The 140,898-nt window shown below is 34.0% G+C and overlaps 14 protein-coding genes and 1 long non-coding RNA gene across 23 annotated transcripts; 10 read left to right on the top strand and 5 right to left on the bottom strand.

Annotated features, from left to right (window-relative positions):
- Positions 1 to 16,896: 16,896 nt before the first annotated feature.
- LOC109185819 (pentatricopeptide repeat-containing protein At4g14850-like) lies at positions 16,897 to 21,063 on the bottom strand. 4 transcript variants are annotated; one of them, XR_002055041.1, is made up of 3 exons: positions 19,422 to 21,063; positions 18,227 to 19,012; positions 16,897 to 16,979 (listed from the first exon to the last, which is right to left on the bottom strand). XR_002055041.1 is itself a non-coding variant. In XM_019335766.1 (3 exons), exons 1-3 carry the CDS (start codon positions 21,017 to 21,019, stop codon positions 18,547 to 18,549), a joined length of 2,004 nt encoding a protein of 667 aa, XP_019191311.1. In that variant the 5' UTR covers positions 21,020 to 21,063; the 3' UTR covers positions 18,130 to 18,546. The 4 variants fall into 4 exon arrangements, 3 of the variants coding, with proteins under 3 accessions (XP_019191311.1, XP_019191312.1, XP_019191310.1); XM_019335766.1 differs by lacking the exon at positions 16,897 to 16,979 and having other exon boundaries at positions 18,130 to 19,012; positions 19,422 to 19,921; positions 19,982 to 21,063; XM_019335767.1 differs by lacking the exon at positions 16,897 to 16,979 and having other exon boundaries at positions 18,130 to 19,012; positions 19,422 to 20,227; positions 20,480 to 21,063.
- Positions 21,064 to 22,499: 1,436 nt separating this feature from the next.
- Positions 22,500 to 27,673, top strand: LOC109185817 (probable metal-nicotianamine transporter YSL7). Its single transcript, XM_019335763.1, has 7 exons — positions 22,500 to 22,971; positions 24,132 to 24,295; positions 24,405 to 24,502; positions 24,586 to 24,720; positions 25,291 to 25,477; positions 25,563 to 26,098; positions 26,921 to 27,673. The coding sequence occupies exons 1-7, from the start codon at positions 22,554 to 22,556 to the stop codon at positions 27,501 to 27,503; spliced, it is 2,121 nt and encodes a 706-aa protein (XP_019191308.1). The 5' UTR covers positions 22,500 to 22,553; the 3' UTR covers positions 27,504 to 27,673.
- A 2,518-nt stretch (positions 27,674 to 30,191) lies between these two features.
- Positions 30,192 to 56,114, top strand: LOC109185841 (probable inactive ATP-dependent zinc metalloprotease FTSHI 5, chloroplastic). 2 transcript variants are annotated; one of them, XM_019335789.1, is made up of 19 exons: positions 30,193 to 31,338; positions 31,988 to 32,453; positions 35,767 to 35,967; positions 36,053 to 36,346; positions 36,431 to 36,700; positions 37,816 to 37,905; positions 38,001 to 38,132; positions 39,160 to 39,333; positions 40,477 to 40,598; positions 43,784 to 43,985; positions 46,178 to 46,306; positions 48,589 to 48,771; positions 49,031 to 49,150; positions 50,125 to 50,310; positions 50,404 to 50,478; positions 51,308 to 51,367; positions 53,235 to 53,342; positions 55,378 to 55,458; positions 55,596 to 56,114. In XM_019335789.1, exons 1-19 carry the CDS (start codon positions 30,395 to 30,397, stop codon positions 55,665 to 55,667), a joined length of 3,909 nt encoding a protein of 1,302 aa, XP_019191334.1. In that variant the 5' UTR covers positions 30,193 to 30,394; the 3' UTR covers positions 55,668 to 56,114. The 2 variants fall into 2 exon arrangements, with proteins under 2 accessions (XP_019191335.1, XP_019191334.1); XM_019335790.1 differs by lacking the exons at positions 50,125 to 50,310; positions 50,404 to 50,478; positions 51,308 to 51,367; ... (1 more) ...; positions 55,378 to 55,458; positions 55,596 to 56,114 and adding an exon at positions 49,507 to 49,724 and having other exon boundaries at positions 30,192 to 31,338.
- Positions 32,462 to 33,713, top strand: LOC109185846. The gene is made up of 2 exons (XR_002055048.1): positions 32,462 to 32,934; positions 33,009 to 33,713. It is a non-coding gene; the product is annotated as an uncharacterized LOC109185846 (long non-coding RNA).
- Positions 56,115 to 64,735: 8,621 nt separating the features above from the next.
- On the top strand, positions 64,736 to 69,156 carry LOC109185844 (eukaryotic initiation factor 4A-3). The gene is made up of 8 exons (XM_019335792.1): positions 64,736 to 65,223; positions 66,119 to 66,359; positions 66,452 to 66,532; positions 66,898 to 67,005; positions 67,112 to 67,231; positions 67,523 to 67,690; positions 68,295 to 68,381; positions 68,731 to 69,156. The coding sequence occupies exons 1-8, from the start codon at positions 64,913 to 64,915 to the stop codon at positions 68,842 to 68,844; spliced, it is 1,230 nt and encodes a 409-aa protein (XP_019191337.1). The 5' UTR covers positions 64,736 to 64,912; the 3' UTR covers positions 68,845 to 69,156.
- A 689-nt stretch (positions 69,157 to 69,845) lies between these two features.
- LOC109185843 lies at positions 69,846 to 80,444 on the top strand. The gene is made up of 8 exons (XM_019335791.1): positions 69,846 to 70,138; positions 70,877 to 71,275; positions 72,174 to 72,229; positions 72,328 to 72,720; positions 73,127 to 74,549; positions 75,035 to 75,129; positions 75,571 to 75,712; positions 79,585 to 80,444. The coding sequence occupies exons 1-8, from the start codon at positions 69,922 to 69,924 to the stop codon at positions 80,238 to 80,240; spliced, it is 3,381 nt and encodes a 1,126-aa protein (XP_019191336.1). The 5' UTR covers positions 69,846 to 69,921; the 3' UTR covers positions 80,241 to 80,444.
- A 122-nt stretch (positions 80,445 to 80,566) lies between these two features.
- LOC109185845 lies at positions 80,567 to 83,299 on the bottom strand. 2 transcript variants are annotated; one of them, XM_019335795.1, is made up of 7 exons: positions 83,067 to 83,299; positions 82,763 to 82,936; positions 82,247 to 82,336; positions 81,457 to 81,546; positions 81,290 to 81,370; positions 80,908 to 80,953; positions 80,567 to 80,824 (listed from the first exon to the last, which is right to left on the bottom strand). In XM_019335795.1, the coding sequence occupies exons 1-7, from the start codon at positions 83,187 to 83,189 to the stop codon at positions 80,748 to 80,750; spliced, it is 681 nt and encodes a 226-aa protein (XP_019191340.1). In that variant the 5' UTR covers positions 83,190 to 83,299; the 3' UTR covers positions 80,567 to 80,747. The 2 variants fall into 2 exon arrangements, with proteins under 2 accessions (XP_019191340.1, XP_019191339.1); XM_019335794.1 differs by having other exon boundaries at positions 82,763 to 82,942; positions 83,067 to 83,298.
- A 1,134-nt stretch (positions 83,300 to 84,433) lies between these two features.
- On the bottom strand, positions 84,434 to 88,508 carry LOC109185932 (protein S-acyltransferase 11). Its single transcript, XM_019335922.1, has 4 exons — positions 88,331 to 88,508; positions 86,216 to 86,441; positions 85,553 to 85,851; positions 84,434 to 85,115 (listed from the first exon to the last, which is right to left on the bottom strand). Exons 1-4 carry the CDS (start codon positions 88,397 to 88,399, stop codon positions 84,630 to 84,632), a joined length of 1,080 nt encoding a protein of 359 aa, XP_019191467.1. The 5' UTR covers positions 88,400 to 88,508; the 3' UTR covers positions 84,434 to 84,629.
- A 3,648-nt stretch (positions 88,509 to 92,156) lies between these two features.
- LOC109185747 (protein COFACTOR ASSEMBLY OF COMPLEX C SUBUNIT B CCB3, chloroplastic) lies at positions 92,157 to 95,847 on the top strand. Its single transcript, XM_019335701.1, has 2 exons — positions 92,157 to 92,381; positions 95,227 to 95,847. The coding sequence occupies exons 1-2, from the start codon at positions 92,295 to 92,297 to the stop codon at positions 95,728 to 95,730; spliced, it is 591 nt and encodes a 196-aa protein (XP_019191246.1). The 5' UTR covers positions 92,157 to 92,294; the 3' UTR covers positions 95,731 to 95,847.
- A 901-nt stretch (positions 95,848 to 96,748) lies between these two features.
- LOC109185928 (uracil-DNA glycosylase, mitochondrial) lies at positions 96,749 to 101,258 on the top strand. Its single transcript, XM_019335918.1, has 8 exons — positions 96,749 to 97,168; positions 97,257 to 97,480; positions 98,063 to 98,221; positions 98,434 to 98,464; positions 99,001 to 99,136; positions 99,535 to 99,618; positions 100,241 to 100,367; positions 101,015 to 101,258. The coding sequence occupies exons 1-7, from the start codon at positions 96,859 to 96,861 to the stop codon at positions 100,305 to 100,307; spliced, it is 1,011 nt and encodes a 336-aa protein (XP_019191463.1). The 5' UTR covers positions 96,749 to 96,858; the 3' UTR covers positions 100,308 to 100,367; positions 101,015 to 101,258.
- Positions 101,259 to 101,399: 141 nt separating this feature from the next.
- On the bottom strand, positions 101,400 to 103,709 carry LOC109185929 (protein COFACTOR ASSEMBLY OF COMPLEX C SUBUNIT B CCB1, chloroplastic). Its single transcript, XM_019335919.1, has 4 exons — positions 103,183 to 103,709; positions 102,976 to 103,100; positions 102,159 to 102,311; positions 101,400 to 101,714 (listed from the first exon to the last, which is right to left on the bottom strand). Exons 1-4 carry the CDS (start codon positions 103,543 to 103,545, stop codon positions 101,528 to 101,530), a joined length of 828 nt encoding a protein of 275 aa, XP_019191464.1. The 5' UTR covers positions 103,546 to 103,709; the 3' UTR covers positions 101,400 to 101,527.
- A 1,923-nt stretch (positions 103,710 to 105,632) lies between these two features.
- On the top strand, positions 105,633 to 110,029 carry LOC109185884. Its single transcript, XM_019335853.1, has 6 exons — positions 105,633 to 105,739; positions 106,929 to 107,215; positions 107,861 to 107,995; positions 108,484 to 108,540; positions 109,060 to 109,194; positions 109,729 to 110,029. The coding sequence occupies exons 2-6, from the start codon at positions 106,931 to 106,933 to the stop codon at positions 109,792 to 109,794; spliced, it is 678 nt and encodes a 225-aa protein (XP_019191398.1). The 5' UTR covers positions 105,633 to 105,739; positions 106,929 to 106,930; the 3' UTR covers positions 109,795 to 110,029.
- Positions 110,030 to 110,585: 556 nt separating this feature from the next.
- On the bottom strand, positions 110,586 to 116,858 carry LOC109185883. Of its 2 annotated transcripts, none has more exons than XM_019335851.1 (11): positions 116,557 to 116,858; positions 115,838 to 115,881; positions 115,213 to 115,293; positions 114,351 to 114,458; positions 113,586 to 113,677; positions 113,325 to 113,399; positions 113,177 to 113,246; positions 112,683 to 112,784; positions 112,393 to 112,501; positions 111,262 to 111,324; positions 110,586 to 110,991 (listed from the first exon to the last, which is right to left on the bottom strand). In XM_019335851.1, the coding sequence occupies exons 1-11, from the start codon at positions 116,783 to 116,785 to the stop codon at positions 110,903 to 110,905; spliced, it is 1,062 nt and encodes a 353-aa protein (XP_019191396.1). In that variant the 5' UTR covers positions 116,786 to 116,858; the 3' UTR covers positions 110,586 to 110,902. The 2 variants fall into 2 exon arrangements, with proteins under 2 accessions (XP_019191396.1, XP_019191397.1); XM_019335852.1 differs by having other exon boundaries at positions 116,575 to 116,858.
- A 5,335-nt stretch (positions 116,859 to 122,193) lies between these two features.
- LOC109185882 (histidinol-phosphate aminotransferase, chloroplastic-like) lies at positions 122,194 to 127,114 on the top strand. The gene is made up of 10 exons (XM_019335849.1): positions 122,194 to 122,305; positions 122,399 to 122,640; positions 123,357 to 123,440; positions 123,566 to 123,720; positions 123,830 to 123,927; positions 124,342 to 124,450; positions 124,902 to 125,059; positions 126,165 to 126,307; positions 126,395 to 126,535; positions 126,741 to 127,114. The coding sequence occupies exons 2-10, from the start codon at positions 122,419 to 122,421 to the stop codon at positions 126,870 to 126,872; spliced, it is 1,242 nt and encodes a 413-aa protein (XP_019191394.1). The 5' UTR covers positions 122,194 to 122,305; positions 122,399 to 122,418; the 3' UTR covers positions 126,873 to 127,114.
- An 885-nt stretch (positions 127,115 to 127,999) lies between these two features.
- Positions 128,000 to 139,053, top strand: LOC109185912. Of its 3 annotated transcripts, XM_019335890.1 has the most exons (13): positions 128,000 to 128,701; positions 129,104 to 129,220; positions 129,313 to 129,505; positions 129,731 to 129,897; positions 129,985 to 130,159; positions 131,194 to 131,255; positions 132,109 to 132,190; positions 132,450 to 132,507; positions 132,653 to 132,753; positions 137,381 to 137,479; positions 137,560 to 137,630; positions 138,428 to 138,570; positions 138,667 to 139,053. In XM_019335890.1, exons 1-12 carry the CDS (start codon positions 128,229 to 128,231, stop codon positions 138,552 to 138,554), a joined length of 1,725 nt encoding a protein of 574 aa, XP_019191435.1. In that variant the 5' UTR covers positions 128,000 to 128,228; the 3' UTR covers positions 138,555 to 138,570; positions 138,667 to 139,053. The 3 variants fall into 3 exon arrangements, with proteins under 3 accessions (XP_019191435.1, XP_019191436.1, XP_019191434.1); XM_019335891.1 differs by having other exon boundaries at positions 137,396 to 137,479; positions 138,428 to 139,053; XM_019335889.1 differs by having other exon boundaries at positions 138,428 to 139,053.
- The last annotated feature ends 1,845 nt before the right edge of the window (positions 139,054 to 140,898 follow it).

Here is a 140,898-nt window from a genome sequence, read left to right as displayed (position 1 = left end):
AAAAAATCTCTCCATTTTTTTTTTGTCACCAATTTATAGGTAGAGGATGTGAGAATTATAAATTAATAATATAAGTTTCATTTTCCATTTCCTTTTCTATTCAGTCAATTAGAGATTTTTATAATTTTTAGCCCATTAATAATATACGTTTCCTTTTTCAATTTGCATAATTTCACCTTCGTTTTCCAAATTCGTGTTTCATCTGTTATTCCCATACATAATATTCATGTTACTATAAATTGATTAGCAATTAATACATTTACAATACCATAATTATGCAATATTACCAATTAATATATTTTAATTAAACATATGCTTACCAAATAAGATTTATTATTTATTTGACTAAAAAATATAAAATATTTAATTAATTTAGTACACAAGTGTAGACGTGAAAATGATGTAGGATGATTTATATATATATATATATATATATATATATATATATATATATATATATATATATTATGGTATTACGTTCATATAAAATAATATTACCATACATACTTGTTAATATTTTGATTTATTAATTTGGTTACAATTCATATTATGGTATGAATAATTCTTATGCAATATACAATTTGACAACTCAATTAATATTAAGAGTTCGCACAATGAACATATTTCATCTTGTGTACTCATTTGACCGAAAATATAAAGGTTGGTTCAATAAATCGTAAATATTACCAATTGTTTGGTTAGAAAATAATCTTTATCAAATAAAAAGTAATTAAATTGATGAATTATACTTAAAAGGTAAATATTACAGGTTATTTTCTTATATATAAACTTTTATTGAATTATTTTATTATAAGGAGCGAAAAATTTTATACATAAATTGTTTTATAATTTATTTTGATCGTGAGGTCACACACACACGCACACACACACACACACATATACGCACTGTAAATATTACAAAATACTTGGTTACAGAATAAGCTTTATTAAGTTATATATAAATTAAAAATGATTAAATTGTTAAATTATACAAATTGAAAAACACTTAACAAAAAATTAGCAAAAATGTAACCACATCCGTAAATTTGATTCTATTTTGTAAATGATTTATAAAAGTATGTGTGATTATATTTCAAAAATTTCAAAGAATAGTGCAGAGTAGTAGTAAATTAAGGTAAATATTACCCTAAATTCTCAAAATCAGAAACATATTTGATCTTATTGAGAAGTGAGAAATGCCTATTACATAACAATAACAAAATATAAAATTATAAGTGAAGTTGAATGTTGGAATAACTATACAATCTTTAGAGCTATTAACATATCCATCATTATTTGAATCACATTCTTTCGAAGAATATGCATATGTAGAAAAGATACCATGAATTTGTAGTGTAAAAAGAAAATGTTGTAAAACAACCATATGCATAAACTAAAAGTTTTGAAATACAAACTATTAAAATTAAGATCATAGTACCCAAAAAAAAAAAAAAAAAAAAAAAAAAAAAAAAACCTCTTTATCATGGACTACACACTCTATAGAGTTTATTGTTTCAGAACCTCTTGCCTCTGGAAGATGAACAACACGGAGCACTCCAACATTGATTCTATTCCAAATGAGTGTAGGATGAAGTTGACTACTAACAATTTCGTTGTGACTTCCTGCTACAACAATTAGACAATTATATTATTATAAAATAAATATAGAAAAAAATAAAAGAGAAATAATTTTAAAAAATAAATGTAGTGTCAACTATTATATAATAATAATGCATATTATATGTAAATTTATAAATTCGTTGTAATTGCCAATGTTTAACATCATTGTAGTTTATCCAGTTATTGTGCATACCTTCTACAATGTGGACACACGTGGTGTTAGAAGTCATCAACTCTCCTTAATGCATGTAAACCATTTCAATTGTCTCTATATTTGTATCCTGCAATATTTGCAAAAGATGCAGAAAAGAAATAAGAACATAAATTAAGAATTATGTCATTGGAAAATGAAAGATGCAATACAGAACTCACCCCAGTACAAAAAGGAAGAGTTATAATTTTTCTAGTCACTAATCCATTGTATTTATAGGTAAAGATAGAGAATGTGAGAATTAATTTCTTTTTATATTTTCAATCAATTTGCCTAATTTCTGTTTCATTTTTTCATTAGAATCCTTTTATATTTTCAATCAATTAATAATATCAGTTTCCTTTTTTCAATTTATATTGACTGGATTTCACAATGGTATATTGGTATTGCATAATCTATATATATATAAAAGTAAAATCCTCCTACCAAGTTTTCCCCCCAAAACTTAGTGGCATTTTTGTAATAATAATAATAATAATAATAATAATAATAATAATCTATCTATATATCTATATATATATAAAAGTAAAATCCTCCTACCAAGTTTTCCCCCCAAAACTTAGTGGCATTTTTGTAATAATAATAATAATAATAATAATAATAATAATAATAATAATCTATCTATATATATATATATAAGTAAAATCCTCCTACCAAGTTTTCCCCCCAAAACTTAGTGGCATTTTTGTAATCTATATCTATATATATATAAAAGTAAAATCCTCCTACCAAGTTTTCCCCCCAAAACTTAGTGGCATTTTTGTAATAATAATAATAATAATAATAATAATAATAATAATAATAATAATAATCTATCTATATATCTATATATCTATCTATATATATATAAAAGTAAAATCCTCCTTCCCAAATTTTCCCCCCAAAACTTTTGTAGTAAAACTTATTTGGTAAGTAAATGTAAAATGGAAACACTAATTTTAATTGGTAATATAATAAAAACCATAACTGTTACCCTTAATCATATCTAAACACCTATATATACATCACATTTCTCTTCAATACAAACAGTACCAAGTTACAAAGAATGAAATGGAATATTCTCTGCAACTGCATATCAATGGTGTAGAGAATAGGGAGCTTCGAGAAGAGGACGAACAAGACCCATATTCTCTGCGTGAGGTGTGGCCGCCGAAGCTTCCATATCCAGAAGAGCCGTTGCACCACACTTGCACATTAATTTGGTAAATCTATGTATCATTTTTTCAAAATTTTTATTTTTTATTTTTGATAAAGAATCGAAAATCATACCATTGGTGAAATTTAAAATCTATGTACATATATTTTTTCAAAAAAAAAAAATCTATCTACATATATTATATAAACTATGAATTTATATTGATCATATATATAAGCCAGTTCGTTAAACATCAATATTGAGTTTAATATTGTTTCTTTCAATTTTTTGTATTTAAATTTTGTATATATACAACTTCAACTTCAATAGGCTTTATTCAGAATGGTTAGTATCTAAATTTCGTAGATTTATCCCAGAATCCTCTTAACATTTTAATTCTATTCTTTTTAGTTATGTGCAATGTTATAAAAATATTTTTATTTTTATTTGCTATTATTTGACCCTTTACTCTTTTTAATTGTAACTCTAACAATATTGCCGAGGAAGAAAGTTGGAGACACCGAGGGAGGAGAAGCGGAGACGCCGATGCTGCGAGATAGAGAGAGATCATGAGAGAAGTTAGAGGCTAAGAGAGTGCAATGAGTGAGGGCTGCAGAGAAGATGGGCAGGGTTAGATTTTGTCTCTGTGTATAAAAATTTGTCTTTAAAAAAATAGGATAACTGTTATTATTTTACATTTAATTTAGATCAATAATTGTTTATTTATGATAAATATACCTTTAATATCTATGGAGTATATTATTAATTATTCTTATCAAATCAACATAATTATTAAATTACAAAATTATATATATGAATAAATAAAGCTCATATCACATTTTTATATATAAAATTTAATAACATTAATAGTTTTTAATAACATTGTATAATTTAATATTTTAAATTTTTAGTATGTACGTCACATAAGTTATAATTTAACATTGTCATACTATTAATTTATTAATTAATTTATTGATAAAATAATTAATAAAGTATAATTGGTAAGAAACTAATGTTATTGCTACTTAGTGTTAATCAAGGAAATAATATCCCATCAGCACGAATATGTACTATATCCCATCCGTCTAACATTAATTAAGGAAATAATATATCGTTATTATGCTAAACTATTATAATGTTATTACTTAATTTATAAGTAAATAATGAATTAATAATTATTATATTATTTTATAAGAAAATAATTAATAATACTAATATACTAATATTAATTAAGCAAGGAATTGATGTATATGGTACTTGATATTCATGGAAATCAAAAAGTCATTAATAAGCAAGCAATTGATATATATATATATATATATATATATATATATATGTTATTACATTCATGGCCGTTACCCAAAATCCCCTAGCATATAACATTTTTTTATTGAAAGGACGGGTAGATCCGGGGGAGACACCCCTAGCATATGATATAAGCAATTAATAAAACATAATTGGTAAGAAAGTAACGTAATTTATAAGAAAATATTTTTGTTAAGAAATTAAGTAAAATCCTTACTCCGTATATATAATATAATAACGTAATACCCTACATTTATAAGGAAATAATATACCTGAGTCAAAATATCCACATTGATTTAATAATTTATAAGCAGATAATTTACTTATCAAAAAATATTTACATTTTTTAATTGCTATATATCTCTTGCTGTGTATATTATATAACGTTATTACTTAATTTATAAGTAATAATTATTCTATTCTTTTATATGGAAATCTATACTTCTATACTTACCATTAATAAAAGTAAAATCATCTTCTTCAATTTTCCTACTCAAACTTTTGTTAATATTAATTTATTTATTGATAAAAGAATTAATAAAGCACAATTGGTAAGAAAATAACGTTATTTATAACCAAATATTCTATGGTAAGTAAATAATGTAATTAAAGATGGAAATAATTTTGCAATATGTATATATAAAGATGTGTAATTACTAATGACAGAAAATAAAAGTATTCTAATAATTCACTGAGAATGGCCTACTGCTTCTTAAAAATTTTTACAATTTCGGAAACTATTGTATTGGGGTTGCCTTTTTTATTGGTGTATATGTAATAAAAATGTAATATAGAAATGGTTAATTAATAAATATCTAAATAATTTATAGTATTCAATTTTTGGTACTAAACAAACTTTTTTTTTATTGTCATTATTAGTTATTCCTTCACAATAATTTAAACTTTGCCATTTCATTTTTTTAGAAAACGAGCCATTGTGTAATCATAATAATACACAAGCATCGTTATTGCGATCAAATATATCGGTCGATAATGCTCAACCATCATTACAATCAACTATTGGTGCACCATCAGTTATACCAGTCACCCCAACAATGATTGGTAAATATAATTTTGTATCACAATCATTTGTAAGTATTTTACTGTATCATTTTTAAATATCTTAACTTCATATAAATAATTGCAGTGACAGGTAATGAACCGTTGTATGGTGGATTTATGATTTCTTCTCCAAGAACACCGATTAATATATCCATCAATGGTATTCAATTTTAACGTTCACATTATTTGTAATAACTTTTACATTTTAATAAATACAATTGTTTTTTTTTCTTACAAATTATTGATTACTTACAATTAACATGTTCATATTAATTACCATGCATTTATTTGTTATTATTATTTTCAAAATTATTACAATTCAGAAGACTCATTCATATTTCTGTCTAAGTAGAATCTATTCTATGAGAATTATTTAAACACTTATATTTTTACGAATCTTTTTTTGCAATAGTTAATGTTCATCAAAGTTTGTTCGAAGATAATCATGTGGCACCAGAGGAACACCATTGAGTGCAATCACAAATGGTATATGTTATATTTAAATATCATTTTATCTTTCAATACTATAGAATTTTTTAATATCATTTTATTTAATTAACCATTGTTTGATTTGTACGCGTTAACTCTATTTGCAGTTGCTAGCAACCCAAATTTATACCCATTGAACAGTGATATTCGATCGTCCACCATTAGCTGATGTATCAAATGGTAATTTAGATTATACGGTTCACGATTTTTACAATCTTGGTTATTCCTATTTTATTAAAGTGCAATAATTAACAGTTAATTATGTTTTTTAAAGTGCAAAAAGTACCACATCATCATTCTAATAGTGGTTTGTGGTCAATTGTGAGAACTTCCAGTACAACATCGTCAAGAACAAAATACGGATTTCAAACAATTCGTATCTGAAAATAACGGATATGGTCATTTTTTATGAACTCACAACTCTTAGATATGTTCAATTTCATCAAACAACCAATAATGTGTTAATAATAAACTATTTATGTAATTGGATTCCTATTTGGACCTTGGGGATGCTGCTCATTTATATAATTATTGTGGTGCCTTATTCTGGCGACACGAGCGCTCATTTCTGTAAACTTTTTAAATCTCATGTAATATTTAATAACACAATGCCTTATAATATATGGTAATAGTATGTTGTGATGATTATTATTTGATTTTATAATTTTTTAAACATTTTGTAGAATAAAGTTATTTAAATTTTATGTCATGCATGGAAATGAATATTAATTCGTTTTATGAATGAAAAAAAAAATGAATATTACACACAAGAATCTATTATTAGTATTCTGTTAATAATTGGTATGGGAATCAGGCCAAATGAAAAAGGAAATTAATATTAAAAATTCATTGCAAATATAATACAAGTTTTCCCTTCAAAAAAAGTAGTAACTACCAAATGAAATATTATGAAAGAAAAAAGAATGAAGAAAATATGAAATGAATATATTCATATTTCACTGGAAATATAATCAGCAAATTATATTATTATAATTATATTAATTATTTATGAAGGAAAAAGGAAAAGAATATATTAATATTTCACTGGAAGCATAATCAGTAATTATATTTTTATAATTATATTATTTTTTAGTTATATGAAAATAAATATTAATACTTTTTATGAACGAAAAAATAAATAAATATTACACATGGGAATATGTTATTAGTAACCACCAAATGAAATATTAAGAAAAAATTATGAAGGAAAAAGGAACGAAAATCAATTTTAATTCTTTTTAGGAAGGAAAAGGAAATGAATATATTCAAAAGGAAATAAAATATTAGGGAAAACAAAATGAATATATTAAAATTTTACTGGAAATATAACACAGTTTTTCCTACCAAAAAATTAGTAACCAACAAATAAAATATAAAAAAAAAATTATGAAGGAAAAAAATATGGCAATCAATATTTATTCTTTGTATGAAGGAAAAAAGAAATGAACATATTCAAAAGGAAATGGAATATTAGAAAACGAAATGAATATATATTAATATTTCACTGGAAATATATAATCGGCAATTATATTATGATAATTATATGAATTAAATAATAATTAATTAATTATATTAATAAATAGTAATAATTAATATTTAATATTTAATAATTATAGTATAGACAAATTGATAGTGATATGTATTTCCTGAATATAAAATGATCACAAACTCATTTCTTTTCTACCATTATATACTTTTAATTCTTCTCTTATATTTCTCAACTTTCTCTTTATTGTTTTGTAATGAAGTCAAATTTTGTCACTGCCTCTGATCTATCTTCCAAGACAAGGAAACGCTTTATAGACCTTCAGTTGACGCGTTGTTATTTGTCCAGAGAATATCAACGCACAGCCGTCAAGGCGTCAACCGCCAAACTCTAGAGTGCTTATTTCATGACTCTAAGGTACATATTGCATTTATATATTATTTAAATATCACTTTATTTTTGTGATATTACATTGAATATCAATTAATATTAATATTTATGTTGTATGTTGTATATTCTATACAAATAATTTATATAACTGAGTTGCAAGTTAGACAACGAGCTAATTAGACCAATTAATACAAATCATAAACACTGCTATATAAAATCTCTAAAGTTTCAGCACCGGATGCGTACATCTACACGTTGGCTATTAATTGAATAATTATTTGTTCGAATTCAAGCATTAATAACATCAGAAAACATAATCGATCTAACTCAATTATTCAATTGCACTATATAATATTTGGTGTTTTAATTTAAATAATTATATATCAATCCAAATACTTTTAATATATTACAACAAATTCATTCCGTGCATCGCACGGGGGCAAATACTAGTATTACCAATTAATAGCTTTTATAACATTTCCATTTTACATTTGCTTACCAAATAAGTTTTATTAATTTGACCAATAAAATATTTCATTAATTTGACTATAAAAGTTTGAGCGGGAAAATTACATAGGAGGATTTTACTTTTATATATAGATAGATTCTAGATTAAACTTATAAAAAATTGTAATTTATGCCACTCCATAATATATCAATTATTAATCTCATCTATAAATTATTAGTCGTGTAAATATTGTCCCTCAATTTTTAAAATAGTACATATATTGCCCCTCCCGTAACGTATATTTTATGAAGATTGGGCTTGGGTTGTTGTTATCTAGCAATATACATATATAATAGAAGAGTTGGCCTAAACGATTCAAATCTTAAATAAATAAATATATGTATAACAGAGGAAAGCCCACAATATACTAGGAATTAAATTTCTTAGAACAAATACAATAGTTATGTTGTGCAACCGAATGTACCATGCACATGGTGCATACGATGCAAAACGACGTCGTTTTGACTAAAAACGCGCATCCCACTTTAAAAAAAAAAAAATTCAGGTTCGATTCTCGGCAATAACGTTATTGTGGATATATAGTTATGAATTTCTGGATATATAGTTATAAATTTGTGGATATATAGTTATGAATTTCTGGATATATAGTTATAAATTTGTGGATATATAGTTATGAATTTATGGATATTTAGTTCATTCATTGTGGATATTTAGTTCATTCATTGTAGATATTTACTTCATTCATTCACTGTGGATATATAGTTATGAATTTATGGATATTTAGTTCATTCATTGTGGATATTTAGTTCAATCATTGTGGATATTTAGTTCATTCATTGTGGATTTTTACTTCATTCATTCACTGTGGATATATAGTTATGAATTTTTGGATATATAAAAATGCTATTGCCGGGAATCGAACCTGATTTTTTCTTTAAGTGGGACGCGCATTTTTTAACAAAAACGGTGCCGTTTTGCAACCGTATGCACCTTGCAAGGTGCATTCGGTTGCACAGCATAATTTGCGGAACAAATATATATGGGCTAGTTCAAAGAACTGGGCTCTTGATTCTAGGAAGTGTTCTTATTCAAAAAATAGGCTTCATATAAAATAAATTTCATTCTAGAAATTAATCTTCGAAAATAATTTTCGGAATAGATTTTACGGGGTATCACATGCAAGCCTTACATCTAAGGACAAACAACTCTCAAATAATTTAAACTTCATTACTAATTCACATACCAATTTATAACTTGGATGCAAAAACACTAAATAGCCAAACAAGCCATGAAGCATGTAGAATGAAATAGTACATTGGAATATTAGATAGAAGACAACTATTATAGAAAAATGTAACGAAGATGATTGTAGAAAGATTTTAACTGAGGGTAAAACACAACTTCCCAGCAAATCAAAATTAAAGAAACCAAATCGAAATGTCAATCCCTATAATTTTTATTAATGTGTCTTTTTTTTTTTTATCTAATTAAAAATTTGAAAATAATATATAAGGTGTATTTTTGTGTATTTCATTAATTATTATAAATTTCATTATTATTTATCAATTTATTGATGTTAGAATAAGAAATGTTACTATTGTTTGGAAATGTTTAATTAAATAAATAAAAGGCATATTAACAAAAATTAAATGAGTATATAGCAGAGTATTTTATTTTTTTCTAAATGCTTAGTTAAATAAAATTAAAGAAACATTAATTAAAAGTGGTTATAGTAGAGTTGTTATAGTTTTTAAATTGTAACATAAATGTTATTTAGCTATTGAACTCAACAAAATGCAATTGAATCCCTAAACAATGTAAAATGATACAATTGAGTCAGACGTGATTTGTTTACCTATTAGTTTGCACATGTGGAGGTTATTATATTTAAAAATATTTTATTTATTTTATTTTAATAATTTTAAATAACATTTTTTTTAAAAAAATGAGATTTTCGGTCTTCGTCTCTAGGTTGCCAGAGACGAATAAACAATCTTCGTATCCAACAGCCTAGAGACGAATGGACCTCTTCGTCTCCGGCCGGAGACGAAGACTGGTTCTTCGTCTCCGTCAGCCTGGAGCCGAATTGGCAGAAATCTTGTTCTTTTTTTTTTTTAATTTGTTATTTGAAATTATTAAAATAAAATTAAAAAAAATTATTTTAATATGATAACCTCCACATCAGCAAACTAACAAGTAAATAAGTCACTTTTGATTCAATTGTATCATTTTGGGTTGTTCAAGGACCCAATTACATTTTTTTAGTTCAATGATCTAATTGTATTTTTTAATTCAATGGCCTAATTGCATTTTTAAGTTCAATGACCTAATTGATATTTTTCCTTCCTTTGTCTATTTTAATTATAGGAAGTAAGTTTGGACTGAGTTCTGGCACATCATACAAGGTATATGTAATAAGAAGTTGTATGTAATCCTTTTAGTGAGGATGTTTCCTTAGATATAGAACTTTTGTTTTCTTGTAAGAAATTTTGTATTGTTATATTTTGTACTTCATGAATTTGTAGTGGTAGACTGATATTGTTCATATTTATGCGATATTTTTTTAAGACCCTCTGAACATCCTTTAGTGTGTATTGGATGCTTACTATATGCTACATATGAATGTTTTTCTTAAAGATATAGGTCATGTTTGGTAAATGACTGTTATTTGATAGCTGTTAGCTGATTCGGTTGATTAGAGGGTATAACTAGTTGATTGTAGAAAAGTATTTGGTAAATTAGTTGTTAGCTGATAGCTGTTTGGAATAAATTCTTTTCTCAAAAAGCTAATTGAAAAAGTTGTTTTGAACAACTTCTTGAATTTTAGCATTTTGGAGTTACAAAAACCTAATTAACCAAACACTTATACTGATTTTTTAACCAAATCAAATAATTAATAGTAGTCAAATAAGTCAAAATTAACTGATAAACTAACTATTTTATCAAATAGGGCCATAAGGTTGATAATAGAAAGATATTTATCAACTAAAAGTAAATAAAAGTCCAATACAATATATATGATTGTGTCTAGTGCTCACTGCAATGTCCTTCTGGTCACCTAAATAATCACTCAAAATTAAACATATTTGCTATATTGGCTTTGTGTTGTAGCTGACAACCTGTTGTCCTGTTTCATGGAAGATTTTGTTGGTTATATACTTATATTAGACACTAGTGCTTTTGATATAATGCTACTAACTAAATTACCTCCTTTATTTCTCCCTTTCTTTTCTACTTGTATGTGCGTATTCTTGTGGTTTCATTATCCTTATCTTTGACTGCAACAAAGTTCAAAGAAAGACTAGAGATAATGTCAAACACCTTCTACGCTCAAATGACACATTTGTGGCTCCCCTTGAGGAAGGTCATAGGATCGAACAGATACTACCTTGTAATGGAGTTAATAGTACTCAAAAAAAGTTCTAGTGAATTTAACGTGACACGTAATTATTTAGATTGGTTGACTTCTTTGCTATGGGATACTTACAGGTTTGTTGTTTTTACTGTTTTTTTTTTCATTTAATTTTGTGTTAGAATAATATATTAATCTAAAATTAGTTATGACTATGGGATGGACATAAAAGAATTTACAAGATTTTAACAAATTTATTTCAACTATCTAAAACAGGAAACATCTTTACCTGCTGCTTAGTGAAATAGGCATAAATGAATTTTGTGAATTTGATTATGTTGCACCAATTTCTGAATAATATCATTGTAACATAAATGCAGCAATGAGAACTTTTATGTGTTAGGAGCAAAGAAAATACTCGATGAAGACCATTGTGGACTAAGTGATGTTAAAGAGGGAACACTGGAGTTCATAGCTGTGGAAAAACTTAGAGGAACTTCATAGTGAATTGAGCTCAATGATTTTTTTAAAATTTAATTTTTTACAGTTTTTCTTTGACAGAATAGCTTAACTTCTCAAATATCAGTCCTCAATGCATCTCTAAGGCATGGTACCTTAATAGCTAGTGGGGTAAAGAAACAACATATTTATAGCCCAGGGACTAAGGCATCCTCATTTATTAACAATATAATAGCTTAGCACATCTGCTACTTCACAACTTAATCAAGATGCAATGAAGGAGATGGTGACCCAATAGTTAGAAACCATACGAGTTGAGATGCAGACTCAAATACAAGTTGAAAGAACTCAGGCTGAAAGAGCTCATATACAGGCTATGCAAGCTCAGAACACAAGTTTGTTTGACGAATTGCGTCTAAACGGCATGCTACCCACTTATATATGCCACGGCCTGTAACTACTCTAGATGAACATTTTGTCAATTCAAATGTTGAAAACATAGGTGATGATTAGATTATGTATATTAATATATTTGATACAGTTTCAAACGATGGAACACTTTACAATGTTATATTTGAGTTTGTTATTGTTATTGAGTTTGAATTTCTTAATATAATATATTATGAAATTATATATTGAAGTACTATATAGGTTTAATACAGGTATGAGATAATTAATAATTAGTGGACATATTTTTAAAATTTTTTTAAAATTTAGTGAAGGACATAAAGTGTAGCTATTACGTAGCTAAATACCTTCCAACAATAGAGAATAGTAACGAAATAGTAACGGAAATATCTAACGTCAAATTTAGTGACGGAAATTTTATCACTATTCCCTTGCAAGTTTCGTCCTCCCAATCGTCGTGAGGAGGAAATAACAACGGCTTTTTAAAAAAAAAATAAAATAAAATAAATTAGCGATGGACTTAGAATTCGTCGCAAAAATAAGCAATGTCTCTTTTAACGATGAATTTTTTTTTCTAGCGACATAATTTTTTGTCGCTATTTCCACTTTATTTAGTGTATATATTAATATGTAAACCCCGTAAATAGTCAAATTAATATATATATATATATATATATATATATATATATACACACACAATATTATAATCTTATATTACCAAATTTAGTTTCATTTTATCAAATCTAAAGCACTGTTAATTTGGTGTCACCTTTTTTATTTTTGGTGCTACGGAGGGACCTCCTAGGTCCTGAGTGTTATCAAATTGTTCTCGTTAGGACACTTGCAACAACCCGTTTGAGCAAAGACTCTATCTCAATCGACGCCCGATCAATTATTATAGTGCCCCAGTAGTAATTTTGCCCCCATTTGACTAGAAAATTAGCACATTAGTTACCTTCTCTAAAGATGTGAGATGTCATAGTGGTCTCAATCTGATTAATAAAATTTATGCAGTCAATTACCAAGGTTCTAGTCTCATGCCTATTGTCCATGGGCCAGTGTTGATAACAATTTCAGACTCAAGTTCCACATCCACCGCACTGAGGCCCATGTCCCGCACTAGTGACAAGCCCTCACGAAGTTCTCAAAGCTCCGCAACAAAGTTTGTAGTTTTACCAATTCCCTTCTTGGTCTTTAATGTTCCCGACAACACTCTCTAGCTCCGTGACACTACTTTTCAAGCCTCATTCATGTTCATTTTAGTCTTGTCGTTGTTAAGTGTCACTATACAATTAGTTAAATTAATTTTTAATTTTGGACCATGATAATCTCTTATCTCATTGTGTCCATTTACGTATTACTATAAATAACAACTCAAATTGTTTATTATCTCTCAATCTTTTTTTTTTTTGAAAACCAAAACCACAATTAGATTCATATATCACGTAAATCCTTACATAAAGCATGACAAATAAAAGGAGGGCCGATGTGTAACCAAACCCGACATACATGGATCGTTATGCCATGGAACCGTGTTCACCATTCATGGTGAACACGGTCCCAACGATAACAGTGCACCGTTATCTTTTTTTTTTTTTTTCTTAATTAACCGCGCGACTTTTCTTCTTCATTTTCACATTTTGCGGTTTCACTTCCTCTTCGCGCAAGCTTCTTCAACATAATCTCATAAAAAGAAAATTCATAATTTCATAATTGCACATTCATAAATCCATGCCTGCACATTCATAATTGCATGGATTTATGAATGTGCAGTTATGAAATGATGTTTTTTTTTTTATGAGATTAGAAAATTTTCTGTTATGAGATTATGAATTTACAGTAAATTCATAATCTCATAACTGAAAATTCATAATTTAATAAGTGTTTTTCTTTTATGCGATTATGAATTTTTTGTTATGAGATTATGAATTTACAGTACATTCATAATTCATAATCTCATAATAGAAAATTCATAATATGACCAAACGCGCGCCGGTAACACCACTTTAGCGAATTTTTTTTTTCTTCGTAAAAATGGCACCGTTTGGATCTGTGTTCACCATTACATGAGCAACCATATTAGCCAAACGCTTTACAAAAGAAATAGAAACATTTAAAAATAACATAAGAAGACTATTAATATCACGTAAGATTAAACGAAGAGCATCAGTCTCAATAAGAACATCATCAACCGCTTGCTCCTTTTTAAGAAATAGATTTATTTACTTATTTATTACTACAAGATTTGAATCAACGAGCAACAACACAAATATCATTTTATAAATAATTGTAGTTATTTATTTCTTAATGATTAAAAAATCTGTATGCACATTAATATTCTAAGGAGATATTTTTAGATGTTCATTTATGAGCTTTCGTGTATATAATTTTCTATTTTATGTAATTAATAATAATATGGATGCAAGGTGCACTCTTTCTTTTGGGAGCAGGACCATTCTTGGTAGCAGGCATCTCCTCATCTGAGCTGGAATCACTAAAACTATATTTCTTCTTAATGGATGCAACAACACTCTTTCCTTTGGGAGCAGGACCCTTCTTGGTGACAGGCATCTCCTCATCTGAGTAACTATCATCAGAGCTGGAATCACTAAAATTATCTTTCTTAATGGATGCAACAACACTCTTTCCTTTGGGAGCAGGAGCCTTCTTGGAAGCAGACATCTCCTCATCTGAGCTACTATCATCAGAGCTGGAATCACTAAAACTATATTTCTTCTTAATGGATGCAGCAAGTGCACTCTTTCCTTTGGGAGGAAGACCCTTCTTGGAAGCAGACATCTCCTCATCTGAGCTACTATCATCAGAGCTGGAATCACTAAAACTATATTTCTTCTTAATGGATGCAACAACCCTCTTTCCTTTGGGAGCAGGACCCTTCTTGGCAGCAGGCAGCTCCTCATCTGAGTAACTATCATCAGAGCTGGAATCACTAGAACTATCTTTTTTCTTAATGGATGCAGCAAGTGCACTCTTTCCTTTGGGAGCAGGACCATTCTTGGCAGCAGGCATCTCCTCATCTGAGCTACTATCATCAGAGCTGGAATCACTAAAACTATATTTCTTCTTAATGGATGCAACAACACTCTTTCCTTTGGGAGCAGGACCATTCTTGGCAGCAGGCATCTCCTCATCTGAGTAACTATCATCAGAGCTGGAATCACTAGAACTATCTTTTTTCTTAATGGATGCAGCAAGTGCACTCTTTCCTTTGGGAGCAGGACCCTTCTTGGCAGCAGGCATCTCCTCATCTGAGCTACTATCATCAGAGCTGGAATCACTAAAACTATATTTCTTCTTAATGGATGCAACAACACTCTTTCCTTTGGGAGCAGGACCCTTCTTGGCAGCAGGCATCTCCTCATCTGAGTAACTATCATCAGAGCTGGAATCACTAGAACTATCTTTCTTCTTAATGGATGCAGCAAGTGCATTCTTTCCTTTGGGAGCAGGACCCTTCTTGGCAACAGGCATCTCCTCATCTGAGCTACTGTCATCATAATAGGAATAACTAGAAATATCTTTGTTCTTAATGGATGTAGCAAGTGCACTCTTTCCTTTCGGAGGAGGACCCTTCTTGGAAGCAGGCATCTCCTCATCTGAGCTACTATCATCATAGCTGGAATCACTAGAACTATCTTTCTTCTTAATAAATGCAGCAGGTACACTCTTTCCGTTGGGAGCAGGACCCTTCTTGGCAGAAGGCATCTCCTCATCTGAGCTAGAATCACTAGAACTAACTTCCATCTTAATGGTTGTAGTGGGTGCATTCTTTCCTTTAAGATCTTTCTTCTTAATTAATGCAGCAGGTGCACTCTTTCCTTTGGGAGCAGGACCCTTATTGGCAGCAGGCATCTCCTCATCTGAGCTAGAATCACTAGAACTAACTTCCATCTTAATGGTTGTAGTGGGTGCATTCTTTCCTTTAGGAACCTTCTTGGCAGCCTCCTCATCAGAGCTACTATCTTCAGAGCTGGACTGATATTTTTTAGCATAAGCAGCTTGTTTTATCTTTGGGACCTAGATATAATTTCAAAAAACCAGTGTTAAAATCATGGGAAAAAAGAACATGGTACATCAATATTGCATTCTATTGTAAATTATATCTCAAACATCCAGTACTTCATCTTCATCTGAATCACTCTCCTAATCATTACTGTTTGAAAGATTCCCATTTTTGACAACCACTGGTTTCTTAAAAACACCATCAGATACTCGGTGTTTAAAACACAACCCACAATATATTTTTAAAAAACATTGAATGGAACAAATAATCCATACTCTAAAAACAAAAAAAAAAAAAATATAAGAACAGTAATTTTTATAAGAATCTAATTACAGGAAATCAAATTTAGGTCAATAAAAACATACAACACTAAATGGTACTTTCAAGCATGCACATACTACTGACCTTCAATTCTTCCTCAGAATCAGATGAAGAGGAACTGCTTTCCACCTTCTTCTTTTGAATCTTGGCATCGGCCCTTTTTTTCTCTATGGCTTGTTCTAAAGCTGAATCCTTTTTCTGCCTTTTCGGGCTGGACTTCTCGACCGCAGCTTCTGCTTCTCTCTTAACTACAATGTCACCAAAATACAGTGAACTCGTTTTCAAAAAACAGATTTTAAAAACCCAAAAAAAAAAAAAAAAAAACATTTTAAAAAATATTGAACCTTTCTGCATTGGTTTAGTAATTTTGCACAGAGATAGAAATCGCTGGGGAGAGAAGCTGCAATGTGAAAAACCCTAAAGATAAATTAGGGTTTAGCGAAGGGAGAAGTGGAGAACTCTAAGAGAACCAGCCAAAGGCATGTATTTATACATGTAGAGTAACGGCGCCAATTGATGGTTTACACTTTACACCAACATATTTTTATTTTTTTTTTCAATTTCCCTTTTAATGGGATTGGGATATATATATATATAGCACTATTGCAAAAATAGCTAGGCAGTATTCTACCGCCTCATTAGCGCCTAACACCTACTGCAATCATGAACTAATATAATATTATACCTTAATTAAAATATATATATGTATAGAATTATAAATTTGTATAATTTTTAAAAAAGAAAGTGTGGAAATTAAGTTAATGAATAATTATTATTTAGTTTCCCATCAAAAAAAAAAATTATTATTTAGGTATATTAATTTCTATCGGTACATAGAATTAATTCTTTAATTATAATAATATATTATACCTTAGTTAATATATATATGTGTGTGAGAAGAATTACAAATTGAAATTTGTAAATAAGACAATTATATTAAACAATTATGTTAATAAATATTTATTATTGTGATAAATTAATTTCAACTAGTTATTACATAAAATTAATTTTGTAATTATAATAATAAATAATAATTATTATTTTGGTGCATGAATTTCGACTAATTAGTACATAAAATTAATTCTTTAATTATAATAATATTATATATTACCTTATTTAAAACATACTCCGTACAACACATTAATTGATTGTTGGCATGACACTTCGCACAAAGCAACTAATAATAATAAGAATAATGCACGCATGGACAGCTCAACTGGTTATAGAGGTGGAAGTTGGAAAGAATGACCAGCGATCGAGTTGCACTAAACAAAGGTCTAGCCTCCATGGTTCATGTTCAGTTGAGTTACCATGATTTACATCCCCCAGGCCCCAGATGCTCTGTCGGGCCCTTAGGGTTGGGGTTCAACATTTTGGAAAGAATAATAATAATAACAATTTAACAAAGTCCAATCTTTAATTTAACAAACCTAATTAATATAAGAGAATGGAACACCATAGTCTGCAAGATGTAATGGGAAGGAAGAAGTCGTACCTTCAAGTTAAACGTAACATGCTGGCTGATCAGGATTTAGGAGCATCCAGCAAGTATGGGCAGTTTGTCACTGGGAGAAGATAAATTACATATTTACATCACATACCCCAAAACTCTTCAGGACTCTAAATGCAGATCTTACAAGGGATTTTGGGCAAATTGGACAAACACTCATCAGTGGCCTGAGATGTTTACTTGCAGCTCGATCAGGTTCCAACCTTAATATTATGATTTTGGATGCATCATAGCCACAGGAGTAACTTTGATATAGCCCAGGAGAAAGAAATTTCCTGTAATAATCTTCAAACTGTTGATTAGCATCACCAATAATCTTTGCATGAACACTGACCGTCCTTGAAGCGATGAAATCTATTGTTGTCTCTCACAATAATTTCTCTGCCTACAATGCCTGAGATGAACTTTATAGCACTATGACAATCCACACAAACCCTAAGATTTTTTGTTATTCGTATAGGGACTCCAGGAGGAATAGTTATGAGACCAAATGCAAGTGCAAGCTTCTCACTATGGTACCAAACTTCAGATTCCTTTTCTTCCTCTTCTAGATCATAAAGAGCCAAATTAGTCTCTGGGATATAACCTGCAGCTTTCATCTCTCTCTTTAGTTTAGCCAACATTGCAAGAATTTCTTGGTATTTTACATGAGATGTGTCCTTTGCTCGGAAAACATGCACAGAATTCTTAACAGATATCCAACTGTATCCTGCACCCTTTTTTATCCCTATGTCCTTCATCTCCTTCCTCACGAGGTTAGCCTCTTCCCACCTGCATGTATTGAGTACATGATTAGGTATTTAGGTGTACATAAAAGCTCAATATATACATTGAACTAACATGATGCAGCAAAAGTGTAGCTAATTGATAGTTCACTGAGAGCAAGAAGAAGAAAAAAATAAATTTTCAAGTTCAAGGACGACTTATTTTGAAGTATAAATTTATCTATTAATTTATCTACTGTAGGCATAAGGGGTTTGGATGGTATCCATGGAAAATAATCAAAACACATTAATGTAGAATATTTGGAGAAAGCAAAGAAATGGATGGACATTCTTTAGACAACAAAGGGTGTATATAGAGTCTGTAATACTGCTCAAAAGTAATATAATAATTTAAGATATTAAAGCATTGTACCTCTTTAAACAAACAAACAAACAGAAAATGATGGTAATGCTACCTGCCCGAAGATGCAAACATATTTGAAAGGATCACATGGTTGCCAGAATCTTGTGGATCAATCTGAAACAAATTATCTGCTGCAATCTTACCCAATTCTGGTTTCCCATGCACTCTACATGCCCCTAAAAGTGCCCCCCAAACTGACACAGTAGGCCGAATAGGCATTCTTTTTATGAATTCATATGCACGCTCAACCATTCCAGCCCGCCCAAGCATGTCCACAACACACGCATAATGCTCTGCCCCTGGTTCAATACCATACTTGTCCTTCATTGCCTCAAAAATATCCATGCCTGTTTCAACTGCTCCAGCCCTACTGCATGCAGTGAGAACACAAACAAATGTAACATAATTAGGCACCACATCTTGAGTTTTTCTTGTCATGTCCTCAAACAAATCCAGTGCCATGTTAGCATGCCCTTGATGAGCATAACCACCAATCAAAGCATTCCAGGTTATCAAGTTTCTCTCGGGCATTTCATAGAATGCTCTCTCACAATCCTCTATGCACCCACATTTGCCATACATGTCTACAAGCACACTCCTAACAAACACATTTTCCTCAACACAGGCCTTTACAACAAGGCCATGAATTGACCTTCCCAGCTCAAATGCAGCCAACCCAGCACAAGCACTAAGCACACTTGAAACCATGAACTCAGTCGGCTCAATTCCCTCTTCCCTGGCTTTCAAGAAAACCTTAAGAGCCTTCTCCCCCAAGTCATTCTGCTCATAGACGGCTAGCAGTGAGCACCAAGAAACACCATTGCGTTCATCCATGCTGTCAAAAACTAACTCAGAGGACTTCACATCATGACACTTGCCATAAAAGTCAATTAATCCGTTTAGAACAGAAATATCCAAACCATAACCACGTCGAATCACATTCCCATGCAACTGCATCCCGAGCTTTAAATAAAAGCCATCAGAGCAAGCGTTCAAAAATGCACAAAAGGTTATTGAGTTGGGAGGCTCTTCGCCCACACGTAATAGCTCAACAAACTTGTTAACCGCATCATTATGTCTCCCGTCGAGTACAGCATTGGAAATACATGCATTCCACGTTGCAATATTTCTATCCGGCATTTCCTCAAACACCTTGTCTGCAAGTTCTCTAATGCCCGTTTTACTGTACATATCAAAAGCACTGCACCCAACAAAAACGTCCAATATCAAGCTGCTTTTAACTGCCAACGCATGAAGCTGCTGGCCAATGAGAGGGGAGTTAAGGAACGCCGAGGCTTTGAACAGGCAAGGGAAGGTGAAGTCGTTAGGCTGAATGCGGTCGCGGCGCATGTTACAGAAGTGGAGGAGGGCGGCGGCGAAGTGGCCATTCTGGACGGAGCCGGCGATGAGGGCAGTCCAAGTGACGACGGAGCGGTGGCGGGTGGGAGTGAGTGAGAGGACGAGTTGGGCAGAGTTGAGGACGCCGAGTTTGGAGTAGAGGTTGATGAGGTGGTTGGAGATGAATGAAGGGAAAGGCGGTTCAAGGGTTTTGACGATCTTCGCATGAACGGCTTGGCCGAGAAGCAGAGAGCGGTTCAACACGGCCGATTCCACGAGCGAGCCGAGGGCATTGGCGGTGAGGAACAGCATCGCTTCATTGCTTCAGTTCTCCATGGCGGGGTGGAGTGCACAAAACCGTGAGAATTTTGAAAGGGGTGATTAATTATCACCTATGCCCCTATACTTCCTGGAATTATAAACCAACCACTACATCTTGGAAAATATGATTCGTTCCTCTCGATTTATAATAAATGAATGGATGATTACATGTAGGGGTGAGCATAATTATCGAAAAATTGAAGAACTCGATAATCGATAGTTAAATTGATCAAAATTTTGATTTCGATCGGTAATCAGTTGTTAGTTTTAAAAAAATATCAATTATTCGATGAATTAATTATGAATATTAAAAAATTATGATCACCGAATATAACACTATTAGCCTAATACTGTACCCGACTTAATGAAATATTTTAAATAGGTTATAATTTTTTATTTTCAGTTAGTGTCTCTATATTATCAATCCACTATTGTCGATTATAAAAATTTTAAAAATTATTGATTTTTGATTAGTTAGAGACCATACTGGAATGTTCACCCCTAACTTCAAAAAACAAAATGGACTAAAATAACAACAATGTTCAATTCCAAATGGACTAAAATAATAACAATAATATTCAATTCCAAATGGCCTAAAATAATAACAATAATGTTCAATTCCATGCTAATGTCTCTTGTGAAAGTATCTATCAACTAGAAAAAATTATACATATAAAAGAAGACAAATTTATAACTTTTTTTTTATTGTTATAATGTCACATCTCCATGTGTGAACATTATATACAAATTGGGAGGAATAATGGAGGCTATGGTTAATTTGCGATCGTGATGTAAATTAAGTTATTGTTGTGCCAACAATCCAACATCGAACATGTAGATTGTTTTGCTACAAAATTTTAGGAGTTGTGCAATGATATATGTAGCGGTATTGCGGTAAGCAAATTATTGATTAACTAATGTCAAATAAACAATAACTAAATTGATTGACAAATTTTAATTGTTGTCACTTTTGTTTATTAATTAAAAAAAAATTGATTATTTGATATTTCGGTTATCAGGTGGTTCTTAATCAGTTTCATAATTCTTTACAATCTAATATTTGTTTCTCCAGTTTGATAGTAGTAGACTGATGCATCACCGTGCTCTATGAATACCTTCTATAAATATAAACAGATTTCAATTCGATCTATACAGTTGGACACTGTAATCTAGGAATACTAGTGAACAAACGACAACGATTTCGATGTCGTCAAAGAAATCAGTGTCCAAGTCATTTTCACAGACAACTCACCGTACGAACTCCAACGTCTAATAATACTATTTTTACTACAAATCCGTCTTACGTTCCACGAATCCTGTCCAGGAATCATTTTCATATTCATTGGCTTTATCATCATTAGCTTGTTCAATTCGATAATGGCAGAGCAAGAAATTAAAACAATGGCAAATTGGCAATATATAAATGCAACAAGATAATAAATACTATACTACTACCTCGATAGATCAAGACTATATTGTTTCGAATTGAGTTAATTTTCATAGCTCCGATCAGCTGAGCTGAAGAATGGAGAGTTCTACGAATGGTGATAGGATTGAAAACGGGTCGGCGGATCTGATGATAAGGAAGAAGGAGGAAGATGAAGGGTTTGGCGATGAGAAGAAAGAAGCAGCGGTAGTGGAGTCTGTTGAGATGATCTTCAAGGACAAGGAGGTTCCGGAGTGGCAAAACCAGTTGACGATAAGAGCTTTTGTGGTGAGCCTGGGATTGGGGGTCTTGTTCACGGTGATTGTGATGAAGTTTAACCTCACCACCGGAATCATTCCTTCGCTTAACGTGTCGGCCGGGCTGCTGGGGTTCTTCTTTGTGAAGACGTGGACGGCGTTCTTGGAGAGAACTGGGATGTTGAAACAGCCGTTTACGAGGCAGGAGAATACTGTTATTCAGACTTGTGTTGTTGCCACCTCTGGTATCGCTTTTAGTGGTATGGACTATGAACCCTCTCTCAATCCTTTTTTATACAACATGTTTGGTTTATGAAATTAATTTTAAAAAACAGAAAATAGAATAAGCAAGGAAGTATTATTTGTTTATGACCATGTTTGGTAACATAGTTAGCTTATCCGCCAATTTAAACTTGTTTGATCACTATTGAGTTAATACCCAAAATCGTCTTCGACTATAGTGGTTTTTCTTAATTTCGTCCTAAACGACGTTGGTGACCTAATATCGTCCCAGACTTTTGTGTTTCGCTCAATTTAGTCTCAGACTTTTTTGTTTTTGCTCAATTTAGTCCCGCATTTGTTATTCTGTCCATTTGGTGTTAAATAAATAGACAATTCAGTAATTTTAATATTGGCATCTCTTTACTCATAGACATGTGAACTGCGAAATCCCTTTTTTTTTTTACGAATTACTCCTAAAACTGCAAATATAAAATTTGATTTGCAGGTCCGGGAGTAATTCTGGGTGTAATTCGTACAAGAAAGAGGAATTTCGCACTTCACAAGTTGAAAGTAAAGAGAGATCAATATTGACATTACTGAATTGTCCCTTAATTTAACACCAATTTGACGGAATAACAAATGGAGGACTAAATTGAGCGAAACACAAAAAAGTCTGGGACGATATTAGGTCACCAAAGTCGTTTAGGACGAAATTGAGAAAAACCATTATAGTCGAGGACGATTTTTGGTATTAACTCGATCACTATTAGTTGTTTGATTTGGTTAAACAGTCCATATAAGTGTTTGATTAATTAACATTTTGTAACAGTTTATTGTTCCAAAACATTAAAATTCAAAAAACTGTTCAAAGTAGTTTTTTCGATTATCGTTTTTAGAAAATCATTTTGAATGTAATCAACTAACCACTAATTTACTAACCATTTTTCTACAATCAGCTAATGTTACCAACTAGTCAAGCCCACTACCCTAATTAGCTAATAGCTATTTACTAAATACACCATTTATGAATGTTATTTTAGTGTATGGTTAGAAATAAAAAGCATTAACAAAGAACGAAATAAGCCTATTCTCGGAACGTCATTTTATTCTAGGCCTAATCCGTGAATTAAACGTGTGCTGTTAGAGTGTTAAATTTAACTTTTTAGTGTTGGTTTGACTCAATAGTGTTACGTTGTAGGGGGTTTCGGGTCCTATCTCTTTGGCATGAGTGAGGCAGTTGCCAAACAGTCATCAGAAGCATTGGATGCTCAGAACATCAAAAACCCACACTTGGGATGGATGATTGGATTTCTGTTCATCGTTAGTTTTCTTGGCCTGTTTTCTGTGGTGCCTCTTCGCAAGGTAATCACTGCATGCATTCATTTCAATTCTCCAAATTTTCGAGTTTCTGTTACTAAAGGCACCCTATAGATTTTAACCCTCTGTGGTATATATATCAATGATTCTGCAGATAATGGTTATAGACTTCAAATTGATATATCCAAGTGGCACTGCAACTGCTCACCTTATCAACAGTTTTCATACTCCTCAAGGAGCAAAGCTAGCCAAGTAAGCCCCTTTACACCCTCTCCTTTGATGTTTTACATATCTCTTTTGTTGATAAATTCTGGGAATACAAATTTCTGAACCAGGAAACAGGTGAGAGCATTGGGCAAGTTCTTCTCCTTCAGCTTTTTGTGGGGTTTCTTCCAGTGGTTCTTTACTGCAGGAGAGGATTGTGGATTCCAATCCTTCCCAACTTTCGGCCTCAAAGCTTATGCAAACAGGTACAACTTTTCTTTTGATTAACCAGAAAACCAGCCGTCATTATCTGAGAATGTGTATTGCGTAAACCCAAATTGTGATGTAGCGGCATAGGACCAAAAAGAGGTAAATCAGTTTAGGTTATCTATAGTTGACGTTCCAACCAAGGCCACTGGAGTCAAATTTGAAACTTCTAATAATTTTTCAGATCAATAACCTGACAAACTAGGAATAGCAATGGGGCAAGGTGGGAGCCGGGAATATACTCCCCGTCCTCAACCCCGACCCTATCCCCGTCCTCATTCCCAGCCGGGAATTAAAAGTAGTCCCCATTCCCGTTCATGAGGCCAGAGTCGTTCCAGTCAACTTTTAGTCAAAATATTAAATTAATTTAATTTTTAATTTTAAAAACTAAAAACCTAAGTATTAACACACACACATATATATATATAGGGCAGGACAGGTATTCTCGTCCCCGTCTTATGTCTTATTACCCCCTAAAAATTACATATATTCTCTGTCTCCGTTCTTGTTCCTCAACAAATTTTCTCTAGCACCAAATAGTACTTAATTTGCGCTCATCTTCATTTCAGGTTTTACTTTGATTTCTCAGCAACATATGTTGGTGTGGGAATGATTTGCCCATACATAATCAACATCTCGGTGTTACTTGGAGCAATTCTTTCTTGGGGTATAATGTGGCCTCTTATCCAGAACAGAAAAGGTGATTGGTATACTGAACCGAGCAATACCAGCCTCCATGGCATCCAAGGTTACAGGGTATATATATCTTCCTTCCTTGCCTTTAACCTTCACAAGATTTCTGGTTTCATGTGTTTTAGGGTTAAGATTTCTTTAAACCCAGGTTTTCATTGCAATATCAATGATTCTTGGAGATGGACTTTACAATTTCTTCAAAGTTCTGAGCAGAACACTCATGGCCTTGTCCGCTCAACTCAAGAACAAGGGCCCCGGCGGCGTAATCCCAGTCACCAACAGCCCTTCCTCCGGCGACCCAGATGCGGCGGCTTCCTCTTTCGACGATCAGCGCAGAACTGAGGTTTTCCTCAAGGACCAAATTCCGACCTGGCTCGCATTTAGCGGCTACGTCGCAATCGCCGCCGTTTCCGCTGCAACTCTGCCTAAGATATTTCCGCAGCTGAAATGGTACTATATTTTGGTCATTTATATCGTCGCGCCGGCGCTGGCGTTCTGTAACGCCTACGGTTGCGGGCTGACGGACTGGTCCCTCGCCTCCACTTACGGAAAACTGGCGATTTTCACCATCGGGGCCTGGGCGGGCAAGTCGCACGGCGGGGTTTTGGCAGGCTTAGCGGCCTGCGGTGTCATGATGAACATCGTTTCAACAGCTTCCGACTTGATGCAAGATTTCAAGACCGGGTACGTATGCCGTTCTGGTAAATAAATGAGGCTCTATCAAAATCACCATATTTAAAATTAATATTATATTTTTAAAAAAATTGTTAAATAGGCCCTCGAACTTTAGCTTAAAAGTCAATTAGGTCTCTAAATTTTTTAAAAGTGCAATTACACCCCTCAACAATTCATTTAAGTGCAATGAAGCCCAAAAATAAATTAATGACCTGCTATCACATGTCATTAGGGTTCAGGCCAACCGGTGAAATTTCCGACAAAAAAGTGACCGGTGAAATTTCGGCAAAATCTGGGTCGGTTGCTGGTCACTTTTTTTGCCAGAAAATTCGCCGGGAAGTGGCCTTAACCTTAATGACTTGTGATAGCAGGTCATTAACTGGTTTTTGGGCTTCATTGCACCTAAATGAATTGTTGAGGGGTGTAATTGCACCTTTAAAAAGTTTAGGGGCCTAATTAACTTTTAAGTTAAAGTTCGAGGGTCTATTTAACCCCTTTCCCTATATATTTTTTTAATAATAAGGTGGTAAAATGTTGCTGTGCGGAGATGTTCAAAGTTGGAGTAGCACTCAAGTTTCAAACCTCTAACATAAGTTGAAATACAATAAGCACATTTCCTACCATTCTTTCATGGAACCTTCAATGGAGAACTTTTTTTTTTTAATTTCTAAACTAGCTACCTAAAAATTAAATATTGAATCATCTAAAATTTGAGATCCTGTGCGGTAACTCAGCTTGCACAGCCTAAAATCGGGTCCAGAAATGGCTCTACTACATGTTGGCTCCTCATGATTTAAGTTTTATGTTAATGTATTTATATATTTGTAACAGCTACATGACACTGGCGTCACCACGGTCAATGTTCGTCAGCCAAGTGATCGGAACCGCGATGGGCTGCGTGCTGGCGCCGTCCGTCTTCTGGCTATTCTACAACGCCTTCCCCAACCTCGGCGACCCCGACTCGCAATACCCGGCGCCGTTCGCCTTGGCGTACAGGAACATGGCGATCTTGGGCGTCGACGGCTTCTCTTCGCTGCCCAAATACTGCCTTCTCCTCTGCTGCATCTTCTTCTTCGGCGCGATGCTCATCAACGCCGTCAAGGATTTCACGCCGCCCAAGTGGTCGCGCTTCATCCCTCTCCCCATGGCAATGGCGATCCCGTTCTACATTGGGTCTTACTTCGCCATTGACATGTGTCTTGGAAGCTTGATACTTTTTGTGTGGGAGATGATGGACAAGGCCAAAGCTGCTGCGTTTGCTCCGGCTGTGGCTTCTGGGTTAATCTGTGGGGATGGTCTTTGGTCAGTTCCTAGCTCGATTTTGGCATTGGCAGGGGTGAAGCCACCGATTTGCATGAAGTTTTTGTCGAGGGGAGTGAATAGCGACGTTGACAAGTTTTTAGGTGGCAGCTAATATAATCATCGGTCTATAAATAAAAGATTGTGTTTTAGTTTAATTTACAAATGTAAGTACGTAAACAATATGTCATCTGCCTCGTGTCTAGTGATGCTTTGCTTATGTATTCATCAATTGTTTCTTCATGGAACATCGTTAGATGTTAAACTTCAATTCATATCTCAGCTCATATATTATATGTTCATGTGTGATGTATATTAGAGCATGAACATCAATGGATTATATGGGGTTTTTGGAATCGTGTTGAGGGATGTGGGAGAGAGAGTATAAGGGCATTTTCAATAGTGGAAATTTTTGTGTAATTTTTTAGAAATTTTTGTAGATGTGTTTAGAAAAGAGAAAATAAGAGAAATTAAAATAAAAAATAGAGAAAAAAACACAAAAACAAAAGCTGAATTTAAAAAAAAAAAAAAACAACCAAGGTTGTGGCGCCCAGTAGTGTACGCGCGAGGCTGGGCCTGGGCGCAAGTTGGCCTTCACGCTAGCCAGCTGCAATTCTTTATTTCATAAGATGAGCCCCACCAACGGACAAAACCCCCAAAATAACATAAGCAATTCAACCCTTCTCTCACCTAATTCTCCATCATCCACTAAGGCATTTTTTTTTTTCAAATACCGTGAACAATCCCCCTAATGGGGTTGCTCTAAGAGATAGAAGAAAATAACTCATCTACAAAGTTGGGGTTATTTGCAGGAGAGAGAGAAGAAAGGGATTAATCCTCCAGACTCACCACCATTGCATGAGCGTCAAAATGGTGCCTAGCGGGCGCGTGCACTGCACGTGCCTGACAACCTTAATTTTTTTAAAACAGTTTTATTTTATTTTATTTTATTTTTTCATCTTTTTTTTTCTCTTTGCTCCCATATTCTCTTTCTTACTCACACTTACAAAAACTTTTCAAAAAAAATAAAAAATAAAAATCCACCATGGTGGATGCTCTTAATGAAATGAAAGTTTCTCGTTATTTATTTCATAACTATTGTTACATGATCACTTTCTTCTATGACGTACTAAAACTAAATATAATTGTCCTTAAAAGAGTGATCGAGTGGATAAAGTATGATTTACCTCGGGCTATTACACATTAATTAGTTCGTACGGCGGGTTGTTGTTGTTGTTGTCCTCGTCATAAAAAAAAAACTAAATATAATTGATTTTTTACTAGTTATATCTCTAAAATATTATTTCATATTAAAATCGTAGCACACATCGACAAATGACTAATCCCACTTCGCATCCTTAGTACTTCGTATTTAATAAGTATAAACTCTTTAGCCTAATTACTACTATAATGTAACTTTTTATAACATTTTTTAAAAATTATGCAGAGATTTAAAGTTGTAAGAGTCTAAGATCACGTAATCTATATTGAAATACATATGTATGTATTAAAACAAAAATGATTTATTATTAAAAAAAAATATTCTAGATATATTAAAAAAAATATAGTAGACTTTCAATGAAAAATAAATTAAATAAAATGTTAAACTGTCAATAGTGGATTGTTATGTTCGTTATTAATTATGTTGTAGATCATGAGAAGTATTAAGGCTGTCAAGAAACCAGTAAGTATGTGCCTCAAGTCGTTTGCCATACTTTCTATTGTCTCTCCCTTGGCTTTTAATTTACTGATCACATTTTCTTCTTATTATTTTTTCTTCTTATCTCTCCCTTGGCTTTTAATTTACTGATCACATTTTCTTCTTATTATTTTTTCTTCTTATCTCTACTTCATGTGTCTTTAATTTCCTTATATTTAAAGTTGTTAATAAGCTTAATGTAATTTGTCAGCAAGTTTAGATGTGGTCACGTGCAATGTATGAGCGCCTACTGGACGCATACTCTTCTTCTTTTTATCTCATTTTATTTGCTCTCTTTATGTATTTTAAGTTGGTTGGTTTAATGTCTTATGTCCACCACTTTTAATATGCCCAACAAGCACATGTAAATAAGTTACATTAGCAATATGAGTATATTGTATGCATATGCTCAATAAGCGCGTGCAATGCACGCGCACCTAATGGGCACATGCGTACAATACATTTATATTGTTATTTTTTTTTTTTTTGGTTTAGTTTTTAATTTACAAATATGTGAATACTTTAATGTATCCTTACCTTTGCACACAAGTAGATGTGTCAAACAAACGTGTTAGTCCGAAGTTTAGTCGATACCTGACTCATTTGTCTTGGTTCAGCCTAGTCCATTTTCTACAATTGGCGTACTATTAATACTATGGAAATAGATGTATTTTAATTTTTGATCTATGGATTGGATCAATTTATTACGGTCCGACATGTTGACCCCTACATTTAAAAAAAAATAATATACATACATACATATACTCATCTATTAACCAAACAAACCCAACTTTTGTACTATAATCATAGATAAACATGTATTTTCTAGCACTTATTTCGGGTTCACATTGCATGTGTGTTAACCCATATTATAAAATACCACCCCCACTGAAACTCAAACTTATGACCTCCCATATATGAAAACCATTTCATGTCAAAAGACGACAAGGTCATTCGCAATTGGTAAGGAAATTAATACATCCATTGTATTTGAACTATGGGTACAAATGAGTGTGTGGTCAAATTATGGGGTACATATCGAAATACATTAAACATTGGGTGGCGAAATGCAAATAAAAGTATAATAATCCGAAAAAGATAGCCGTGAGCCCGTGGAGAAGAGCGGAACGAAGCGTTGCCTTCTACAGTTCTACTGCTATGCACACTGCAAGTCTGCAGGCGCTTCTATCCTAAAACCCTCCTAAAATGTTGCCTCCACAATCTCTTCATCTCCCGCATCACTAGCGCCACCGCTGCCGCCGCCGCCGCCGCCGCCACATCTTTCGTTGACCTCTAACAGCGAACAAATGAGTTTTACGGTCACTACGCTACTTACTTCTTCTGCTCCTTGCATCCCTCCCTCATTCATTTCCCCAAATTACACTAACAGCAGACTCCGCACCAGGAAATTCATAGTCAAATCCTCTGCAAAACGTAACGAATCGCGAAATTTCTTTCGTGCTGGGATAAAATTTCCCCCTTTTCAAAATCTAGAAGCTTCATCGATTGACATAAAAGGCAGAGATTCACCAAGCACGTCTATTTATAATAATAATAATGACGAAAGTCTGCTCAATTCTATTACGAAGCCCATTGCGTGTGCGCTGTTCTGCATTGCGCTCGGATTTTTCCCGATTACCGGGTTTCGTGTTCCGGCGGCTATTGCTGCCCCTCCGGTGAAAACCTGGCTATTTGGGTCCAGACAGAAGGTTGAGAAAGATGTGAAAGGTCATAAGTACTCGCGCTACACTGAGAGATTGCTAGATGCTGTTCCATCGTTGCTCAGGGGGGTGCAGTTGGTGAAGTCGGGCAGAATGAGCGTAGGCGATCTCGAGAATAGGCTTGATTATGTGATAGACCTGAGGGAGAGGCTGCAACAGGAAATTATGGATAAATTATATGCAAACACTAGGGATTTTAAAGAAGAGAGAGGAATGTTGCTCCAGCAGACGGAGGAGATTCTCAAGTCTGTGTTGAAAGCAAAGATGGAGGAAGAAAGTTTGTTGAGGAATGCTCAAGGGAATGATGTTGCAGTAAAGGGGGAAATTGAAGAGGTTCAAGAAAAAATCAACAGGAATGTGGAGGAGTATAACAGGGCATGGGAGAGAATTTACCAGATTGATGATGAGATTACTCAGAGAGAAGCAGTAGCACTGAACATTGGTGTGAGAGAGCTCTTGTCCATTCAGCAGGAATGTGTCACTTTGGTTGGGAATTGTTTAGAGAGAATTAAGATGCCAAGGAACAAGAGGTAAATGCGCCAGGTTTATAGTTTGTAACTTTGATGTCTGTTATCTATTTTTGGACTTTTAAAATTCTTATACATATTTTTATGAGTTATCTAATTTTGAACTTTTTTCTTAGTGAACTTCATGTATAGTTTCAAAATTTTGTATCATGAGCTAATGTCAGGGAAAGTCTGAGGAAAATAACTATGTGATGCTAAGATCAAAGTATCAAACAGTTGTTTTATCTGATTTTATTTTTCAAATCTACTAGGGACTGGACCGGACTTTTCTCCTTTTCCTTGCTTTAAACTTTGTTTTGTTTCCTAATTTCACGCGTTCAATCCATGGTGGCTTCACCTTTGAAATTCCATTGGGGACGTTATTGTAACACTGGCATGCTTTGTTGCTAATTTATTTGTAATATCAAACACAGATCATAATTCATTCATTAGCCTGATTACAACTCTTGTAAATTGAACTCACAAACTATGAAGTTTGAAACTATCAGATAGGTAATATAAATGTGCTGCAATGCGGTAGATATTTTTCAAGAGAATTTGTTTTCTTCTCTTATTTAAATATAGAAATCATAAATGCATATTATTTTAACACTCGATGCTAGATAGAGTATATTTCTCTAACACATTGCACTGAAATTTGTTTCTTATGAAGTATGCCTGTCAGCTCTCTCACCAAGCTTTCCAGATCTGAGATAAAGGAAACACTCCAAAATTCACAAATACAGTTATTGAAAGAGACAGTTTTACCTAATATTTTGGAAAATGAAGATATTGGATTTGATGAAGAGACAGTTGCTTTTGCTCAACGAATAAAACAAGCTCTTCATGAATCCCATGAGATGCAAAGGAATCTTGAATCTGATATAAGGAAAAAATTGAAAAGATATGGTGATGAAAAAAAGCTTGTTGTAAACACACCTGTAGATGAAGTTGTCAAGGGCTTCCCAGAAATTGAGTTAAAGTGGATGTTTGGAAAGAAAGAAGTTGTTGTTCCAAAAGCAGTTTCCACTCACTTATATCACGGCTGGAAGAAATGGCGCGAGGAGGTTAAAGGAGACCTCAAAAGAAATTTGCTGGAAAATGCTGACTTTGGTCAAAAGTATGTTGCTGAAAGGCAGGTAATCATGCTGTTAAGTTTAAGTATATAACTGGAATGACATGCTATCATACACTTTGAACTCTTTTCAAGATGCCATTTGGTTATCCTGTCTTTTCTTAATATTTGCTCTTAACAAAACTCTTCATTTTTGCTGTTTCTGTGTTCTGGTTGGGTTGGGCTTGTCCCATTGGATTCAATACCCAATGTACTGAAAGCTTTGAAACTGTCTTTGACTGATTTTGCCGTGGTTCACAAGATTGTTTATGATGTTACTTTTCACATTCCTTCCCACATTGCCAGGATTTTCTCCTTCTTTTTGTTGTTTTTATTATTTTTTAGAGGAAATGTTACTTTTAGGCTCCAGGTTAAACTGGTGGTATAGACTCAAGCCCTCAATAGTTGTAGGCCCCAATTTTGGTCCCCAAGTTGCCCGCGAAGTGGCAAAACTCGTCCCTCATTGATGGAATTGCTTATGAACATTAAAAGATGAAGACAAAAGGGTAATTTTACAATCTAAAATATGTGTTACCTCGAATTTCAGCTTCTATCTTTTTTACAACCAGTTCTCCGACAGGTTTCCTTCTAGTTCAGTGAAGTTTCCAGTTACCTTGGTTGAGCCACCTGAACCTCTTCTCCAACAAATTCACAGCCCCAATCCCTTCACTGCTAAGAAGTTAACCTCTTTGAGTATGCTTGCAAAAGAAAGGGTTCAATTAATATAAATGTTTCAAATAATCACCTCAATGAGTCAATTCCTGTTACACTTATCAAGTTCCCAGTGTCATCTTCTGCCTTAAACATTGGTCTACGCAATGGCTCATTGCCACTATGCAACCCATTTTTCCCTTCTCCCCACCTCCTCTATCAGCCTAGCCCCAAATCACCCCACACCATAAAAAGTCCAAGAAGCTCTCTAAAACCACCATTGTTGAAATCATATTTGCCTTTGTACTTACCCTCAACCTTATATTGCTCATTCTCCTCTTCATTTGCCCAATGAGAAAGTGAAGAAAACCAAAACCTAAGACACAGAAGCTATCGACAATCAAGAGGGCTGCTATAGCCGGGGCGACTAGAGAGACCGAATGTCCTTGTCGAGTTTTCTTGAAAATTCTTCATTTGAAAGAAAGAAAAAGAAAACAGAGGAGAGAGAAGGGTTATTACTTGTTTGGTTGTTAGCTCATAATTTTTTGAGTCACCTTGTTTGAGATTGATTTTCCAGATTTTATTTTTCATGCTATATTGCTATTATACATTTGGGTCCTAGAATTAGTGGCTAGACAGGATAAGAAGATATCATTATGGAGGAAGAATGGGGTCGTTGCAGCATATATTTTGAGGGAAGAGAGATGTCAAGTTACAATAATAACAGTATAACACTACCATATTAGAGTTTCAACACATTTTCATCAGCCACTAATGGATCTCTAACATTAAGGATTAAAATCTCCACTTCGCGATCAATTCAGGGACCAAAATTGGAGCTCTTAACTATTCAGAGTTTGAGGCTCTGTATGGCAATGCTTCATTTATTATTATTATTTTTAGAGCTTATAGCTTATTTTAAGTTATAAATAAGCTATCAACTCTGTTTGGCTTGTATATGGAGGTGGCATTAGGTAAAAAGAGTGGCTAGTGTGAAAAATGGGAATAAATCTTATTCATCCATCGCAAGGCAATGGATGAATGAGATCTATTTTTAAATGAAAAAACTGGTGACATTTTGTAAATAGGCAAAAGTTCCGTTGCATCATTTAGTAGTAAAACACGCATCACTATAGGAAAAACCCACATTGTTTTTGAGAAAAATCTGTTAAAATATGTAGAAGCTTCAATGAAAGATGCGGTGATATTTTTGTAAATATGTAGAAGTTGGATTTTAAGCACAACTCTCCACCTATATGTTTTTTGTGATGGACGGATGAGATTCATTCTCATTTTTCAAAAGCAACTATTTTTACGTGATCCAATTATTATTATTATACACACACACACACACCAGGGTGAAATGCACCACACCCTGGTGCATTTCTGAACACGTTGTGGTGCATTCTTGCATACCTGATGGTGAATGACTGCACGTCCGCACGGGAACCAGACCCTATATATATATATATATATATATATATATATATATATATATATCTAAACCCCAATTGTCTAACTTAACAGCTTTCTAATTGTAATTTCTAGTTTTCCAACTAGATATACCAAGCAGAGATTGAGTCTATACAATGGGTTAATCCATGGGCTAAAAGTGTAATTTCCCTTTGTTTGTTTGTTTGATAGTCAAAAAGCTTCAAATTTTAGTTCAATAAATCTACAGCAGTACTGGGTAAACAGGCCAGGGAACATCATTCATCCAATAAATCTGCAAGGTTCTATTTAGGCACAATCCATAGACCACATGCCATTGGGTAGGCAATACAGCTATACATGTTGTGTGGCCATTGTTCCCATTGTGCATTCAGATTTATGAATAGTTCTAATTCCATTAAATTTTCAGTAACTGTTGTGATTTTATTTTATTTTATTTAAAGATGCTTTTTAGGCCTCAATAGATTTCACATTTTTTAGATACTTGTTGTTAGACAGTGAACTCTGGCTCGTAACTATGTATGTGTTTGTATGTCTTTATTAAGGCAATCCCAACCAGAGAATTCTAATTGTCTTCTATATAATTAACAATATAAGAATGAAAATTAAAACATTTATTCCCTTTTTTTCTTAGTTTCATGGCAAACACCGAAAGTCAAATCACAGTGAATACATTATCTATCCATGTTTCAATAAGGAAAGACCGTGTACCATGTAAAACCCTAATGTTTCTATCTCATGTAAATTCAATTGAGATCTGTGTTTCCTAACCTGTAACAAGTCCAAAAAGATTTTGTAAACAAATCATTGCTTATATCCAGAGCCATTGTGGTTGATTCTTCCACATTGTTGGTGATAGTGGGCATGCATGCAAACAAGAGCTTCTTAGTGCTTGCTAAATCCACCATGACTGGTCAAATGTATCACATTTTCAGCATGTGTTGTCACTGATTTCTGATAGATATTGCAGCAAAATATCCTTTAACAAAACAGATGAGATGTCAAATTCAATAACCACTTTGTGTTACTTCAATTTGCTGGAATTTTCTTCATTTGGCACTATGAAATGTAGTAAATCAGACAATTCCATGATTTATATTTGAGATTATACGTTATACCTGAGTAGAGATTTTTTTTATTTTTTATTTGGTTTATATATGTTTGTGTATGTGACAGCAAACACTTTTTGATAAACTAATCTCTTCTAAAATTGAGATATTGAATGCACACTCTAGGAACGGATTCTTCTAGATCGGGATAGGGTGGTGTCGAAGACATGGTACAATGAAGAAAAAGATAGGTGGGAGATGGATCCAATAGCTGTTCCTTATGCTGTCTCCAGGAAGCTTGTTGAGAGTGCTAGAATCAGGCATGATTGGGCTATCATGTTCATTAATCTGAAGGGGGATGACAAAGAATATTATGTTGATATTAAGGTGTAGTGCTATTTGTCTCAGTTTCTTTCACACTGACCATTGATATTCTTTATTTTTGTTTTTAATTTCATTAAATCTATACCAGGAATTTGATTTGATTTTTGAAGAATTTGGAGGGTTTGACGGCTTGTATTTGAGAATGCTTTCTTCTAAAATTCCAACTGTTGTTCAGTTGATGTGGATTCCTTTCTTAGAGCTGAAGATTCATCAACAGTTTCTCTTGATAGCGAATCTTTGTAATCAATGCTTAGCTGGACTCTGGAATTCTCCTATTGTTTCATATCGAAGGGACTGGTTGTGGACAAAAGTTGGAAATATAACTGAAGATATAATGATGATGATTGTTTTTCCGGTTCTGGACAATGTTATCCCTTATCGGGTATTTACTCATAATGAATAACATCCAACTTGATTTCTCAGAGAATAACTAGAATATAATGCATTTTTTGCATGCCTGAAACAGTTAAGAATGCAACTTGGTATGGCTTGGCCTGAGAGAGCAGAAGACTCTGCATCCTCTTCGTGGTACTTGAAGTGCCAAGCTATTGCAGAAAGAAGGTTTACTGCAAGAAAGACGGATGGATTTTGGTGGTATATTTGGTTTTTAACTAGAGCTGCAATATTTGGGTATGTGTTGTATTATGTGGTTTGGTTCATGACAAGGAAAATTCCAAGAATGATTGGTTTTGGGCCTTTGCGGAGAGATCCAAACTTCAAGAAATTGAGGAGGCTGGTACAATTACATCCTTTATTCTGAAGTTTTTTTATTATTAACTTTTTGCCATATTTGATTTCCAAAGGCTTGGGACTCTTGCCATTTATAGAGGTGTTTTAGTCAGATGAATCAGCATAGCTCCATTAGTGTTTTACATTTATGTGAGGTCTTATATACTATTAAAAGAAAAACTTTTAGATGTAGGAATAATGTGTTGGGAATCATTTCAAGTATACATGCTTGGTTATTTTGGATGGAAGTTTACCCCTCTTTGTGGAGAAGTACTTCTAGAATCATAAGTTAACTAACTTTATAATCTGCAGCTTGAATTCTTTTTTCCCCCAATTTAAGAAGTTATTTTAGTCACACAGAACTACAGAAGCCTGTTGAATTCCTTGGTTCATTGTATGTTCTCTTTTTTCTGGTCATTCTTTATTCTTCTCTGGTAGGTTTGAAAACATATATTTGAAGATCTATCTAGCATTCATTCCTTTGGAAAGCCCTTTGGTCTTGCCATACTATATATACAGCTCTTTTATGAAGGCAACTTGCAGTTTAAAACATGTGTAGAAGTCCATTTTGGACTTCTGACTTTTATCTTTTCATAGCCAAGTTTACAGATACAACCAATCTTAGACACAACAGAGGATCCATTCTCATCTTAGAAAATTGATGATTAGTCTATGAATAATGTTTTGGCTATTGGTCTATTTGTCACTGGATATTAACTTCTGTTTCTACCCTAAAAATAAAAGCAGATTTCTTAATCTAACTTATATTGCTGTTGTTAACTATAAACTATGGCCTTCTTTCTATATCTTTTGCACAGAGCTGCCCAATGTCAATCTTTCCTCTGAATTTCTGAAACTTGTGTTGTTTGAACTTGTCTATTGTTTCTTGTTCTGCAATTGAGCAGATTCCAGATTATATATAACATAATACTTTTTTATGCCAATGCTGAGCCCCACTAATTTAGGATTAAGGTGCAATCAAATATATTATTATTGTTGTTGTTGTTGTTATTTATCTTCCTTTTTTTTTTTTTTTTTTTTTTAATTTTAATGCCATTAAAGAAATATTACATTTTGTGGATAACAATTCTTTTTTATTTTTATTTTCATAAAATCTTGCAGAAAGCTTATTTCAATTACAGAACTGGGAAAATAAAAAGGAAGAAGAGAGCTGGTATTGATCCAATTAGCACTGCTTTTGATCAAATGAAGGTTCTTATTTTTTTTATTTTTTTTTATGTCAACCATTTTTTGAATTGGAATATTGATGGATCAATTCTTTTAAGATTGTTTGTTTCTTTTGACAGAGGATAAAGAATCCACCTATAAGGTTAAAAGACTTTGCTAGTATTGATTCTATGAAAGAAGAAATTTATGAAGTGGTGGCATTCCTACAAAATCCACGTGCCTTTCAAGAAATGGGAGCCCGTGCTCCTCGGGTATGTGTTTGCAATAAGTGCCTTATGGATGCTAATTTTGATAATTTCATCTAGCCTAGTTGAATACTTGAATATGTGCCTTTTTCTCTTCTTCTGGGTCAATCTGGTGGTCCTTTTGGTTTCTTTCATTTCCTTGTCATAAAAGTATAAAACTACTTTATACTGTGCAGGTATAGTTTTATGCAGTTTGCACTCTTGATGGTTAGTTTTTGGAGAAATAACCCCTCCCTCTCCTCTCAGCAAAACCACTCATTCTAGCAGATAGAAACTTTAAAGTCATCCGTAGTGACATTGTTTTATTGTTGGACACGTCCAATTTTAGACTTGTATCTTGCATGCACAGTTGAACCTTGGAGACAATGCAGTTTTTGTATTATGTGTTTTTTTTTTTTTTTTTTTTTTTTTAATCTTTTCTTTTCTTTGGCAGTAAGAATGATTTATTAAAGTAGAGAATGGAGATGGTGCATTTTAGGTGGGACAAGTGTTCTTGGGTGAAATGGGGGAAAAATAGGATAAATCAGAATTAGCTTAGGAGAACTTTCCAATCCATTTTGGAATCTGAAAATCATGTGTCTAGAAGCTTCAGTACTCTAGTGTCCTCTCAGCAGGGCACATCTCTATCTTAGCTGTCACATTGAGACAATTGTTTTGGTCATACCTATTAGGTTTCTGTTAAGCAAGTTGCATAGCAGACTACTCAAACTATTGTCCTCAACCTTGGAGCTCAGGTTTTTATTTTTATTTAACTTTTTAAATGTCATTCACTGTTTTGTTTATCATCCATTCTTCTTAGATCTGTCTGTTTGGGGAGCTCATTGGTTGCATTGTTCTTATTGGGTCTTTTCTGCTCTTTATTTTATTATTAATTTTTAATTTTACATATCGAGTTCACATAAAAAAAGTATATCTTGATGCATTTGTGTGTGTTTGCCATTCCTAGTTTGTATTGCTCATTTGAGATGCAAAACTATTTTAGTTTTTCATTTTTGATGCTATATCTCTGATTTCTTTATGTATGATATGACAGGGTGTTCTTATCGTGGGTGAGAGGGGAACTGGGAAGACTTCCCTTGCAATGGCAATAGCTGCAGAATCTAAGGTTCCTGTTGTTGAAGTTAAAGCTCAACAGTTGGAGGGTGATTTATGGGTTGGTCAGAGTGCATCAAATGTTAGAGAGCTATTTCAAACAGCACGTGATCTGGTAGCTATCTTTTTGCCTCCTTTAGGTGTTTAAATGAGCCGCTGTTTGAGCATGGCGTGTTTAACTTTCTAAATGTTTAACATCATTTATTTAATAACCAATATTTGAACATTACGTTCAAGTGCTATTCACTTTATTTTGTTTCCATTGCACTTAAATGAGTTGTCTACCAAACTTGTTTACGGGCAAGCTTGATTATCAGCTTGTTTAAAATTTTTAGTATTTCAAGTCGATTTGAGAGTGACTGACTAAGCGAACTTGTTTGCAAAGTATGTGAACAAGTTTGGTAGACATTAGAGTATTAGACCACATTTGTTTATTAGCTATCTCAAAATGTTGTCTACTTTCCTAAACTAAACACCAGAGTAATTCTACTTTACTGCCTTACCCTCCTAGTTAAAAAGTCAATAATTCGATAAATTATCTATTATTTTATGGGCAAAAGTAGAAAGATATGTATTTTTCCTGACTATCATTCAAATGTGTGTATAGTAAAGAATTTGGGATGTAGACAGAGAGAGAGAGTGTGTGTATATATTACACTATTACGATATAAACAAACATAAATGAGCTTTGACTGCAGTTGTTCTACAAGTATACTGCTTTGTTTACAACCCCATCCTTCTTTTTCTTTTCACTACCAGTTCCTAAAAATGGTTTTGAACTTATTATCCCTTGCAATTGACCCACATGTTTGGGACTTTAGGGTTTGCTAATTTTCATATTAGCTTGATGGCTGTAGTGGTACTAACTTGTTATAATGCATTTATATTCTATTTTATATGCCTTGCATAGTATATTTAAATCTCCAGTTTATTTTTGTATTCATTTCTCTTGAAGTTTTTAAAATTCCATAGTATGTCAAGAATTTTGAAGTTTGGTAGTCAACTACGAACTGAAAAATTGATTTGAATATTTGATTGTTTGCATGTTCAATTGTGATAAATTCAGCATTTGCAAATAGTCACCATACAACCAAATTAAGAATTTTCATATAGGCTTGGTAGGTAACGGAGCATTCTAAATAATGGTGACTTCCAATGTACTCCTTACAGGTTTCTCAGAGTGATACTGTTGTTTCTTAAGCCCAAATACTGGTTTTATTTTATTTTTATCTTGTTTGATAACATTTTCCATTCGTAGGCTCCTGTCATTATATTTGTGGAGGATTTTGACCTCTTTGCTGGTGTCAGAGGCAAATTTGTCCATACCAAAAAACAAGATCATGAAGCTTTTATTAATCAACTTTTGGTGGAACTTGATGGGTAAGCTTTCCCTCATTTGCATGTGCTAGTCTGTGTTTATTAATCAAAGAATTACTATTTGTATGGTCTTGTAGTAAAACATTACTAAAAGGTGGGAACCCTTTCATATATTTTTCAATTCCCCTGTACCTTTAATGATCATATCTAAGCTATCAGATTCACCCATGTTCTAAGTGCTTAGTAGTATTTGCTTTGATATATTCACTTATTTATTGCCAAGTTTTGTATATATATATATTTTTTTGAAAATCAACGATTTGGTCCCCGAAAATAATTGTTTTTAGTCAATTTAGTCCCTCCGGCCGTAGTCCGTCAACAAGCCGGCGAGAGCTCCGATTTACCATGGGCAATTTAGTCCTTTCACGCCATCGATTTGGTCCCCGAAAACTGTCTGTGTGTTTGGTTCATTTTCTAGAAAATGACTTGAATTGTATAATTAAACATTTTAATATTTTGTTTAATTAAAATTTAAACTCACTGCAAATTTATATATTGTCATAATCTCTATTGACAATCTCATCCTTCATAAAAAATAAACAAAAACTCACTCTGCAAATTTATATATAAAAAAAATCACAACACAATAACATTGTCTAGGAAACCACAACAAAAAAATCAAAACAAAATCACAGCAAAATAACCGGGATCAAGAAGAGCAAAAATCAATCTGGCCGATTGGTTTGCGAAACCCTGGAAAACCAGTTGGCCACTGGTTTCCGATGCGGAAACCAGTCTTGGCCGACTGGTTTCCGGCCCGGCAACCATTTCATAGTGAAACTTGGAAGAAGGTGAGAGAGAAGAGGCGTGAGGGGAGGGCAGAGAACTTGGAAAATGACTTCCCCCCAAAGAAAGGGGAAGTCATTTTCCTGAAAATAGGATGCATTTTCCATTGACCAAGACATGATTTTCCATTGACTCTAAGTTTTCCTTCTTGCCAAACACTGACATAAATCAATTTCCGGGTTTCCAAACACACCCTTAGTGTGGTTTGGCCCATTTGCATTACAATTGTTCACTTTGTGTTCATCCGGTTGTCTACCCATAGTAGGGGAGGGTTCCATCCCAAGATTGTTTGGTCCACTTTGAGTTCACCCGGGTTGTCCGTGGCTTTGGTGGCATCCAAAGCTTTCGTTTTAGTGGGAGAGGTCAACCGATTAGATTCAAAATGGCCCGTTTGTCCACTTGAGGGGGAGTGTTAAGGAGTCCACATTGAAAAATAAGAAAGAAACATATGTGTTAGACTAGCTAATTGATGGATTCAGTCTTTCACTGTGTTTTGGCCCATTTGCATTATAGCGGCAAATTATACTATGGACCATGGTCCACATTGCAATGTGGACCATGTATAAATGTTCAATTTTAGTATACTAATTATTTTTAATGTATTGAAAGTTCATTTTTAGGTAGTATACCAAATAATGAACCTTCAAAAAAATGAGCATTTAATGTATCGAAAGTTCTTATGTTAGTGACATTGGCCCAATCTTAGATTCTAACAATGTTCAATTTCTGAGTGGCAGTTTTCTTGGTTGGGGTAAGGTAAATATGTATAGTCTTTGATAAAGGTTTTGTTTTTGTTGAAAACTAAAGGGTTAGGTTTATATATAGGGTTGTGTCTGTTTATGAATAGGTGTCAGTTATGGGTAGTTATGGGTAGTTACTTACAGTTATGTATTTGTGTATATATATGTACTGTGTTTCTGTATTAGAAACAGAGAGAATCTACCAATATAATTTCAGTTTTATATTCATTTCCTAGTCTTGATTCTTTATATTGCTTCCGCCTAACTGGCGGGTGGTATTATTCTCCACCCGCCAGGCCATTCCATCTTCCAAATTCAACATGGTATCAGAGCCTACTTTCCTAGGGTATTTCAAACATCAAAGTTGTATTTTTCCTTATGATGTATTCTCCGTTGAAAATTCCAGATTGTTGTTTTGCCCTTGGACCTTTTGGTGAAGTTTGAAGGCTTTTTGGGTTGGTTGGCAAACCTCTTTCCGCGGTGTTTTTGGTATAACCGTATTTGTTTCTTTATATTCGGTATACCATACTTAGTCCCTAGGGTTTTCATGTTTGGCACCTTGTTTATTTCCGGAAGCTTCTTTTGTTATTCACTTATCCTATAAGAGGTATAAACAACAATCATGTGGTTTTCTCGGTATTCATACAACAATCTATGGGCTCTACTACATCCCCTTTGCTGCTCATGATTTGGTTGCTCTGCCGTTCTTGATGGAGATTGTTGATTGGCAAATCCTAGAATGCTTATGTTGCTGTGAGGGTGTTCGTGTTAATCTTCGCCCTTGGTGACTTCATTCCCAAGGTTGTTTGTGACAAGCTTCGCCCTGGTGCCTTCATTCCCAAGGGTTGTTTATAGCATTGTTCCTCCGAAGCCATCCAACACTGTTATTCTCTAGCTGCTTTTGATCTTCATTTGTAATGTAGAGTGTATGTTTTAATCCAAGCTTGGAACTTCTAGATGTTCCAGCTTGAGTGGGAGTGTTGAAAACTAAAGGGTTAGGTTTATATATAGGGTTGTGTCTGTTTATGAATAGGTGTCAGTTATGGGTAGTTATGGGTAGTTACTTACAGTTATGTATTTGTGTATATATATGTACTGTGTTTCTGTATTAGAAACAGAGAGAATCTACCAATATAATTTCAGTTTTATATTCATTTCCTAGTCTTGATTCTTTATATTGCTTCCGCCTAACTGGCGGGTGGTATTATTCTCCACCCGCCAGGCCATTCCATCTTCCAAATTCAACAGTTTTCACCTTACTCAAGTTACCTTCTTTTGGACCAGATCGAGTCTACCATGTATCAGGTAGGAGATTAGAGGACAAGTTCTCATTATTTCATGCATAGAATTATGTTGCATAGCATCATTGTGAGTGTTGTTATTTCCATGGCCAGCCATAGTGGTTTTAATGGAAGATGTAGAAGTGTCATCATAATGTAATCCACTCCTGCTTTCTCCACTCAGTGTTTTTCCTCTCCTAAGTTGTGCATTGAGCGATTCTTAACATACTATAGGGCATGATGGCATAGATGGTGCAATATTTTGGGAACTGAGAGTTTGTATTCATTTAATATTCAAAGTAACCAATTGATTTTACTTGAACAATTGCTTCATTTTCTGATCCTTTTTACTCCTCTTCTTGTGCCACCGCATTTTATGCAGCTTTGAGAAGCACGAAGGTGTGGTCTTAATGGCTACTACAAGAAATCTTAGTCAAATTGATGAAGCATTGCAGCGCCCTGGCAGGATGGATAGAGTATTCCATCTTCAAAGGCCAACTCAAGTGGAAAGGGAAAACATTCTAAAGAGTGCTGCAAAAGAAACCATGGATGAGGAATTCATTGATTCTGTGGATTGGAGAAAGGTACTATGGCTATAATATTGATGGTTGGTTTCATTTTATTTTTATTTTTATTTTTTTGGAGATTTTGAGAACATATTTTTGTCAAACTACATCTGCTGCATGTCCTATGTTTTTGAACCAGCATATCCCTTCATACTTGCAGACCCATATGTTTCATCCAATTTCAACTCATGCAAGTCTTAATCGCATGTATACAAAATAAACAAATCTCAATTAATAAATTGGGTTTATGGTCACCCAAATTGTTAAAGAAACTTCTATATACAGTGCAAGACAAATTACTTTACGTAATTCTATTAAAAACATTAAAAAATTTGCAATGTAGTGGTGTAGCTTGTGATGCTCCACAACTGGGTGAAAACAATTAAAAGAAATCTAGTCAGCAATATATATTTTATTTCTCTCTTTAACATTCTTTAAGGTGGTCTATCATAGCCTCTATCACTGGCATGTCTATTTTTCTTACATTGGACTAGAATTGTTGTAAAGATGTGTGGGATTATGCTATATAGATATTGGGAGGGCTAGTGAGGAAAGATCAAAGGCTACTTGTTGCACTAAATGTACCCATGCTTAACCTCACATCTTTCAGGAGCAGGGAGGGTATTTTAGGTGGCCCATTACATATTTACATTTATTCCCAACTCCATAGTACCAATTTCAGTCTTTGTGAATATATTAGAGCTGTTGTAGAGCAAAGTCTGAAAAGTGAAAGGAAAATAGAAAAGTAAAGAGAGATTCAATTCTCGCCAAGGGTTTCCAGAAAGTTGAACCTAGAAGAATTCTCTGGAATCTCTTCATTAAATCAGAGAGAAACTGTGAAAAAACTTGTTTCAAAGGATTTTTTATTTAATATGGTAGGTAACAATTAAGGGGATGTTTGGTTCATGGAAAATGTTTTCCAAAGGAAAACATTTTCCTTAAAGTGAAGGAAAATGTTGTCTTCTAGTGTTTGGTTCATGGAGTTCATTTTCCATTGGAAAATGAATTCCTCAAATTTGAGGAAAACAAAATCCTTGGTCCAACCAAGGATTTTGTTTTCCATGGAAGATGGGAAGAAAAAGTGAATAGATTGCCTATTTTACCCTTGCTTTCTTTTTTAATTATATTACTTTTATTAATTTGTAGGGGCATATAGGACTTTATACTCATTATTCCTTACAATTCCAAATCTAACTAAACAATAGAATTAGTATTCCGAGTAATTCTTTTTCCACCAACCAAACAAAGAAATTCATCTTCCTAGTAATTGTTTTTCCATGGAATTCCACTTCCACTTCCCTTAAAATATTTTCCGCGAACCAAACGAACCCTTAGGGGTTGAAGCCTTCAAGAGTGAATTAACATTGCAAATTAATCTGCCCAACCTAAGTGTTTGGTTGTTGAAGAAGCATGAAGTAAATAGAAGTTTAGCTTTATTTATTGGAATAAAGGTTGAATTCCTACATCTTATGGTTGGAATAGTATGTGTAGGTATTACATTCTTAATTGATTAGTAAACTAATTAATTAAGAATGTGAAATTAAAGGATGGGAACGACAAGTAAACTAGAATCAAACTACCGAAGGAAACTAATTACTAGTCTAATACAAAACAATTGTAGAATCCTTGTAATTTTAGGGAAACTCTTCAATTTTCCTCAGGTGCTTGAATTCCTGGTGGACCTGTGAAATCTGCATATCCAACCCCCTGTGTTGTAATGCAATGAAGTGAGTCTTGCTTAATAGCATATGGTGACTTAAGGGTACTTCCAGCCCTCTTGACCATGATTTTCCTAAATTAATTGGAAGTTAGAACCTAGCATTCCTACAAGGAGTATCATACTATCATAGTAAACTAAAGGCGCAATTTAGAACCATTCATAAAACCTCTAGATAGCTAAATTCAGTAGTATTCATTATAAAGTCCAGGTGGATAATGCCCTAACTTACACCCAGAAATTAAGGGGAAATGTTACATGTTTAAATATTTCTTAACATCAACCAAAGATTGAATTTGGTGGGAAAATACCTTTTCCAAAATTTATGTTTTGAATATTTGGTTTAGAGTGGAGATCACTGTATTCTATTTTCTTGTTATTTACTTTCTATTTAACTCTGATTATTATTATTACTCATGATTAATTATTAATTTATTTGTTGTTTTAAAATTGAGTGGAAAGTCTTTTGTCTAAATTCACAATCCTTGTGCAGGTTGCTGAGAAAACAGCTCTTTTACGCCCAATAGAACTAAAGCTTGTTCCTGTGGCCTTGGAAGGTAGTGCCTTCAGGAGTAAATTCCTTGACTTGGAAGAACTTATGAGCTACTGCAGCTGGTTTGCTGTAAGAACTTCTTTTTCATATATACTACAAACTGATTCTCCATACAGCCTTCATATCGTCTTGTCAGAAAGACTGTTTTGCCATAAAATTCTGTATTTGACGCTAAATTTTATGCTTATACTGTGAATTGGCCTATGAGGCCTTTTTTTTTTTTTTTTTTTTTTTTTTTTTTTTAAATTTTATGTTATGGAATATATATATAATATATGGAATCTCTATAGATTAGGCAGTCTTAGGGATTTAGGTAGATAGGCATATGGAAACTTGTTTCCTTATTCGAAGTTTTCTAGAATGTATTTATAGGGCTTTGTATCAAAAATCTTCTCTTTACTTTCGTAACATGGTATCAGAGCCTTTACGATAAAGGATTTTATTTTATTTTTTTCGCTCCGGAGACGCCTAAGCTTTCGTTTCAAAGGAGTGCCCTAAATGGATTTGAGTTAGTTCGTTATTTAGTTATTTTGGGTTAGTTATTTTTGGGTTATCAGTTATTTGTGTAACAAGTTGGGCATGATTAATATCTATGCTCCAACTTGAGGAGGAATGTTATGGAATATATATATATATAATATATGGAATCTCTATAGATTAGGCAGTCTTAGGATTTAGGTAGATAGGCGTATGGAAACTTGTTTCCTTATTCGAAGTCTTCTAGCATGTATTTATAGGGCTTTGTATTCTCTTTCCTATACGATAGCATATTCAGAAATCTTCTCTTTACTTTCGTAACATTTAAAAAAAAAAAAACTTTTTCAGGCTTCCATTTTTACATATTAAATAAAATGGAGGAAATCATTTTTTAACATGAACATACAATTTGGTCATGAAGGAAAATAAGATTTAGTGCTTATTACAGGGCTGTGACTGATGGAGTTATCTTTTAACTGTGGAGTCCCTTTTCTTGGGTTATAATGTTTGATAAGGGAAAATGGGGATTCAAAGCCTGGTCTTTTCTTTGGAAATAACTGGTGAATATCACTTGTGTTGACCATCTTGTGGTCAACTGCAGAAGATTATGAATAAAAGAACATTTCTGCAAATCACTCCAGCAGTGCAATTAACATCGAACTTAGGATGAAAAGTTCTAGGAAGGAAAGACTTACTAAAACCAGCCTTCATTTTCCAGCTTTTGTGCAAAGAGCAGGGTTAAAAAAAGAAGTATTAGGTGGACACCAGAATTCCTCCATGTGAAACCTGTAAATAGAAAATGTAAATAAGATCTCTGACCACTCCTAAATAGAAAATATAAATAATACCCCAATGCAATTATAAACAGAATTTTTAGGAAAGCGAGAGGGGCTGGGGGCTATTTGGTTGGGTTATGGAGTGCATTTGTCTGTTGCCAATATTCTCGACTTGATAACCTTCTCAACCTTGATTTTCTTATTAATTCAAGCAATTATTGAGTATTGTACTTATTTCTCTTATGAGAAGAAACACACTTGTTTATTGATAGATTATTTTGAATACATCTACACTTTATATACACAAAGAGATAAATATGGGCTTGGCCTGTACTCACAGGACTATGCTTAATATTTCCCCTCAAGCTGGAGCATAGATATTAATCATGCCCAACTTGTTACAAATATAGACCACTCTACTTTTTTTGAGCCCTTCTATAAATAAATTTTCCAATTGATCTCCAGTCCATACATGTGATGTAGAAATTACTCTTGACTGAACCTCAATCCACCTTGATATGTTTGTTCAATAAGTTGTGTATCCATACCAGTTCACAAGTTGTTTGAGCCATAGCATAATACTCATACTTCGTTGTAAATCGTGCAACCTCATTTTGCTTCTTTCTTTTTCCCTGAGATGAAGTTTCTTCCCACAAAATCACAATACCTAGCAGTAGATATCCTGTTATTCAGTGGACAGTTCGGTGATCCAGCCCAGATAGAATAAGAGAGTGCCTCAATATTTGTGTCCATGATCAGCATACAATATTCCTTTTCTTGGTGCACTCTTCACATATTTTCCAATATGGATTGCCCTTCCCAAGCAGCCACCATAGGGGGCCTCCATAAACTGGGTGACCACTCTAACAGGAGAAGCATTGTTTGGCCTGATCACCTAGGTTTATTCCCAAGAAAATCCTAGGGCTTTGATACCATGTTACGAAAAGGGATATAATTGCTTATTGCTAAATGATTTTGAATACATGTACACTCTATATGCATGTTGAGGTAAATACGGGCTTGTCCCATGCTTAACAATTTCTATTTTTGAATAGCTTCTACTGCAATGATTTTTTATTCCATTTGGTATTTATGCAGACCTTCAGTGGCCTTGTCCCCAACTGGGTGAGGAAAACAAGAATTATGAAGAAATTTAGCAAAATTCTTATTAATCATCTTGGACTCACACTGACGAAAGAGGATTTGGATAATGTGGTTGACCTAATGGAACCATATGGTCAGATAAGCAATGGGATAGAATTTCTAAATCCTCCTCTTGATGTGAGTTCTGGTCACTTGTTCAGTTGTCAACTTGTTATATCTTATGCATCTCATGTTTGCCTGTTAAAATAGATCTCTTACATTGCCTTTCTTTGGCTTCATGTAGTTCAGCTTTACTGGTAACTATTTTGGACATGTGTAGTTGCTTTCACCCTTTCTGCATCTGAGATAACAATCAGTGTTGAACATTGAGATTATCTCATCTGCTGTATTTTTCTCATATAACTGAAACTAACTTTTTTGCTTTGATTTCTACTAGTGGACTAGGGAAACGAAATTTCCTCATGCTGTTTGGGCTGCAGGTCGCAGCTTGATTGCTCTGCTTCTACCCAACTTTGATGTTGTTGATAATCTGTGGCTTGAACCTTTTTCTTGGGAGGTACTTAATTTTGTTTCTTAGTTTATCTATAAGTACATGCATCGACTATTCGTATGTGTTTTATTTTAAAAATAATAGTATATGCTACCAAATTAGTTGAGAAGAGTTCTGTCAGAGATTTCATAGATTTCTTATTATCTCTGATAATAAACTGCAAGGTCATAGCACATCATTGAGTTTACTGTTTTTAGTAATTTGAATATTTGATTAGTTGTGGTGGCACTAAAAATAGTTGTTATGCGAAGAAGAAACAAACATTGGTTTAATGGGGCAGTGTTCTTGGTGCACAAGTTGTTATGGAATTTTCTTTCACAGTTGCACTCCTGCTATTCTTGTGTAATGAAGCATTAGTGCAGGTTGCTTGTGGACTTATAAAGCCTTGTGCAGTATACTCTTTTCTTGGTACTCTTCTTTTGTGAATAACTATTAAACTATCAAAAACATGGTTGCTATGTGAAGCCACAAGAATGTATTAAATGGTATCAGACTGGGGTTGACTGCATGCTTTTGAAACCTTTTGTTAATATACTATAAATGTAGAAATGAGTCTGAAAATATAAGTGGAGGTTTAGAGAGATTTACTATGTTTCATTATATTCAAAATTTATAGTATCATGACTAGTAATATGTAATATAAACCATTTCAGAATAGGAGATGTTGAATGACCTTTCAAGAAAATAGCTTGAAATTCTGTTTTGGATAAGGATACTGTGCGTACCATTACTTGAATTTTTTCCCTTTTTTTTGGCCAAAATAATGTATACAGTTAACCTATTGCACGATGTGCCATGCCAGGCTACAATGCAGTGGCTTTTAGAATTTAGAACACAACCTGTCCCTTGCAAAGCTCTTACGTTCAAGAGGCTGAAAATTAAACTTATATAATGCATCTTATTACTCAGAAGATAAGGAAACTACAATTGCAGGTAATACTTAACAGAACTTTTTCAAAGTCTAAAGCTTCTTGCTGCAGGGCATTGGATGCACAAAGATCACTAAGGCTCGGAATGAAGGTTCTATCAATGGGAATGTTGAATCAAGATCGTATCTTGAAAAGAAACTTGTATTTTGCTTTGGATCTTATGTTTCTTCCCAGCTGCTGCTTCCGTTTGGGGAGGATAATGTTCTTTCTTCATCAGAGTTGAAACAGGCTCAGGAGGTTGCAGCAACTTCCACTTTTTCTCATAGACTCTGTCAGTTGTCTTATTTCACTGGTCTGATACAAGAATTTAACTTTGATGTTTTGTACCAGATAGCTACTCGGATGGTGGTCCAGTATGGTTGGGGGCCTGATGATAGCCCTACAATTTACCACCATGGCAATGCGGTATTCCCTTTTCTTTAAATAATGATTGAAAGTCTTGTTCGATTTGAAAAAAGAATGGTCCTGATACTTCAAAATTGAAGGTCCTATTCTATAATGTCTGATATTCCCTTAATCCCTTTCACTTGAAAAACAAATAGGCCCCACACAATTGTAATGGGCTTAATAGAGAGTCAATGTTCACTGACAATGGATTCCAAGGCAAGATCATAACTCATGAGAATGGGATTGTGAAAAAGGCAAATGTGTAGGGAAGAATCTTATTACCTATTGTATGATTATGTACACATTGTTGAGGATTAATATGAATTGATATATGTGAATCACCACTAATGGCTTAAACTTTTAGTTGAGATAGAAATGCATATTTTAATATGGCATCAATAGAAGAAAAAGAACATCCTAGTTTCAAATTTTGACGCTGCCTGTCATTAAAACATTTCCACATGTGTGTGTGTGTGTGTATATATATATATTCAGTCTACACATGAGTGGGTGTCTTGAGATTTGAGAATAGTATAAAGTAGTACTAAATGTGAATCGTCACTAACACATCACTAAGAGCTCACGTTTTTAGTTGAGGTTGAATACATACTTCAATGGAGTTTGAATTTGTAATTACTAGCAATTTCTCAATCACTAGTATATGTAAGAAGCTTCGTTGCTGACAATCACTGGGTGCTATGTTATATAATTACTAAATGTGTAGATCAATATTTCTCATCAATCATTCTAATAGGCTGATGTTGGACCTGAGTTCTGTTAAGAGCTCATTTTGTAACTTTTATATTTATGTTTCTGCTATGTTTTTTGTTCCTAAATTGCTTTGTAGGTGACTGCTTTGAGTATGGGAAACAATCATGAATATGAGATCGCTGCAAAAGTTGAAAAGGTACATATCCTGCCTGTTTTTTTTTTTTTTTTTTTTTTTTTTTTAACAATTCTTGAATGATGGATAGCCTGTTCAAAACATAAAATTGCACTCTCTTAATAAATTTTATGTTTCAACCTCAAATTTTTAGCTTAATCGTGATTTCATCCCTAAGGTATAAGGTATTAAATGGTCATCCCCTTATATTTAACCTGAGGAGAGAAATTGATAGAATAAAATTTTTAATGAGGTTATTTTGGGTGTGTACGTTTTTATTTTTTATTTTTGCAAATAACTTATAAGATAATGCAGAACAATAATGTGTGTGAACTGTGAAAGTATTTTATAATTATCAACCTGAAAGCACAACTACACTCATGGTAAGGTTTCCATAATTGGAGGGAGAATCACTGGAAATGTCAGGGTAGGACCGAATGATCATTTAAAATCATACTCCGTATTTGAAACATCTATTGTATTTAACTATTTATAGTAAAAGAGGGTTTTTAAAACTCATTTTAATTGGTTGATAAGAATGCTTACATGTCACTTTCTTATGGGATAAAGTTTTTAAAACCCTTTTTGATTGGTTAATACTTAATAGTAAAACTTATGTGTTACTTTTTTATTAGATAATAAAAAATTTTATCCTTTCCCATTATTGATTTAAAGGCATTCTCTATTGTTTACTTACTCTATAACCACTATTAGTTAAATTTTAGTACTCAACAATTATTGGTTTTATTTGGAATTAGATAAAAAAAATTGTAATAATTATTTATTTAACACTTAATTTTGAATAAAAATCATTATTTATATATCACTATATTTGTGTATTATCACAAATCTAAATGAAATTTTATTTAAAAACTAAATTAAACGTCTATATCGACATGTTAGTATAAATAATATAGTCTTAAGTTTTATATTGTCATCAATAATAGTTTGAAATGTAATTTTTTAAAATTTCAACGAAATCTAAACTAATGAAAAACATAATTGGAGATATATTTTAACTAATTTGAGAATAAGATAATTAAAACATTAGAAATGTTTAAGAAAATCAAAATATTATCATAATACTCCATATATTATTAATAATAAATCTATTTAGTCATAATAAATTAATTATAAATGTATTCAAGTATCATGTTTACAATAGTTAATGATTAAATTAATGTTTTAGAAAAACATTAGACAGAATCATGACTAAGCTGAAACATTGAGAATGAAAAATGAAATTCACTCCATTGTGCCCTCAGAATTTGAAATCCATTTTTTCCTAAATGTAAATTTATGTCATTAGGAGGGTGATCTAGAATAGTATTTTCAAGGTGAAACTTTTAAGCCTATTTCTCTGGAGATAATTGACTTTTATTATTTTATGGTTTTTACTATCCTCATATTCTCCTATTCTGGTTTTAAAAGTCATCAAGAGATTCTGAGAATTTCTTGGCATGGCATCTTGTGCATCAGAAAATTGGTTTGAAAGATTGCTCAAAGACTCCACATCATGCAAGGGTCTAGAAATGCAATATTTATACAACCTTATCTCCTTTTAAGTATCTTTCCATGGCTTGATCTAATGACCTATTAATCAGACTTCCCCCTGTTTTCTTCATGTCCACTCTTGGCATAGCATTTTGTGCATCATAAAATTTGTTAAACCAAGCGCCCCTAGATCCCATACCTTGCACGGGTCTAGAAAGCAATATGTCTACAACCTGATGTTGAAGATTGTTTTCGAGTGAACTGATAACCTAATAATTGTCTTACTGCCTTTCAAAAAAAAAAAAAATTGTCTTACTGAGACAACTGAATTACTTCTATTTTTATTGTCTTCCAATATCAAATGAAATGTTGTTTATTGATATATTATTTGATGCAGATGTACTACCTGGCTTATGAAAAAGCGAAAACAATGATTCAAAATAACCGTAGGGTACTTGAGATGATTGTTGAAGAATTGCTTGAATATGAAATCTTAACTGGGAAGGTAAGGTGCTTTAGATCAATTTGAAAGAGTATATCTATTCTAAAGCTCTCAATTTCTCCATTCTTAAAAATTTATGCATGGGGTTCACTTACCTCCTCTTTTGAAGGAGGGGTAGGTCATTGTTTCGAAATATATATATAGGGGATGGTTCACATGCGAAGCTTCTCCTAGGTGAAAAATTGGGTGAGATCTGAGCCGTTAATCTAATCTAGATCAACGGTTCAAACGGAAGGAATTTAAAAAATAAAAAATAAAAAACATGCTTCCTGGAAACATGGATGCAAATTATCAAGTGTCTCGGACTGACGCGCCTTAAGTGTTTACCTTAAGAGTTAAACTGATGCACCTTAAACTAGAAAGTGACACACCTTAAATTTTAAACATACGCACCCTTAAGCTATAAAATTACGCAACTTAACCTTTAAACGGCACCTTAAGCACCTTAAGAGTTAAACTGATGCACCTTAAACTACTAAGTGACGCACCTTAAGCTTTAAACATACGCACCTTAAGCTATATATACCACTTGCGCACCTTAAGTTGTGACCTTATGCACCTAACACTATAAACTTACGCACCTTAAGCTATAAACTTACACACTTTAAGCTTTGAACTAACGGACCTTAAACTTTAAACTTACTCACCTTAAGATGTGACCTTACGCAAAATGACCATAATGCCACCGCATTTTTTTTATTGTTCTTCATTATGGGCTATTGATTTTGGTAAGATCAAATGTTGTGATTAATTCGGAGAAGTTTCGCACCTGATCCATTGTTTATATATAATTAGGTAAATGAGAACCTATGATAACATGTGAACTTGTGTACCATTGTGCGCCGTTGATCTTGCTCGATCTTGTGGTTTATAATGATTTTGACCTGGTAAATATACATCAATGCACCACATCATTGCACTACTGCACCACTCCTCAGATCTCGACCGTCCAATCTCACATCTCTACGGTGCATAAGAGTCTATAGGTTCACATCGAAGCAGTGGTTCTCACTTGAACCTGACCCTATATATGTATGTGTGTGTGTGTATATATATATAGGGGATTGTTCACGTACGAAGGAACTCCCAGGTAAGAAATGAGGTGTGATCTAAGCCGTTGATCTAATATAGATCAACGCTTCCGGGCAACTAGTTTCGAATGTTCTCCTCCCACCATTGTTGTTTTCTTCCTTATCTTTCTCTCCTGCTACGAATTCTAAACTTGTATTAGCATTTCATTTTGGAAAGGAAGATGCTAGATGTATTTTCAACGAGTATAAATTCTAGCGTACATATATTATTGGATAAAGTCATGTCCTTAAAGTTTCGAAGTTATGCACTTTAAGTTTCAAACTGATGCACCTTAAGTTTCAAAGTGATGCACCTTAAGTTTTGAACTGATGCACCTTAAGTTTCGAACTTATGTACCTTAAGTTCTAAGCTATGCACTTTTAAGTTCTAAGTTATGCACTAAATTATCATAATGCCACCGCGTTTTTTTTTTTTTTTTTTTTTTTTTTTTTTTAAATTTTTTCATCATTCTGGACTGTAGATTAAAGCTAGATCAATGGCTGAGATTTCACCCTATTTTTTACTTGAGAGCTCTTTCGCATTTGATCTCTAGTCTATATATATATACATAACCTGACTGTATCTTCTATATGATGTTTAAAACGTAATTTTGGTTAATGGTATTGATTTTTAAGGCAGCACTTGAGTTGATGCATTATACAATCTTTTTTGTTTGTTTATTTAATTTGGTATGACACTTTTCCATCTACTTTATTCATCTCTCCCCTTAGAATATATATTTTTGGGCTTTTATTGTTTTATATTCTGAACACTATACCAAATTACCAATTATTACTTTCGAGGGAGTATATCTGGTTCTTGTTTCTTATTATCTAGTTCGGACATTTTAGGAAGAGATGAAGTAATTGCTGTGATATATTGAATTTTGAATATCTCATCTGCTTGTAGACCTTTTCTTGCTATGATAGTATAGACAAAAATTTTAGTTTCTCATACACAATTGCAGGATTTAGAAAGGATATTTGCTCAGAATGGCGGGATAAGAGAGAAGGAACCTTTCTTCCTTTCAAGCACACACAACGACGAGGTATAATCCCCAGATATGTTATCCAAACTGATCTTTATAATAAGCATATGCTCATGCAACTCATATCATGTTGTATAATATATTATTACTTAATTTGATCAATACCTATAACTATATCCCCTATTTATCTTGTGCAGCCTCTTCTTGTAAATTTTCTCGAAGAAAATGGAAACGCTTCAGCAACTGCATTTCTAACAGTAGCAAATTAAATCGAGGAAGAAGTATATAGTATTATAGAGCAATTGAGGACAAACAATACTGGGAGTTAACACCACAACTTCAGATTTAGGCTATTGTGTTTTGTATCTTCACAGTATGTTCACTCCCTCCTGTGTTTATTGTTAGATTAAGCTTTCATCGTTCCCAGAATGCAGGCCATTGCAGATAGAAAATGTGCCTTTTGGTGTCTGGATGAGAAGAGGACTCCATTTTTCCTTCTCAACTGGATGTGCAGTAAGTTAAGTATTTGTACAAATTAAAGGAAAACCTACAGATTTAGGAAACTGCATTTGTTTCTTATTCATTTAAACTAATTGATTGATTATTTATCTTGTATTCTTAAACCTAATCTTAATTACTACTAAGATATCTTTTTTACTTTGAGCATCATTAGGGCTCGAATAATTGTGGTTAACCCTAATAACAATTTTAGAGAATGCGTGACATTATGGTGTAACTTGTGATGCATCGTACAATTTTCTGAGGAATTAAGAATTTAATGTGTTCATTTATCTTTTTTTCATTATTAAATTAAAGTGTATTTTGAGCAAAAATTGAAACCAAAAATAAAAAAATAAAAAAAATATGAAGAAAAGTAAAGTTTTAGATGATTTTAACAATGGCTGGAAAAATCAGAAAACCAACATAATATATTAATCATATTATTATGCTAAAGTATAATTTACTAATTTAGAGTATTACTCCGTATTATTTATACCTAAAAGTTTTAAATCCTTTTGAAAATTATTTGATAAATTTTAAATTCCAACTTGATGGCAAATAAAGATAAGTTACCCTTTGACTATGGAGACAAAGCCTGCCTGAGACTAGGCCTGAGCATCGGTCGGGTTCGGACAGATCGGATGGCCAATCCGTTCATTCGATCGGATTTCGGATTGGGGAAAACTATCCCAATCCGTTCGAATTAAGAGGGAAATCCTCTCGGATTTCACCTGTTCAGATACGGTCGGGTTGAGGTTCGGATTTCGGTTTGCAGTCGGATTATAAAACATACCAAAATAAAAAAATAAAATAAAAAAACTTTAAAAATGTTGAAACTTAATAAGTAATATTGTAATAACCCTAAACTAAATTACCAAAGTTATGTAGGCATTTACATACATAATTACATACTAAATACTAATTACTAAAGTACTCAGCAGTCAGCAGTCAGCATTCACCAATCAGCCTTTAGTAATCAGCATTCATCCATTCCTCATCTTCCTGCTCAATTATAAAACCATTAAACGATTTAAACTTTAAAGCCAATAAAGACAAAGAGAAGTAGAGAACTAATAATAATTAATAAGATAGGCTCAGATTGCTTTTTTTCATATCATTTTAGAGTTGGGGGGAAATTGCTTCATGAGTTTTGTCTCAGAGCAACATACCAAACACCCAAAGTCCTTTTAATTCAGACAAATGGTGGAAGCATCATCATAGCCATAATAACTAAACGTCTAAACAGAAAGGAGAATATGAGAGGAAGGGAAGTGATATACCAGAATTCCAGAGATGTAACTGAGTAAGGGGCTAAGGCCTAAGGGCAGCAACATTTATAAAAAAGTTACCAAGCCACTTAGCAATTAGCAGTTCTGGAATCTTACCTGAGTTGCCTCAAAGAGTCCACACATTTATCAATCAAACTAAACAGAAAGTCAGAAAGCAATGTTATATAAAAGTATTACAGCAATTGTTGGGAGTGTTCCAACAGCACTTGGTAAAGAACCAGCAGCTCCAGTGGACAATTCTGCACAAAAAGGATAAACAAAAAATAGTTTAGAATAAATGTAACAATTAACAATTTCTAAAGTTGAAACCTAAAAAGTTAGAAAAGGTACCCTTCTCTAGTCTTTCAACATCATCTAAGTTTTCCTCAACAGAGATTGGATGATTGGGTGCCCTCAACCAATCTTGTGCACATACTAGGGCTTCAACAATTTTAGGAGTTAAGGAACTCCTAAAGGGATCTAATACCCTACCACTAGTACTGAATGCACTCTCAGAGGCAACAGTTGAAATGGGAACAGCCAGCACATCCCTTGCCATTCTAGAGAGTATAGGAAATCTATCACTGTTAACCTTCCACCATCTTAGGACATCAAAGTCCACATTTTCTTCATCTTCCACTAATTTTTCACTTAGATAAATCTGGAGTTCAGTTTCTTTACTGCTTCCACCAGTCTCCATTCTCTATTTTTTAAGCTGGCTTTTCATTCTAGCCTGAGGTTTTCCAACTGAAGTTTGAGAATGGATAGGTTCAGATTGGGTAGGTTGCACAGTAGGGGATGCAGACTGCACATGGTAGGTGGCTGTATAATCATTAAACAGTAGAACCATAGAAGATTGAACCTTTTCAAAGCATGATTTTCCTTTTTCATCACCATACAACTGGGCAAATTGGGCAGGCATGTACTCAATCTTATCCCTAGGATCCAAAATATTGGCATAGAATATCAAGAAGTTCATTTTTTCAGGATCTCCCCAATATTTTTCAAATTTTTGTTTCATATGGGACCCCATTTCCTATAAAACAGACATAACACAGAAAAAATTAACAGATGCATACAAACACATTCAGAAAAATGTTAACAGTTTAGTGTTTACCTTTTCAGAGGTTGAAACAGAGTTAACCATGTCATCCAGCATGCAACCTAAGTCAGAAATCTCAGAAAAGAAAGTATTTGAAGTGACATAGAGAGAACCAGATATTCTCACAGTCATCTCATAGAAGCCTTTCAGGAAATGGACTAAGCTTTGCACAGAAAGCCAATCCATAAAATTTGGAATAGAATCAGATAAGTCAGCATTCAATGAGGCATCATTCTCATAAGCTTCAAAGGCCCTCTGGTATTGAAGGGCAGTGTTAAGCATCATGTATGTGTTGTTCCATCTTGTTGAAACATCAAGTTGTAATGCACATTTGGCTTCCACCCCATTAAGCACAGCAATCTCTCTAAACTTCTTAAGTCTGGCAGGAGAACTCCTCACCCATCTCACAACATCTCTAACTTTCTTAACAGAAGGACCTGCATATCTCAACCCATCCTGGACCACTAAGTTCAACACATGGGCTATGCACCTCATGTGCATATATTGAACCCTAACAGAAGACCCACCCCAAGACAGAAGTTTGTTCTTGAAAAACCCCAAAGCTGTGTCATTTGAAGAGGCATTATCAACAGTAACAGTGAAGACATTTTTAATCCCCCAATCAAGAAGACAACTCTCAAGGGCTTTGGCTATGTACTCTCCCTTATGAGAAGAAATTGGGACAAAGGAAATGATCTTTTTGTTTAGCTTCCACTGATCATCAATGAAATGTGCAGTAATGCACATGTAATTGATCCTTTGGACAGAGGTCCATGTATCAGTGGTCAAGCTGACCCTTTGGGTGCTCACCTTAAACAACTTTTTTAGGGTTATTCTCTCATCTAGGTAAATCTGATAAATGTCTCTAGAAATGGTCCACCTAGAAGGGATTTGAAACCTAGGACAAGCAACTAAAATGAATTTCCTAAAGTCATTTCCCTCAACAATCCTAAAGGGAAGTTCATCAACAATGATCATCTCACACAATGCCCTCCTAATAGCCTCTTGGTTGAAAACCCAAGTCCCCAAAACCCCCTCAGAAGCTTCTGTTCCAGAGGCATTAAAGGTGAGAAGAGACTGCCTTGTGTCCTTACAATGAGGATTTTTTAGGCAGGCCTTCATATGGTTTTTCAAAGAGGAAGTGCCATGCTTTTTACTTTCACATTTATAAATTTTGGCACAATAAAGGCATTTGCCCTCAACTACTGGTCCCTCAGTTTCACCTTCAGCAGGTGGAGCACGGATCTTTTCAAAATGATCCCATACTATAGATCTAGACTCCACCTCTTTCCTCTTCTTTGTAGGAACAACAGGAGGAGAAGGCATAGGATTTGTCTGAGGATTTCTCTCAGTACCTTGAGCTTCTACTCCATGCTCCTCATCAGTTGAGGTTGGAGGGTGTCCAGTTGCACTGATGCTTTCCATCTATAAAGATGGGCATCAGTATCCACATTTTAGGGAGATTACAAATCGTACAATCATATTAAAGCTTCCACCATACAATCATACATAGAAGTATTACATATTACACTTCCACATATTGAACAAAATCAGATATTCAGATAGTCACAGAGAACTGAGAGAACTGAGACCACATAAATTACATAATAAACAATTAAACATACAAAGATATCCAGAATCAGACACATGGACATAGTAGTTTGTGTCATCATTTTTCCAGATTTAACAATTACCAATTAAGGGTCATGCATCCATAAACTGATAGACATAATAACATATACAATTATATAAATAAATCCAGATTCAGGAACTCAGTCCAGATCATCATTATCTGGATTTGAGTTAAGGGCTTCCACCAATAAATGGAAATTCCCACACTGGAGATTTCACATTTTAGCCTTTAACTCGGATTGTTAGATTACAAATTTGCATGGCATAAAATCCAGATTTCACAAAATCAACACTTAGAAATCAGTTTGTAAAAGGCTTCCACCAACAAATAGCATAATATATGAATATATCACCAAATATTCAACACATACTCATTGTAAATGAAGATATATAAATTATAAAACTAGGGTTTACGATTTACTTGATTTCTCCCAAATAATCCCGGGAGAACAAGGGCTTCTAATCACCAGTTCACCAGTAATCACCACGGCTTCCACCACTTAGACTCTCAGAGACAGAGAGTAAGAGATTAGAGATTAGAGATTGCAACGCTTCGATTCTGAGAACCCTGAGATTAGACAATAGAGATTAAGAGATTAGAGATTTAGAACTAAAACAGATTACAGAGTAAGACTGTAAGAGATTAGAGCTTAGAGAAATAGAGATTAAGAGATTAGAGATTTACCTTACGGATTTACAGAATCAGAGATGACTGATGCGTGCTGAGTCTTGAGTTCTTGACTCTTGAGAGAACTGGGACTCTGAGAGACTGAGAGTCTGAGAGAGTGAGACTCTGAGAGAGTTGAGAGTCTAAGAGAGTGACTGAGTGAGAGTCTGAGACTCTGAGAGAGTGAGAGACTGAGAGAGTGAGAGAGACAGAGAGTTGAGAGTCGAGAGAATGAGAGATGCGATCTCAGTTCTCAGATCTCAAACCCTAGGTCAGCTGCGCGGATGAGAAAATGAAGACCAAGTGGTGGAAGGCATGTATATATACATTGATGGAACGACGCCGTATTATACAAGGCCTTAGGGAACCCTAGGATAGTTCGGGTGGTCGGACGGGTCGGTTGGCAAAAATGTACACCCCATCCGAACCTTCTAAACCGACGCCGTATTGAATGGCGGATCGGGTAAGGAGATTCGGGTACGGGTATCCACTCCGATAGCCAAGCAGTGGGTCGGGTTGGACGGGTTTTGCACAGCCCTACCTGAGACTCGTCTTTTCGGCATATCTAGTTGTTTTTTTTTTTTTTTTTTTTTTTTTTTTAATAAATAATTTTAATTAATTATTTTATATAAATTATTTATAATATTATAATAAATAATAATTTTAATTTTTAGTAAATAATTTTTTTTAAAATAAAATAAGAAAGATACATGTCAACACCGTATTTTACCGGAGACTGGAATGTAGCTTTTTCACTTAGGGCATCTTCAATAGTTGGGGATATTTTTCCATATTTTTGTGGCCCTAACATCCACTTCATCATCCATTATCTCATTCAATCACAAAAACTCTTCTTCCTTTTAGTTTTAAGTTTTTTCACAATTTTTTTTGAACCCATCATTTTATCTCCATATTTTAATTATTAATTATTGCTTTATTTATTTAATTTATAAATATAAATTTATAATAAACATAAATGAATGAACATACGTAAATATGGAGATAGTGCTATGAATGAACATACGTAAATATGGAGATAGTGCTATGAATGAACATACGTAAAAATTGCAAGCTTTCATTTCTAAACTTAATTAAAATAAACATAGTATGCCTTTAAAATAAACATAGTACGCCTAATTAATTAATACGAACAGTTAATTCAAACGGTAAAAAATTAAACTACAAAGCGGTTAAAAATAAATTCAAACACTTAAAAAAATTAAAATACAAAGCGGTTAAATTAACTGATGTTGTTCCGTATATGCTCAACTAAATTCGTGCGAAGTTGATGATGCAATTGCGAGTCATGTAACTCGTAATTTCTTCGAAAATATCGTTGAAACTCTTCGATTGAGCCTTGTGATGTTTGTGTAGCTCTTACATTTTCGTCGTCCACCCAACTACTTACATTGTCACCTTCATCCTCAACAATCATGTTGTGTAAAATAATGCAAGTATACATTATTTCTCTCAAGTTTTCTTGATACCAAAATTATCCAGGACCTCTACAATCATTATTGTGTAAAATTGTGAAAGATGTGATATTTTTATAGCAAATAAATGTCTAAAAAAATATTATAACGCATTTTTTGAGTACTATTGATTATGTTACAATGTAATATTTGTATATACATATTTTCTTAATATACTGAAATATCAATTGGGTTCGAATTGTGACTTTTCACCTGGGAAAGCCAAACCATAATTGGAATAGGGATTATTTCTTTAAAATATTTAAAAATCACCCAAAAAAAAGAATAAATTAAGGGTGTTGCTATTTACACCACCCTTTAGTCAAAAGTAAGTATAAAGTATCTTGAAATTGTAAAAAGGTGAAAATTTTTAATAATTACATAGGTGGTGTAAATAGTCAAATGGGGATTCATTTTGCTATTTACACCACCTTGGTCAAACCTCATTTATGAGGTGTAATTAATAATTTTTTAATTCAAAATTTAATTAAGAGAAAATGATACTTTTTTCCCCTAAGTTATATACTTATAGTACTTTTTACCCCTGAATTATTCATGTTAGCATATTAGCCCCTCAACTATTCTAAAAGTGACAATTCCCCCCCCCCCCTCCGATATATTAAATTGACATTTTTACCCTTAAAGTAAATATTTTATTTATTTTTCTTCTCTAACAAATTATTGCGTATATGTAGGGATGACCACGGTTCGGTTCTAACTGAACCGGACACTATAGCAATCGAATTAAAAGTTTCCGGTTAAGGGAAAATTGTACACTTTTTCCCTCTGAGTTATATGATTATATCACTTTTTTTTTTCTCTCAGTTATTTGTTCATCCACATTTGCTCCCTCAATTATATTAAAAGTGACAGATTTTCTACATTTTATGTTAGGTGAACATTTTTACCCTTAAAACTAAATATTTCATTTATTTTTTCTTCTCCAACAAATTATTGTTAATATGTACGGATGATTATGGTTCGAAACAATTTTTTATTTTATTGCCAATTCAAAATTTATTTATTTATTTATTTATTATAAATTCTATTTCTTATTTTTAAAATAATATAAATTCAATAATTATTTTATTTTATTTTATTTCATTTTTTCGGTTCTGAATCGTAAGTATAAGAAAATAAAGTTGTGTTGTGCCTTCAAAATTAGTTAGATTTGTTTTATATTTTCTTAAACATTTTTAACCCTAAGAATCTAAGCTCCACTCCCAAGGTTCGGACCTATGACCATTTATTTGAAATGGTAATTGAAATGTCATCATATTACATGATAGTTGGCTTAATCATATTATATATAATTAGTATTGTCCCGTGCGATGCACGGACTAAATATTAAAAATTTGTTTGTAATGTTAGAATAGGTAAAAAAAAATATTTTTAATAATGGTATTTGAAGTACAGAAGAAGAAAACATGAACCACAATTTAATTGTTTAAAATTACATTTTTATTAAGTATATGACAAAATAATTATGATATTGTATTTACAATATTTAATTTAATAATTGAAAATAGTATGAAAAAGTTACTATATATTATTAATCGCAACTAGCGGTATACATATTTAATCTTGAGTATGTTTACTCATAGTATGCTACCCATGCGATGCACGGAATGAATATTGGACAACATTATAATAATATTATTTATTAAAAAATACATAACCTAATATCAACATAGTTGCAATTCATATTCATATATATATATATATATATATATATATATATATATATATATATATATACACACCATATGGTCTTGTGAAAAGTAAATGTTGTTAATACCAACATTTAACCATTAATATCAATATTTAATTTTCACAAGACCATATGGCTTTATTATAATTAAGATTAAGATAATCATATAAAAACCAATTGTTGTTAAATCAAAGTAATTGTAGATTACTAGTATATATGTCCTTTAATGAAGGTGTGCATTCCTCAAAAAGAGAGAAATCAAATATAATCTTAGATATAAAATCACACTCCAAAATGCCATTGGAACGTAATGGATTGTCAACTTCAATATGACTGCGAAAGCCTAAGAAATCAATATTTTTTCCCCTTTTTAATTGGAATGAAGTTCGGAAGAGTAATATATAACACGTGTGATTGCAAATTAAAACAAACTCCCTTTGGCTTTGCTTACGATTCAGAACCGAAAAAATAAAATACAATAAAATAATTATTAATTTTTTTAAAATAAGAAATAAAATTTATAATCAATAAATAAATTTTGAACTGACAATAATAAATAAAAAAAAAATTGTTTGAACTGAACCGTGACCATTCGTACATATAAACAATAATTTGTTGGAGAAGAAAAAATAAATGAAATATTTAGTTTTAATGGTAAAAATGTCTATCAAACATAAAAGGAAGAAAACATGCCACTTTTAATATAACTAGGAGGCAAATGTGGATACATGAAAAACTAAGAGGGAAAAAGTGTTAAAAGCATATACCTATGTGGAAAAAGTGTCATTTATAATAAATATTTGTTAAAAAAATAATGTTTGACTAAAATTAATGAAGGTGGTGCAAATAATAATTTTTCATTTACACCACCTAAAAATTATCACAGCTATTAAATAGATGGTGCAAATAGCAATTAGGGTGGTGCAAATAGAATTCCCCTAAATTAAATCACAGTCCTTAATTCCTTATACATAGACACATAGTCGGCGATACACGACAACTTGGATATTACTCCGTACTAGGGTTCGGCTTCTCTCCAGTAGCGGCTTTTATCTATCTCAGCTTTAAAAAGCGGGGGAAAATTTTTCTAGGTTTGATTGTTTATCTTCCAGGCCACCACCCAATTCCGTGAAACATTGGTGTTGATTTCACTCGATAATTATGGCGGCGATAGCTTCGGGATCGGTGGTTCCGGCGAATCGGAGGAGGGTACCGATGGAGGAGGAGAGGATGACCTTCGAGACCTCGGAGGGGGTGGAACCCATATCGACCTTCGAGCAGATGGGCGTCAAGGACGACGTCTTGCGGGGGATTTACGCGTACGGGTTCGAGAAGCCGTCTGCCATCCAGCAGCGGGCTGTTCTGCCCATCCTGTCGGGGCGCGACGTCATTGCCCAGGCCCAATCTGGTACTGGAAAGACCTCCATGATTGCCCTCACCGTTTGTCAGATGGTCGACACCAAATCCTCCGAGTACGAACTCTTTTCTCATCTCGAAAGTGTGATTGTTAACGGCGTATCCGTATTTTCTATTTTCTAGGGTTTTGGGTAGTTTCTGTTCCAATTTAAGGTTTACACACAGTCATGGCGTTCTTCTATAGGGTACTGGGGTAAATTTGATTTTCAGGTTTTGGGTGTGAGTCATGGAAAACAAAGTGAAACTATGTTAACCATAAAATTATTTTGGGTATGTCTGTTTTTTTAAATTCGTCATAATACTCCTCCAGATGCATAATGAAACCGTTCTGGTGGAGCTGGAAAACATTAAAGGGAAACTTGCAGAGCTAAGATCTATCGCATTGAAGTTCACAGATGTGCTAATTTTACTGTGAAAATTAATATAAATACTCTAATTTTAGCTTATAAAATATTGTCTTGTTAATTTGGATGTCATGGGGTGTTTTGAAAATATTCTAAATTGAGCTTATTTTATAGCTCTAGCTTTTTAGGAGTAGTTTATGTTTGACATTGGAGGATTTTGAGTAATGTGTTAATGTAAACTGTTTTAACTCCACTTTAGATTTTCATAGAAGAGATTTTTTATTTTTTTTGAAAGCTTTATGATACCATCATATATAATATGTCAGGGGCTAGTGGTTGTTACTTAAAATGCTGCAAATAGCCTTACTAACTTTTAAGTTTATCAGCCCTAGAAGCAATTTCGTTTGGTTGTCTATTTTACTCTTATGCTCCTTATTATTGCCTGATAGACTCTGCAAATGTTTTGGAAGAGTCCATATCCAGAAGATAATAATTATGCTGTGCAGATTTCAATTGGAAGGCCATATTTTCCTTGCCCCATGTGGGAATGATTTGCTTAGCAGACCTTAAATTCAATTCAGGAATACTTATAACTCTTTTTCCTTAGGGTTCAAGCATTGATATTGTCGCCTACCAGGGAGCTTGCATCACAAACTGAAAAGGTGATATTGGCCATTGGTGATCACATAAATGTTCAGGTACATGCTTGTATTGGAGGCAAAAGTGTGGGTGAGGATATCAGAAAGCTAGAGCATGGTGTTCATGTGGTTTCTGGAACTCCTGGAAGAGTGTGTGATATGATTAAAAGGAGAACCTTACGTACTAGAGCAATAAAACTACTAATTTTGGTAAGTTCAATAATTCTTCCCTTTATGAAAGTTACATTTCTGCATTTTCATGGGCTAAGTTTTAATATTATATGATCCTTGGACTTTTGTAGGATGAATCTGATGAAATGTTGAGCCGTGGTTTCAAGGATCAGATTTATGATGTTTATAGATATCTTCCGCCAGAGCTTCAGGTTATCTCTACTTCTTTTTTTGTGTACATTCACACTAGCTTCCTCCATACATATATGTGTAACTTTATTGAGGCTATTGTAGTCAATGTACTTGATTTCTTTCTTTGGGGTACAGTACTTGCATGTGTGATGTGATATGCTCTTGAGATTATTTTGATTAGAAAATATACTGCGCTCATTGATACTTAAATGAGATTACACACGACATTTGTTAACATTAAGTATAGGTCATTTACTGAAAGCCGGATTTATCTCTTCAGGTTGTTGACTGAAATTTATTTTATTTAATTGTATTAGCATCATTATTCCATTGGTATGACTTTTTGTAACATGTAGCTTAACATGTTTGCCTTTATAAATTGTAGGTTGTATTGATTTCTGCCACACTTCCAAATGAAATTTTGGAAATGACAAGCAAATTTATGACAGACCCTGTTCGGATCCTAGTAAAACGTGATGAGTTGACCCTAGAGGCAAGTCTTCTTTTTCTACTAGGAAACATTGAAATATCTACAGTTTGAAATATATTTTATTTGTTCTAATTTGTGGTATCTGAGTATATTATTTTACTCATTCCAGGGCATCAAACAGTTCTTTGTTGCTGTGGAGAAAGAGGAGTGGAAATTCGACACACTTTGTGATCTTTATGATACCCTGACCATCACCCAAGCTGTTATTTTTTGCAATACAAAGCGGAAGGTAAAATTGCTACATGTTCTCTTGGTTCATTTTCCCTGAATTTCGAGATGCTATTGATTGTTTTTATCCAATCTTCTTTGGGGTTTTCTAAATGTGGGAGTGTTTGGTTACACTAGACATCTAATTGATCCAATGTTTTTTCATAGATAGGTTTGTTAACCACCCAATGAGTAATTACAATGGGATTAAGAAAATGTTCAACTGAAACCAAGATTCGTCAAATAATTAATAGTGTTTAGTTTCATAGGCCACTGTGATGAAGGAATAAAATATCATAATTTATGGTGACAGGTGGACTGGTTGACTAGCAAGATGCGTGAAAATAACTTCACAGTCTCATCCATGCACGGGGATATGCCACAAAAGGAGCGAGATGCTATAATGGGAGAGTTCCGGTCTGGCACAACTCGTGTCCTCATTACAACAGATGTTTGGGCTAGAGGGCTGGATGTTCAACAGGCAAGTTCTTTTTCCTTGCAGTTCAAAATTTATAAATTTCATAACTAAAAAAGTTTTCTTCATTCAACACTCCATATTACAAAAGCTTTATCTAAATGTGTTGGTTAACAAATAAGTCTAAAGTCATATAGTCAACACTCCATATTATAAATGCTTTATCTAAATGTGTTGATTAACAAATAAGTCAAAAACATATAGAACCAAAATATAAGAAATAGGAAGCCAGAAATAGAAATAAGCCAGTGTTAAGTGCCTACCAAATAGAATTCAAACTGTGATCTGATGGATCAATATTCTCAACAATTATTACCATTCCAGTAAGATTAGATCCTGTTTGGTTGATGAGGTGAAATTCTCTGATCTTAAACTGACCTACAATTGGAATAATGGATCAGAAAATATTCTAACCCTTATTTTGAACTAACCAATATTCTTGCTTTGTCTTGACCAAATGTGGATTATGCCAAAAGATCTGTTCTTCATTTTTTTTTGTAAATCTAGATTAAGGGTGCCAGACTGATTTGTTTACTTGACAAAGTGACTGCCCATTTTAACTACCATCTCTGTAAGCAACCTTATAAATTTGGTTTTTCCTAATTTGCAGGTTTCCCTGGTTATTAACTATGACCTTCCAAACAATCGAGAACTCTACATTCATCGCATTGGTCGTTCTGGTCGTTTTGGGCGGAAGGTACTTTTTTTTTTTCCTTATTCTGCTTTGACATCTGTGCATTTGTTAATTGGAGCTTGGTAAATTTTAAGTAGTAATTTAAGCACTGTTAGAAAATACAACTGTGTTTAAAAGCAGTTCAACAGTATTACATTTTGATCTGTTTATTATTATTTATTTTAATACTGGCAAATCTGTTGAGCACTGATCTTATTGAAAGTAATATTCACTTGGTCACTAATATATATTAGTAGTTGGCTTATTATTAATTACAGTATACATATATTATGTAGTAGAGAAGTTATGTCCTGGAATCTCTCGGTGCATTTCATCTCATTTTTTATATTTTATTTATTCTTTGTGATTGCAGGGTGTTGCGATAAATTTTGTTAAAAGTGATGATATCAAAATTCTGAGGGACATAGAGCAATACTATAGTACCCAGATTGATGAAATGCCAATGAATGTTGCGGATTTGATATGATGGGCCTTTGCCAAGGGACGATCTTCTACTTCTACTCTGCAAAGCAATGGTGTCAACATTTTGCAATGGGCTTGACTTGTGTGATGGGTTTGTACTACGGGTGCATTGTCCTTGTCAAGTTTTAAAACCACTTTGTAATCAGATTTGCCTGTCTGGAATGGATTGGTTTGGGATCTGGATTTTGACACTATAATTTCAGTAATTGTGTGTATACTAATTGTGATCACCTTTTAGCATTAGGATTGATTATCATGAGTATGTTCAGACGTTTATAACTTATTTTTATGAACAAACGCTTGTGCTTCTCCCTAACTTTACTATTTTTGTATTGTTTTGTCTTGTTTTGTATAATGTGTCAAAAAAAAAAAAGATTAATAAATGTCTCATTGCCCCAATTGGTATGGTATTGTGATGGTCTGGTTTCAATGGATAATTGGGTTAATACTTACAAAATTTTAAGTTCAATTTTCTATTGTGTATTGAGTTGGTCAGTTAATTATGAGCAATTTAAATTAATATATTTGTGGTTCTCTATGGCCTTTTGTCAGTTATAAAGTTTTTACTTAAGTTGATTTTTTTTTTTGTGATTATTTGCCAGTTATTTTTTCTTGGTGGTTTTGCCTGTCACAAAATGTTTGCCAAATATTTTATACCAAATATTAAATTTAGTAATTCAAAGTACATTAATGTTTAAACTTTATACTTTTAAATTAACAAATACGGAGCCAAAGTGACTTTTCTAAGTGGGAGGTCGGAGGTCATTGATTCAGACTTTCATTAGGTTGAGCCAAAGTGATTCTCCTAAATGAAAAGTCGAAAGTCATGAATGACGGACTCTCAGTAGGTTGAGAAAATATAAATGAACATATACTATTGTCAGTATCAAGTAATCAAAAGAAAAAAAAAAAAAAAACAAAAAAGTTAACAAATAAGGAGTACTCCGTATTGAATAAATAAATTACTACGTACAAAATATGTGAGCGGAAGAGAGGAAAATTCATTTTAATTATCTTTTAAAAATATTGAGTAAATATTGATATTGATGTTCTCGGCAGTGAATACAAACGTGAGTCGCCGATGTTTAGTGCTCATCGGCAATCGATGAGGAATCTTACACTGGCCTTGCTTCTGCTCCTACTGCAGCCGTTACCGGCACTCTTCCGGCCAGCCGTTGCTGCTGAGGAGTGCGACGGCGGCAGGCAGCCATTAGTGGAATGGCAGACCCTCACAAAACGCAACTATTCTTCGGAGATCCGTCTCCATCCCCATCTTCTCCTCCTCGTCACCGTTCCCTGTAAGCCTCAACTCTTTCCAATCCCCTCTGTTTTCAGCTTATTTATTTGATTTACTTCTTTTTTGAATTCTTGTAGCCGACCATATGAACATTGCAATTAGTTCGCAAGTGTGTGTGTGTTTCCGAAGTTTTTCTGTTGGGCAAATATACTGCTAGTAACTTTTAATTGATTGAGCAAATTCAGATTATCAAGGTATTAAACATTGGAGCAAATGGATTACTGACTGTTCAATTTGCGTGATCTGGAGTGCATGTAGAAAATGTCCATATAATTTGGGACGCATAGATGTTAGGTTTTTCAGTTTATTAGATTTTTCTCTTTCGATAGGCAAGTACATGATCTGCATTTCAGCCTGGAATTAATGAGCGTATCCATTGAATTCTCAATTCCACTTATGAAATATCTATAAGCAGATGCTGTGTATATGGTTAGATAGAGTACTCCAATTGCAATCTATGAAACAAGTCAGAGTGAAAATACATGATCAGAGTGGTAGGGACTAGGGAATAGCAACTTTTAAGAGATAAAACACACATTAGTGTTGCGGATTAATGCTGCATTTGTTTGCTCCAACTTATTATCATCTTTTGCCCATGTTTCACTGCTAGTGCATGTTTCTTTCTCTTTGCTCACTTTATTGGTTTTTAAATGTGCAATTGCTACCAATCTCTTTAGCTTAAATGCTCTGTGTGTTTACCACTTTACTATTAACATTTACCGTAATGCTCCTTGATCAGGGTCTGGAGAGTCTAGGTCCCTTATGAAGCAGTTAGGTCATGCAGTAAATAGTGAGCAATGTAGATTTGGCTCCCTAAAGCTGAGGGTACTATTTAGGAACAGTGAGAAAATGCTGGCTGATGCGCTCGGTGCTAACACTGGAATTTCTGTTCTATATTATCATAATTCCTTGTTTTACAAGTATCGTGGGAGACTTAGAGCTCACAGCATATTATCATCTGTCCATTATGTTATGTCATTATTGCCTGAAGAACTTCCTCTGAAATCTTTGAACACACCGGAGGAGCTGAAAGCTTTCCTTGGTTCAACTGACAAGGCTTTACTTCTCTTAGAATTTTGTGGGTGGACTCATGAAGTGCTGGCCTCAGGCAAGAATAATGGAACAGAAAATGGATTTGGTATATATCACATCTTCAATTTATTTTACTTTATTATTTTATTTTTTATTTTTTATTTTCTGGAGGGGGTTGGTGCTTTAATTTATTTCTTTCCTTTTTCCTGGAAGAATGAAAGATGGTTTATGACTATTCTACTATTGAGAAATTTTATCTTTCTGAATTCTGACAGACCCACAAACACTCAATCTAATGCCAAATTAAGAATTAGTTGTGCAGCCATATATTTTACTGCACCTCATGATTTTGTTAAACAGTGGAGGGACCTATGTGGTCTAACTTGAAACAAAATTTTCATGCCTTCGACCATTTTTGAAGTGGGCAAAAACGTACAGTTTCCAGTCCTATTCTTGTTTAAATTTTTTGCTAACTTACCTTTCCAAAGGAATGAACCAAAAGTATACACCATCGGTGAATATTGATGATTATAACCTTCACCCACCCTTTTGAAATTCCCTTGCTTAATATGAATTACTTGGTGAATTACAGGTTAACATCTCTAGCTTTGCCCATGATCACTCTCTTGAAGTTCCATTGCTAACACTCACTAGGGAAATGGCACCATAAAGTTTTATGGTATCACATTGCTGAATTTCAAAATTTATTCTCCAACTTAAAATTAACTTCCCTAACAATTTTGGATGGTATGAGAATTTGATTCCAAGCAATGCAAAACATAGGGAGTGACCAATAATTCACTATTAATTAAAATTCTCAGAGCATTTGACTAATGGGAACATCTTTTAATTCGTGGAGTTGCCTTCTTAATATGATAAGTCACATTAATTATGATTTTGTTACACTTAACCAGTAATTTTTATTGATGCAATGTTGGCATTTCTGTATTGGAGTGAAGTAGCATTGAAGTTGTATCATGACAACAAAGTTCAATTTTGGACAGGTTTGAATGAAGAGTTAAATGAAACAATTTCAACCAATGAGAGTACAGCTCAAAAGGTGGGCAGTTGTTTTCATTATGAGGCCAGTATTGGCATAAAGATTAAAGAACATTTGACATGATGGTTAAAAGTTTATGTATATGTTTCTCAAACTAGGGGATGAAAAATGAGAAGATGGATTGTGACATTGATGATGGGGTTGGTTTCATTCCTCAGCTTAACAAGTTTACTTTAGGAAATGAGAGTGCTCTCTCAACTCCTGGAAATACGACACATGGTGGATCTTCTTGTGAAATTAATGAATTTGTACGTTTTAAGTCTTTCTTAGAAAAATCCCTGACAGTTACAAGAGAGTTTTTTCTTCCTCCTGAAAGGCTAAAATTTGGTCTAGTTCCCAATAGATCACTGCTTTCAGTGCTAAATATTGAAGATCCAGGACCATGGTTGATGACACTGCAAGTTGCTGGATGCCCAACTTGTTCAAATGTTCTCAAAGAGGGTGATGATCTAAAAACCATTATACAGACTCAAGCATCACTCGTTGCAGAGGTAAGTTTTCCATTTATGTCCATTGTCTATTTATCTAGCTTATTTTGAGATAGCAAGATATCAGCCATTGATTGCACATCTTTGTGTCTTTCTGCATGTGTTGTATATCTCATGCTATTTGTCTGACTTATTTAATATGTCAAAGTTTTTATTATCCTAGAATTGTTCTATATAAGCAACCTAGGAATAGTGATCTTATTATACTTGGAGTGTTTGTGTCCAATTTTTTTTTAATATCCTATTGCAAATATTAAAGGTCCATCATGGACCGTCCATGTTTCACTGTTCATCTATGAATCCTATGGTTGTTATTGGTTAAGCACTTAAGCTAATAAACTTATGTTAGTACTGCACCTTTTTGTTCCTCCATCCCATGTATTTTATAGATTCATTTTATACTCTGCAGCTGGAAAATGATGCAGATGACCCTGGGCTCACTCTTCCGGCTAATAAGCCCTCAATGCTTCTTTTTGTCGATAGATCTTCAGATTCATCAACTTTGAGACAAGAGAGCAAGCAAGCAATTGATGCTTTTAGAGAGTTAGCACTGCATTATCATAATTCTCATCCGGGGAGTGGAAAAGATACTTTAATTTCTGAAAAGAGATCTGCTGAAGCAATACAAAAATTGAAGGGTGCTTCCAAACACCGTAGATTAGATCTTTTTCAAGCAGCACAAAAGATAAATGTCAATGAAAAGATGTCTATTGTTATAATGAATGAGGGGAAGCATGTCTCTGTTGAAAACCTTGTTGCTGATTTGCAAGGTAGTTCCCTCCATGAGATATTGACATATGCACTTAAGCAAAAGAAGGAGATGAAGTTAAGCACAATAGCAAAAGGTGCAGGATTTCAACTCCTATCTGAAGATCTTAACATCGAACTTGGTGATACTTTAGCAGTACAGGAAGGTGATCAGTCCGACCAAGTTTCTGAATCCCCCACGGATAATGTGTCTAAAGATACTCTTGATTCAAAGTCTTCTCATAATGATCCTTCTAATGTTAACACAGAATATGCTCCACCTTTAGCAGTGCAGACAGAAGTTCAGTCCAACCAACCTTCTGAGGGAGACCCTGTTGTTGTTCAAGAAACTACTCTGGACTTAGGTAAGATTCTAATGCCAGAAAAGGCAGATATTTTTTATGGAGAGCATGTGGCACAGTCAGAACTCTCTGCTGCTGAATCATTTCAGCAGAATAATAACGAGAATTTTACTGAACATTCTGATGTACAAGATGCCACAGATAATTTGGAAAATGAGAGGATCTTTGAGAAAACTCTTGAGGTAGATGAGCAAAATCAAGAGAAAAGTTTTGGAGGTTCCTTCTTCTTTTGTGATGGTCAATACAGATTGCTTAGAGCCCTAACTGGGGGGTCAAAGATTCCATCTGCAGTAATAGTAGACCCAATTTTGCAGCGACATTATGTTTTAGCTGAAGAAGCAGTTTTCAGCCATTCTTTACTAGCTGAGTTTCTTGATAGATTTATTAATGAGAGTCTTCCTCCATATCAACAATCTGAGCCTTTTGCTCCAAATCCCAGGGTGGCCCCAAATCCACCATTTGTCAATCAGGATTTTCATGAAGCAGATTCTATACCTCGAATAACAGCTAATAGCTTTACTGAGCTGGTTCTTGGAAATCTTTCTGACCCTATGTATGGTAGCAATTCTTGGAGTCGAGATGTGTTGGTTCTTTTCAGCAATAGTTGGTGTGGTTTTTGCCAGAGGATGGAGTTGGTTGTTCGTGAAGTATATCGAGCAATCCATGGATATGCAAATATGCTAAAGACTGCATTTGTTGACAACAAAATGTCATTGACTGAAGGTAAGTTGGCAGTCCAATATCAATACATGATACATCCCCCCATATCTTATCTTTTGTAATGGAGTATCCAGTGAATCCACCTAGGCTAACTGGCTGGTTCTTTTTCCTTGAGCAACCTTTTCTATATAATTTAGCCTCATTAGCTTGAATGTCTTCAAATTAATTGGAAAGAGAAAAATCAAATAAGCATTAGAAGCTGTTCAATTTTGTGCTTAGAATCCACATAAATATGTAGTGCATGCGATAAAACAGTCCATCTTAAATAAAAAATTGATTTGCCAATAAGGTTTATTCATTTATTTATTATCACTTGTAGGGGTATGCAACCTTAAAGAGAAATCTACAGTCTGCATGGTTAAATGACCTTGACTTATTATCATCATCATCATTATAAATGGAGAGAAATTAAATGATCTTGACTTGCTACAATAAATCTCTGGGATCTAATTATAGTGCACTCCATCCTTTTGGTGAACTTGTGGCAGATGGTCTGACAAATGCCTTGGTGAAGCTTCCCTTGGTTTACTTGATGGACTGTACATTAAATGACTGCAGTTTGATCCTGAAACCACTGGTTCAGGTATGAGCATATTGTTTTTGTCCACACAAAAATGAACAGCGTTCTCCAAATTACCTTTGTGTCAATAGCTATGCTTATCATTTTTTCTTACATGTTATGCTTTAGGCACATACGCTTTAATTATTGGTGCCACATATGGTAATTTTCTTCTCAATTTTTGTGCAATCGGTGTATTCAGGAGACTGAAATGTTAAACATTGATAGTGGTTTTCCCCACCACCACCCTCCTTTCTATTTTTATGCATAGTTCATTGATGACTAACTATTATTCTCCCTGTTGTTGTTGATGCTTAGTGATACGATCTCTTAAATAATATAACTTTCTTATTTCAAATGAGTGCTATTATTTGATATTATTGTTATTTGTTATCTTTATATCTGACTAGCAGAGTAAACTTTACTCATGTTCTTATATGCTGTACTTGTATCCAAAATATGCAGAGAGAAGTTTATCCATTACTACTATTATTTCCAGCTGAGAGCAAGAATGCTGTCCTCTATAAAGGAGATGTAGCTGTATATGAGATCATTAAGTTTCTTAAAGAACATGGCAATGATTCGTCTGGTCTTGTTAGGGAGAAAGGTAAGCTTTCTTGAATTTGCTTCCTCTGCTTGCCTTACCCCTTACCTTTTGCCCACCTGTAGAGATCAAAAAAGTAAATTTCTGTATTCCCAAAAAAACAATTTTCTTAAAGTAGTTCTTCATCAACAACCTTAGAGTTGACCGAAATTTCATTAGATATCTCTGTTGCATCGATATGGTAAACTTAGTAAAAGACTGAAGTAGATACAGCAATTATAAATAATAAGAGTTAATACCATCTGAGGTCCTCCGAGTATAGTGGTTTTGCCACGTTTAGTCCTAAACTTTCAAATTGACCATATGTGGTCCTTCGACTTTCAAATTTAACCATTCGTGGTCCAAGTTAACCACTCATGGTCCTTCAACTATTAAATTTTAACCAACCATGGTCCTTTCAAGAGGACCACGACTGGTTAAATTTCGAAACTCGAAGGATCATGGGTGGTTAACTTGGACCACAAATGGTTAAATTTAAAAGTCGAAGGACCACAGATGGTCAATTTGAAAGTTTAGGACTAAACGTGGCAAAACCACTATACTCGGAAGACCTCAGATGGTATTAACTCTAAATAATAAATATAAATATATAATTTTTATCATAAAAGTAATAAACATACACTAATCTCTTCACTTTTGCCATAATGATAAAGAACCTCTCAAAGAATCCATTGCTTAGCCAACTTGGTTAGTATCTTTTCAAATAAGTCATTAGCTACTAGAAAACAGTAAAGAAATTCTCACTAAAATGAACAATTTTTAAGCAAAATCTTAAATTAATATCTCAGTGTTAAACACAATAATATTTTCCAAGTTATGCAAAAATCACAAAGTAGTTATTGATTTCATTTCTTCCTTATTTCAATGTCACGCCCCCAAAACCAAAGCATGGCCTGGCCATATTACAAAGACAGCTAGTATAATACAAAGCCCGCTTAGACAACTCTCTGAAGCATGGCCCGGCAATGTTACAAAGACATAGCTAACATTATGAAGCCTAATGTAAAGCCTGCTTAAACATGCACAACACAAGGAAAGTACCACGAACATTATATACACACTCTAACCCACATGAAAAAAAGTAGAGATCGCTAATCAAACTATCATTTCCCCAATAGATAGCTTAACTTCAGGATAGAAGGTACACATTCATGTCATAGTATTGCCCAAAAATACACTACATAAACACCGGAATACAAGTTGGCCGCAAATAATCCTTCCAAAATTCATGATTAACACATGACATTATCACTTATTTATCAGTGTCCTAACATCATCTTCATGGCCAAGCTTACTATTCACCTCTACTTCCCAATATCCACCTACAAATCCATAAGATATAGGGATGGACAAGTGAGCTAAATAGTCCAATAAGTGAATTGATCTCTATTGGATCAACCGTAAAAACAAGATTAGGAATGAATAGAACATAGGCGATAAAGATAGAGCTAATATTTAATACATAGGTACTACATGCAAGTAGTGTTGAAAGAATCGCTAGGCGGTCTTTTTTTTTTTTTTTTTTTTTTTTTTTTTTTTAATAATTATAAACTATTTAATACTTTAACAGTTAATACTAAAATATTAAATATTAACCTAAAAAGCATCTAGAATTGTAAATTGTATAAAGATTTAAGGAATCAAAACACAATTCCACGAAGTCACAACTCACAAAGTATCAACTTAGATCCAAACTTCGAAATCAAATCATAGAATCATAGAGAAAATAATCAAGTCCGAACTCCAAATGGCGTCGTTTTGAACGATTTAAGGTTATTTCGCTCAAAACGACGTCGTTTGAGCGAACTAACACTTAAAAAAGAACACCAGGAGCGATAGCTAATCGGTCGACTAGGCGGCCTATGCGGCGCCTCGAACACCGATTACGGTGATATTCTAGGCGCCTAACACCGATTAATTGGCGCCTAGGCGCGATATTTGCAACAATGCATGCAAGTAATAAATTCATAGTTTTTTTCGGAAGTCATAAGTAATTAATAATTAACTAACAGAAGTTAGGTGGTACCTCTTATAATCTAAGATTGGGCCAAGGTCACTCAATTGGGGCTATAATGCACATGGGCTTTACCACACTAAAAGACTTAATCCAATCAATTAGCTAGTCTAACTCATACCCTTATAAACTCATATGTTCTCTCTTATTTTATCAAAGTGGGACTCGTAACACCCAACTAGCACAATTATCAAATATATAATACAATGCTAGTTCACAGTTTCACTTTGACTGCTATTATACCCATTGCATGGGCCAAAATTGACACAACTAATTTCACAAATCAAGGGTAGATAGGTTACAAATTCAAAATCAAGGGAACATTCCAAATCAAGGTGGCGAGGCCACCTATTTAAAAGGTCAACTGGTCAAGTGAATGTTCCAAGCCAATATCGACACTTAATTGTAGGACGAACAACAAATACTTATTTCAATAGTCAAGTTGTACATAAGATGTTCCCTTTCCAAATTTTCACCTCAAAGTAGTTCTCTACGAGTTAAGCAAGTCAAGTTGAAAATATTTCTTTCACTTTTATGCTTGATCCAATTTGATAAATACCTTCAAGTATGTATAGTCAACACTCAAAACATATATCAAGTTTTCATTAAAATGCAACAAAACCATAACATACAATATGTACACATATTCAAGACTAGCTATAATATTTCAATAACCACTAAAGATACAGTAAATAGGTGAAAATGGATAGAGAAGTCCTAAATTCATTTAGTTGAGTCAATATCAAACCTCAATAACTCCTTGAACCCTAACCTTGATCTTCACCTAACAAATACACATACAACTATAAATCACTAACGTCTCTAAATGTCAACAAATCCTAATTAAATGGAATGTTACACTTCAGTCACCCCCTCTTGAATTCAAATGTTGTAAAGCAATTTAGTGATTATTGTGTTGCTTATTTTGCAAACAAATCCAAACTACAAGGATACTAAAGCACAATTTTGCAAGGAAATAGTAAATTAGTACATCCTCCACTACATTTTATATAACACCTCCACGTGATCCATTAACCACCATTATCCATTTCCCTTTCTTAAATACCCATTTCGAATTCCAGATTTGCACAGCAAAATTAACAAGGCAAAATTCCATAATGGTAACATTTTTAAATTCCAAAAAGTTCTGCTAGAGATTCAGCCCTAGTATTAGTCCCATTGCAAAAGCAAAACCTGTCTGAGAAAATTGCAACCCTGTTGCATAAGTTGTCTTTTGATTTTTATGTGAAAATACGGGATTAGAACTCTTAGTGTTCATTTGGTTCGGATTGGGCAGCAGATTGGATTTATTTATATCCCAGATTCCCGGGATTGTTTATCCAATCTCAGGCTCAAGTTTTGAAGCAACCAAGGGAAAGGGGAGGAGAGAGAGAGAGTATGTGTGTTGTTAATCCATCTTCTTCGATCCCGCTAACCAATTTACCCTGAGGTCATGTTAATTATAAACTCTATGCTTGCCCATCTAGCTTTTGTAAATATTTTGAGAATCATCTAATTTAATATTTTCCTATTAAGATAAAGTTGTTACTGATTTTTTATTTTTTTTTAAAATCAAGTGTTTGATATGTGAATTACAATCTCTGCTCCTTCTTTAGGGGAGACACTTAGATTCAGGGCAATTCTCATTTCTCCTGTAAATTTCACAACATTTTTAATTTCTATCATAGATGGATTTTCTTTTCTTTGCAACCCCTACAAACTAATGTATTGCATCATTTTGGGAATCTCAATTAAAGGCTTTCTATTATTAGTGTTCGCAATTTTTTATGGCAATGTTTGCAATTCCTGGTTTTTAATTTTTAATGATTTGATGTTGAATGTTTATGCATTTTTGTTTTAGACTCTTTAAGGACTGGAGCTGGAGAGGAAGAATTGGACCAGAACTTACAAAAAGATGCTCCTCTCCTGAAAAATTTATACCACGAAGTTTTACTTAAAGATAGAATGCCAAATTCAGGGGCTAAGCACAGACAAATAGTAAGTTCTCTGAATGGTTTGCATCAAACGCCCCTTCAAGTGGTGGTTGGTTCCATGCTAATTGCAACAGACATGCTTCTGAATTCTCATCCATTTGGTGAATCCATAATTCTCATTGTGAAAGGAAATCAGAGCTTAGGATTTCAAGGTCTAATTGTGAATAAGCGGATCAACTGGGAGTCTATAGATGAAGTCGAGGAAGGTTTAGAATTTCTTAAGGCAACTCCTCTATCTTTTGGTGGTCCTGTACTCAAACGCGGAATGCCTCTTGTGGCTTTGTCAAAAAGAATTATTGAAGATCATAATCCGGAAGTCCTTCCAAACATCTACTTTCTTGATCAAGAAGCTACACTCCGTTTACTAGATGAAGCGAAAGCGGGAAACCAATCTGTCCATGATGTTTGGTTCTTCTTGGGATTTTCAAGATGGGATGGGGACCAACTAGTTAACGAGATTATTGAAGGAGCTTGGACTCTGAGCAAAGGTACCGAGGAGAAACTAGGTTGGCCTCTAATGTAAACTAAACCATCAAAAGTAGGGTGATCAAAGATTCAAGACCCATGTAGGATTAGCATAGCCTACAGTATAACCACTTGTATCACAGCTGTACATAAGATTTTTTTTCTCTCTCACATGATTAAGTGATTAACAGCATGTATGATTGCTTCATTCTGAGTTTATCCAGTTTTGACTACAATGAAGGAAATAGTGGTTTTTCATATCTGACATTGATTTATCTATTGCTTGTGGAGAATTTTGCTTTAACTTTTCCTAAATTGATCAATTTATTGTGTCCAAAGTCCTAACAAGACTTTCTTTTGGCAATTTCTGCAAATACCACAAAGTAATGCAAATCCATCCCTTGAAAATGCACTTGGTATATTATGAGCCTATACAAGTCTGAAGGAACATTATTCCTCATCAGCATTGCCATTTTATTCACTCAGCTTTGCTACTTTATATCTATTAGGTTTACATATATCACTTTCTACACAAATAAATGAGCTATTAATAAATGTACATGTTTCATAACCCTGCATTTTTTAGCTCCAACAATCTAGACCACCTCCTATCAACTGGGGCAGCATTCTGTTTATCGAAAACTGCAAGACACAAAAACAAATTGCTTCAGTAACAGCTAAGCTTTTGAGTGATTATTAGTTCTTGCATCTCTTAGGGTTCTTACACTGCAATTTAGGTTCAGACTTCTCACAAGACTCTGAACAAGTCTCCTACAGAAGGAAAAACCAGCAAGTTAAGCACATGCAGAACATCGAGGAATGTGAGGATCAAGCATTTACCACTACGCCAAAAGTTATAACTTATAGTGAAGGTGTAAATTTATTTCTCTATATACCGCCACATTTTCCAGAGGTATGGTGCCTAACAATGACCATTCACTCCTTCAAGCCTCCGTCCAACAATTCCCCTTGCCACCAGGGTGTTGGGCCGAGGCCTGATTGCTGGACTTAGCTCTGATACCACTTGTTAAGATCAAACTCTTACTACTACACCAAAAGTTATAGCTCGTAGCGAAGACGCAACTATATTTTCATATCTATGCATACCTTCACCGAGGTTGCAAGCCGAACTGTGTCCTGTACGAGTGAATCGAGGTTGGCTTCATGTCCCGGCTTCACATAGATAACCTGATAGTCAGACATGAAAAACTTAATGTGTGAGGTCTGTGTTATTTGTGTACTGTCTGGTACAGAAAGCAACACTAAAGACTTACTGAGGGATCTTCATAGCCTAGAAGGGGGAGTTCTTGAGCAGAGGCCTTTGGCCTGCTTGGCAGAACCCAAACGTTAAAATTTGCATCAATCTGAGAGCACCCATAAAGTATAATTAGGCATGTTACAGAACACAAATCAAAGGAATTGAAGGCAATACACAATGCACATTAGTAAAGCTAGATTACCAAAATGAAGACTAAAAATAATCCTTTTTTCTACAAGTTTGGATTATTTAAGCCATTTATCCATAAATATAATCCATGCTTCAAAAAGGGGATCTTTAGAGGGCAATTCTAGCCAAGTTGGTCAGAAAGGTTACAAGTTCGACTCCCAACAGCCAAGGCATGTTTTTTTATTTTTGTGGCCCAGTTCTTATAAATAAATTAGGCTCCGGTGTAACACCATCAGAATGCAAAAATCGCAGTTCCTATCGTAAAATATATGATGTTTATTTCAAATAAGTATATATGAACGTTGTAAATATTAGGCCCTCTAAAAATTGAGGCCCTGTGCTATTGCCCATCTTGCACGCCCCAAAATCCGGCCATGCAAACGGGAGCTGCCTATTTGACCTTCTTAGTTTGAGTTGGTCAGCACAACCTAGCCTAGTTTACCTTCTTGTGATCCTTTTGCCAGCTACGGTCATAAGGCGGGGTTTACTCAATGCACACAATTAGCTAGATAGTGGGTGCGAGTTTCCCTTGTCATCCAAACCGGGATCTTTATAATAGAATGACAAAAGCTATTATGAATGCTTGAGCAAACTACATTATTGAATAGTTGAAGTACCTCTCTGCAGAAAGGTGAGGAGCAGTTGCTGCATTTTCTGGTGAAGGATGCTATGACCCTACCATCCACAGAGAGACCAAAGCCTGCATGCTGATAATATAAACAAATTAAATTCTTGGTTTAGCTTCACTTCTCACTATTTCACCCACACTACAATTTGTTTTCTTTGAGCCAAAAGGTGGAATTGCCCACCTAGGCACTCCCACACCTCGGCCTGACAGCACCGTGGAGGGGTAATTCATGGTGACTCAACTGATAAACAGATACCAGATTTTTGTTCACGGGGCACAAAGAGCCCCTCATTTGAGAAATTGCTCGTGCATCACTAGTGAGACTCGACCATTGGTCTCTTGTGACAAATTTCACCTCTGTGAACAGCGGGGGAGCTGCACATGTGGCCCCATTTGTTTTCTTTTTGACATATTACTATCACACCATTATGGATTGCAACAAAAGAGCAGTCTTTACTCTTTATGGTGTGGTACTAACTAAGCCTGATCATATCAAAATATGAACCTTGTGAATGCAGAGACTAACAGAAACTTGGGCATCTTGATTGATGTCTTCTGCTAATTCTTGAAGGTGGAGATCCCTGAGAGGGAAGGTGTAGTCAGAGTTCCAGCTTCCCTGCCATTTCCCATCTGATGTAGATATAGTTATCAGGCGGCGCCCCGGCCTTTGAGTTTTTTTCTTTATCTAGAAATTAAATGTGAATAATAATAACAGTGAGTATATGTATCTATATATGACATTTATATAGACATAAATGTGAAGAATGAAGGAACGATGAGCAATATAATGTTGGGAAGTGAGGTGTTACCAAAGGGAGGTGGTCATTTCTTTTAGGTGAAGAAGACTGTGAAGCTGAACTGTTGGTGGTGGCTCTTGGGAAAATGTACAAAGATTTAGCCTCAAATGGCCTAGTACTGGGAAGTGTATTCATGTTTAATTCTTGAAGATATCCAATTTCCTGCTTGTTTTTTTTTTTTCTTTCTATGTGTGTTGGGTAATGGCCAAGGGGTATGGTCTTATACTCTTATCCTCAACACATGGTTGGCAATTTTACACCATTTCCTTTAATTAATAATTCACCCGCCCCAAAAAAAAGTCAACTTGCCAAGAACATAGATTGATATTTTAGCTCTGTACGGATTTAGCTCATAGTTCAGTAAGCAGTATTTAAGAAAAGAAACTAATATTTGAATTTCGATAGCAGCAGTGTGTAGATTATGCCTAAAGTGGACAGATCCCTTTTGGAACCTCCAGATACTGCTAGCTGGAGACGAAGGTTTTCGTCTCCGGACAGAGATGAATTGTCTCCGACTGGCAATTCTTGTTTTCCTTTTTCTTTTCTTTTTTTTTTTTAAAAAAAATTATGAAGTAATTAATTAGTTATTTAAAATTATTTTTAAAATCGATAATCGTCACATCAACATATTTTCAGGTAAACATGTAATTTTGAGTTAAATTGTATGAGTTTGTATCGTTTCGAGACTCAATTGTATTATTTTGTAATTCGATGACTTAATTGCAGTTTAGTGTGCAATTGAGTGGCTTATTTAACCCTTATTCCATACACAAATAATGTACATTCAGTATAATAAAATATAGGCACAAGCGTCAAATAAGCCCATCTACTATTGCGAAGTGCTCGATTTTCACCACGAACTAAATTAAGTGTCAAATAGGTCCATCTACAAGTTGAATTTGTTCAATTAACTTTTTTCACAGGTTAATAACAACTTACCTATTTAATTATTAAAATAAATAAATTAAATTAAATTTAAAAAAAAAAAAAAAAAAAAAATACAGCCACCGCCGGACAGCCGGTGGCTGTATTCTTTTTAATTTTTTATTTTTTAAATAATTTTGAAATTTTTTTTTATAATTGAATTGGTAACCTGCAAAAAAAAAGTCAATTACCTGCCAAAAAAAAATGTAATTGAACAAATTTAATAGGTAAGTGTGGTTAATTAGCCTTTAATTTAGTTCATGATGGGAATTGAGCACTTAACAATAGTACATGGACCTATTTGACACTTCTCCCTAAAATGTATTATACTATCCATGATATAGTGATTGCCCTATCCGACACAATAATATCAAGAAAAACAATCTAAATAAATATCATGATTGCCCTATCCGACACAATAATATCAAGAAAAACAATCTAAATAAATAACAATGGGTATAAATAGGGAAACTATCTATTTCTCAATCTTTGGGATACTCTCAAGCCTCAAAGTATCCCAGGAGGGACTACAAACAACAGAACCCAGATAGCCAAGGGGTTCAAAGAGTACAAAAGTAAAATAAAAGGAGAGACAGAGATCAGATACAAGAACCAAAAGAGAGAGATTGCAGGCTAAGCCTCTTTCATGTTTCATTTCTCGTGACTCTTACTAGAACTCATAAACACAGGCAAATATCTCTTTGTTCTATACGGGCAGCCGAAAAAGCGAATAATATTTTCACAGTCCTTCGTTGTGGCTTCGTCGCTATCAGGTGAACTTAAATGACTCAAGTACGTCTTCCCCTCGTAAATGTAGCATAGCTGCTGCCATAAGAGCACGCTTAAGCCTATCTCCACAGAAACGCTAGACATAAACAGGTACATGAGAACCAAAGCTCTTGCAGGTAGAAACAACATAGAACTTAGAAAGGTGATAATGAATTCCCTCACTGCTCTGAAGAGCAATTCGTGATCAAGAACTCCGGGCCATGGCTTAATGGTTCCATATCTAAATCGCGGCCAAATATGATACGCTGCGTAAGCAGACATGAAGGTAACGTAGACTGTGCTGGTGACCGCTGAAATGAGGAACAAGATGAAGGATCGGTGGTTTGCTGCACCAACACAATTGCCAATCTGACAAAACCAACGGTGAGAGATTGTTATTCCTTGGGTTAATTAAGATACAACTTCCACACATATATATAGGCTAATATTCAAGTGCATCCACCTGTTCCCGTGAGACCCTTAGCAAAATGCACACAATCTACTACACGAATGCACACAGGGTAAATTGTGTGCATTCATGCTGGATGAATTGCACACAATCTAGTCTTTGTGCATTCTTATAGTAAATTGTGTGCATTAGTGAATGGTCTCACGGGACTCGTGGGAAGAGGTGGTCTCATTTGATTATTACTATATATATATATATATATATAGTCTGTGTGCATTAGTGAATGGTCTCACGGGACTCATGGGAAGAGGTGGTCTCATTTGATTATTACTATATATATATATATATATATATATATATATATATATATACACACGGAGTATATAAGAATACTTACAAATGGGCAGTGATGATCCATATCCAAAACACAGGTCCCACAAGAACGGCAGTGGTGTGTCCTAGGTGACTTTGGCTTTAAACAATACAGACAGAATGTATAGTTCTCAAGTCCTCCTTTCCTCACTGCAGGATAGCTGCCCCACAATATGTTTGGAGAAGCACCAGCAGTTCGAAATGCAGTGAAGCTAAACGTAGATATGGTAGATATGGACAAGGTTACAGCTATTATAAGGTGAAGAACACCATAATAATAATTGATGGCAAAGACAACTGGATATATGGCCCAAATACCACCACCTGCACTACCAGAAAACATATAGAACAGCACATCAATTAAAGTCAGAAAGTTTTTAATCAACCAAATTAAGGAAACAAAATGGTCATAGAAAAGCATTCATTAGTTGACGCATTTTATGAGGAATTTTGCTCGAGGCAATGGCCCTACAAGAATACACAGCAGAGCTATTTCATTTCGGAAGTTATTGCATGTTCACTATGATAAGCAACACGTCATTACTCACCACTTCTCCTCAATTTTGTTCCCATTACAATTTAATTTCCACTTTAGAATCAATCCGTCTTTATGATTTCTATCATGACAATAAAAAGACATTTAGAGAAAACCATGACTCAATGAGAGAATGGAATTTTGCAGACTTACATATTATGAAGATCATGAATATGATGAGCACAATAACAAAGCAACGGTCTCGCAAACGTTTCCACTTGAGGCATTTGTTATCACGTTTGACTGCATTTTCATTTGTTATAGCTCCACACCAAGCACATTTGAAAGCAGGTGCATATGGGGAAACTAATAAGCGAAGCCCACAACCCCAGCATGGCTTCTCATGATCCTCACTTACAGATGTTATGGAATGTTCCTCCTGCATGTAAATGCATAATTAACCTTCAAACTTATACCACTTGCAAGAGTTAAATGTAGATAAATCAATGGGAATTATTGAAGGTTTAACAGGGAGTAATTTTAACTCAAAAATAAAGGCATTGTCAGTGAAAAAAGAAAATTATTAACAAAATCAAAGTTGGAAAAGGATAGTTCCATGTCAGAAAGAAGAATTTGTCATTGTAATATGTTAATAATGAAATTCTTCTTCCTCATATAGAAGGTTTCTGGGGTTTTTTGGGAAGGTTTTCATATTTTAACTTCTGAAAAAAAACATTAATTTGGCCCTTCCATCATAAAAGCAAGTGCATTTTCGAGATGAGTGATTAAAAAGTGTGTAAAAGAAAATACTAAAAATATTGATCTTTATCACCTTATATCTAACTCTTCCCAATATGATAATGGAGAAAACTAAAATAAAAATATAAAAATGCCATCTAACCCTAATTTGAAAAATGTTGTCACTCAGCTAGAACCTACTTGGTGCATTCTTTTTGTCAGTAAATTACTAATCATGGGGAATAAAAGGTTATTTTATCTCCCCACATAAAGGCCAGCATATTAGTAATAAAACTGTTCCCCAGATGATCGTCAATTGCCTTTTCTGTCTAGATGTCTAGAGAACCTTTCAATGTGGTAACTTTCCTTCACAAACAGCAAAAATGATGCATGTAGTTTGAAACAAATACAAATTACTATATAGTCTATATATTTGATAAACTAAATAATTAAGAAATATATCCCCTATATAACCTAAAGGAGCCACTATATAGCAGCTTGTTATAATAATTGCAGTAATGAGTGAACTGAAGAGACTCATCAACATCGAAATAGTTTTTGTGTCAAATTAGATGGATATCTGTATTCCAAATGCTCTGAAATTTATAAATTTCTTTATTGTTGGGAACCAAGGGGTTGCAGCCCACATATAAAACATTGAATCACCTTGCTCAAACACAAAGTCCACAAGAAAAACTCATTCTCAGTCACTCAGAATACTTTTACTTAATCCAACTAAGTGTGTTAAAATCACTGAATTGTAATCTTTTTGGAAATCATTAATCCCAATCCACGCAGTTCCCTTGAAAATCCACCATTTTATTTCTTACCAGAAAACCCAAAATATTACATATAAGGAAGTCTTTGATATGCTAGTTCTCTTCCCTCATCACCAGTACTTTGATTCAAAATATTTTGTGCACACTATAATACAATACTAATACTTAATACACCATTTAAATTTTCCAGATTCAAACTCAATTTCTTTTTCTTTCAGAGTACCCATCAATCCATCATTTTTAGCTAACAAACACACAATCTCAACAAGTGGACATAAAGGCCAGTGCACCCAATATGAAAAATTTTCCATTAAAGATTGAATTTTTCAGTCATTATCATTTAATATTGTTAAAATTTCACTGCCTTTAAGGCACAGAGTTCTCATCTTCCTTTTCTTCCCCTCTTTTATTTTTTTCTATTTCATTTATCAATATGAAATTACGTCAGAAAGTAGAAACATTCATCCCTTCCACTTTTCCATGATAAATTTAACACGACAAATACTTAGCTTAGGTACAGATTTCTCTAAAAACAAACATGCCGCAAGAAGCAGATCATTAATTAATTCAAAATAACATTTAAGAAAATAAATAAAAATAAATGTATACAATCCCATGTCAAAATAACATAAAAATCCTAAATTCGATTCACATGCATTAACACGTAAATACATGTATCTGCAAAAAATAAAATAAACTGGTCAAATTATTAGAAACAAAAAGTAAGAAATAAGAGAGTTTGTGCAGGTTATTTTAGAAAAAAAAAAAAAAAAAAAAACGATAGTCAACGGAATCAAGGACGGCGAGGTACCTGAGAAACGACGGTGTCGGAGGTGGTGGCCGCGGCGGATGCGGTGGTGGTGGAGTCCGCAGATTCCATACTCCACACCACCTGTCAAGACGTCCCTCCGAAATTCTCGTCCTGTGCGCTCTCCTTATTCTCCTTCTCTTTTATCGTCTTTCTAAATTTAACTAAACAAGAAATGCCACCTTCTATTTTTATATGCACAATATTTTTTATTTTTTTCCTATTTTCGATTAGAGAATACAGAATTACAGAGCATCGCGTGTTTTTTTTTTTTTAAGGTCAAAATTCTTCATTAGTTTTTTCTTGTTAAAAGAAGGAAAAAAACAAATCTAATGGAAGGTGTGCAAGTTACTTTGTGGACTCTAAGTCTTGGATTGTTTCACACTTTCACTAAATTGACTTTTAATGCTACTTTTTGCTAAGGGGCGTTTGATATCTAGTTGTTAGATTATTGGATTAGTGGATTTGATTAGTTGATAATATTGGATCAATGACCGAAATGTGTGGTCAAAAGCCTGAAATTTCCAAAGTGTGTCACGTTTTTTTTTTTGACAAAAATATGCAAAACTCCTTTGGGAGTTGCGTTTTTTGTTGTGTCCCGGCATATTTTTTTTTCCGGTATTTTCGTAAAACGCAAGAGGTAGTTGCGTTTACGTATTCGTATACGTAAAACGCATTACCTTAATGCGTTTTCTAGGGGATACGGTATAGGCAAAAACGCAACTTACGTTTGCGTCTTACGTATTATACGGAAAACGCAAAAGTAAGTTGCGTTTTTTGGATTTTTTGTACCGGCGCTTTCCGGCGACATCGAAGAACGGCGAGAACCACAAATAACTGCTCTGTTTTCTTCAATCATTTCCCATTCCATCGTTCAAAATTTTTCGAAAAAAATCCATCGTTTCCTATATAGACTGCTGCGTCCTCTCTTCTCTTCTTGTTATCATAATCAACAACAATGGAGAACCAAACCCAGAACAGAAAGCAGAATCAGAAGCAGAACAGAAACGTCGGCGGTGCTCCACCGGCACCGAACGTCGTTGTTCAAGACCAAGAAGAGTTCAGGCTCCGGGAGACGGCGCCGCTACTCAGCGGCGGGAATGAGAGGCAGGCGACGGCGTTTGACCTGGTGGAGCAAATGCAGTTTCTGTACGTGAGAGTGGTGAAGGCGAAGGAGTTGCCGGCAAACGATCATTCCCCTCACCCTTTTGTGGAAGTGAGGATTGGGAACTTCAGGGAGCTCACTCGCCACTATAAGAACAATCCCAATCCTGAGTGGAACCAGGTTTTCACTGTCTTTAAAGACCAGATTCAGACCACTGTGATCGTATTCGTATTCGTATACGGAATAATTGTATTACGCAAGTGCAAGTGGCGTTTTACGTTTAATTACAAAAACGCAATTCATTCTTGCGTTTTTCACATAATTCCGGCGGACTAGCGCCGGTAAATAGTCCGCATTTCGGAGTTGCGTTTTACGTATTTTATAGGATTATACGTAAAAACGCATCTCCCAAATGCGTTTTAACGTATTCCATACGTCACATAAAAACGCATTTGGCAGATGCGTTTAACGTATACAATACGAAAAACGCAACTCGCCATTGCGTTTTACGTAAATAATGAAAAAAAAAAAAAAAATACAGCCGGGACAACAACAAAAACGCAACTGGGAACTGAGTTTTACATATTTTTGTCAAAAAAAAAAAGTCAAGACACATTTAGGGAAATTCTCTTGGCCATCTACACATTTCGATCATTGATCCGATAATATTAGTTGATTGTAGAAAGATGTTTGGTAAATTAGTTGGTAGCTTACAGCGGATCACATGCAAAATGATTTCTCGCAAAGCTTATCGAAAAAGTTACTGTGTGAGCATCATTTTAAATTTTAGCATTTTGAAGCAATAAGCTGTTACAAAAAAATTAATTAATCAAACAATTCTATTGAATGTTTAACAAAGTCAAACACCTAATAGTGGACAAATAAGCTAAAATTGGCTAATAAACTAACTATATTATCAAACAGGGCCTAAGCCAAAACACAATATTCTATATGATAGCATAAATTGAGAGCAAATACCAATTTTGGTCTCACAAGTATTAGCAAAGTAACAGTTTTGGTCCACGTATTTAACTCCGATAAATTTTCATCCACGGTTATTGTTTTAGTACCAATTTCATTCACAACTATTGATTTAGTGTCAAAATTTATCACACTGATCACCCTTTTATTTAAGACATGCCGAAATATAAAATTATTAAGGATATTTTTGTCATTTTCAAATTAAGATATCAATTTGAACATGAATAAATGATTTAAGCTCTAAGATCAATCCCAATTCACAATTCTCTTCCTCAAATTAAGGTAGGATGAGGATGAGAAGTGCGAATTAAGATCAATCTTAGGGGTTAAATCCCTTCATTCATACTCAAAATGGGATCTTAAGTTGAAAAGAATGAAAATACCCTTACAAAATTTATATTTCGGCATGCCTTGAACGAAGGAGCGTTATGATGTGCAACCGCGTGCACCATTTGCAAAAACGACGTTGTTTTGACGTCCAACTAAAATAAAAAAAAAAATAAAAAATAAAAAATAAAAAAAACCTATTTTGATTGCTGTTAACAGCGTTATGTTGTGCATTTGAACTATACATCCATAACTTCATAAATATACATTCAGAATTGCATAACCACACATTCATAACTATACATTCAGAATTGCATAACTACACATTCATAACTTCGTAACTATACATTCAAAATGTGAAATTATAAAATTACGAACATATGTTTACGTAACTAACGGCAATCGAAAATATTTTTTTTTTCTTTAAGTAAAACGACGCCATTTTTGCAACCGTGTGCACCATCGGTTGCACAACATAATTTGCCTTGAACGAAAGGGTGACCGACGTGATGAATTTTAGAACTAAAATTATAATCGTGAATAAAAATTGATACTAAAACAATAGTTGTTAATTAAATTAATATGAATTAAACATGTGAATCAAAATTGTCATTTAATATTCGCGATATCAAAATTGGTATTTATTCATAAATTAGTGAAGAGAAATAGGAAAGTATTTGTAGTCTATGATGATAACAATTGGTCACTATGATGAGGATCAGAGCAATACGAGTACAAGTACGAGTACGAGTACGATTAAATGTAGTCATATTGATAATTGAGTACAAGATAGTCATTGAGAGGGATTGACTAAACTATTTATATTACAATAAGTTGGTCAAAAATAAAAAAAGTCTTTTGCATTCATTATTATTATTATTTTTTGTGAATATTACTGACTCTATGACAATGTAGTATCTGTTTATCATTCCTACTGAATTTCGAACCCACAATCTCTCATATAAGAAGCAAATTAATGTTATTGAACCACAAAATCTTTGACTTCTTGTTTATTTTTTAAATAGCAAATTTTACCAAAACATGTTGATTATTTGGGGTAGACATTCAAACTTATGTATATATACAAAAATCTTTTTAGTAATATCAGCTAAATATCATAATGTTTATATTTGAATATATTGCATAGACAGCTCAACGGTTCAACTGATTGCAAGGGTTAAATTTATCATAGTGATCTAATCTCATCAACGGAAAACAACCACAGACATCTTTGGCCTGTGACTACCGAGTTCTCACAGTAATTTTTTTTTGTTTTTGTTTTTTTTTTTTTTTTTTTGTTTTTTTTTTTTTTGTTGTTGTTACTTTTACCGGTTTCTCACAGTAATTTTTTTTTTTCTTAAAAGAAAAGAAAGAAACTTTTTAAAAAAAATATATATGGACTGTTTTTTAGTTTGTGGAGAGGAGCATATATATACAAGATAACGAAGTGTCTTGTTGGCGCTTATTCTCTGGAATTTCAATCCCTACGTTTCCCGACCAAAGATTGACAACCAGTCGGTAGATATCGTTCATTTCTTCTCCGACCAGTCACAAATGCTTGTTGGAACGGCCACCTTCACGGTCCATATTGCCAACGTTCAATCTGGAGCGTTGGTTACAAAGCAGCGATACAGATTTCTGGTATGCCCCTGGACTGCTTCTCAGAAGTATTAATTTGTCGAATTTCATTTTTTTAATTTAAAAATTCGTTCTCGTATACTCTCTGGAGCTCTTTTATATTCATACTCTTCCAAGATTCAAGCATAATTCAGGGTTTTAAATCATTCGTGGATTCTGTTTGCAATAGCTCCTAGAATTTCAGGACTGAAATCGTGCTCCTTTACCCGATTCTCTTTCTTTTCGGGTTAAAAAGTTTATACTCGTATGCTATGGGAGCTGTTTGTTTAGAGATTTTAGTTAGCCTATAAGCTGCTTATTTGACCACTATTAATTGTTTGACTTGATTAAAAAAAATTATAAGTGTTTGGTTAATTAGCTGTTGTAACTTCAAAATGCTAAAATTCAAAAAGTTGCTCAAAGCAACTTTTTCAATTAACTTTTTGAAAAAAGAAAGTATATCACAACAGCTATCAGCTAACGGCTAATTTACCAAACACCTTTCTACAATCAGCTAATGTTATCAAGTAGTTATACCCTCTTGTTAACCCAATCAGCTAACCGCTATCAGCTATCAGCTATTAGCTAACAATCATTTACCAAACATGGCCTTTCAGTATAAGATGTCTAGTTTGTTCGTAGTTGGGGTTTTTCATAAGTATTATATTTCACTCATAAGTATTAAACATTTTGCTTAAGTACTTAAACCCCTAATATTATATTTTGATTTAAAAGTATTACATTTGTCATAAAAAAGTATTTTATTTTTTCTCATAAGTATTACTTCGTATAATTTCCCTACCAATTAATCAATTTATCCCGACTAGTATTACATTTTTCTCATTAATAACTATTTCAACCCTTAAATATTGCATTTTAATTTGAAAATATTACATTTTTTTCCTCAAAAAGTATCACACTTTCTCGTATGATTAACAATCAAATTATGATTAGTATTACATTTTCATATAGACTCGACCTGTCTCACAGAAGTATTCGTGAGATGGTCTCAAGGAGACTCACCCCTAGAGGAATTGTTATTGGTTATGGAATTTGACAATTTGTAAATGGAGATTTAATATTTGCCAGTGGTGTGCACTCAGAGGGTTTAACTATTGCTAGTTCAATTAAATTTATCAAGCAAAAAGAGAAGTATATTTCACTTCAGCTAGCTAACAGTTGCTCAGTGAGCAGCATTTAATTTTACTTACCAATGTTTGTGGGTTTTGCTTGAGATCATTTGAATCATATTCGTGTATCGCAGAATCAGGATCCAACTATTTGCTTGTGTTCTTTTCTAATCCAATAAATGATGGTTATGGTATGAATTTGTTGTTGGAATTATTTATTTAGAATGCTAAACTGTCAATTATGAGTTTATGACTTATATATGGTGAAAGTTGTTTCAAAGGAGTCGATGTTGATGGCAACCACTTGCTTTTGTAGAGGTGGTATGTGATCGGTATATGATCCTTGTGAATTATTTGGTATAGCCTGCACTTTTCATGCTAATATTTGAGAAGCTGGCCTTTAAGTTAGTAAGGGGTAATGAGATACGAAGAAATTATTTATGAGTTAAATGCCCTGCCCTCTCCCTAGGATGCTCGTACTCCACCAGACATTATATATGATACTCCGAACTTAAGTTGTCTGTCTTTTGATATTTGGCTTGAATTCAACTGCTTATATTGCACAAAGGATAGTGAACAGGTTTTTGTTTGCTCATGCTGCATTCTCTGATAAAATGTTTTTTTTTTTTTTTTTTTTTTTTTTCCACTTGTCTTTACTCTCTACCCCACATATCTTTTCTATAAAAAAGTTTATCTTCCTTCAGGTAGCTTGGGTTTTGGCAACAGCCATACCTTTTCTTGTTTCTCATATAACATACGGAATTGATATTTACTCATGTCACTGATAAGAAAGGTAAAGTCGGTGACAGAGCTAAGAGGGCATTCCAGTTATCAAGGATACTCTACAAAAGTTATTTAAAAACCAAAATCTGTACATGTAGACAGTTGGTTCTCTGGTGGTGTACAACATTTTTAGCACTTTTAGTGGTTTGATGGAACTTGCATTTTCCTCTTCTGGTCTTTCATTTTCTTTCAGAACAACCCTCTGCATTAGTCTGGAATTTTAAATGGAACAAACTTTCACAAGACATTGTTCTTAGTTATTTGCTGGATCCCCCTCTTCGTTTCTTTCATTTTCATGATGGGGGTGTTTGGTAAATAGTTGTTAGCTGTTAGCTGTTAGTTGATTGGATTGGTGGGTTTGATTAGTTGATAGCATTAGCTAACCGTAGAAAGATGTTTGGTAAATTAGCTTATAGTTGATTACATGTAAAATGACATTCTCAAAAAGCTTATCGAAAAAGCTACTACTTTGAGCAACTTTTTGAATTTTAGCATTTTGGAACAATAAGCTGTTACAAAAAGTTAATTAATCAAACACTTATATTGAATGTTTAATCAAGTCAAACATCTAATAATGGTCAAATTAGTCAAAATTAGCTGATAAGCTAACTATGTTACCAAAAAGGGCTCCACTTTTTTGGGGTGCTCAACTCTTTAAACTTGGAAATCCTTAACTCCACTTTTAAATTGGAGCAGTAGACACAAAAGCTGATATCTACACTTGGTGTGGATCCCCATGTCTGTGAGCCCGTAGAGTTTCTATCATGAATTCATGCAGTCTCGAGTTTAATTGAGCAAAGAAACTGGCCATAATCATAATTGGACCATCAGCCAATTTACTTGTATATCGCTCTCTTTTCTTGCAATTGACGTTATTGGAATTAACTATAAATCTATGTTGAGTTGATATTGCATTGACACTCATGAGTTGTTAACACAAGACATTCCTTTTGCAGGAAAGGTTTCATATAAAAAGGGCTAGTCAGCGATGGAGAAGAACACAGTTTAAAACCTCGTGTTCTCTTGAAGATTCAGTTCCTCGGGGAGTTGAATTTATGAACCCACACGCCAACTATTGCTTCAATTTACACGAGCCACCTAGCGTTCTTGCAGATGCTGCATCAACACTGATACAAAGACTGGTGCTACTCGATTTGGACCCTGCCACCGCAAAATTGGCCATCACCTTCCTGGGGCCCGTCCTATCGGCGTTTTCTTTTCTGTTCATCTTGCGAATAGTGATGTCCTGGTACCCTAGACTCCCCGTCGGGAAATTCCCTTACGTGATAGCATACGCACCAACAGAGCCGATACTCATCGCGACACGCAAAGTGATACCTCCTCTCGGTGGAGTGGATGTCACACCTGTGGTCTGGTTTGGGTTGGTCAGTTTCATCAATGAAATACTGTTAGGCCCTCAGGGGTTGCTTGTTCTCCTATCTCAACAGGTAAGCTCCTAGAGAGGCTATGTACATGTAATATCCAGGGAGGAAACCATATTCTCTCTAGACTGTTCAATTTTGTACATGACAGGGAAATGAGAAAACCATTCATTTATGTGTTTGCCACGCCCAGAAATCCCAGAATGACTTTGAAGATTGAAGTAACCCATAGGCCAAAACCAACCCTCCAAATTATCTTGCAAGACACAAGTTCAAGATTTTAAAATCTTGCAATTAAATTGAACAATATAAAATCGTGCATGAAAGTGATATGTATTTCTTGTTGTAGCCTGACATGACAGTTAATTTTTAAGAAATAATTTTTAAATCAATTTTATTAATTTTACATACATTAAAATTTTAAAATAAATTGTAATTTATTTAAAATTATTAAATTAAATGTAAAAATAAATAACTTTTTAAAAGTTAACTTCTATATCAACATATAATTAGAGTGTATATCACATGATTTTGGAATGTTCATGAATCTAATTGCAATTTTTAAGTTGGATGATCAAGTTGCAATTTCACGTGTAGTTTGATGACTTATTTGACTTTGTCAAATAATTTCTCAAATGCATTTGATATTAAATGATCGCACATTTGACAATTATCATGTACTGTGATATGACACATTTATTACTATTTCAAATGACTATTCACACGATTAAACCTTGTGAGATTAGTTTGTAAAGAATTACAAATGTTTCAAAAAAAATAAATTATTGTGCATTTAAACTCAAATTAGTTTTGACAAATTTCAATCAATTTATCTGTGGTATATCCCCAGCATAATACAAATATACAATTGAAAAATATTATTTTATATTCTCAATTTTTACTTTCACACATAAAATTTTGATATAGACATTATCAAAACTCATCACATTAAGAAATAAAATTAAGGGAGTAATGTATTGAGACTCACCTAAAAAAAAAAAAAAAAAAAAAAAAAAACTTATCAAGCATTTTAAAATTAAAAGACTAATAAGATTTGATAGAAGTGAAACTCTATACAATAATGGTAATGGTTTGTTCCCGCCACAAAAGAGTGCCTTTTCCCCTTCTACGCGCCATTTTGCTATCGCCATAAACTACCCTACAGCCGTACTACAGAGCAGAGATATTGAATCTTGTGTAAAGGAAATGGCTTCTTCTACTGGGAAAACCATTTTGGATTTTTTCAAGCAACCGGCAGCGAAGCGCCTCAAACGGGTCTCTTCGCCACCGCCGTCGCCGTCTCCCCCCTCCGCTGTTCTCGTCGCCAACAGCTTCTCTTCTACTGCCTCGTCGTCTCCGACGGACGGCGATGCCGACCAAAACGACGTCGTGCTGCCAACCACAGCGGCGCTCACTCCTGACCAGAAATCGAGAATCGAATTCAACAAATCCCTAGCCAAAGCGAAACGCAATCTCAAGCTCTGTGCTGAGAAAATCTCTAATTCTGTTGTTAAAGGTCAGTCTGCATGATTACACCTGATCTTTTATGTACACTTGGTTTATTTTAATCGATGAGGGATTTCAAGGGAGTAAATGTGTGGTAGGTGAGGGGGCGCAGTATGTGAACTTGAAGGAATTGTTGGTAGAGGAGTCGTGGTTGCAAGCATTGCCGGGGGAGTTTGAAAAGCCGTATGCCAAGAACTTGTGTAAATTTGTGGAGAGTGAAATTTGCAGTGGTGGTGTGCCAATTTATCCTCCTCAGCATTTGATTTTCAATGCACTTAATACTACTTCTGTTGACAATGTAAAAGCTGTCATCATTGGACAGGTATAATTCCATGTACCCCTGGCCATATGCACCCCACCCCTCAAAAAGAAAAAAGAAGGAACCAAAATACTTAGTTATGTTATTGCCTTTCTTTATCTGTGTTCCCTCTGTAGTTTCTTATTAGAAAGATTCCATTTTTTGTAAATAAGAAGAAAGCAGGTTTAGCTGATGGTACTTGCATATCAATCTTTAGAACTAATTTGACCTTTTGTCTCTCACAACTTAAAAAATGGACAACATTAGTTTCTTGGCTTTCACAAAGTAGATTACATTGGTCTTTCCACTCTTTTAGCCAAAATGAATTTATAAGAAAAAATAGATCCAACATTCGGTCCCATTTCAGATTTCTTGATGGAGGGACCAACATTCTAAGTTGAGGTGAAATGATTGAACTCACTGAAGTGCCACTATGACAAAAAAAAAAAAAAGGGAGCTAGTTCTCAGTCTTTACATTAAGCCTTTTTGATAGATTCACTTAGTTGATCAATTTATAAATTTGTTTCTACTAAACTGTGCTGGATTTGAAACTGCCGTATGCATGTGTTTTTTTTCCCTAACATTTACTGTCATCCTTACTATCAGGATCCATATCATGGACCTGGTCAAGCAATGGGCCTGTCTTTCTCAGTGCCAGAGGGTGTAAAAGTTCCTTCAAGCCTTGTTAATATTTATAAAGAACTTAAGCAAGACTTGGGCTGTTCAATTCCTTCTCATGGAAATTTGGAAAGATGGGCTATACAGGTAACTCAAGTTAATTTTCATAAGTATTATTCATCTCATATCTGGCATTCTGGCTATTCAATTGTGGTAACTCTTCTGTACAACTTACGAATGTCTCATTATTCAGTCATGTCATGACATCCTTGTGTTATTTCCTGTACTCTTTTAGGTAGAATGAATTTTGATTTCTATTTCCATTTGTTAATTTCCTGAATTAAATAACAAATTTGCAGGGTGTTCTACTTCTCAATGCTGTTCTTACAGGTATGGTTTTATTTCCAATCAATATTATGCAGTATCTCTCTTATATCCTCTCCTTTGGGTCATTCAGTCATGTTTTCCTCTGGCACATAAATAATTTGACAAAAGCATTTATTGTTTCGTTCTCTACACCCAAAATTGTTTGACAATGCATTTACTACAGAATGTAAATGTTGCAGAAGTAAATGCAAACTAAACACCTTGCTGCCCACCAACCAAAATTCAGCCCAATTCAATTGCCTATTGATAGTATATGGATGCAGTTGAAAGCTAAATTGGTCTAATCCACTGAGATTATTGTTGAACATTTTGGACGTCAATGAGCAGCTTAAAGTGAAGCGACTCAGATGACTATTTCAATCATTTATATTTTCAAATTTTGATTAATCAAATCAATTATCCTCAAGTCAAGCCATCTCTCTCAATTTCTCATTTTCTCCTTTCTATTTATTGATCAACTGCCATCTCCACTTAATCATGTGTTCCTCTATCACTTTTTCTGTTCTTCTCATTGCCCCCTCTTTTTTGACATCTATCAGTTAGGCAGCATCAAGCAAATTCTCATGCAAACAAAGGTTGGGAGCAATTTACTGATGCTGTCATCAGAACAATTTCTCAGAAGAAAAAAGGAGTTGTTTTCCTTCTTTGGGGAAACTATGCCCAAGCAAAAGGCAGGTATGTAATGTGACACGCTTCATTCGGATCAAGTTCAAAATTTTTAATCAGAAATGGGCTGGTCATGGCTCTTTTTTTGTTTTAGTATATATGTGCTAATAGGCAAGTTATAATAAGTTGTTTCTGCTTGAAATGCTTATTTCTCAACTTTTGTAGAAGAGAATTTTTTAAAAAAATTTTAAAAGTAAGACCATAAATGGCATTAACTGGTACAGTTTTGCACATAAAATGATGCCTTTGAATGAAACTTATATGATGCTTGAAATAGTTTGGCTGATATGATCCAAAGCACTAGTTTCTCCTTGTTAACTCCTTCACTAACCAAGCTAAAGCTTACTTAGACTAAAATATCATTTGAAATCGGGAATTATTATTCTTATTAATAGAGATTTGTACAGGCTAATTGATGAAACCAAGCATTATGTGCTTAAATCAGCACATCCTTCTGGTTTGTCTGCACACAGAGGCTTCTTTGGATGCAGGTTTGTCAGCCTACAATGAATTTATTTTTGCATTAAAGTCATCTGCATTTACTGGTATATATCACTGCACTCTTGTAGTTTATTGTACTGCTGCTTGCTTAAATTGCATGTGTTCAATACAATATGAAGAAATGTACTTGCTTTAATTCTGATTCTGCATCTAGTTTATTTTTATTTCCTGAGAGAACTCTCTGAAGAAAGTTCAATACAATATGAAGAGTTGTACTAGCTTTAATTCTGACTCTGCATCTAGTTTACTTTTATTTCTGGAGAAAACTTTCCCACTGAAAGCTGGAAAAGGAATGGGCTCCATGATATTAAGGATGCATAAAAAATCTCATTGACCTTGTTTGATTTTAGTGGGCATGAGAATGATCCTGGACCCTCCTATAATTATGTTTGATTTTAGGAAAAAAAAAAAGAATTCCTTCAATGAGTAATTCTTAATATGTTTACTGTTACCAGCTCAGGGGTTTTGAGCACTATCGTTTTGTATGGATGGTAATATGGTATTTATGGTTTTACAGCATAAATACTCAATCGTATTATATCTTGAAATCTTCACTTAAAAGTATCTGGCAGCTAACATTTTTTTCCCTTCAATTGATGATTACTTGCACAGGCATTTTTCACAGACAAATAAGCTTATGGAGAAAATGGGAAAATCTCCCATAGACTGGCAACTATAGTGTAGAATGCCATTCTGGAACACTAGCATAGTGGGATTCAGCTATTATCAATATGCATAGGTATGTAAAAATGATCACATCATGTATCATACACTGCACAATTGCCACAATTATTACTCCGTATTTGAGATTTCTGAGTTGATGAGGTTATGAGCAATTAACTGCTAACGTTGTTATTTGCTGATGGCTGGTTGCCTATCAATGTATTAGCATTTGATAAGTATCATTCAACATTTGAGATGCTCAGCAACTAATTACAAGCTACATCACAATAATCTCTTTTTTGACAGCAGATAATTTGTTATGGGCATTGATCATAAATATTCTTGCATAATTTTCTCTCTTGTGGACATATTTCTTTCTTTATTTGGAGCACTGTCTTGGTTAGGAAGTATGTAAGAGTGGTATTTACTTGAAAAGGTGTATGGTACTATTTGTCAATACTTGGCCTACTAATAAAAACAAGTTGGTCTACAGAATTGGGGTTCTATGGGGTTGGGAAAAATTAGATTAGCTGGCTTTATAAAATGTTGAAAGTTGCAAAAATAGCAATATTCCTCTTGTTAAGGACTGCTTTTAGTAAGAGTCGTGCTGCTCTGTGGTATTTTCAGGCCACTGGTTAATAAACTGTTACTGAAATAAGTTCTATTTCGTATCTTATACTGACACCTTTTTTTTTTTTTTTTTTTGAAATTCTTTATTGGTAGGGAGGCCAATTTTGTGATGGGCGATCTTGCTGGAGATGGAATGTGGCTAGGCCGTGTTGTTTTTTGCTCTTTTCCCTATGATAAGTGGCTAGTATATATATCTTATGTATGTATGTGTGGCATCACTCACTGATTATCCCTCAATTGTTATTCAAGTTAACTTATCTTTTGCTCCATCCATGTCTCTACCACACTGACACTCTTCTCTCTATCTCTCTTTCCTACCTGATTGACTGGTTTGAATCGTGGTTATGGCAGTGCTGCTAATCAATATGATATTTCCAGGATGTTTCCTTGGCTAGGCTTCTGCTGTATGTTGAGTCCAACCAAGTAAGATTTACCAGTGCAATTTGTGGATATTTGCATGTTTGCTATCTGTTGTTTGTTAGACAGCAAGGTAAAAGCAGCATTCTCCTAATACTCATGTTGATGAACAAAACAAATTCATCCTCAATATAACTGTGTATATATATGCTTTGGTTACATGTGTCTTCCCTAGAAACCCAGAAAATATCACCTCTCAAACAAGCCTTTAACATAGACCATGCCTTTCTCACTGAAATTCAGCTCCTTCCTCATTTGCTCTACCTGCACATCATCTCCCTGAACAATAACCTCCTTCAGGGTTCCATCATCATCCACCATCATTTTCACCTTCACCTGTTCCTTTCTCGACGCCCGAGTCCAATAGTATACACCCCTGCTCATTCATTCCAGAGTTTTTTTAGTACTACTGACTCATTATAATGCAGTATCTATTCATAACTACTTTCTTAATCTACTGAAGCACAAAGAGTCAATACCGCCCCCACTGAGGCTCGAACTCATGCCCTTTCATTTGGGAGAGCCACTAGACTACGGTTGAAAGGTAGAAGGGCATGCCTAGTGTAAACCATGTCACACATAGGAGGCTACCATTGCAACTATCATGGAGTTAATACCAAATTTAATTATCAACTTTGATGATAAGTTAATACCAAAACATCGAAGTTGAGAATTAAATCTGGTATTAACTCAATTGCATCATGCATTGAATTTGTGAATATAAAATTCATAAATTCAATGCATAATATGTTTACAGAAGTGGTTGCCCAATAAAGTTTGAATGGAAATCAAAATTGTTTAGCATTATAGCAGCACTTACGCTAAGGGACTTAATGCAGTGAGCCAAAACCAGTTGTTTCCTATTTCCGGAAGAGTTATGGTGAGGACAAGGGAACAACTGGCTAAGCTTATGCAAGTGCAGAAAGCTAGCAGCGCTGCTTGCCCCCGGCTTGGTGCCATCATTCCTTCAAACCTTCACCATTGGAGAACAGTACGTGGCTGTCAGTGACTTTTAAATCAAAATATGCAATATACATGTATTCATCCATAACATACTATATTTCAGATTACAAGAATTATTATATTATTAGCTTTCGATAACAAGAAAATTTGCAGTCATTGTTCGAGGGTGTTACTGAATATTCTATAACCAATAAAAGACCTAAATCAACTTAGGTGATCCTAACCGACAAATGACTACAAGTAAATCAATTTAGGTAGTCCTAGCTGGTAAAGAATCATAATTCACACAAGTAAACTAGTCTAGTTGACCCTAACTAGCAAAGGACTACAATGAAGTAAACAGTTTAGGTGATTCTAGTTGACAAAAGATCACAAGAAAGTAAATTAACTAGTTTAAAAAATCACAATAAAGTAAATTAACATAATTTGTCCATTGCTGACTGGTTCAAATTAAGAAGAATTTGTCCATTGCTGACTGGTTCAAATTAAGAAGGTTAATAATCACTTCCTCGAAGTTGAATTTGAAACTTTATAATTAATGAATCAATAATCTTACTAACTTGATTAGGTTGTACTAGATTACAAGAATTTTCTCTATGGATGACACATTTTTTCCTTTTATTTATTTATTTATTGGAGATAAAAGGGTAGGATGCATTGGGTGGTTGACATACGTTATAGTCTCTCCTCTATCCGACACCACAAAATTGTTGCGAGTGAAGAACGCCAGAATCTCTCCCGCCACCCTGTTCGCCGCCTTCTTCCCCTCCTCCGTCGTCACGAACGTCTTCTGCACAATCTGCAACCCGCACAAAAACTCCGACTCAGCAACGCCCAAAAACACAAAAAAGGAACACCAGTAGAGAAAGAAAGGGAGAAACCTTGGATTTAACAGAGCGTTTGATGAGGGACCAGAGACCGGGAACGGAGATGACGAAGAGACCCAACGAAGTGTAGTAGCTAGCCAAGGAGTATCCGCCGCCGTCCGCGGCGGCGAGCTGGAAGAGGGAGGAGGAGGGGTCCTGAAAATGGTCGGCAATGTGATGGGGAGCGGCTGAGAGAAGTTGGAGGGCTTCGTGTTCGAGGGAATTCGGAGATGATACTCTGACGAGAGTGAGGTTTCTGTTGGTTCTTGTTGTTCGTGCGGCTGCCGGAGTGCCGGGAAGAACCCGGCTGAGCCGCCATGGACGGTGGGTTTCAGAAGGGTGAGATAGAGGAGAGAGTAGCAGCTTATTAGCTGCCATGACACACACAATTCAAGGCTGAAAACAGAAAATGGAAGATTTGTTTGGCGTTGCAGTATTGCTAGCACCAATTTATCAATGCTATTTGCGCCAAAGTACCTAAGTTTTTTTCTAAATCGTCAATGCGCCCCTATTATTTTGGTTTGGTATCGTTTGATTTAGGGGTCACTTTAATTTTTAATTGGAATAAGGTTCAAATTGGTCACTGAGCACTTTAAATGTATGCAATTTCACCTGATAGCAGGTTACCATCAATTTTAGAAGGTTACCATCAATTAAAAATATTAACTCAGCTGTCACGCAAGCAGGTAATCTGCTAAAATTGATGATAATTTGCTATCTGGTAAAATTGCATAAATTTGTAGTGTTCAGTGGCTTAATTGCACGTTTTTTGAGTTTTCAGTGGTCTAATTGCACTTTTTTTTTTTTTTTTTTTTTTTTTCGTTCAATAGCCTAATTACATTTTCAGATTACGTTCAGTGGTCAATTTGAATCTCATTCATTTTTAAGTTAATCAAACACATGATATTTACACGAGACGACGCTGCCGATCACTCCATGCCGTCGGTAAGAAGATGTTGTGTCGATGCAGGATATTTACACGAGACGGGCAAGGCCACTGTAGGGGCTGTTTTGCTTGATGATGATGGAGGCTACATCTCGGCCTTTAGTGCACCATTACCGACTTGTTTATCACCACTTATGGCTGAGGCTTTGGCGTGCAAGGAAGTTTTATCATGGTTAAAAGATCGAGGGGAACAGAGTATCGAGATTTACACAGATTGTTTGACACTACAACGTTATCTTACTGCACCAACCACTGCGTTTCGTTCTTACATTGGCTATGCCATTGACAGCTGCAGGCAAATTGCCACCTATTTTCAGTCCTGTTCTTTTAATTTTATTTCTAGATCAGACAATTATTTAGCTCATGCATTAGCTACTACGGCTTATCAGCAACTTGCTGCTATGTACTGGGATATCCACCCACCAGACATTATTTCAGCTTTTTTCTAATGAAGCACCGCAGAAAATTTTCAAAAAAAAAAAAAAAAACATGATAAAGTACCATACACACAAATGCTTCCATAGTATATAGGCAAAATAATATCTCAAGCGTCATGTACTATGATGACATTTGTATTATCATTTTAAATGGGTGATCATAGGTTTGAACTCCGGTGGTGGTGGTGAGGGCTTAAATTTTTTGAGTTAAAAATGATTGAAAAGATATAGAACAACTTTTACATTGTAAAGAATCATGAGTATTTTTAAAAAGAAAATAAAAGCAAAATAATATAATTTTTAAATAGGCTCTTAAATTTTATACACATGAATTTTTAAAAGTTGTAATTAAATACATCAACATGTCATTTTTAAGCATTGATGCACAAAAAATATGTTATTCACCTGTAATAACCAGTTATTAGGGTTTTGACAACTAATTGCCTTCTTATTGTATAAAGGCGATCGCCAGTCATCGGTCGTTGAAAGCTCACCGGAATTCTAATAATAGGTTCTTTAATGTCGACGCCCGAAAATGACATGTTAGATGTATTTAATTGCAACTATTAAAAATTCAAAAACTTAATTGGTTTTTTCGTATAAAGTTCAATGGTCTATTTGATTTTTTTTTAATAATTTTATTAAGTATTCTCTTTTCTCATTTTATATATCTATTTCGGTTAATAAAATTTAGCTAAAGTTATTTACAATTCAATTTATCATAATATTTAGTTTAGTATTAGTATATACAATTTATATATTTAAAAATTACATTAAAATATTATTAAACACAAAAAATTAAGTTTAAATTTTTTAAAAAAATATTTTAAATAATAAATAAATAAAATATTAATTTGACGGATAAATAGTAAACATGATAAGTGAAATACGAGAAGATAAAATAAACACGTTATATTAACATATTGGTGTTTTAATGAGGATTTAAAAGTACAGGGGCAAAATGGCAATTCACTTACCCCATGTCGGCTTTTCCTCACAATTCCCATCTTCAATTCAACGGCAAAGATCACCCAATCGGCTAATCTTAACCGCTATGGATTATTCTACTACTCATATTTAATTAATTAAATAATATAGTTCTCTCGCCTTGCGTACACCAGTAGATGCAGTTTCGTCCCACGTAACCAAACTGTTGCTTTGCAGGCTCCAGCTCTGCTGCTTCCACCAGGTTCTTCCCTCTCTTCGTTATTTTGGCTGTAATTATCGTCGAGAAAATCAATGAAGCTTTAACTCTGTTTCTGGTGATTGAATTTTCAAATTCGTATGATTATGACTTTCCGATTGCATGTGAGAAATGAATGAAGTTTTAATCCTTTTCTCCCTGTGATTGAGTATCGTTTATGATGTAAAACTCCTAGAACTATTAGTTTATGGTTGCATGTGAGAAGTGAATGAAGCTTTAATCCTTTTCTCCTTGTGGTTGAGTATCATTTATGATGTAAAAATCTTAAATTATTAGTTTCTGATTGCATATGAGAAGTGAATGAAGCTTTAATCCTTTTTTCCTTGTGATTTGAGTATTGTATATGATGTAAAACTCTTAGAATTATTAGTTTCTGATTGCGTGCGAGGACTGAGGAGTGAATGAAGCTTTAATCCTTTTCTCCTTGTGGTTGAGTATCATTTATGATGTAAAACTCTTTAGAATTATTAACTTCTGATTATATGCTAGAATCGAATTGAGCTTTACTTTTCTTTTTTTATTCTATTTTTTGTTACCGAATTCTGTTCGAGTTACCGTAATCTTAGAATTATGAACTTCTGATTATATGTGAGAAATGAATGGAGCTTTAGTTATGATTTTAGTGACTGAAGATCATTTTAACGGTTGAATTCTTATACTCGTAATAAATTTCTAAGTATACTTTTGATGGAGCAAAGTATGTTGAGCTAAAGTCTATTGGAATTTACTGAAAGCTTGAGTCTAAATTAGTGGAACTTAATTCTTCAACGGGATTCAGGTTCAAAGAATAGACTCTAAATTCTAGAGATTTTACTGATGACACCTTTGGTTAGGTGGTTTCCTTGCTAAAGAGAGAAGGGTGAGGGGGTTCATTCCTGCTCCAAGCATGCTTATATGAATGGTTTGTCTAAATTGTGGGAATTTATTCTCCCGTTTGATGCATGTTTCTTCTGCTCAGAGTTGTCTTGGGTGTAGACTTTGTTGACAAGCGGACCCTTTTACTGTTTTTTTTTTTTTGAAACAAACGGACCCTTTTACTGTAATTTGTTAGATTTGAGACTTTGTTAGGTGTACACTGTAAATTAATTTTACCTTCAAAGTGTTAATATTATATAAGTTATCTTTTAAGGGATCAACAAGCTCCTAATGCTGTCAAAACTGTATGTGAATCCAGAAATGACAAGTATACTAGGGAGCCACCCTTGTCTTTGCTCAAGACGAGTTCCTAAGCATGTTTGGAAGGAAAGAAGTTGCAAAGCTTCATGTTTTAATTATTTGGATCTAGGCACATCTTCTAAAGAATTATTCTCTCCAAGATGTCAACAATTTATGAGTCGCCGCAACCAAAATATTAGAAAACCTTGGACAACTTTTGCTGCTAGAATGGATGATGCAGAGGATCCAGATGACTCAGAAGATGAAGTAGACAAGGAAATGTCGCCTGAAAACTACAGTGGATCGGTAAGTTGTATTTCTGATTTCCTTTCAGTTTCATCTTTATCTATCATTTAGCTAGGATACTAGAGCATAAAGGGTTATCTTGGACTAGTTTAGCTCAAATGCACAGCGTCTTGAATTTTGCTTGCTGCGCTCTAGTATTCTTTTTTTTTTTTTTCTTTACACGATAACATTACAATGTTTGACTAATCATTACAGTCATAAATACACATGAATGACAAGTATTCAATCTTCATTTTACAATAACTAATTACAATACTCCAAAGAAACAAGGACTAGATATCCTCTTTTAAGGAGGGAATAAAACTATCTCACCAAGGTTGCTCTTGGTGAGGTTCAAACCCCTTACCTTTTGGGTTTGGGGCCCGGCATCAAGTCTAACATTGAGGCTCTAGTAACCTAATCACAAAAAAGAAACTAAGAGGGTCAACTTTCCTTTAGGCAGAGCAATCCTACTAAAATCCTGCTAGCATTCAGATAAGCCATAGTTCTTTATGAATTATAGATAGCATCTATTTGCAGCTTATGGTAAAGAGATAGAAAGATACCATGAATGAAGTGTGTATCTGTTCCTGAATCATATGTATATATTGTATAGTCCAGTGTATTCGTAAAAATTGAAGAAGCATAATTTGAGGGTGGTTTCAGGTAAATAATGATGTATTAAGAGAGAAGCTTGAAAGAATAGTTGGAAAGGATGATTCTTCGTTCAGTGGAATTGACCTGGCGACTCTAATACGGAATAAATATGGCCGGTCCTATGATGTTCAATTAATAAAGAAGGTATGTACTTTCCCTTTTCTTCTCTTTAATATGTTCAGATGTTGACACCTGTTCTATCTTCTAACAAATGGATGGAACTTCTATTGAAATTTCAAGATTGCTGGTAGTAACAAAACAAGGATCAGTTCAAATCCCAAATGAAATGGTTAATGAAAAAAAAAAATAGGAGCCTTTTACTGGATTTAAAGCATAAATTAAGCCTCATCCGTAATTGTATAGGGTGTTTAACAGTGTTACACTTTATTCTAGTTTACTTGCACTTTCTTAAATTTGGAATTTATTGCGAGATATTGTAATGATTACTGGGCTCACAAAAGGTAATGCAAGGAAGGGCATCTTTTACAGTATCTAATTATAGTATTTGCCAAGCAATCCTGTTGTTTTCATGTCTCTTGAACTTTTTCTTCTGTCAGCAATTTGATTGTAAGACATCAAATTTTGTTAGGGTTTCAAGGCTTAACATTTTCTTCTAATGTACATTTGTGCAGGAATTCATGGGAAGAAATCTTCTGGCTTTAAATGTAATGTGGAAGTACATGGAACAGGTGAGCTGTCCCTGATGTGAGCTTATCTTTTAGTTTTTGTCATTAGGGTAGTGTGTGATGTGCATAGATTTTTCCAACATAGCATTTGGTTGTAACTCCTATATTTTGGTTTATCATTCCGTGAAATGAAGTAAAGATATACAAAATTGTTGAATATAAAGTAGTACATAAATCAGATTGAGAAAAGTCATGTTTTACAATGGAAGAACCCCCTAGACTACCCAATCTAGCTTAGTGAGAACAAATAACTGGATAGACTAACTCAACAAATAAATAAATGATCTAGCTTGATGAAAACAAGGGATTTGAGATCTTTGATGCTGATATAGGATTTTTTTTTTTTTTTTTTAAAAAATACAGTATTCATTCTATGACAAACCAAAAGAAAAACTTTTTTTTTTGGGAATGATTCAACCTTTTTCTGTGGTGTAAGTTGTGATTTTCTAATATTGAGGTCTAAAGTTGGCCTCACCATTCCACTTGAACTCTACTAAACTCTGTTTTTGTTTCTATCATTAGAGATCCTTTCCACTTACTGAAGAAGAGTACCTACTTAGGCTAGATGATGTAGCAAACACGTTGAAGTGCTGGGGAGCTGTCTCACATGTTCGTAATACCCTTGAAAATGTGAAAGAGCGGCCTCGGATAGGCAAGGTAATCTTTCTTAAACTCAACATTCTTAATCTTTACATTTGGCAATCACTATGTTCTCTCAATTATACTACAGTATGAACTAAAAATTTTGGACAACTGAAAAGACACATGGTGATAAATAATGCCAGTAAAAAAGATAGAAGATAGTGATAATTAAAAGAAAATAATAATAAATGTAATTACAGTAATGAATAAATATGTAAATAGATAATTGTGAGAATATGGTTATAATGAACGAGATTGTATATATTTCTAAATAATTAGAGAAATTTTTCCGTTAGTAAACGAGTTTGTACATATTTTTATCTCTTTTTACTTTCAACATTACAATTCTAATCAAATACTCATGCCCTAGATATTATAGTAATATCCATCCGTATTATTTACAATAGTAAACCAAATCTCCATTTTTTGGGGGGTATATTATCAATATTGGCAAGTTATGTTATGTATTACTAGAGTGAGAATATAACTTTATTTTGTGAATAACCCTAGTCCATTTACCTTTAAACCCTATCTTCATCTATGCTACAGGCAGTGAGCATTTTTATAGATATGGATGAATCTGGCGGCCGTGCAAACGAATGGATATACAAGTAGAAAGTTTAGAACGCCAAATATTAAATATCAGGGAGCAATGATCTCCAATCAATTCACTTAGTTGCTGTTGAACAGGGCACAACTCACAGCCAAATCACCGTATAATGTGTTGTAGAACGAGTCACGCATTAGAATTCCATTCTGATGACTTTCTGCAGTTTCTGGGCAGGGTGATATGTTTGGACAATTGCAGTATAAATTCAATGATATTTTCATATATTCTTTCTTTTGTTCCTATAAAATTCTGATCTAAAAAAAATAATGCCTTGTTGAAAATACTAAAGTATGAAATCAAGAGTTCAAATTTATATGTATGAAAACAAAAAATAGTTTTGTTACTAACTTTTACTCCCACGTAAAAACCTTGATGTAAACATTGTATTGAAACCCACATGAAAAAAATAATTTATCAAACATTGTATTGGGACCCACATGAAAAAAATAATTTATCAAAATTCGTCACATTAGGGAGTAAAATTGAGGAAGTAAGATTTGAGAGTACATGTATTAGAACTCTATTTTATTTGATGTTTCACTTTAAATAAGATGTTTTTACAATTTTACTTGTGGAAAAGCAGTATTTACCTTTTCTCTGCAAATTCCTTTCTCAAGAAGAATTCAGTGGCAACTGGCAACCTGTCTCCTCAACAAATACAACCAGATATACTGACAACTTTACGAATGCTTCTTTATTCTTCTGTAATGCACTGAGTTTCAATGTAGAACAACAGAGCTGGGATTGCAGAGAATAGAGAGGGAGGTTAGGGAAGATGAGAAGAGTGAGTGGGAGATTTTAAGCGAGAGAAAAGTGTTTATTCATTTGATAACTGCCATAGAAACTTCTTCTACAGGCCCAAGGGCCGGCTATTTATACAATCCATAGTAAGCCAAAATATATCATAGGGAAGCAACGACTTTAGCTGCAGCAGCAGCTATACTCCGAACATCACTGTTTCGACAGCTGTTTTATTTATTAAACTAGGATGCCGTTTAGCCGACTTACTTCCCAGGTCATTACATCCTCCATGATCCCTATATTATACATATATATTAATATTAGAAAGAGTTGATGAACCATTTAGGCATTTACCATTCACCAACTTGAGATCTAGACATGTTGTCGTTTTGCAGCCAAGAAAGCTTTTAAAGTAGAATTCTTGTCCTCAACATCTCTAAATTCAGCTCTCCTACCATGACCTGGAATTCATCACACCAATGTACAACATACAGTTGATCATCAAAGTGAAAAAGGTTTCTGATTTGTTCTAACGAAAAATTTAGATGCATGTATGTTATAAGCATCGGGGAATTCCGTGTTGGTGTGTATCAACTTTCAAGATACAATGAAATACTCCGTAAAATATCATATCACTCAATCTAAAAATATGGGAATTGATTAGATAGAGGAAGGTGGTGTCTACTAATTGCAAAGTTTGGCAGGAAAAGAAAAGGATGTGTAGTACTGACCTGGTAATATCCATTCAAAATCCAGCTCAAGCAATGATCTGACGCTTTCATATTGCTTGGATACTGTATGTGAAGAAGAAAACATCAGTCTTGCAACAAATTGACAATAATAGACTAACAAATTTGTGCAACACCATAATGTAAAAGTAGTAGTAGAGAACCAACACATAACATGAGCAGCATCCAGACACCAGCTCAACCCCCAAACAAAATTTGTTTGTTCTCCAAAATGCATTTTCTTTCCATAAATCCAGATTCAGACATATTGGTGGCATATAACTGTCTCATCTTCCAGGTATAGAATTCACTTATAAAGCGGTCTAGACTCTAGAGTTGATCAACATTATCAGTGATGGGTATACTAAGCATTCAGTATTTGTGACATTGATACAGGATAACTAGGGACTAAGAACTGCTCTGCCACTTTATGGAATCCACTGTAAAGATAGCTAATAGAGAAGAAAGTTTTTTTTTTAAATAAAATAATAAAAAAATCTCACCACTCAATGGAATCCATTGTAGAGATGCAGAGTTTATAAAGAGGCAACACAAAGCAAGACTTGTATTGGAAATAATCTGAAACTTGATGCTGTCAAGTACATGTAGGGTATTATAGACTCCTTAGAACATCCCTCCATGGGTTGAAAATGAAAGATTATTAAAAGAACATCAAAGGGCACTTAAAAGTAAGAAGACAAAATTTGGATAGATACGCCTAACACTCTTAACAGTCTTTAGTAAATTGGCAATGAATTTCTATAGGAAACTCCACATGATGCACTATCTTTTTAGTAGTAAACTAGACACCTAGAGCTCTCAAGACATACATAACTTGTAATTTTTGGACTTCTACATTTATACAGTTTATTTGTTTAATTTATCCAAATACAGAGAAGTTGACTGTAGGCCTTCTGCAATCTTTTCAAAATTGAATTCCCCATTAGGTTGAGATGTTAGACATTATCTTGAACTCCCCTATGTCAAGACTGGGCTCACCCAATAAGTACAGTTGTAGCTTCTTCTTTTTTTTATTTGGGTGGTTGTTGTTATTGTACTTCTCCATTCTTGTGAATTTCTCATGTCCCTAAAAGGATGAAGTAGAAGTTTTGTTTAATTAACAGTTTGACATACTTGAATCATGATTGTATATCTCGAAAATGGTCAACCCAGATTCATTCATGGCAAGATGATCTCCTGTAAAGAGAGCCTTTAACGGCTTGTAAAACAAGCATACAGAACCCTGAAATACACATTATGCAACACTGGGCATTAGAGTTAGTAATGCAAAATTCCTAATCATAAATTTACTCTAAAGATTATGGAAAACAACAGAAACTCCAGTAAGAAACTGGGAAAGGGTTAATTTACTCATCAATTCCTTAACCTTGAAATGGATTTTAATCCTAGAATAATATACTTACTGTTGTGTGGCCAGGAGTATGAACAAGGGCAAAATCATCTCCAAGGCTCCATGGTCCCGTCCCCTCTAGCTTAATTTCTACTCCAGCTGTTGAGGTATTTACCTGAAAATATCATAAACCAAACATATCAGTTAGAATAATAAAAATACATGCATCTTAGTCAGAGTTACAAAAGTGCAGATGTAGAGGCACTTAAGATGGATCTCAGATTTCATGTTCTAAACCTAAATTCTTTTCAAGCAGCTTAATGGAAATACATGCATCTTAGTCAGAGTTACACAAGTCTTTCAGTTCTTCCTTCTCTTCTTTTTTATTTTTCTTTTATTTTATTTTATTTAGTTTTTGGGTGGACTCTAGGGCGAAGGGTTTGAGTGTGGGAGTAGCTACATGTTTCCTTAAAATCTACTTGCAAATATAGCCATTATGAAGTATATCTTTAAAGATGCAAACAACTAACAGTATAATTGCACAGTTGTAAGAACATATAGCTGTACTTCATTTGAATGAAGAATTCGCTCACAGCCTAATTGACTTGACCACTTCTCATGATCTGCAACATCATCCCTGGTCATTAAAATGATAGCCTATAGTTAATAATACATCTAAGGATTAAGCAAAATGAGACAATTGATAGCATCATACCTGTGGGTAAGAAACATGTAACGAGCTCCACCAATCATCTTAATATTATGTGCCAACTTCTGTGTGTACCTAGGACTGCAAATACAGGGAAAGAGACATGATAAAAAAAAATTAAAAAAAAAATTTCTTTCTCAAACTTTTTGCATCGAAATTTTGTCTTTTATATATTCTCTAGATACATAGTGTTTTCTATTCTTTACAGTAATTATATTTGTAATCAAATTAACAAAATTTAAGTGACAAAAGATAACCTAAAAGTACCTGTCAACAAGAATATTTCCTTCAGGATGAACAATCAAATAAGAAGTACACCCAAATGACTTCTCAGAGTGATAACCACAGTGATAAATGCCCTAAACAAATATTAAATCCTCAAGTCAAGAGGCCAAGGTTGAAATGTTGAATTTGTCATGTAATTTACCAAACCAAACCAAAGGAGTATAAATTAACCATGGACACCTAAACTGCTAGAATAGTTGTAAAAATACTTCTGTTAAACCATTATACTAGCCAAGAACGGATGCCACATAGATGATTGATTGATTGTGCATAAGCATTGCCAGAAATAATAATCAAGTGTGGATAGAACATCAATAATCTTTTCCAGCATCTCTGCAACTTCACCCATTGAGGAGACAAAGTATTCTTCATAAGGCAATCATTAATTTAAACACCACCTATGCCACCCTTCACAAGCACTTAACACTACCTAATACCATAGTGACTCTCAAAAGAAAGATCTTTGACCTCATTTCCCATTTCCTCTTAATACATTTCTAGGTACAAGCCATGCTTTCTCTCGCTCTCTTTTGTGGGCATATGCTTGTGTTTTTTGCTTTCTTCCTCCTTGGCATTGCCTCATTTTATTGTTACCTCCAATTTTGAACAAGTCATGATTCAAATTTCAAAATATTCACTTCACATAACATATATAATACACACTTTCAACTCTTTTTGAATCTTGGGCAAAAGCTAACAATAATGATTAACTTAAAACAAATGTAACTGCAACTGAGTAGGCAATACCGGAATTCTCTGCTCATTTATTGGAATAGGAAAGGTTTTCTGTACTTCTAAAATATCGCGGGCAGGCTTTTCAGTGTGGATTGAGCTTGTTGGACATGAAAGTAGGGCCTGAAACATGATAATTCCCAAATGGAACTTAGAAATAAGAACAATTGAAAACATTTGAGACATCCAAATTTAAGGAGTATAAAGTGTGTGTGTGTGTGTGTGTACTTTCATATTTTTCAAACAAAATGACATAATTATTGAGTTTTTGCAATGAATACACAATATCATTCTTTCAGTTTTCGGTTACTTCAACTATGCAAATTGAAAAGGTTTTTTGAACTTCAAAATTTGGAGGTCTCTCCGAATGGATTGAGCATGTTGGAAATGAAAGTAAGGCCAGAAACATGGTATTCCCATATAGAAATTAGGACTATCAAAAATTTTAATTGGTTTATACAAAATGTCAAGAGTAGATACACAGACATAAAGGGTAGAAAGTGTACATATATTCATATTTTAAAATGGCAAATTGTTGCTTCTCACAATGATGCAGGATTCCATTGAATTAATACCATTTTTGGCCCCTCAATTATAATGATATTTCCACTTTTGGTTCTTGACTATCAATTCCCACTTTTGGTCCCTTGAATTTTCCAAATCAACCAAATTAAGTTCAAAATGCCATCATATAAAGAAGGGTGCATTTTTGTGAAATGATAAAGGATCAAAAGTTAAAAATGTCATTATAGTTGAGGGGCCAAAGGTGGAATTAATTTGGATCCCATTTTTTCAGCTCTCTTTTTCTTCAACTAAGAAGATTGATGCAAGCACTTCGTAAGACGAAGAGTGAATATGGTACTAAAAATTTTAGTACCTGAAGAGCTCTCAATCGTTCTTCTCCACAGCCTGGTTGTCTAAAGACTGCTGACATGTCATTCATTCGTGTGAAGACTTCCTGGAAGGATTCAGAACCATATTTTCATTGTCAACCATATGTTTTCTTCCTCCATTACATATATTTTACAGCAAATGCACTTTTCTGGAGACCCATTTTCTTAATAAAAAAAATGCTTCTATAAACGCAGAAAATTTATAACCTCAAGTCTAAACAGGTGGTATGATGTACTATCTCGGATTCATCTTGCTCATATTGAGGTTTCTTTGTACTACTTGAACCATTCAATTATATTCCATAACTTTTAGTAAGTTAAATGCTCCAAAAAGCACCAAGGAGCATTTCATATTGAAGAAGTTGATCAAAAGATTAGAAGTTGGCTATGATTCATGTTATAGCAACTAGTAGTATTGTCCAGGTTCATTGTAATCAACAAAATCAGTAACCACAATTTCCAGACTTTAGTGGTACACTGCAACATGATATATTAACTCTTATTTTCTTATAAACATTTTTTCGGTTTCACACTTTAAGTTCACTTTCTCAATTTAAAGCACCATATATGAAGAGAACATCTTTCGATACACAAACCTAATATTCTTACCGGAGCCATCCAACGGCAAGTATCACAGTCTATGCACGTATGATCTGCAAGTTTATCATAGTTAAATAGGATGAGTTTAGGTGAATGCACACCATAAGTTATTATAAACAAACACATGCATATTGAATACCTTCTTGTGACACCAGCATACTATGAATTGTACAAAAACCATAATCAGGAAAAATATTGCACTTTAATGCACTGTGGTTTACACGACAATATTTGTGGAAATTATGCCTTCTACTGTCAGAAAACCTTATTTTAACTCCAAGCCTGGGTAGTGATCTCCAAATTCAGCTATAATAACTTTTAATTAGCTCTCAACTTGTAACTGTTAGTCAGTGAAGAGTAACTAATTAGGTATACTATGAACACTTTTGTCAAAAGAAGCATATAACTCAGAAGATGAGAAGAGCTGCTAATCTTTGCAATTAAATTAACATAAGCTCCCTAACACATACACTTGATCATCTTGCTTTCAAGCAAAAATTAATTGCAGTAACCGCTTCTCAACCATCATCAAGTGGACAGGGGACCAGTGCGGCATACGCGCTCTTCTATCCTTATTGATAAGAATATTGCAAAATAAATAACTTCTCCTTTTTTATAAAAACAATCAATGATAAATCCAAATAGCATGGCGAACATCACTGGTATAATAACAATAGCAAGGTGAGCACAACTGCAAAGTATATGTAAAGGCAAAGAAGGTGACGCACTGTATTTCAGGAAATTACCGACGAAGAATTCTCCGGCGACGTTTTCTGGGCGCCGGGACCGCACCGAGCTAGAAGAAACGCTTGTGCTTTGGCTTTGAGATGCCTTGAGTGGTGATACATGGCAAGGCTTTTGTTGATGAGTGAAATTTGGAGAGGTCTTCTGGATGCTAGATTTGTGGAAGGTTGGTTTCCAGTAGAGGTGAAAGCTGCCTGCTGCAATGGCTGCCATAGCGTATAGCACCCGGCCTCGCAAGTTTTTGAGCTACAATTTCTAGACTGGTCTCGGGAGTCTTCACAGACAAGGAAATGCTATTTATCTATCTTCAAATGTGTACATTATATAAATATAAATATGTTATCCAAATTAAATTTTTAATTGAAATAAAATATATATTTTTATTTAATAATAGATTAAGGAATAAGGGTCAAATAGGCCGTCGAACTGCACACGATAAAACAATTAGGTCATTGAACCTAAAAAACCAACAATTAGGTCCCTAAACTAATCAATTTCAAACAATTCTTCCAATTTAAAGGTTTCCAACAGGTCAACAGGTCATCTCCCAAATTAATTATTTTTTTAAAAAAATAAATTTTAAAAATTAATTATTTTTAAATTAAATTAAAAAAAAAAAAAAAACTGGAATCCAGCCGGAGACGACCCGGCTGGAACCAGTTTTTTTTTTTTAATTTAAATAATTAATTTTTAAAATTTAAAATTTAAAAAATAATTAATTTGGAAGGATGACTTGTTGACCTGTTGGAAACCTTCAAATTGGAAGAATTGTTTGAAATTGATTAGTTTATGGACCCAATTGTTGGTTTTTTAAGTTCAGTGGCCTAATTGTTTTATCGTGTGCAGTTCGATGGCCTATTTGACCCTTATTCCTAAGATTAATGTGCAATTTAAATATCAATTATCATCTTAGATTTTGAGTTTAGATGAACACATCTTTAAATAAGTCATGAAAATATTTAAATAATTATTATGTGTGAATTCCTATGATAAAATTATGAACATAAATATATTTGCAATTAAAATAATATTTAAGGTGGGTGATTATTACAAATCTTAAACTATATTAAAAATTTAGTACATAGTATTTAATATTACAAATTTTTAAGAACTTAGTGAACTACAATCGTAATTGAATTATAAATTTAGAGTCACCACGGATCAAAATTTTTAGACCTTTGAGATTTCTAACTTTAGATGTAGCAATATACAATTTACCTTTAAAGACCAAACAATTATTTATAAATATAAATGACTATTAATCATCATCACCATTTAAAAAAATAATTGTAACAATAATTGCTCACCAAACCATATAATTATATTATAGTTAAGATTTCAATTGTTTTTTTAGAGTTAAAAATGATTTTCAAGTGGTAACATTTACTTTTCTTATCTGGTTTGTCCTTCACTTTTGTGTTCTTTTCCCTTTGATATTTTATAAATAGTTTCCAGAAGTAGTTTTCCCTTTGATATCTGGTTTGACATCATTTTTAATGCTATATTATTATTTTTGTTGCAAAAATCACTATTTCCATGTAATTATATGGATAATGTATCAGATTTTGTTGTATTGCACTAAACATTTTATACACTTGTTTCCTGTTATATATCATATGTTTTTCACTCATATAAAAAGTGTTTGCTAAACTTGCTAAATCTTAACTATAATACCAACATTTAACCATTAATATCAGCATTCAATTTTCACAAGACCATATGGAACTTGCTAAATCTTAACTATAATACCAACATGTAAATAATATCAACATTTAATTTTCACAAGACCATATAGCTTTATTATAATTAAGATTATTATTATTATTATTATTATTATTATTATTATTATTATTATTATTATTTATGAATAGAGTAAAAGACAAGTTTGGTCCTAGACTTATAGTGGCACGGACAATTTTAGTCCTCCATAAAAAATTCAGACAATTTGTGGACAATCTTGTTGTGACGAGGACAATTTTGGTCCTCCGTCTATATTTCTGTTAGATAGCCGTCTAAGATGAGGGCAATTGCGTCAATTTCCACACTATCTTCTTCTCCAACCTTCAATTCTCTGTAACTGGCAACGCCAAACCCCAAAATGTAGACGATTGAAATATGGTGTAGAAATAATCCACTGGCACCATTGTCCCTTGTGGCAATGCCACCTTTGGAGCACGCTCATCAAACCGAATATCAAATGGTTCGAGCCCTGACTTCCTAGTAAAATAGAAAACCGAATCAACATCAGGCAAACCATTTGAAATTCCCTGCCGAATGAATTGTCTCACACCAAAAAACTCGGCGTAGAACTCCTCGCGCTCAATCTCACCCACATTCTCCGATGGCAACCTCTTGGCCAAACCGACCTTTGGCCAAAATGTATATAAGGGTTAACAACAGCCCTATTAGGATTTTCATGACTATACTACAAAATAACCTCCTGCCTAGCAATCTCCCCCAACCAATTCGATATCGAAGTGCTTCCAAAGATATGTAAATTGCAGCTTTCAAGCTCCAATCTTTGGGATTTTTCGAGTTCCCAACAGCCAAAATGTGCCACCCTTTCAGCTTTGTGAGCTTCCTGAGTGAATCTGACGGGTAATTGGACACGGACACAATGATCCACTTCTCGAATCGGGAATTCGCATAGGGAGAAGACTTATCTAGGATTGCAGGGATGTCATTCCAGTTGATCTGAGGCATCTGGGGTTTAACAGAGTGCGCCTGCGTGGACTCAATGCACAGCAAGGCGCCCGAGCCCTCGGCGGCGTTTCAGAAATAGAATAAATCGGCGACAGTGGCTGCAAAGAGCACAATGGTGAGGAGCTTGTATAGATTCTCCGAAACCCATGCGGTAAAATCGAGGTTTTTGGTCTAGGGAATGCAAGAGTGAGGCAATGAATCTCTGCTGGGTTTCAACCCCTTGTGAGATTTCGGGTCGACCCGTTCCGATCTTGGACTAACATTTCAGTTCCTCCTCAAATCCACCACCCCGCAAAATCAAAACACAAACGAAGCGGTGGCTTTGGAGCTAAAATCTTGCGCTCCTTTGTTCCCTCGGCGTGGCATTGACTTGAGTCGAGCTCATTTGTATCTTTGTGACAAAAACACAAACACCTGGCACCACCTTGATCTTGCCTGCCTTTTGGCGTACGTGTAAAGAATTTGATCGAGCCGTCGACATTGTGAAGTATAATTTGGTGAAGGGGAGTTTTCTTTATGATTGACTATAAGCTAGTTGGTTGGTTGGTTGGTGCCGTGACTCTCATTTTAAAAAATTAAATAAGTTGAAGTTACAGAGAATTGAAGGTTGGAGAAGAAGATAGAGTGAATTGACGCAATTGCCCTCCTATTAGACGGCCATCTAAATGAAATATAGACGGAGGACCAAAATTGTCCTCATCATAATAAGAGTGTCCATAAATTGTCTAATTTTGTTATGAAGGACTAAAATTGTCCGTGCCACTATAAATTTAGGACCAAAATTGTCTTTTACTCTTTATGAATATGACTCTGTTTCGCAGAGCTTATTTAGGAACTTATAGCTTATTTTAAGCTACTAATAAGCTATAAGCTCTGTTTGGTAATGTTCCCAAAATAAGCTCCTAGCTTAAAATAAGAGCTTATTTTGGAACGCTACCTTAGTTAGCGTTTCAAAATATGCTCCTAGCTTCCTAATTTTTTTTTTCCATCTTTATCCTTATTATTTTAAAGAAATGACATAATTTATCATTCCCAATTAAAACCTTTTTATCTTCTCCTTGAATTTATCCACAACTTCCACTGTAATTATTATTATTATTATTATTATTATTATTATTATTATTATTATTATTATTATGAGATTTGCAACAATATTGCTACATCGGTATGAGATGCTAGATCATGATTATGCTAATAGTTTTATTTCAAAATGTTAATTTTTTTAAAATACAAAATGTTAGATTTTAATATGTAAACAAACTAATTTTAATTTTATTAAGATGTCCTTTTTAGTCTTTTTACATTTATCAGCTTACCAAAAAGTTAATTTTACCAAACACTTTCAATCATAACAGCTAGCTTAACAGCTCCTCAATTTTCAGCTCCTAGCTTATAGCTTTTCAGCTAGGTTTGCCAAACAGGGCCTATATACGGCTCAGTTTGGCAAAGCTTATTTAGGAGCTTATAGCTTATTTTAAGCTACTAATAAGCTATAAGCTCTGTTTGATAATGTTCCCAAAATAAGCTTCTAGCTTAAAATAAGAGCTTATTTTGGAACGTTATCTTAGGTAGCGTTTCAAAATAAATTTCTACCTTCCTAACTTTTTTTTTTTCATCTTTATCCTTATTATTTTAAAGAAATGACATAATTTACCCTTCAAAATTAAAACTCTTTTCTCTCCTCCTTATAGACAACTTTCACCTCAAATATTATTATTATTATTATTATTATTATTATTATTATTATTATTATTATTATTATGAGATTTGCAACAATTATTGCTACTTCATTATGAAATGATAGATCATGATTATGCTAATAGTTTTATTTCAAAATGTTAATTTTTTTAAAAGACAAAATGTTAAATTTTAATATGTAAACAAACTAATTTAAATTTTATGAAGATGTCCTTTTTAGTCTTTTTACATTTATTAGCTTATCAAAAAGGTAATTTTGCCAAACACTTTCAATCATAACAACTAGCTTAACAGCTCTTCAGTTTTCAGCTCCGAGCTTATAGCTTTTCAGCTTTCAGCTCCTAACTTATAGATTTTCAGCTAGGTTTACCAAACAGAGCCATAATATATTTTGTGCATCATACCTATACCATATTAATTCTATCATTAAATTACAGCACAAACTCCCAAATCACTCATTAAGAGGGTGCTTGAAAACCAACAATATGACTTAAAAATTAGTTATTTTCTATAAAAAAAATAATAATTCATTTTTAGTGTTTTGTTGCATTTAAGCAAATTATTTTTTTGATTCAATTTTTAGAAAATGAGCAGAAAAGAAAAAGGGTCAAAACCTTGAAACTTTATCCAGTTGACTCCAACGATAAAATCGACGACCGTCGCCGGTGGCCTTCTATCAAGAATGCGACCGGTTGGTTGCCTTCCTTCTCTGATGGAAGGTGACCAGTTGGTCGCTGAGGAGATAGGTCGGGAAGATGACTGATACATAATGTCGGCAAGGCGAAGAGAAAAGGCTTAGAAAATGAGTTGTTTTTCATAAAAAATAAGGTGATTTTATCTTTTGACCAGAATTGATTTTTCATGACTTAATTTTTCAAGCTTTGTCAAACACTAAAAAGTGAAAACCCAAAAAATGATTTTTGATGAGGTGAGCTTAAACACACCCTAATATAAGTTATTAATTATTAATTTATGAGTAATTTTACATAGACTTCCAATTCTTACTCTCATTTTATATTTCCTATAACAATAGGGATCATGTTGTTTATCCATTCACTTTTGACTTACTCCAATTAACTCCTAATGCAGCAGTTAATATTAACGACAACTATGTCCGAAAGAAAAAAGTTTGTTTTAGTGGCTGAGTGGCTCTTAAAAAAGTAAAAAATGTTGTCGCTTATGAAATCATCGTTTATGACGGGACTGCCCTCAGTTCCTCACTGCAATTAATTCCCTGAATAGACTTATTGGTAGGGTTTATGGTTTGGGATGTGGTAACTTAAACCTATCTCTGAATTCACCTCCGCGTCTCATCCGCCAACTTCAGTTCACGTACAAATTCTCCTTTCCCACTTATCCTGCATTCGTGATCATGACAAATGATAATAATGCTTATTTTACTGAAAGTATTGATGTGAAATGCAGGGGACGATTGATACTAATTCATGGGGGCGATTGATTTCTGCAATACTTCATCAATTTGCATTGCCAGGTCCAGACCCTGCCGCGGAATTGAAGCAAATTGGAGGAGGAGAATCGCCGTCATGGCATCTTCTTCTGTGCCGGTCAAGGAGGAGAGTCAGCCAAGACAAGTTGTCGATGGGGCTTCTTTTATCCGTCCCCATCTCCGGACTCTCAAGCCCTATCAGCCCATTTTGCCTTTCGAGGTAATTCTTGATGGCCCATTTCTCATTTTGTTCAAATTCATTGAATATAAATGAATGTTGGAACTTGTAACTAATTCATGTGTTAGCTTTGTTGATGATAATGTTAACATTTTCGGATAGTAATGTTGTTTGGGAACATTCAAGCCTAAGGAATACTTTTTTTAAGTTCAAGTTGAGAGAAAGAGATTATAAATGAAGCATCCATAATTGAGATAAAAAAGGAATAAACTATCTAGTGAATAAGCATCAAGTAAGTTAATGTCAAGGGGATTAGGAAGAAATAATTGATGCATTGCGAATTGGAGAACATTGCATATTTTGCTAAAAGAAAAACATTGATGAAGAGAAAAACGAAACAGCTCTAATGTTATTGAAAAGGTCAAATGAGAGAGAAAAAAAGTGAAAGAGTAAGAATGCAAAAGTATGTGACACTTTATCAGGCATAAAAGGTCTGTTGTTTGAAACAGCTCTATCATTGTTGAAAAAGGTTCCCTGATGTGATTTTTAGAGCCAACATCAGGTAACTCCAACAATACGTTGCTGGAGCCATCAGTTACAAAAACTTGATCATGTGTTGTTGCTTCATTTAACTTTTATAGTATTCCTGCACAAAAATAAAACAAAATAAAATTCTAGAATGCTATTAACAAATACCTTCCCTTTTTTGTCTTTTGTCTTTTGTCTTTTCCATCTCAAGGGTGCTTTTTCTAATACAGGTATTATCTGCTCGACTTGGCAGGAAGCCTGAGGATATTATAAAATTAGATGCCAATGAGAACCCGTATGGTCCGCCTCCTGAGGTACTTACTATTTTCAGTGATATAAATAACAATGATGTAGTTTCAGAATATATTTTTCCATAACAGGGCATTGCTTGCAGTTTCACTCAATCTTCCATTGGTGTATGCATATGAATTTCTTTTAGGTATTAGAGGCTTTGGGGTCTATAGAATTCCCCTATATTTATCCCGATCCTGAAAGTCGTAGATTGCGTGCTGCACTTTCTGAAGATTCTGGACTTGAATCTGAGTATATTCTTGCTGGGTGTGGTGCAGATGAACTGATTGATTTGATAATGCGGTCAGTATTAAAAGTTCGGTCATTTTTTAAGATAAAATTAAGACAGACATTGATAATAGGACCTTATTATTATTATTCTTCTTCTGAAGATGATTTCAATATACTACAGGTGTGTATTGGATCCTGGAGAAAAAATTGTTGACTGTCCACCAACATTTACAATGTATGAATTTGATGCGGCTGTAAATGGGGCACATGTTATCAAGGGTTGGTACCTTTTTGCTGCCATGTAATAACTAATAATGATTTTAAAACTTTCATATACCAAACTCCAAATTAAACATCTAAATATTCTCTAGTGTTTTCATTGTGTTTTGTGTCCCTCTTGTGTCTACCTCAACAATTAAACATCCAATATCTTGCTTTGTTTATTGATCATGTGAAAACTGGAATTCACACTAGAAGTGTGTTAGCATCACAAGATAGCTTGCGTTTACATTTATATACAGTCACAATAATCTATCAGCTGTGTCTAAATTAATGAAATTGGTGGTGTCCTCTACCTATTGTGTAATTAGGTGCCTTTACATTTGCATATGGTTCAACTATCAAACTTATTTGTTTTGGTTTCTATCTAACATTCTATAACAAAACTGATTTAGTCCTTAATATACCTTACAGTACCTCGAAACCCAGACTTTAGCTTGGATGTGGAAAGGATTGCTGAAGTTGTTGAGAAGGAAAAACCAAAATGCATATTTCTGACATCCCCTAATAACCCAGATGGGAGGTAATCGTGTACTGTATCTAATATCATTGTTACTTATTTGTTGCTTTCATAGCCTTTTGTGCACCACAGGAAGGATCTTTTTTAATCCATAGTTACATACTACGATAGTGAACTAAAAATTTCAAATTAGTTCCCTGTTGAATGTCTTAGTTATCATTTTATTGGACCTTTGGTTTCTACTCAAGGCATGAAAGTGTTGCCTTGTTTCACTGTATTAAATCTTGAATCAAGTTTCTTTATGGATTTGTGGGTTAGTGTAAAGAATCAATTTAATTCTTCTAAATGAGACTCGTATCATATATTAGAGAGATTTTAAGTTATTTCTTTTTTGCCTGTCATGTTCTTCCTCCACCAGCTTTTCTTTGATTATGTTGTTTATCATTTGTATGACATTTCTTGTGACCTTTCTGGTTTCATTGTAATGTGATGCATCTGTTTCCTTGTTGAACAGTATAATCAATGATACAGATCTACAGAAAATACTTAATATGCCAATATTGGTTGTACTTGACGAAGCATACATTGAATTTTCGGAAATTGGGTCTAAGATGACATGGGTGAAGAAGCATGAAAATCTCATTGTTCTACGGACATTCAGCAAAAGAGCTGGTGGGTTTATGCTCTTTTTTTCTTTCTTTTTTTTTTTAAACAGATAAAATTAACTTCATAAACTTTCTTGTTTCTTTTTATTTTGTTGCTAATCTGTTTCAGATGTATAAAATGAGCAAATGCATGTAATATCTGGACCCTGTAATGTGCAAAAAGTCATTTATTTGTATTGCTAATAAGCACCTTTGCCTAGAGCTTATGATTATTGATTGCGGACAATCCACAATCTACTTCAAATTCCCAATTAATTATTTGCTTAAATAATTTAAATTTTCTGTGCATTTCATAATCTATTAGTACTACCAGACATTTAGAATATGAATCACTGAATCAGAATAATATGAATAATAAATAATACAGACATTATGACCAGTTTGGATAAACAACTTAATAGATGCATTTACAATAAGTGCATTTAAATAAGCCCTATAAGATAAGCTCACAACAATTTTGGTATTTTAACTGGCTTCTGAAAAGATGGGTTTTTATTTTTTTAAAAAGCTTTTTTCTGATAAACTCCTTTGAGTAGCTTATGGATAAGCTCAAACCCTCTTTTCAAAATCTATCAGCTCTTTTCATAAGTAAATGAGCATGCAGGGCAAACCTTCTTCCTCTGAGAACTTTGAGAAGAGAGGTTTATTTTTTATTTTTATTTTTTGTTCCAAGAAGTTGTTTAGGAAAATGGAGCATAGTGTTAATAGGAAATCAAGATGGTCTTCAAAGGAATGAAAAGTAGAATTCTGAATTCTTTTTCCTTTGTAATTGAGGTGATACCAAAAATGGAGTTGCACTGTTGCAGGCACATAAAGTGAAATCTATTCTCCAGAACTTAGCATCCGACTTGGTACGAGAGATCACTTAATACGGCTTGGTGCAGTGCATACTATTCGTCCTAACCATTGTCTAGGAAAATGTTAGTTGAGGAAACTTCCTTTGTATTGGAGTCTATTAAAAATGCAGTCAAACTCTTTTGACTAGTGAGAGAGTCTCGATATTCATTAAGGACTTTGCAGTGAAAATCTTCCTTTCTATTCTTATATCTGATAACTTATCAATTCTGGTAATTACCTTTAAACTCCTTAGAATTTATGTACTGGCTGCTTAGGTCTAGCTGGACTCCGTGTCGGATATGGAGCATTTCCTCGGAGCATTATTGAGTACCTTTGGAGAGCAAAGCAACCATATAATGTATCTGTTGCTGCTGAGATTGCTGCATGTACCGCATTACAGAATCCTGACTATCTCGAGGTAATTTAAACTAGTTCTCATTATTATCTTGTAACTTTTTATACCGTTGCTTAAATCTTCCCTGATTGTAGTCTGTCATCTTTGCAGAAAGTTAAAGTTGCACTTGTACAGGAGCGGGAAAGGCTCTATAATCTCTTGAAAGAAGTACCATTTCTTAACCCGTATCCAAGCCACTCTAATTTCATTCTTTGCAAGGTTGCATCTACAATGGATGCTAAAAAATTAAAGGTAAAATACCTTGTACTGCTTTTTGAGGCTTTATATATATGGTGTTGTGTGTTTCTTGAAGATGGTCCGAGGACATCAATCACTACTTCCAAGCCTTGAAACTTCTGTTACTGCTTCAATTTTTGGCTACCCATATCATTATGTAAAAAGGTTTGAATTCCACGATATACTTCTGAGCATTTGTATCAACCGATGTCCCCTACAGGAAGATCTTGCATTGATGGGCGTGATGATTCGTCACTATGATAACAAGGAACTACGGGGCTTTGTTCGTGTCTCTGTTGGAAAACCCGAGCACACCGATGTTCTGATGAAGGGCCTAAAGCACTTCTATTGATCTCGGAAGGTATTGAAGATACAAAACGCACCTCCTCCCTGGCTACTAAGGCAATCCCGGCAAACTGGTGAATTTAACACTTGGTAGCCTCATTGTAAGCCCATTTGTATTTGTACTTTTATTTGAGATAATAGAGTTACATTGGTGGACATTTGCACACAAATAATATTGTGAACCAGAGTTACGTTGCAATGTAACTGTTTATACGTGCATTTGGTGCTATTTTCAAGTTTTTACTCAATTTAATATTATTGTGTTTGGTCCGTCTAATCTACCTAAATAAGTTGTGGATTCACTATAATATCAACTGTTGAGTTTGGAACCTTGAACAGACAATATGTAGTGATGAATACATTCTAGAGTCTCGTAATCATTGCCCATCATACTTCACACTATAGGATTTGGGCAAATTCGAAGACTCAAAGTCAATACCTTATAAATTATAATGTTTATCTCCTATAATAGTCTTTTGTGTTGTAAATATATATTTGATGGCCATTATCCTATTTGATTGGATCAAATATTGTATTCTATTTATCCTATGTTGTATGTCTGTATTTGCGGTGATCTAATGAGAATGCGGGTCAAAGTTTTTGAGTCCAACTTGGTCTTCTTCTCCTTTTTCTCTCTGCATGGTTATAGTGTACCATTATACAAAATTATACAAGATTTATACGAAGATACACCTTAATTCACAACACGTTATCATCACGAGTTCTTGTATATTCTCGGTGAACTAAAAGGCTTGGTTCCCGGGTCACTGTCGCACTCTTGGTTTCCGGGTCACACCGTCTGTCTGCACTTTTATTGAGATATATGATTTTGATGAATAATAGTTGGAATTTAACATATGAACTAAAATTGTCATTTTGCTAACATATAAACTAAGACTATCATTTTGCTAATATATGAACTAAAACCGTCATTTTGTTAATACTCGTAAGATTAAAATTGGTATTTGTTTTTAAAGTAAGTATATAAATTTTTTAAAAAATAAAAATAAAAAATGGGTGTAGTACTTTTTTTTTTTTTTTTTTTTTTTAAATAAAAATTAGCCAGCAGTGTTCTGTCACTTCGCTAGTCCACGTTAAGGAAATACTCCGTATAAAGAACAGAAAGAATGAGAAAATTTCGGGGGGTGTTTTAGATTTTCTTTAGGAACGCTGAAAAGACTTCGAGTGGAGTAGTACTATTTTTCTCACTGGAATTTCTCGTTTCTGAATCCCGTTGAGAAAGGCTCCTTTTTTCATTCTACCAAAACCCTAAAATCTCTCCCCCAATACAGAAATCATCGTCGTCGATTTTGTATTGTATATGTATGTGTGTATATGCTACGCACAGACATGGTAGATTGTTATGCTCGCGATGCATCAGCATCACCAGTCGACTCCGCCACCTCCACCTTCATCCGCCTCCTCTCTTAGATCCGCCACCGCCGCCGTCCCCATCGCCGCTCAGTTTCCTTCGACTTTTCCGCTTTCTCTGGGGCGGGATAATGTAATTGCGTTGCCAATGGCTCAAGCACACCCACCTGGGGAGTTTGGTGCGATCCCGCTTCAGCCTTTGGCAAGGGTTAAGCTTTCTGATATTCTGCCCTACGACGGTGCTCCTGCGGGGGGCTATTTGCGTGCCGTGGATGCCTTGTCTAGCTCGCTGATGAGGCACAATGCCGCAGTGATTGAGCTCGGTGCCGAAGATGCTGCGCTGCTCCGCTGTGGCCTTGAATCCGCCAGGTTTTATTTTAAGACTCGGGTTGTAGCTCACGGGGTGGCTGCCGGGAATAGCCCATGGAAGGGTACTCGTGGGGTTTATACGTACAGGGCAGGAAGGTAAAGACGAAAATTGTTTGTTTAATGATTTTATGTATAGTCTTAAGTGTTTTTACTATAATATGAATGAATTGGTCTCGCTTTTATTGGGGCACTCCTTTGCCATTACATGGAACACCAAAACAAAAAAAAAAATTGAGTGTTTTGGAAAGTTTAGTCCTTCTGCAAGGGATTTAGCAGCTTGTGTTTTTATAAACTTTTCAGTTAAGAAATAGTGCATCCATTAAGTTGACCTTGTTATTAGTTCATCCGAAGCCCCAGACATGATAACCCTGAAAAGTGTGTGTATTGTTTCAGTCTTTTGGTGCCCTTTTTAGTGGTGTCAATTTTCATTTTGTTGTTGGTGGTCAATCATTTTTCTTCATTGCATTTGCAAACATGACAATTAACTTCAAATTGCAGGCCATTGGAAGACATAGATTCATCTCCCCCGTGCATGGCTGATGTCTTTCAATGCATGGGAAAGGCAGCTCGTGCTGCTTTATGTGCAGTTGCTAGACATCTTCGTTTGCGAAGCGAGTAAGGATATTAGTTTTGTATTTTGTATTAAAAACATTTCTCTATGACTTTTCCTCTATGATTTTAAGTTTGACATAATGTTGTCCATGCAGTGTTTTTAACCACTTGCTTGATGATAACCCATTGCCGCCTAATGAGCCTTCTTCATCCATTCTTGTTGCATCCTTCTCTCCTACAACCTCACAGAATGGGAAAGGACCAATTGAGGGAGCGAAGCTCCCATCAACTAATGAAGTAGAAAAAGGGTTGTTAACATTGATTTCCTCTGATACTGCTGGTCTTCAGGTATTCTGGTGTCATGGTCTAACTAGTTTTATTATTTGTAATATGTTACTCCATACTTGTTTCTTCAGCTAGCATATATTAGAATTACTGAATGATGCAAGGACTTCTTTCTCCTTTTTATTATTTATTGTTTTTATTTTTAGATATTTGAAAATTTAAGTTTGTTTGGGTATCTAGGTACCCTAATATTGAATTATTTCACTTCACTGTTTCTTATTGTTGTAGGTATGTGACCCCAATAGTCGTTGGTACCTAGCAGATAGTGGTCTAGCTCCTGGAGATCTGTTATTGCTTACTGGAAAGGCTCTCAGCCATGCAACTGGCGGCCTCCGCCCTGCAGCCACATACAGGGCAGCTTTTGATTACTATCTGGGTAGTACTACTGGTGGAAGGTAGATGATGGTCACAAAACTTTGCAAAGTTTATTGCTTCAGAGATTTTTCAGTATAAAATGATTACTCTTAGCTGACTTCTTGTAGGACATCATTGGCATTTAGGCTCATGCCACAAAGCAATGCTGTTCTTGATTGTTCTCCAATTACAGCTGCTGGTCATGTCATTCCTCAAAGCTATGTACCGATTTCTGTAAGCCAGTTTTTGGATGACCTTTCTGCTGAGGAAGACATCTTTTGTAACAGAACCGATACTGCTTATGTAAGTACTATTTTGAAAGAGATAATGTTGACATACTGAGTACAAGTAACATATAATATGACTAGTTCAAGAAGGAAATGATATACCAAGCAGCATCATATCATAAAACTATTTGAAATCTTCAGCCTCTAAATTTATCTTCTTCTTCTTTATTTTTTATTTTTTGAATTTTACTTGTGGTTATTTTGGTTATATCAGTCTTGTTTTGGTTGTTCTCATCAAGCTTAGATCTGGAAAACCCTTCTCCATTAAGATCATCATTCTTTTGGTCATATAAAATAGGCAGAAGTGTCAAATAGGCCCATCTACTACTGCGAAGTGCTCAATTCCCACCACGAACTAAATTAAGTGTCAAATAGGCCCATCTATCAACTAAATTTGTTCGATTGGCTTTTTTTGCAGGTTGCCTATTCAATTAAAAAAAAAAAAAATATATATATATATATATATATATATATAACAAAAAAAAAAAAAAAGAATTTCAGCCACCGGCTGTCCGCCGGTCAGCCGGTGGCTGCGTATTTCACAGACACCCGTGGATGTCCGGTGAGGACAGCCAGACAGCCACGGCTGTCAAACATGAGGTCCAGATCTGGACCTCAAACGGCCTGGAATGAGGGCGGCCGGTTCGGCTGTCCGGCAAGGACAGCCGGTGGCTGATTTTTTTGTTGTTGTTATATATATATTTTTATATTTTTTAATAATTGAATAGGCAATCTGTTAGCAACCTGCAAAAAAAGCCAATCAAACAAATTTAGCTGGTAGATGGGCCTATTTGACACTTAATTTAGTTCGTTGTGGGAATTGAGCACTTCACAGTAGTAGATGGGCCTATTTGACACTTCTGCCTATAAAATAATGTTTGAGTTTAGGCATGGCCAATTGATCTCACAGACCACAACAATGTGATGAAGGCCATTAGGCTGAGTTATTCTATTGTACTATTAGATATTCAGGCACATCTCCTTTATTGAGGCTTCATGAGAAACATACATTATGATAATTAAGATATCTCACTCGGCTTGAAATAGCAGGTAGTTCGAGGCAATCCTAATAAGGAACAATCATTGAGAAGTGTTCTGTCTGATCCCTTATCGTAAGTTCCATTTCCATGCGTTCAGGAATTTGTTTTTAGTATGTTGTATTGCAAGATTTTGCATTGTTAATGTTTTTAGTTTCTATGCTCTCTTTTGAGGATATCATTTCCCTGGATATTATACTCATTTGTTTGGTCCAGAAGACCAAAATATTTCATATTTTAAGACATAATCCATTTTAAGAAGTATGTAAATAATAAATTGATAAGTAACCAAAAGAATATTTGTGGACCTAGCCGCCTAGGTATTAATACCTAATATTTTGACAAATAGTTTAGATGTCTGGAAGTGTTACTACTGGCCTTTTAACTTTGAAATATTGCTTTCTTTAAAAGAAAGGTGGAAAATAAGTTTAAATGGCCAAATATAGAAACCTTCTCAATATTCACCTTTATATGTTAAAAACTGTAAAGTTATGATATGTATTCAGTATTCTTCTGTTGCCTTTAAATATTGGAAGATACAATTAAAAGCCAGTATTGTTATGGACTATGGTTGTATTTGGGTTGGATAACCGAGTTTTAGCAAGTCATTGTATCTTTTGATGGATCCATTTGAAGTACCTTTTTTTTTTTGTTTTTCTTCAAACTGGATTATGTTAGAAAATTGAAGGGCACAGATAGCAGAGGTTCTCTTATTTCATAATTCATTGTTTATTTATTAAACATGAAAGTTGTACATTTCTTCCCGATTTTCTCAATTTCAATGTATATTTTAATCGCTCTTTCATTACTTGTTTGTACAGACGTACAATTACATTATTTATTCATAGTACTTGTCGTTTTAGTTATGGGCTGCATTATGCATAATATGATATACTTTATTGTAATATGCACATATTGGGCACCCCAGTGGCGCATTCCTGGAAGATGCTATGTTCGTTTCATGTGGACATTCCTTTGGTGGTTTAATGCTAAGAAGGGTTGTTGAAACGGTAAGGCGATTGACTTCATCTCCTCTTGTTATTGACTTGTAGATGATCACATTTTTCTATCCCAAAGTGAATTTTTGTTATGTATTTGCCTTTTCAACAAGTTGATGAAGAAACCTGACCTACAAGTTGAAGATGAATTCATGCTATTTTCCTTAAAAAAATCATCTAATGTTATTTTAAATTGTTACGGTTCATGTGGTTTATTTCATGCCACTGTATGGCCTCAAGAATGTATAGTAAAATGAAATTTTTATGACAGGAAAGATGCACACTCTGCAATGCAGAAATTGATCCTGGATCTTTAATCCCTAACCTTGGTATGCTCCAGTTAGTTTACTCTGTCCCTTGCCAGCTCTTGTTTTAATCTGTATCCTTGAAGTAACGATGCTTTTGGATCTACTATAATAAATTTTAATGCTATAGTCTGACTGTTCTGGGTTTTGATGCCTTTTTAATGAACAGTATTAAGAGCAGCAGCTGCTGCAGTGAAGCATGAGGATGACCGGAGATTATTCCATAATGCTGCCCTCAGGAAGCGCAGGAAAGAAGTGGGTGAATTCAGGGTAAAATTTTATTTACTCCATTTTGTTTAATCATGTAAACAAACATTGGGAACAAAGTTCAACCTAGTATGACCAAACTACCCTCATATGACTTGATTGTATTGAGCATAGTTTGGAGATAAAAGTTATCAAATAATGCTTATTTAAATATTGCTATATTATTTATTATATTATTATAATAAACATAAATTATAATATTTTAATTCAAAATTTTTAAATTTATAATATTATAATATTTTAATTTAATAAAGTAATTTATAAATTACTATTATTTTTATTATCATTATTATTGTGTAGGGGTTTCTTGGTCTTTATATTCATTATTCCTTACAATTCCAAACCCAACCAATTGAACCAAATAATAGAATCAAATTCCCAGTTATTTCTTTTCCACCAACCAAACACTGGAATTGATCTTCCAGTAGTTTTTCCCCATGGAATTTAAATTCCATTCCTCAATTAATTTTCACGAACCAAATGGGCCTTAATAATATCCTCCAGCAAGAATAAATTCCTATCCACAACTACTTAGAGCTAATTGTTCCAATTCCACTCGATGCCCTCTCTTCTAAGAGATGGTCTCTATTTATAATTTATTGCCATATGTAAAATATGGAAGGAACATCTATTACTGATTATAGAATCAGTCAATCCCTAATTCCATGCTCCATAAAATAAGCAAGAATTACATTATCAGTCAATCCTTGATTATATGCTTCCTTGAATTCTGCCATTTTAATGATTACTTTCCTTCATAACTGACTGCTAATGAAACAACCTTGTCCTCAAGGCTAGAGTGCAAAAATTGACTTAAAAATTCAAGTCATCAATCCAAGTGGTGTCATATCCCATTTAGCCAAAATTTGATAGTTCTCTCTTGAGCTCTTGTTTAGCTAGTGAGTAGCCAAATATCCTCGATATATAACCTTGTTTGTCTAATGCCATGTCCTTGAGAAGTTCGGAGACAAGTTGATGGTGTCTTGTAACATGTTGGAGTTGTGACCCATGAAAAACATGGTGTACTCTAGTTGTGGGTGGTAGCGTCAGTTTGTAGGCGACTGCATTTAATTTTTGCACAGTTCTAAAAGCCCCATAGTACCACGAAGCTAGTGTTGGGTTGATAAGATGTTGGGTTGTAGAGTGGCAATGAGGTTGGAGCTTAAGCAAGACATATCCTCCCGTAAGAATAAATTCCTGTCCACCACTACTTAGAGCTAATTGTTCCAATTCCACTCGATGCGCGCTCTTCTGAGAGATGGTCTCTATTTATAATCTATTACCATATGTAAAATAAGGAACACCAATTACTGATTACATAATCAGTCAATCCCTAATTAAGATGTTCCATAAAATAAGCAAGAAATTACATAAGCCGTCAATCCTTGATTATATGCTTCCTTGAATTTTTCCATTTTAATGATTATTTGATTTGATTACTTCCCCTTTCTTGCCTAATTTGTATTAGACTGGGTGAAGCGTAAAGTCAGTCCAATGCTCTCATTTGGAATGAAATCTTGGTTTGGCAAATATGTAAAGTTTGGGTGAATATCATTGTCTTAATACTGAATATGATTATGATTGCTTGTGTTTGAATGAAACCAATGTATTGTTAACAGTCATGTTAGGAAGGCCACGTGTTGGAAGTTGGGGGGGATAGATGACTTCTTTTTGTCATGACCCTTGATATTTAAGCAGTTCTGTAGAACATGTGAACTTTGTCTTAATCTAGTTTAAGATGAAGTCATACGAGTTGGGTGGAACTTTTTGAAAATTTTGCATACCATGGTTAACATTATTCCTTTTAGGTTTCTACATGAAGTACTTTACGAGAATCAATCGGATTATATGTAGCTTAATAAATTAACAAACTATAACATAGTGGTTGTGACCTCTATGAGCTGAACTCAAATAAGTTTTCATCTCAATTTAGTTTGGGTATGTTGTTGTAACCTATATGAGCTAAATAAAAAATTGAAGTTACCACTATAATTGCAATCACTTCTATGAACAATATTAGTTACACTACCTTGACAATAAATTCCTCTGCAAATAATGCTGAGTTAAAGTTTATTCCCTTGAGATTTCATCTTGGAAGAGTATTCCATTTGTTACATTTTCTTAGAATATGGTGGATATGATCATGTTGAAACTAAGGGATTGAAATGCTTCGCGGTTGATAAATAGCCACTGCCCACTAGTTAGGCGGAAGCAAAATGTGAGAAACCAAAAAAAGAATGTAGAGACTAGAGAATATATGACTGTATTAATTAATAGATTGTCTCTCTCTATATTTGTATAGAGATCCTGTATTTATACAAACATTGACTACCTGTACTAGGAATAGGATTGGGGATTCTACTATTCAACACTCCCTCAAGTTGGAACATCTAGAAGTTCCAAGCTTGAATTAAGACAAACACTCCACCTAACATGAAACTACAAGTCTACAAGAGAAGATTAGACGTGGCTAAAGGATAGTAGTGCTGGATAGATTGGAAGACACGACATTATACACGACCCTTGGGAATGAAGATGAGAGTACAAAATGACACGGCAATACAAGCACTCTAGGACACACACTAAAAAGCCTTCACCAAGAGTGGTAGAGATGAAATGGAGCTGGAGCAACAAGGGGATACATAGTGATAAAGCCCATAGTAATGAGGATAACCCATAGCGATGAAAAAAAAGAGGACATTGGTTGGTTGGTGATGGCAACATCCATCTTTCTTGAAACTTGAGAAATAATAAACAACCTTTAGGAATGAAATATAGTAGTGCACAAATTGAAACTCGAGAAATAAATATGGTATGCTGAAAATAAGTATAAAAAATTTAACACCCTTGAAAAAGAAACTTGACAAAAAACTCAAAAATCCTTTAAGTTTCACAAATAAACATAAAAATAGCAAAAATAAAAAAAGGGTATGGAAATTTTGCCAGAAAAAGTCATTAATGGCTGGTGGGGACCATCTAAAGAGTAAACCATAGTGATTTCTAGAGGAAGAAGAACACTCTAGTGTAGGTTTGGCAAAAAGATTGCCAAGGGAAGAGTTTGCGAAGGCAAAAAGATTGGCCCAATCTTAGATTCTAACAGTTTGCGAAGGCAACCTTTGTAAAGGTTGAAGCTAAGAAAATAGTTGTGCTAAGCACTGTCCACTTCGTTGGAAATCATTGTTTTTAAAATGCCTGACCACCCATCAGTTAAACGGAAGAAAAAAATGTGAGAAATCAAAGAAAGAGAAAACACAGAGAATATATATATATATATATATATATATATATATATATATATATATATATATATATATATATATATATATATATATGATTGTGTTACTAATAATAGATAGATTACAACAAATTGTCTCTTTATATATTGAACTGTATAGAGATCTTATATTTGGCCTAGCCACTCCTACTAGGAATAGGACTAGGGGTTTCTAAGCAAATGATGATTAAGCATATTTACATAATTATTATGTTTGGGATCAATAAACACACATTAAGACACTATAATATTCCATTTTGACTAGTTTTATGGAAACTAAGAGTAAAGTTGAATGTTTAGTATAGATGGGTGAAAAAATTGAGATACATATATTATTAATAAGTTTGAATTTTCTTGACTGTATGAAAGTGAGTATGTTTTTTTTACTACTATTATTACAAGGACTTGTACCAGAAGAAGGTTGTATATTTGGAAAGTTAACAGTAGAAGTAAAAAAGAAAGTATTAGTGCCTGTTTAGTAGGAAATGTTTTTCCAATTTTCATTCTCCAAATGGAAAATGGGCCATTTTGGGTCCAAATTTTCCTCTCTTTCCTTCCCTTTCTTAAGTCATTTTCAGAAAAAAAACCTGCTACATGTCTCTTTCATCCATCTGCCATAATGCCGCCAGTCTTGCCAGTCTCCATCTACATCTGAAAACATGGAGTTCGATGTGTAGTGAAAATTATCCCTTTTGGCTTCACCATCATCGAATGGGAACTAGTCTCTGCTTCTCCAACAATTAGTCTCCATCAAAAGTGACATGGACTTTGCATCTCCATCTCAATCCAGATTTTCCTGTCTCTTGTATTTCAGACTCCAATTTTTCCCTCTTAGTCCAGATTCTCCATCGGCAACATGGAGTTGGTGTTGTGTTACTTGTGTAGATTGGGGGTGAAGGGAAAACACAACACTTTTAACAAAGTTGGGAAAATGGAAAAGTTGATTCCATTTTTCAATTTGGAGAATGAACTCCTCTATTTTCATTCTCCGTTTCCCTTGAGAAATGGAAAATTTTTCCTTATGGTGAATAGGCAAGTTCCCCAAAATTGAATTTTCCATTTCCATGTAAATATATTCTCGTAGAAATTAATATATTATCTTAATTAATAATTGCGGCCAACTTATTTAAACTGTACATAGTAGTTGTTTGCACCGTGTTGTGGTTCTGCTCATCCTGAATTATATAATTCAAATTTATTTTTAACAAACTAACAAAGCATAAGTGGCCAGCCAAAGAAAATTGAGAGTACCATAAAATCTGATTTTGTTTGTTTGTTTTTGTTTGTTTGTTGGTTTTTTTTTGTTTTTTGTTTTTTTTTTAAATATTAATGCATGAATATCTGATGCTTAATAGGGTTCCAACTTTGCAGGAAAATGGGGAAGTTCCTTCTGAAAATTGTCCATACAAAGGTGTTCAGTACCCGTTCTCGGTGAATGAGAAAGTTGTTATTAAGGTGAGAGCTTAATGGACTTACATTCATTGTAGTTGTAAGAGTTTATTGGAGGATGTTTTATTTTGAATTTATTTGTACAGGGAAATAGGAGGACACCAGATAAATTTGTTGGGAAGGAAGCAATAATCACCTCACAATGTCTTAATGGCTGGTTAGTTTATCTGAACCCAGCCTCCTTGACAGAATGACTAAAGTTGGCAGCCTCATAAATTTAATCTATTTTCGTAATGCATCAAATGTCAATATGTCATGACTCTTGATTTCTCTTAATATGCAATATATATTACTAAAAAAACTGATGTTGAGCTGAGAGCCATTGCTTTTAGAAAAAAAGGTCATATACTGGCTGAGCTGAGAGCATCAGCTTGGTGAGGCCCCTTGGATGCTAAGAAGTAAGAACTAAAACATCACTTTGGGAGCCCAACCTAAGTTCAACTAGTTTTATGATGCTATAGTACCATACAATTTGATGTTTGGTGAAGAGATTCCAATTATCTAGTTAGATTCAATTGTATGAAACTGTTGTCCAACATTTCCCCGTATGGATTGCTTTAGGCTGCATCTTGGTTTCTTCTTTTAGAGCCTGATCTAAAGGAATTGACTGGTCTGTAATTCAACAATTATGTTATTTTTTCTTTTCCAAATTCTGCTAAGTGGAAGGACTTTCACATGTGCATTAACCATTAGTTAAGCCATTTTTGTGTTGAGAATTTGTCGTGAAGAAAGTTTAAGATCTGCTCAAGGGAGTGAATTCTTGTGTATTTCAAGATGGATGCCTTTAGGCGATTCCAAGTTGTTGGGTTCGTTGGGGTTCCCTGTTGTGATTGGACAAGCTGCTTTTTATTTCTATATAAGTAGCAAGTATAGTCACATTTACAGTAAATGCCACATTACTAAAGAGAAATATACTTAATAAGTTATAAAAACTATGTTATTGGACTTTGGCAGGTACTTGCTTAGGATTCTCGACAGTGGAGAGAATGTTCGCCTTCAATACCGCTCTCTGCAGAAGTTACTGACTTCCCAGGAAACCGAGGAGAGATGCCATTCACAGCCGGTTCAGAGCAACAGCTGATAGTTACCCGTCTCATGTAAATGACCTTTTGGACCCTTGCATTACAATTCCTCCGAATTTGAAATGTATCCTGTAAATTGTTAGTTATTGTTTAATTAAATTATCATTGTAGAGATAGAGAGAGAGAGAGGAAAAGAAAGAGGATAAATTTCAGAGTCCTCTGAATTGGTAGGCCGGCTTAAAGAGCATTTTCACTCACAGGAGAGAAAAGGATACGGGGATAACGGACATATGAATGTATCTGTAAAATAGTTTTGGCCTAGGATTTATAAGTTTGAGGTAACCCTGATAGATCATAGATTTAAGTTAGAATTTTAGTTTACCCTTGTTCTCTCCATCAATTAATCAGTTCATTCCCATTTTGAAATGGGACAGAAGCTTTGCTTCAAAATTCTATTTTCTGAGAGATAGAAGATTCAGCCTTCAGGGTTCTTGAGGAAATGTAAAATAATGAACTGAAGCCCAATATAATTGCATATATTTCTTTAATTGTGTGCAAGGATGGCAGGCTTTCACCCATACTTGATTTGAATAGGAGTTTGATTTTTAAATAAGGTTTCGAATATAAATCTTGTGAATAGAGTAATAGGTGTTGAACATTTGGAGAGTTCATTATAGTAGTTTGACATTGAGTTAGTTGGATTTTGATGAATTGCTTAATGCTGTGGGTTTTAACTGTAATAACTTTTTTTTTTTTTTTTTTTAAAAGATCACACATTTTATTGACTGTTTGTTAAATGAGCCAATTGCATTATTGCAGTTCCAATAGTAGATAGTGGCCCTGTTTGGTAACATAGTTAGCCCATTAGTCAATTTTGATTTATTTGACCACTATTAGTTGTTTGACTTTATTAAACAATCAATATGAGTGTTTAATTAGTTAGATTTTTGTAACAACTTATTTCTCTAAAAATGTTGAAATTCAAAAAGTTGCTCAAAGCGACTTTTTTGATTAGTTTCGGGAGAAAGTAACTTTATATATAATCGGTTATCAGCTAACAATTAATTTACTAAATACTTTTCTACAATCAGTACTAACTCAATCAACTAATAATTATTTATCAAACTCACTAACTCAATTAGCTAATAATTATTTATCAAACATCATAGCTCATGTTTTGATCTAAATAGCATGGGACGCGTGGAATCTTGTGTGAATAAAAAAGGATCACCTTGCAAGGTTAAATATATTTGGGTAGTGAAATTGTAAGCTCCCAAGTACAAAGGAGCCTAGGCTTTGATAGCTTAATGAGGATAAAGTTTGGGTGAAACTAAACATATTGATGTTGTGAATGAGTTGTGGTTAGAGGTGAAATATCACTTGAACTCAAAGCTTGTTGGTTCTCCCTAATGTGTTGAGGCACAGCAAATGAATAGACACCTATATGGGTAAATACTAGTACAACAAAAGTATAGCGCTCTTTTAGTCTATCACTTAAGTGTGTTGAGGCACAACAATTTACAAGACACCTATGGGTAAGGCCAACATTATCCCAGCAACTTTCTCTCACTTTCTAAAATGGATCTTACTTCCACATCACCAATTTACAAATTATTTACTATTCACACTACATCCCTACAATATTCTCTCACTTTCTAAAGTGTTCCTACTTTCATATTATATTATTATATTATAAATATAATAATATAATAAATAGCTAATAAAGTAAAATAATTTTTTTTAAAAAAAAAAGGTACACAAATGCTTATCAGGATTAGAAAGCTTGCTATTTTTGCAAGCTTTCTATCCAACATGGCGAAAAAAATTAAAAACAAAATGGATTTTAAAAAGCCACATCATCTATAAAGAGGGGAAACTTTCAGGGATGGGTTCAACCTAAGAACATCTTCAATAGATGAAGTTGTTTTCCTAATTTTTTTGGTGGACTCCAACATCCATCTCATCATTCAGTATCTCACTCAATTACAAAAATCATTCTCCCCAATCCCCATTAGTTTTATTTTTTTTTTTCAATTTTTTGTAGACCCACCATTTTACCCCACTACATTTTAATTATTTCTTTATCTATTATCATTCAAAAAATTATATGGAGTAATTGTAATTATAATTGTAAATTTAATAACATTGATAATTAAGAAAATTTAATTTAATTATAAATTTAATTAACAATATTAAATTAAAAAGTTAAATAAAATTAAAAAAAAACAAGAATGTTAATAAATTAAATTAAAAATAACTTTTTTTTTAAAAAAAAAAAAAAACAAGAAGTTGGCAATGTTAATCAACCAAAAAAAAAAAAAAACAAGAACATAGCCTTCAATTGATCCCATGTGGGTGCGTGTATTGACAGTGAGACGCGTTTCTAATTATGTTTTTTTTTTT

The sequence above is a fragment of the Ipomoea nil genome, unplaced genomic scaffold (assembly GCF_001879475.1).
Source record: "Ipomoea nil cultivar Tokyo-kokei standard unplaced genomic scaffold, Asagao_1.1 scaffold1361, whole genome shotgun sequence".
NCBI lineage: Eukaryota > Viridiplantae > Streptophyta > Magnoliopsida > Solanales > Convolvulaceae > Ipomoea > Ipomoea nil.
This window is presented reverse-complemented; position numbering and strand designations above follow the sequence as displayed.

Excerpts from the sequence above, each read along its gene's own strand:
- LOC109185882 (XM_019335849.1), top strand. The coding sequence starts at position 122,419 with ATGGGGGCGATTGATTTCTGCAATACTTCATCAATTTGCATTGCCAGG. Across the intron at positions 123,441-123,565 it reads CGTATGGTCCGCCTCCTGAG|GTATTAGAGGCTTTGGGGTC; the intron begins GTACTTACTATT and ends AATTTCTTTTAG. Across the intron at positions 126,536-126,740 it reads TGGATGCTAAAAAATTAAAG|GAAGATCTTGCATTGATGGG; the intron begins GTAAAATACCTT and ends TGTCCCCTACAG.
- LOC109185845 (XM_019335794.1), bottom strand. The coding sequence starts at position 83,189 with ATGAATACACTTCCCAGTACTAGGCCATTTGAGGCTAAATCTTTGTAC. Across the intron at positions 82,337-82,762 it reads TTAGTCTCTGCATTCACAAG|CATGCAGGCTTTGGTCTCTC; the intron begins GTTCATATTTTG and ends TTATATTATCAG. Across the intron at positions 81,371-81,456 it reads TAGGCTATGAAGATCCCTCA|GTTATCTATGTGAAGCCGGG; the intron begins GTAAGTCTTTAG and ends TCTGACTATCAG.
- LOC109185929 (XM_019335919.1), bottom strand. The coding sequence starts at position 103,545 with ATGGCAGCTAATAAGCTGCTACTCTCTCCTCTATCTCACCCTTCTGAA. Across the intron at positions 103,101-103,182 it reads AACGCTCTGTTAAATCCAAG|ATTGTGCAGAAGACGTTCGT; the intron begins GTTTCTCCCTTT and ends TGCGGGTTGCAG. Across the intron at positions 102,312-102,975 it reads GATAGAGGAGAGACTATAAC|GTTTGAAGGAATGATGGCAC; the intron begins GTATGTCAACCA and ends CCAATGGTGAAG.
- LOC109185819 (XM_019335765.1), bottom strand. The coding sequence starts at position 21,019 with ATGCTGTTCCTCACCGCCAATGCCCTCGGCTCGCTCGTGGAATCGGCC. Across the intron at positions 19,013-19,421 it reads ATGTTTGCATCTTCGGGCAG|GTGGGAAGAGGCTAACCTCG; the intron begins GTAGCATTACCA and ends CAATACATGCAG.
- LOC109185841 (XM_019335789.1), top strand. The coding sequence starts at position 30,395 with ATGAGTTTTACGGTCACTACGCTACTTACTTCTTCTGCTCCTTGCATC. Across the intron at positions 36,347-36,430 it reads ACAATGTTATCCCTTATCGG|TTAAGAATGCAACTTGGTAT; the intron begins GTATTTACTCAT and ends TGCCTGAAACAG. Across the intron at positions 50,311-50,403 it reads AGTTGAAACAGGCTCAGGAG|ATAGCTACTCGGATGGTGGT; the intron begins GTTGCAGCAACT and ends GTTTTGTACCAG.
- LOC109185912 (XM_019335890.1), top strand. The coding sequence starts at position 128,229 with ATGCTCGCGATGCATCAGCATCACCAGTCGACTCCGCCACCTCCACCT. Across the intron at positions 132,191-132,449 it reads TAAGAAGGGTTGTTGAAACG|GAAAGATGCACACTCTGCAA; the intron begins GTAAGGCGATTG and ends TTTTTATGACAG. Across the intron at positions 132,754-137,380 it reads AAGAAGTGGGTGAATTCAGG|GTTCCAACTTTGCAGGAAAA; the intron begins GTAAAATTTTAT and ends ATGCTTAATAGG.
- LOC109185932 (XM_019335922.1), bottom strand. The coding sequence starts at position 88,399 with ATGGAATCTGCGGACTCCACCACCACCGCATCCGCCGCGGCCACCACC. Across the intron at positions 86,442-88,330 it reads CCGACACCGTCGTTTCTCAG|GAGGAACATTCCATAACATC; the intron begins GTACCTCGCCGT and ends ATTTACATGCAG. Across the intron at positions 85,852-86,215 it reads ATTCATGATCTTCATAATAT|GTGGTGGTATTTGGGCCATA; the intron begins GTAAGTCTGCAA and ends CTGGTAGTGCAG.
- LOC109185817 (XM_019335763.1), top strand. The coding sequence starts at position 22,554 with ATGGAGAGTTCTACGAATGGTGATAGGATTGAAAACGGGTCGGCGGAT. Across the intron at positions 24,721-25,290 it reads CTCAAAGCTTATGCAAACAG|GTTTTACTTTGATTTCTCAG; the intron begins GTACAACTTTTC and ends TCTTCATTTCAG. Across the intron at positions 25,478-25,562 it reads ATGGCATCCAAGGTTACAGG|GTTTTCATTGCAATATCAAT; the intron begins GTATATATATCT and ends CTTTAAACCCAG.
- LOC109185747 (XM_019335701.1), top strand. The coding sequence starts at position 92,295 with ATGCTTGTTGGAACGGCCACCTTCACGGTCCATATTGCCAACGTTCAA. Across the intron at positions 92,382-95,226 it reads AGCAGCGATACAGATTTCTG|GAAAGGTTTCATATAAAAAG; the intron begins GTATGCCCCTGG and ends TTCCTTTTGCAG.
- LOC109185928 (XM_019335918.1), top strand. The coding sequence starts at position 96,859 with ATGGCTTCTTCTACTGGGAAAACCATTTTGGATTTTTTCAAGCAACCG. Across the intron at positions 98,222-98,433 it reads TGGAAAGATGGGCTATACAG|GGTGTTCTACTTCTCAATGC; the intron begins GTAACTCAAGTT and ends ACAAATTTGCAG. Across the intron at positions 99,137-99,534 it reads TATGCCCAAGCAAAAGGCAG|GCTAATTGATGAAACCAAGC; the intron begins GTATGTAATGTG and ends AGATTTGTACAG.
- LOC109185843 (XM_019335791.1), top strand. The coding sequence starts at position 69,922 with ATGTTTAGTGCTCATCGGCAATCGATGAGGAATCTTACACTGGCCTTG. Across the intron at positions 70,139-70,876 it reads CCTCCTCGTCACCGTTCCCT|GGTCTGGAGAGTCTAGGTCC; the intron begins GTAAGCCTCAAC and ends CTCCTTGATCAG. Across the intron at positions 71,276-72,173 it reads TGGAACAGAAAATGGATTTG|GTTTGAATGAAGAGTTAAAT; the intron begins GTATATATCACA and ends AATTTTGGACAG.
- LOC109185844 (XM_019335792.1), top strand. The coding sequence starts at position 64,913 with ATGGCGGCGATAGCTTCGGGATCGGTGGTTCCGGCGAATCGGAGGAGG. Across the intron at positions 67,232-67,522 it reads TTTGCAATACAAAGCGGAAG|GTGGACTGGTTGACTAGCAA; the intron begins GTAAAATTGCTA and ends TTATGGTGACAG. Across the intron at positions 67,691-68,294 it reads GAGGGCTGGATGTTCAACAG|GTTTCCCTGGTTATTAACTA; the intron begins GCAAGTTCTTTT and ends CCTAATTTGCAG.
- LOC109185883 (XM_019335851.1), bottom strand. The coding sequence starts at position 116,785 with ATGGCAGCCATTGCAGCAGGCAGCTTTCACCTCTACTGGAAACCAACC. Across the intron at positions 112,785-113,176 it reads GAATTCTTCATTCAAATGAA|GTAAATACCTCAACAGCTGG; the intron begins GTACAGCTATAT and ends TGATATTTTCAG. Across the intron at positions 112,502-112,682 it reads ATACTCCTGGCCACACAACA|GGTTCTGTATGCTTGTTTTA; the intron begins GTAAGTATATTA and ends TGTGTATTTCAG.
- LOC109185884 (XM_019335853.1), top strand. The coding sequence starts at position 106,931 with ATGACAAGTATACTAGGGAGCCACCCTTGTCTTTGCTCAAGACGAGTT. Across the intron at positions 107,216-107,860 it reads CTGAAAACTACAGTGGATCG|GTAAATAATGATGTATTAAG; the intron begins GTAAGTTGTATT and ends GGGTGGTTTCAG. Across the intron at positions 107,996-108,483 it reads ATGTTCAATTAATAAAGAAG|GAATTCATGGGAAGAAATCT; the intron begins GTATGTACTTTC and ends ACATTTGTGCAG.